The 138,857-nt window shown below is 45.0% G+C and overlaps 1 protein-coding gene and 3 pseudogenes across 25 annotated transcripts; 1 reads left to right on the forward strand and 3 right to left on the reverse strand.

The window, feature by feature from the left end:
• Positions 1 to 20,765: 20,765 nt before the first annotated feature.
• On the reverse strand, positions 20,766 to 22,263 carry LOC147911257 (intraflagellar transport protein 20 homolog pseudogene; annotated as a pseudogene).
• A 2,753-nt stretch (positions 22,264 to 25,016) lies between these two features.
• Positions 25,017 to 61,317, forward strand: LOC147911258 (large ribosomal subunit protein eL34 pseudogene; annotated as a pseudogene). Its single transcript, XR_015551322.1, has 3 exons — positions 25,017 to 25,632; positions 39,634 to 39,755; positions 40,734 to 61,317. The product of XR_015551322.1 is annotated as a large ribosomal subunit protein eL34 pseudogene (transcript).
• Positions 31,807 to 73,942, reverse strand: LOC101405651 (methyl-CpG-binding domain protein 3-like 1; annotated as a pseudogene). Its single transcript, XR_015551318.1, has 3 exons — positions 73,883 to 73,942; positions 36,201 to 36,282; positions 31,807 to 35,489 (listed from the first exon to the last, which is right to left on the reverse strand). The product of XR_015551318.1 is annotated as a methyl-CpG-binding domain protein 3-like 1 (transcript).
• LOC101402586 (ral guanine nucleotide dissociation stimulator-like) lies at positions 66,785 to 119,297 on the reverse strand. 23 transcript variants are annotated; one of them, XR_015551262.1, is made up of 17 exons: positions 115,215 to 115,238; positions 92,864 to 92,911; positions 92,493 to 92,614; positions 88,616 to 88,653; positions 85,221 to 85,537; positions 84,240 to 84,455; positions 83,762 to 83,865; positions 83,199 to 83,268; positions 81,602 to 81,673; positions 81,119 to 81,193; positions 80,479 to 80,511; positions 79,996 to 80,117; positions 79,703 to 79,786; positions 79,242 to 79,357; positions 78,214 to 78,365; positions 73,883 to 73,983; positions 66,785 to 73,238 (listed from the first exon to the last, which is right to left on the reverse strand). XR_015551262.1 is itself a non-coding variant. In XM_087428192.1 (16 exons), the coding sequence occupies exons 6-16, from the start codon at positions 86,552 to 86,554 to the stop codon at positions 77,873 to 77,875; spliced, it is 1,731 nt and encodes a 576-aa protein (XP_087284318.1). In that variant the 5' UTR covers positions 86,555 to 86,640; positions 92,493 to 92,614; positions 92,864 to 92,911; positions 115,215 to 115,711; positions 115,792 to 116,336; positions 118,658 to 118,797; the 3' UTR covers positions 75,013 to 77,872. The 23 variants fall into 23 exon arrangements, 20 of the variants coding, with proteins under 20 accessions (XP_087284311.1, XP_087284318.1, XP_087284317.1 ...); XR_015551261.1 differs by lacking the exon at positions 79,242 to 79,357; XR_015551263.1 differs by lacking the exon at positions 79,242 to 79,357 and having other exon boundaries at positions 79,696 to 79,786.
• Positions 119,298 to 138,857: the final 19,560 nt, after the last annotated feature.

Below are 138,857 nucleotides of genomic sequence, written 5' to 3' on the forward strand. Positions count from 1 at the left end.
ATGTAAAAGAAAGTTTGTAATTGCTTACTTAGTTTTTACTTAGAAATTAAGGTTTCTAAGGGTTAAAATTTCTAATTAGTATATGTGATTAAAGTTACTAAAAATTAATAAGGAAAACAGCTCTGTATACAAAGAAAGTTATAAAAGGTTTGTGGAAGAGAAATTATGGAAAAGGAGTTTTATGCATGGTCAAGTTGGCTGGAATTAAAGTAAATCCAATTAAGTAAATGAGTTTTAATGTCAAAAGTAAGCTGGCACAAAATTAAAATTTGGTCTTCTTTCTCTTAAAAGGATAATTTTCTTAAACTTGATAAAGAAGTTATAAAAGGTTTTTCTTAACCTTTGAGTAAGTCTACCTAAAAGACAAAAGATCTATGTTTTGTTAAAATAATTTCCTATGTTCAAAAGAACTGAGGTCTCTCTATTAAGGTTTTTATTTTTATTTTTTGTGACTATTTTAACTCTCTGTCTGCCCTTGACTGTTTCATAATGAGCATTATTTCATACTTGATCAAGTGTTTATGATAAATTTTCTTAGGTGGTATTAAGTGGGTGAATGTTATTGATATAGACGTGTTAATATTGTATAACTACTGAAATTCTGATCTGTCCTGGTTATCAGTCATAATTCTGGTTATTATTATTTAAAGTGCTGTATGTCACAAAATTAACCAAATTTCTTTTTCAATTGCCACTTTGGGGTCTTGTTTACAGTTATTTCTTTACCCTGATGCTTTCACATATGTTTCAACTTTAGAAAAATTCATGGAAAGGACTCTGACATTTACACTGGAGTACAGGCTTCCGATAAACTTTCTGATCATAAAACTGAACTTGGTAAGAAATTACAGAAGTCTGATGGAGAGACTGATGACTTCATATAGCTGATAACAAAAAGATCGGGATCAAGAATTGATTACACAGGACTGAATGAACTAATGAGGATGATTATAATTTTTATGATTTTTCATTTAAAATGTTGCTCATTTTTTAATGTTTTGTTTTTTCAGATTTAAGAAAAACTTTTTCTCTTTTCTCCTGAGCTAGCTATGACTTATAGCAATTTGGTAAATTTTACCTTTGTAAGCAGAATTGAAATATTTATCTTTTTCTCCCTGCCTGATCCCTCCAGGATTTGGAAACTCTTAGTAAGTGAGTATTGTTGTTTTCATGACAATATAGTTATTTGCATAAGTTCAGTAAGAATCTGTTCTCCTTATAACAGGACACAATTGGAAACATTGGTTATATTACCAAAGCTTTGACTGGAATGTGACAAGATAGCTTTTGAGAAATGAAGACTGGACTTTATGAAATAAAGCCACGTGGAAATATTGGCCTGGTACCTTATGTTCCAAGCAGCACTTACCAGGATAAGTAAAGAATGTCACTTACCCGCAGGTACAAGGAACCTCAAAATATTTTGGGGAAACCTCAAGAAGAGAGGACTTCATCCAAATCTGTAGGTATTGCAGGTGAAGTCTGAGGACAAAAGTCCTTGGCTTGGCTTTCATGGCCTTGAGAGGCCTTTGAAGTTCAATCTCAGATTCCTTATAAAGAGTTCCAGAAAAGCAGATTTAAAAAAGCCTATATGATCAATGCCTATTCTTGCTGTACTTATGTAAATAATTGGGCCAAGTTTATTAAAACTAAACTTATATTGCAAATTAGTTAGTTTAAATTAAAACCAAATTAGGCTATCTTTGATAAAATGAGGGTGATTTTATTTATTTATTTATTTTTGGTGAGGAAGACCAGCCCTGTGCTAACATCTGCCAATCCTCCTCTTTTTTGCTGAGGAAGACTGGCCCTGGGCTAACATCTGTGCCCATCTTCCTCTACTTTATATGGGACGCCGCCACAGCATGGTTTAACAGGCAGTGAGTCGGTGTACGCCCAGGATCTGAACCAGCGAACCCCAGGCAGCCACAGCAGAGCACGTACACTTAACCACTTGCACCACCGGGCCAGCAAATGAGGGTGATTTTAGAGAGAAAAATATATATTTCAATAGAAACTATAGTATACATTCATGGACATTAGGTTCTAGTTCTGATAATTGTCTTTCAGGTTTCTGTTTTATATCCGTTAGCTGGACTGGACCCTGAATTCTTCTAGTCTCCCGAAATATCTGGCTACAGATGTCCTAACTAACGTTTTTGATTTTTTTTCCATCATTTTCATTTGGAATCACTGAAAAGTGAGCCTGCCCTTTTTTGGAAGCCTTACAAACTGAAGCTGATGGATTGAATATAAACTTGAGAGATTACCTGAGGACATCATCAGAGACATTTTAAACTACAAAAGATGCTTTGAAACTGACATCTAAAAATCTTCTTAACTGGCTGTCCTCTGAACTCAGAAACTGATTTACAATTTGCTCCAAACATTAACCTTGTTTTTCTTTTGTTTCCATAGAAATGCTTCTTATTAAATTCTTGATTGCTTGCTTCCACAATATAGGTGTAACCTTGAGAGCCCACCTACATTGCCACCTTCTAAAATGAACTTAATTGGACTGATCTATTATCAGGACTAAGAAATGTGTTCAATGAGATGGAACAATCTACCAACTCAGCTTCTGGACTATGAAACTTCTTTAAGTTTCAAAAAGACTGTGAAACTTTTAGTTTCAAAGGTGGAACTGTGGGAGATCAAAATTGACCACCCTGAAATATATCTCTTTACTTTGATTATTTTCTCTGACAGACATTTGACCTCCCCTACTAACTGCCTAAAGGAATTTAACTCTGGGTATGGACAGCCTGGCTGGGTCCTTGCTAAGCCCATTCTTTTCTTTTCTTTTCTTTTCTTTTTTTGAGGAGATCAGCCCTATGCTAACATCTGCCAATCATCCCCATTTTTGCTGAGGAAGACTGGCCCTGGGCTAACATCTGTTCCCATCTTCCTCCACTTTATATGGGACGCCGCCACAGCATGCCTTGCCAAGCAGTGCATCGGTGCGCACCCGGGATCTGAACCAGCGAACCCCAGGCCACTGCAGCGGAGCATGCGCACTTAACAGCTTGTGCCACTGGGCTGGCCCAAAGCCCATTCTTTTCAAAGTTCTGTTTACCAAATATTTACATTTGTAAAGGTATCTCCCTCTGTGTGCTGATAAGGGGGGTGGCCTTGTCTCTGGAAACTTTTATAAGTACTGAAGGAGAGGTCTTAAATCTATATACTCTTGATTACTGTGATTTCTGTCTTTCCGGCCACATTCTTTATAGGTGGCCCTGTAAAGAATTGTCTGTTTCCTTTTCCATGTGAATTGTCTTATTCCCCTCTGAAATCCCAAACCACTACCTCCCCCCAAATCCTCCTTTGTCTTTAGCTGAAGATGGTATTTAAGATGAGAATCACTGCCATTGTGTTGAGAAACTCAGTTTCCCTGGTTTCTCCCATGTATACATGTTATTAAACTTGGTATTATTTTTTCCTGCTAACCTGTCTTTTAATTATTCAGCCAGCCAGAAAATCCTTAAAGTAAAGGGCAGAGGGGGATTCTCCCTTTTCCCCAACAGCACCATGTTCAGAGCGAATGACAAGTCAACTGGCTTCTGAGCAGGGCTCAGGTCTAGAGTCACTGGGCTGCATTTGAGAACTCCACTCAGTTCTAACATCCTGAGAATGACCACGCATCATCCAAATTCTAATGGCACTGGTTACCATCACTCTCCTCTCCCAGGACCTGCTGGAGCTTTGGGAACTGCCTCTCTCAGCTCTGGGACTGACAGAGTCCCCATTAAATATTCATCAAGTGGGATGGTTGTTTTGAAAGAGTAACCCAGAGAGAGCTCTCTCAAGGATACATTTAAACCTGCCAACTCCTTCACTCACCCTTGTGAAGAATTAAGAAACTAAATTGATTTTTTTTTTAATTACTGTGAAGCAAAGTAGGAGAAAACTTTCCTGGCAAAACTTTAAATATTTCATTATTTTTTAAGTTACATCACAAAAATCTGAGCATAATCTAAACTTCTGGGCTCCCTGCATTTCCAAATATGTTTCAGAAATGATCTCTTTATCGTCACAAAGTAAGCCTATGCCTTATAAAACAAAATAAACTTGGATGAGTTTTATCTGGTAGAGAGAGGGCAGCAAGAAAAAGACTAGGATGTGCCTCTCTGCTATGAAGGAAAATAAATAAAATCACACCAAAGTATACAAAATATGCCTCTAAAACTGAATGAAGCAGTCTCTAAAGAGGTTTACATTTTAAGCAAAAATAGACTTATATAAAATGATACATCAGTTTGACTAAAATCTAGTCAACTTAATAGAAGAATTCACTAAATTTCATTTAAATAGCATGACTTATGATTAGCTGCATAATAAATGGTAGATATTTTAATTCTGGTATACCATGTCCTTCCACCAATGAAGGTGAGGTTAAACCTGTAATTTTCCTAAAAGGGGCCAACTGTATGTTCTGCTTATTTGATTATTTAATAGTATGGATCTGCTCCTCATTGCCAACGAAGGATGTCTACACACAGGCTTTAGCTTGCATATGTAAGGGGAAATGTAGGCTGAGTTTACAAAAAGAAAAAATTGAAAATGGAGCATTGTCTTTAGGAGGCGTGGTCAATCTGTTCAAGAACATTTTCTCCCTTGGTCAAGTGAGAAGCTGAGAGAGAGAATGCTGTCAGCCTCTTCCTTGGCCCCTTATAGAATGTCTGCATTACCTCAATTGAACGTGTCCTAAAGTGTTTGAACTAAACTTGGAAATGAGTTGATGACACTGTATTGCATTACATCACACAGAATCTCTTTCATTAGGCACCATTCAAAACACTCTTTTGGGACATTAGAGGCCAGAAAAGTTTTGCTTCTCTGAGAGACTGTTGCTTTTAATCTCATGGACATGAGATGATAGAGAATTGTTCCCATTTCCCTTTCTACTTTAAACCTGAGGGATACATTTCCAACTACCTTTAAAAACTGCAGGTCCTTCTGAAACACATTTCAGTGCACTGGCTTACTTCAGCTTCATTTCATTGTTCCATCCTAAATTCCTTTCAGTTTGATCTATTTTCCTTTGTAATCCTTTTGTATACCTAGATATTGAAAAGTTGCTCAAATCTATATTGGAGAAACTGTGGTTTACAATTCTTTCAGCCAGCACATAAACCCAAATTTTAGGGTTTCTACACAAAAAGTTTCTGCCATGTTTCTACCTGCTCTCCTTCTATATTTTTTCCTCCAGGATTTCCTGTGACAAAATTGCCTTTCTAAAAGCCAGTCCTCTGTTCATTCTCTTGGCCAGTCACATTTTCATAGAAAGATAAAGGACTGGATTTTCCAAAGATGCAACAAGAATGATCAAGTCCTGATCCACACCTAGATATGCTGCTCCTGTTCTCCAAGAATTTTAAAACAAAAGTTAATTATCTCTTTTATTTTGTCTAAATCTATTGAGTAACCTTGGCACTGAACCCCTAAACTGGTCCACAGGCTGCTTCAGCAGACACAAAACTCTCTCTCAAATGCTTGCATTCATGTGCTGAGTAGGTATTTTATTTATTTAGATCTTATTCAACAAAAGATCTTCATTGATTCACTCAAATACTTAAGTATATATTATGTGCCCAAAGGTCTTGAAATGTTGCTGGTCTGGAAGGAAGACAGATATGTATAAACAGATAAATTACACTACAGAAATAATTTGAATGAAAGAGATATGAATAAACTGCCGTGGGACTCCAGGAAAAAGAACCACCATGGGTTGACCTACAACTAAGATATACAGCTATGTACTGGGGCTTTGAGGAACAAAACAACCATCATGGGGCATGGACAGGGTTTGTACGATATAAGTAAAGGAAAATGAAGGGAGAGAAGATAAAGAGAAAACAAGATAAATGGAAAGGTTTTCTTCTTATTAATATTTCTGCCACCAACTTTTGGAGCACACTGCTTGCTGATGTCCTTTCCAGCCAGTCTTATCTTTCAGCCGGCTTCCACAGACTTCAAAAATTCAATTGTAATAAATTAGGCTCCTCTGTGGAGACAATGCCAACTACGGAGGGAGCCAGGAGGGGAGCAAAAGATTCACAGGACTCTGCAGCCCTTCTGCAGCTCACTGGTGTGGAGGGGCACCGAGGCTTCACCTTGGCCTCTGTCTCCAAGTTCACATAAAGGAGGGTCAGTTCCTTCCTCAATATATGGAGGTGGAGATAAACCTCTTTCACAGAAGGGATTATGGAAAAATTAAAGTGAGAGCCATGATAAAGGCAGAAGAGGTAGCAGCAGGAATCTGAAATAACTTGACATGTGAGTTAATAACCAATATAAAGAAGAGCTAAGACAAAAAAAAGGCAAAAAACAAGTTTTCAACTTTCTAAGATGGAAATGCAAGTCTTTCTTCTTCAAAAAGAAAAAGGTCATTGAACCCTTTCCTTTAAAATAAAATTGAGGGGCCGGCCCAGTGATGCAGGAGGTTAGGTGTGCACGCTCTGCTGCGGCAGCCCGGGGTTCGCAGGTTCAGGTTCCGGGTGCGCACAGACGCACTACTTGTTGAACCATGCTGTGGCGGTGTCCCATATAGGGTGGAGGAGGATGGGCACGGATGTTGGCCCAGGGCCAGTCTTCCTCACAAAAAAATAAAATAAATAAAATAAAACAAAATAAAATTTAAAGGGGCCACATGTTGCAAATAATGGTTTTAACCATGATGTCACTACACAATAATGTGTAGCAATCAGTTGTTAAGTGCACTGCAAATAGTTCATTACTTAATAATTGTTATCAAAGTTTGCAATTGATATATATATTTTAGTAAATAGTAGACTGTGTGCAAAGTTGTCACTACATTATTGACAATGTCAGTCTTACAACTGAAAACATGACTAGGAGAGTGAAGGTGGTGTGACCTCAGATTGCTAGAGTCACAGCAAGAAAAGTCAAGAAAGTGCCATCAGGTCATTTGGACAAAAGGATGCTATATGGCTGTTGGGTTTATAACAGATCAATTGGAGAAAAACAAGTCACTACATTAAATTATTTTCTACTTACCTCCATCACCCTCTCCAAGAACACATATTTTAAAATGAGACAATTTATTATATTAAAAATTACTTGCTCTGTCATTTTGAAAACTACATCAAATAATGAAGAAAAACTAGGTTACAAACCTCCTGTTATCAATTCCAACTACCATCTTTTACCAAACTAAAACTCTAATTATCACTAATTAACTTTCAATCTAGTGCTCCTCTAGTATACAAAATCAATAACTTAAAATGTTTCATAACTTCTTTTAAATTTCCCTAAAATTTTAGAGGATAATATAAATATATCTCTTGGAAAAGTTGAGAAAGATAAAGACACTAGGAAAGGAAAAGATGAAAATATTACCCTAATCAATGATGTAAAACACAAGATATGAACAACTGTTAAAAAGAATTCTCTATGAAATTGATCAATTCTACTATCTCTACACCTAGCTATTTCCTATCAGTAATTTGATACATAAACAAATAGAATAGTGTATTTAATGGGATCAATTCTTTTAGTTGTGTGCTTTTCCTTTTAAAACTACATATGCTTTTATGTGCTTGCTTTATTTTCAGGTGGTGTCACATTAGAACACCCTCATCTCTGAAGATCTTTGCATTAAGGAACTCTACCTTGGCCCTTGATCAACTGTACTCTGTGTCATGATAAACTCAGAGACCTACATGGAACAATGTTTCCTACATCTTATCTCCCATGAGTTGTTCATGTCAGGGAGTATAGTCCACCAAGTAAACACTAAGCAGTGTTTCAAAAGCATTGGATATTAAAAGGAGGACATGCAGGGTTGGGTGTGGACCCCCATTCAGTGCCTCAGTGCAAAGAAGAAAGAGGTAAATGCATCCTTCCAGAGACTGGGATAAAAACAGGAGGTTATGAGCACGAGGCTCCCTCTGCAGACCTTTAAGCAGGGACCTGGAATAAAACTATTGACACTGTGGATCATTGTTGGTTTTACAGGGAACTCATGAGGAAGATAAGGACATGAAATAATGATAATTATAATAACAGCAGCAAACACTTCTACTGAGCCAGGTACTGCAATCTGAATGTTAATTCTGTGCTTGAACATACATGAACTCACATAACCCTCAAAATATCCCGATGTAGTAGATGTTGTTCTTCTCACCATTTTATAGATGAAGAGACTGGGTACAGTGGCTAGAAAACTCACCCAGGTTACAAAGCTGATAAATGGCAGAGCCCAAGCTCAGTGCTCTTATGTTATGCTCTTTTACTACAAGTCCAAGTTAAGTCTCTAATGACTATCTTTCTCTCTATAATCCAATGGGGGGAAAATCAAAATTCTTAACTCTAACACCCATGCTACCATTTAGGAAAAGTTGGTGAGGGAGAGATTTATGAATAGTAACAATGCCCTTCTATTAACTCTTCACTTATAGATCAGACATCAATATTCCTGATCAGTCCACCAAGAAGAAACTGGGACTTTATTATGCCAAAAAGAAGAAAAAACAAGGTATAAAACAACCAAATTCCTTTATACATCATTACACAAATGTGATTCTTAATTCCGTATGACAAATATAGAGTGCTTTCCTGGTTTGGGGCTCCATATAAAGCTGATGTTAATCTCATGCTATCTTCCCAGCCAATAACACAAAATACTTTAAGACAACAAAAGGCGGAAAGACAAAAAAAAACCCCAAAAGAAAATTAAATATTACATCTGAACGCTGTACAATTTTTTAAAGATTACTTAAAAGTTAGATTTAGTAAAATTTGTATCTCTATCTTGCCTCTCCCAGTTATCTCTGAAGGTAAAGAAAAGGACTAAGAAAGGCACAAGGAAGCCAGTTAGGGAAGCGAGTCAGCGGGAAGAGGTGAGGTGGCCGCCCCTCTGCAGACGACAGACAGAAATCTCCCCTGGGAGCCGTCTCAGGCCTCACAAGATGTGGAGCTTTGACCTCGGGCAGTGGCTACAGCTGGACGCCAGCAGCAGTGCTTCTCAGACTTCAGTCTACACGGTAATAACTGGACAAGTCCAGTGTCCCTTCCCCGGAATTCTAACTCAGCAGCTTTGAAGTTGGGACATGAGAATTTTCCATTTAACAAGCCTACTAGTGATTTTCCTTGAGTTACCTGCAGATTATGATCAAAGGCATACCTTGAAGAGAAGCATAAACTCACTACCCAGTATCCACTGCACAGATACTTTGTGTCACACACTCTCAGAACATTCCCTGCTCCAGGGGTACCACCTGCTTCAGCATCCTTGGGCCTGTGTTCTTCATCAGGAGGTTCCGATGGTGACAAAGCAGGACTCACTTGGGAAACTGCCCTTCTGTATAATTCAGTGAGTGCGTGGGCTGCCTGCAGCCCAGGTGTAAATTGGGTCTTGCTATATTTAAAAATAAATTTCTTTCCAGTTTTATTGAGGTCATATGGCTTATAACTGTGTAAATTTCAGGTGTACATTACTACATTTCAGTTCTGTATAGACTGGATCATGTTCACCACCAATAGTCTTGTTTTCATCTGTCACCATACATATGTCCCCCTTTACACCTTTCCCTCTTTCTCTCTGGTAACCACAATCTGTACTCCTTATCTATGTGTTTGTTTATTTTCCACATATGAGTGAAATCAATCAGTATTTTTCTTTCTCTATCTGACTTGTTTCACTTAGTATAATACTGTCAATGTCCATCCATACTGTCACAAATGGCATGATGTTGTCTTCTTTATGGCTGAGTAGTATTCCATGGTATATATGTATATATATCACATCTTTATTCATTCATCCATTGATAAGTATTTGAGATGCTTCCCAGTGTTGGTTATTGTGAATAACGCTGTGAAGAACATAGGGGTGCATACATTGTTTTGAATTACTGACTTCATATTCTTTGGATAAATATCCAGAGGTAGAATAGCTGGATCTTATGGTATTTTTATTTTTAATTTTTTGAGAAATCTCCATCCTTTTTTCCATAGTGGCTGCACCAGTTTGCATTCCCACCAGCAATGTATGAGGGTTCCCTTTTCTTACATCCTCTCCAACACTTATTATTTCTTGCCTTTTTAATAATAGCCATTCTGATGGGTGTGAGGTGATATCTCATTGTAGTTTTGATTTGCATTTCCCTAATAATTAGTGATGTTGAATATCTTTCATGTGCCTGTTGGCCATCTGCATAACTTCTTTGGAAAAATGTCTTTTCATATCCTCTGCCCATGTTTTGATCAGGTTGTTCATTTATTTGTTGTGGAGTTGTATGAGTTCTTTATATATTTTGAAAATTAACCCCTTGTCAGACATATGATTTGCAAATATTTTCTCCCAGTTGGTAGGTTGTCTTTTCATTTTGTTAACAGTTTCCTTTGCTATGCAGAAACTTTTTAGTCTGATGTAGTCCCACTTGCTTATTTTTTCTTTTGTTTCCCTTGCCTGACAAGAGACAAAGGCAGACATTATATAAGGATAAAAGGGACATTCCACCAAGAAGACATAACACATTAATATATATGTACCTAACACAGGAGCAACAAACTATAGAAAGCAACTATTAACAGACTTAAAGGAAGAAATTGACAGCAACACAATAATTGTAGGGGACTTCAACACCCCACTCACATCAATGGATTGATCATCCACACAGAAAGTCAACAAGGAAACAGTGGCCTTAAATGAAACAACAGACCAGATGGTCTTAATAGATATATAGAGAACATTTCATCCCAAAACAGCAGAATACACATTCTTCTCAAGTTCACATGGAACATTCTCAAAGATAGACATATGTTTGGAAACAAAACAAGCCTCAATAATTCTAAGAAGACTGAAATCATATCACGCATTTTTCTGACCACAATTGTATGAAACTAGAAATCAACTACAAGAAAAAGTTGGAAAAGTCACAAATATTTGGACACTAAACAACATGCTACTGAACAACTATTGGATCAATGAATAAATCAAAGGAGAAATCAAAATATACCTAGAGACAAATGAAAATGAAAAACAACATATGAAAACTTATGGGATGCAGCAAAAGCAGTACTAAGAGTGAAATTTATAGCAATACAAGCCTACCTCAAGGAACGAGAAAAAGTCCAAATAAACAATCTAACACTGTACCTAAAAGAACTAGAAAAAGAAGAATAAACAAAGCCTAAAGTCAGTAGAAGGACAGAAATAACAAAAATCAGAGCAGAAATAGATGAAAGAGAGGCTAGAAAAAGAATAGAAACGTTCAATGAAACTAAGAGCTGTTTCTTTGAGAAGATGTCTCTTTCTTTAGAGGTAGAGATGGCATATGGGCAGAGATTATAAGATCAGAAAATCCAGACACTCAATCGGAGAACTCCCTGAACTTTAAGCAGCTTTTAACCAACTTTTCAGCATCTTTAATACATTCGAATATGCTGTCCCTTTAACATCTGTTTGAATACGTGTGGCAAAGTCAAAGGACAACCTATACGAGGCACCACAGGATAATAATAGCTTCCCTGCCTTCAACAACAAAAGGTCCAGGAAACTGACTTGTCTTGGGTCCACGTTGGGAACTGTTTGGGAGAAATATAGTGAAAAAGTAAATAAACCAGACAAGAATAAAAGAATTGGACAGGGATCTGCTGGCAAAGAAAACTTTTCCCAGCTACAGACCAATAGAATCTGGACAGAATGAGAAGGCTCATAACTACACCTGGCACCAGGGAGTAAAGTGGAAATCTCACAAAGGAGGCCACTTTGAGGCCTATAAACACCTTGCAAAACTACTCATTAGGATTTCAGAACAACAACATGTTTAGGATGTGTGTGTTCAATATATGCATGTCCTGGGTTCTCCTCATGATATTTTACTTACTTATATGTATATTTCCCTAAACCTTTGTGGATTATAAAGCAAAGTGAAGAGAATAACTGTGTGGCAGAGGTAAAGAGCAAATTAAAAACAAAAAACATACTGTAGTTATCGTGTTGGGACTATAAAGTAAACTGAATTAACTGATGGACAAGAGATGCTCTTTCTGTAATTTTTTTAACAAATTAAGAAATTCATAAAATATTCTTCAGCATTGATGGTAATACACAACGCATAGATCAGTTAGTTCAAGCTTTACCTTCAGGGACAGTCATTGACCCTTATAGAGAATTCAGATTCCAGGGGTCAGCTAGTCTTGTATCAGAAAGTGTCACATTTCAGACCTGGCTGTGCATTTCAGCTATTCACGTCTCTTTAAGCTAGTCATATCTTGATAAGCACCAGAGGCTTTGCTACTTAGCTTACTGAATATCAGAAATAGCTTTTCACTGGTGAAATGAGTGGTTCATTTAATTAGCATGAATTTAGAAATGAGCTCTAATTGGTGAAACTGAAGGGATTCCATATATGTGGATTGGCCAAAACATCAGAGAATATCCTCATACTTAGAGGAAGAAGGTAAGACTTGGGCAAAGGAGGATGTCAGGCATGATGTCCTGACAGTGCTGCACTAGCTGCTGGTTTAGGAAAATGTCTCCCTGCCTGTTGCCAGCCATTAGGCACAGGATCCTGCCTCCTTCATATCTGTATCATGTGAACCTTTCATGGAAGTTGTAGCCGGGCATCTATCCGGGTAGCAAGCTGCAGATCCCCTGATGAAGGGACTCTTGCCTAGAGCACTTCATCATCCTAATACAATGCCACTCAGTGTTGGACTTCGCTGGCTCCATATAAAACAGGCGGCACCAACAGACAAAGGGATAAATGGTTTCACTTAGGATTCCATGTTCACCCCAATACAAAGTATGCTATAAGCACTCTATACAACCCCATATAAACTATATATATATGGAAAGTTCAGGTCCTCCAGGCTTTCAGCCACACCCCAGGACTCTCACACATTACAGTGCTGTGATGTAATCTCAAAACCTCTCCTTCACCGCATGGCTCCAGTAGCAGAAAATAAGGAAAACACAATTTCTTTCATGGCTTTTTAGTGTCTACAGATGCCATCTCTTCAACCAGACTATCACTTAAATTTTTCTACATGCCTCCCGTCCACCCCCCAAATTCGTCTCTCCCTGTTTCCTGAGTCAAGCTCCACTCCACTAGAAGGCCCTCCCTGGTCCTCCCCTCACAGAGTCTCATCAATCACTAAAGTCTGGTTGAAGCCCCAGCTCACGTGGACCACTCTGGAATCAGCACACAGACACGGCACACCTGCACCCCTCATTTTGACAATAGTGTTGTGCTGTCTGGAAGGGTGGCGGCTTAACACTTTCCTGAGTGTATCTCATCTTCCCTCAAATGCACTGAGAGCCTCCTCAGCACGAGAAGTGTGCACACTTGTCCTGTCAATCCCCCCACTCTTGACAATGTCATGATGACTGCATAACAGCCACTTAATATCTATTGAATGAACATGCTTGTCAGGTAGAAAAATAAAGGAGATGGCTTGTCAATATGAGCAGCAGCTGTAGCTGGTAATCTCATTTTCCTCATTTGCTTAACAAGATACCAAAAGATACCCACAAACTTTGTGGGTTTCATTTGAAAAACCAAGGTAGCAAGTTATCAGTTATATCGAAACATAATGGCAATTACAGAAGATAAGGAAAAATACTGAGTAGACAAAAATCCTAGGATATCATCAATACTGGCGCCCAGACAGATCTCCTAACTTTACAAGGCCTCAGCGTTCTCATCAGGAAATCAGGAATGATGCCTGCCCCGGCCCTGTTCATAGGGCTGGTGTGAGGCAGGAGCAAACGCTATGCGGAAAAAGCTAAGACAATGACAGATGTTATTCAGAAATAACACACCAGGGGTACCACTCGTTTTGACATTTTAAAAATCTATGTTTAGTTAGAATAATCACACATTATTTCCTGTGTTTAAAAAATTCTCTTCGGAGGAATTCAAAGTCATCACCATATGTCCACATCAAGGCCTCTCCAGAACCAGTGCTGAATCTTTGCTTTATTGTGAGAAGCTAGTTGAGCAAACTTGAGTCTCCAGAGCTTTCTTGGCATTTGTGCTGATTGTCGCTGTTTTGCATTCAATTAATAACTTTGTTGTGGCATTTCCTCGACCATCGTGGCATGTCTTTTTCTCTGCTGTATTTCTGTTTAGCATTTCAGAAATGTAGTTATTTTCCAAGTAGGGTTATAAGCTCCTTGCCTCCAGGCACCATATGGTATGACCCCTGTTTTCCCCAGGATATTACATATTCTATATACATAACAGACACACAATGAGTACTAAGGAACTGATAAATAAATGGCAAGCAATAGGATATATTGGAGCACATGAGGAAGCCATTTAGGGTAAAAGTAATTCGGCTGGAGTTTGTTTTTCCAAAATGGCTTGTCGCCTGCATTGTGTATCTGCTTTGCCATGTCCCAAAGAGAAGAGTAAATGCCCTTAAGATAAGGATGCAACTTCCCCCTCATTGGCATTACCTTAAGGATGAGCATTTCTCCCTAAGCTAGGATTTGGTTGTTGCAGTCATCCTGTTACCACCCAGTTCGAGACAACAGACCTGACACCAGCCAAGCCCATCGAGACAGCAGACCTGTGCCCCACTGTGTCCGTCAATAGCTATTCTGGCAGGGCAATCTGACAGGGCGATCTTGTTGCTACAGTAAAAGGGACATTACAATCCTATATGATACATGCTCTTTGAAGATATATAACCGCTCTCTACATCCCACATCTTTGGTGCCCTTCCTTCCTTATGGAAGGAAGGCCCAGGGCCATGGTCCTCAAAAGTTGGCTCATAATAAACTCACCCCAATTTTGATTTATGGATTGATTATGGATTATTTATGTAGACATTTGTTGGTGTAGTTATGGCAGGATTTCAGAGAAACCTACCAGAGACCACCTGGAATCCACACTGAACTGGCATTGGGTACCAGTAGGGGCCCATTTTGCCTCCCAGATCACTGCATTCTTCAGGTGACCCCGGTGAATTCTCTTGAAACCCGGACCTCCTTATTGTAAGTCAACAGTTCAGAGTTTATTTGAGCTGTTTTCAAGGCTTAAGGCTAGGTGTCTTAAGGGGGTACTGGTACATTCCCTAGGTCAGAGGAACCTAGGGTGGAATTCCTAGGAAACAGAAACCCAGGGGGAATTTCCTTGACCAGGGAAGAGTAGGGGGCACTTTTGGAGTGAATGGGGCAGGCTGACCTTTTTAATTTGGCTTAAAATTGGAAAGAATTGTGTTTATAAGGTCTGAACAAAACTGCTTGATAGAGAAATGAGAGACTGAATCTGTTCAGTTCCAAAAAAAAGGGACATTGCTCCTCCCAGCCTTTTGGGCATTCTCAGACCTGAAGCTGTAAAACTGCTAGAAGAAAACACAGGGAAGAGGCTCCTCGACATTGGTCTTGGCAATGATTTTGTGGATATCCCACCAAAACCACAAACAACACAAAAAAAGTCAACAAATGGGACTACATCAAACTTAAAAGCTTCTGCCCAGCAAAAGAAACAACCAACAAAATCAAAAGGCTGGGAGAAAAATTTTACAAACCATGTATTAGATAAGGGGTTAAATATCCAAAATTTATGAAACACTTATACAACCCATAACAAAATTTATAAAGAACTCATACAACCCAACAACAAAAAAGTAATCCAATCAAAAAATGGGCAAAGGACTAAGTAGACATTTGTCCCAAGAAGACATCCAAATGGCCAACACATACATGAGGAGATCAACGTCACTAATCATCAGGGAAATGCAAATCAAAACCACATAGAGCTATCATCTCACACCTGTAATGATGGTGATCATCAAAGAGACAAGAGATAATAAGTGTCGGCAAGGATGTGAAGAAAAGGGAACGCTTGTGCGATGTTCATGGGAATTTAAATTGGTGCGGCCACTATGGAAAAGACAGTGGAGGTTCCTGAAAAAATTAAAAACAGATACACTTCAGTGTATTTATCCGAAGAAAATGAAAACACTAACTTGAAATGATATATGCACCCTTGTGATTATTACAGCATTATTTATATGATATGGAAACAACCTAAATGTCCATCAATATATGAGTGGACAAAGAAAATGTGGTATGGGCCAGCCCGGTGGCGTAGTGGTCAAGTGCGTGTGCTCTGCTGTGGTGGCCCGGGGTTCGGATCCCGGGTGCTCACTGCCTCACCGCTTGTCAGGCCATGTTGTGATGGAGTCCCATTTAAAGTGGAGGAAGATGGGCATGGATGTTAGCCCAGGGCCAGTCTTCCTCAGCAAAAAGAGGATTGGCACATGTTAGCTGATCTTCCTCACAAAAAAAAAGGAAAGAAAATGTGGTACATATTTACAATGGAATATTATTCAGCCATAAAAAAGAAAAAAATCTTGCCATTTGCAATGTCATGGATGGACCTTGAGGTCATTCTGCTAAGTGAAATAACTGAGACAGAGAAAGACAAATACCATTTGATCTCAGTTATACATACAATCTGGCTCTGCAGTTTCTCGCCAAACTGCCACTGGCAGGCCGAATTGAGTACCGGTTTTCTTTAGTGAATCCGAGGGAGTGCCTCTCAGAAAAGGCTTTTAACTGCAGTGTGTCTTGGAAGTTATGTGTGAGACAGCCTTAATTCCTAGAGCTGAGGGAGGTTCAGCACAGTCTCCGTTTTAGGAATGGAAGACAGAGATAGTTTGGCTCAGCTCTAGGAACAAGCCTGTAAGGGATCAGCAGTCTTCTTGCCAAACTGCCACCGCCAGGCCAAGTGGAAAACGGGCATTCTTTAGTGAATCCGAGGGCAAGCCTCTTGGAACAGGCTTGTAACTGCAGTGTGTCTTGGAAGTTATGTGTGAGAGAGCCTTAATTCCTAGAGCTGAGAGAGGTTCAGCACAGTCTCAGTTCCAGGAATGGAAGACAGGGATAGTTTGGCTCGGCTCTAGGTACAAGCCTCTAAGGGCTCTGCAGTTTCTTGCCAAACTGCCACTGGCAGTCCGAGTAGAGAATGGGTGCTCTTTACTGAATCCGAGGGCATGCCTCTTGGAAAGGCTTGTCACTACACTGTGTTTTTGGAGGTGATGTGTGAGAGAGCCTTAACATGTAGAGCTGAGGGAGGTTCTTCACCGTCTCAGATCCAGAAATGGAAGACAAGGATAGTTTGGCTTGGCTCCAGGGACAAGCCTCTAAGGGCTCTGCAGTCTTCTTGCAAAACTGCCACTGGAAGGCCGAGTAGAGAACGGGTGTTCTTTAGTAAATCCAAGGGCATGCCTCTCGGACCAGGCTTGTAACTGCCGTGGGTCATGGAAGTTATGTGCGAGAGAACCTTAAGACCTAGAGCTGAGGCAGGCTCTGCACAGACTCAGTTTCAACAATGGAAGACAGGGATAGTTTGGCTCAGCTCTAGGAACAAGCCTGTAAGTGCTCTGCAGTTTCTTGCCAAACTGCCACTGCCAGGCTGAGTGGAAAACGGGCGTTCTTTACTGAATCTGAGGGCGTGCCTCTCGGAAAAGGCTTGTAACTGCAGTATTAGTGGTGGCTGTGTGCCTTGGCAGTTCTGGTGAATGGCTGAAATTCAGTGTTCAGATTATTCAATGCCATGATTTGGGATGTTCAAACAGAAATGGAACCCTCTGTTCTGTGCCCAGATGGGAATTTATAGAGATATCATGAAGAGAAGTTCAAATTCAGTAGACAAAATTCAGTTGATTTTCTACATACCAACAAATAATTGGAATATGAAACAATATCATTAACAACACACACATATACACAAAGAAATCCTCAAGTGTAAATCCAATAAAATATTTACAGATATCTGTGGAAAAAAAATATGAGACACTCTTAAAAGCGATAAAGGAAAAAATAAATCAATTGAGATATATTCCTTGCTCATGATTAAAAGTCACAATATTAAGATATCAATTCTTAAATTGATCTAAAGATCCAGTGCAATTCCAATAAAAATCTCAACAAGCTATTTTGTAGATATTGACCAACTCATTTGAAACCTTGAGTAGTCTAGACAATCCTGATGAAGAACAAATTGTTGAACTCACACTTCTCAATTTCAAGATTAATTACAAAGTCAAGAGACTGTGATATTTTACAATACTACAATAATCAAGAGACCGTGATATTTTAAAATGAACAGACACAGAGGGAAATGAAAAAGCATGGAAAGTCCACACATAGACCTCTGCAAATACAGAAAACTTGATCTTGGTCAAGACAATAAATGCACTCCCACATAAAAAATAATAGTTTTTAGTCTTTAGTCTTTTAGTCTCTAGTCATCATCAACCATGGTGATGGTACAAAAGGATGACCCTATGGAAATAAATGAACAAAGACACAAACTTTGCACCTTAGACATAAATTTACTCAAAATCACTCATCAACTTAAATATAAAGTGCAAAACTGTAAAAATCATACTGGGAAACAAGAGAAAATCTTCATGATTTATAGTTTGATGATTAGTTCTCATATACAACACAAAAAGCACAATCCATGAAGAAAACAATTGATCATGTGGACTTGGTTAAATTTAAACTCTCCAATCTGGGAAAGACAGCATTCACAGAGTGGAAATACAAACTCCTGACTAGGATAATACATTTGTAAAACACATATCTGCAGAAAGACTTGCATGCAAAATATTCAAAGAACCAGTCAAACGCTACAACAAGAAAACAAACTCCCCAAATTAAAATAAATAGACCAAAATATGAATAGACAAGTTACCAAAAATATATATATATGGGAAATAAGCAAATATAAATTGTTCAACAACAAGGAATTATTGGAAAATAAAATGCATTGTGCATTAAGAAAAAGCAAATTAAAACACCAATGAGATACTCCACTCTTCTAGTAGAATAGCTAAAAACCAAAAACTGACAATACCAATTACTGGTGAGGATGTGGGACAATAGGAAATCTCATTGATTGCTGATGGGAATACACACAGTACAACCTCTTAAGAAGACATCTTGCTAATTCTTGTGAAGCTAAATATAGTGTCACTATATGGTGCACCAATTGTGCAGCAGTGTATTTCTCCAACTACTGTGAAAATACACATCCACACACAGACCCCTAAGAACATCTAAAAAGCAGCTTTATTCACAGTGGCCAAAACCTAGAAGGAACCAAGATGTCCTTTAACAGGTGAATGACATCCAAGTGTGGGACACTGGGTGAAGACACTTGAGGCACACATGGGCTACAGGCACAGGGTAGGGAAACACACGAGTTTGGACAAGGGCTAGAGGAACAGTAAATGAAAACACTGGTTGTCTAGATGGGCTGGAGGCACAGAGAATGTAGACAAACACGAGCTGGCATGGGCTGAAGCACAGCGGACAGGCACACTCAGGGATGGAAAGGGATGCAGACACATAGAGTGAGAGACACATGTGAGGTCTGGTATCAAATGTGGGCACAGGAGATAGAGACACTCGAGGAAAGATACGTGCTGCAGGTACGTGAGAGAATGACACTAGTTGTCTGACATGGGTTTTAGAGAGGGGGGATGGAGACACATATGGGTTGGCTTGGTCTACAGGAACAAGAAATGGAGACTTTTGAGAGGTGGTATGGACAGAGGGGAGAGAAAACCTTGACAGCACAAAAGGGCAGACATGGGCTGCAGTCATATGAGATGGTGACACTGGACAGAAGATATGAGCTTCAGGTAGAGGGACGGAGACACACAAAGGCTGGCATGGTTGCAGGCTCATGGGCTGGAGACCCTATGGGGCAGACATGGCTTGCAGCACAGAGTTTAGAAATACACTAGAGAAGACAAGAGATACCAGCTACATCTGTGCTTAGAAGGCAATGGTGTGTAGCCTTAAATTAATGTATGAGTATGGAAGAAAGACAGGAAATCGATAATCTCAGCTTCTGTCTCAAGAATTAAAAGAGAATCACACTGGAAAAAATACAGAATGGAAACAATAATAAAGATAAGAATCAATGAAATAGAAAAATACTAAAGAAACAAATCAGGCTAAAAGTTATTTTTAAAATATTAATAAAGTTAATAAACCACTAGCAAAACTGATTAAGGAAAAGAAAAAGAAATGAAACACAAATGTTAGACATCAAATAAGAAGTATTCTCTACAGAGTGCTTAGATCTTAACGAGATACACCATTTTGTGAAATACTTAGGACTACGAATTAGACAACAAAGGTCAAAATTCACTTTATAAAAAACCAATATACTGAAACTGACACAAAAAATAACATAAAATAGGAAAACTCACATAGCTACTAAATAAATTGAATTGTTAGAACGTCAAGCCAACTAACCAACAAAAACAACAAACACTTTCCACAAGCAAAACTCTAGGTCTGGGATTATTAACTATTCCAGACAATAGAGGGAGGAAGGAAGGAAAGGTTCAGATTCCAGATTAGACTGAACACAAAACTAATAGAGATTTTATTCACATTGAATACAGTACAAAGATGATTCTTTACCACACAGGACCTCTGAAGTCATCTTTCCACTATACTACCCAATAAATTGAACCTAGAGAAGAACTGGAGGAAAAAAGCACAACACTTATTAAATATTTTTAACACAGTAAAGAAACTGAGGTTATCTAAACTGAAGAGGAAAATGCTAACAGGTGACAATTACCATCTTCAATGTATGAGGAAGTCCAGAGAAGGCTAAATTTAAAAAGTGGATATAAACGGAAAATTATTTAACTAAACACACTGAAAAATTTTTTATATGGCAACGTAATATAGCAATCAACCAATCAATAAAAAAACAATTAATTAATGTATATCTTTTTTTTTTTTTTTGCCATTTGAAAACAATAATTTATTGCTTTTCCTTCCAAAGCTTTGTGAATTTACAAAAAAAAGGATCAAAGTTTACAGACTGCTCAGTTCAGACTGAGAATGCACGAGGTGAGAACCTGGACCACCACAGCCACTGGGTGTTCGCCAGCAGATATGCACTGACATCTGAAACACGCTCCCCAGGTTGGTTTTATTGCCTTCAGAGATGCTGCATTCCCTACACACCATCTCACGACATACTTGGGTCATTAGTCAAGTCACTGGAATGGGACAGAGGTGTTTTGATTTTTTTTTTGCCCTCCTGCTATAAAATGAAATTTTCATCTCATTTCTGAAAAATAAATTGGTCAATAAATTCATTTTGTTCTGCTTCTACTTTACACAAAGCTTCATATTCAACCCGATACCTTTCGAGCTGCATTTTCTTTTCTGCTATTAGTGCCTGGAGTTGCTGCTGTTGGGCTTCTCTCTGCTTGGCTATGGATTTGAGCAAGTTCCGAGCACCAATGGCCTTCATCTTCTCATTTTCTGCTTCTTTTGCAAGTTGGTCAACAAGCTCAATTAAACCACCAACTATTTTCTGAAACTGGCCAATTTCTGCCCACCGGGTACCGCGGCGCGCCGCGCCCCAGGCTGACGTCGGCGGGCAGCTTCTCTCTCCGGTCAGCGGCAGCCGGTACCTTACCCGCCCGCCTCAGCCGCTGCCCTAATGTATATCATTGATTAGAGATATTAATAATCAACAGAACTGGTTTCTGGAGGTTGTGGAGTCTTTGTCCCTGGAAACTTCTCAGAAACAAACATTAAGCCATTTGTCCTGGATAGTCTTTAGACCTTCTCCTGCTGGGGCTCAAGACCCCTTCAAGTTTCTTCTGTAATTTTAAACTACTGCTAAATTAAATGAGAGAAGGCATGGTGAGGTCAAATATGAGTGTTCTCTGGGGAGTTCCTTAGAGGAGTGGTGGAAAAACAGTCAACACACCTGGGATGCCGTAGGGTTCTGAGAAGCAGAGCAATAAAAGTATGTAAAGGGCTTGAGACATATTAGGACCTCAGTAAATAACCATTGTTATCAGTAATAATTCATTTCCAATAGTGTAGATAAAGTTGGCTATTCTGTCAAAAAAAATCTTACTCAAAAATGTCTTAATTGACTGAGGATTAAATAATCAAAGCTGGCTTTGTTTTTAATATTCTTTCCTAGCCAGTTAGGGGTCGAGGGAAGCAAGCAAAGGAATTGGGCGACACTTAGGAGAGTCACAAACCTTGAACTCAGAGTAATGTTTGCTTTAGCCCCTGAAAATTCAGGAGCCTCTAGATCCAAGTGCCAACACATTCAAGTTGTTGGTGAATCTTGATTAAGATTTTGATACTTTTGGCTGTCTGCTCAAGCAAAGCATCCTTTGAAACCTAGGGTTTCTAAGCCGGTGATTCTCAATATGTGGCTGGTCAGCAGTATTACCTGGGAAATGATCAGAGATGTAAATTCTTGGGTCCGCCATCCTACTGGATCACAAACTCTGGGATGGGCTCAGCATTCTGTGTTGTAGGGGACCTCCACACGGTTCTAATGCACACTGGAGTTCGAGAACCACTGTCTTAGGAGAAGCCAGTCCTATGTACAACATAGGGTTAGCAAGGATTCCTCTCTCACGAGGGCTTCTCCTGAGGCCCCATGGCCAAAATAAGGATTCTCCTTTATGGCCATAGGAAGAACTATCGGCTCAACTCCAGGCAGTCATCTTCAGGAATTTTTCCAATATGACCAGGAGCTCTGAAATTTGGATTCAAAAAAGAAAAAATATAAAAATTTGGTTCAAAGTTCAAGAAATTTTCCTCCTTCAGATTGAGGGTGGAGAAGTAGCTGAAATAGAGAAATTTTTCCCAGAACACTGATCTATCATTTCTTGATGGAAGCCACTGAGTTCCTTCAGTGGAACTAAACAATGACCAGGAAGGTTACGGTTAGTCTGATGTGTTAGAGGAGAAAGAAGCACAAAGATAAAGAAAAAAAACAAAAACAAAAACAAACAGGAGAGAGGAAGAGTGAGGAAGGGAAATAGACACAGCGACCATCAGTCAGAGGTGGTGAGAGGAGGGGAAAGGAATAGAAGATGCAGAGGGAGAGAAGCAGCTGCCACTCAGTAGGAAACATACCTGTGGACACTGTGCACGTGTGGCTTTCATAGAAAGGTGTAAGGTTTCTAAAAAGCAAAGAAAATAAAAACAAATCCATCCAATTTAGTAATTTGTCCTAAATATTAATTGATCAGGTCTGATCACTCTGATGTCTACCTTCTCCTTTATTTCATTCATGTCTCAAATTCTATGTCCCGCCCTTGTCTAAGGCTTCAGAAACACACCACAATTCAAACTGTCACATGGTGAACTGTTTAAATCATTTCAACTTCTTCTTCCTTGCCCTTCTGCACAAAACAGATGCCCTACAGTGTTAGCTCACCTTTCGGTGCCTTTCAAAAAAATTTTTAAAAACTTTATTCTTAAAAGTACAGTTTTAGATTTATAGATAATTGAACAGATAGTACATAGAGCTCCATACACCCACCGCACTGCCTCTCCCCTCTCTCCCAAGCGCCATCTCCCCTGTTATTAACACCTTGCATCAGTGTGACATGTTTGTTATAATGAATGAACAATATTGAAACGTTGTTATGAACTACAGTCCCTAGATTAAGGGTCACCCTTTGTGTTGTACAGTTCCATGGGTTTTGACACACATATAGTGACATGTAGCCACCATTATGTACAGAACAGTCTCACCACCCTAAAAATCCTCTGAGCATCAGATTAGCTCTTAGTGGCTTTTTAAAATATTAACAGTTGTCAGAATAACGTCAATTTTTATGACGAAAAATGTTCCACAGGTGCTAAGTTTTGTTAGTCTCACTATTATGATCACTATTAGAAATAATGAAAAAAATGAACCCTATATAAATAGCAAAAATCACAGAATTTTAAAGATAAAAAAGATCTGGAAGATTAGGAAATCCCACATTCTTCAAGACCCTGCCCTCCAGTCTCTCAGCTTTCTGTGTCATTTATCTGCCGACTCCGCTGAGAAGAAAGAAATCGATAAAGAAAAGCAAAGCAAAAAACAAATTTTGGTTCTAAGTAGTCCTCTTGAGCCGAATTTAATCAAGCATGGATTCTTTTTTATTGCCTATTTGCATCAGGAACATAATTACTACCTAGAGCCTAATTTGAGAATATTCATTAGAAATGAAAGATGTCATATCTAAGAACAGAATGGAATTCACTGAGGCTTTATTCTTGGGATATTTGTCGGATTAAGTCAGGACACGCTGTGAGAGTAATAAATAAGTTCTGTATATTTTTCTTCTCTAAGACCATGGATTTCAGCCACACTTTATACCCATGTACTTTGCAACAAGGAAAAACAATTAAACACTGACCTTGAATATTTTGCCCTCAGATTCATTAGTCTTCAAAATATAAATTGAGCAATTTTATCTAGATGAGTGAAAGACTATGGAGACTTCTAGAATGTCACGTTAGGTCCTTTACAAGTGAAGAATTGACTTTATAAAGCATTTCTATTCCTTCTCGTACCTTGACAATAGTGCTACTGTGACTCTGTTTTAAAGAGGATAATGGCATGTTTTACTTTGATTTGCACCTTTTTGTTTTAAGTACATTTACTTAATATTTCTCAGTCTCTTGAAAACTTTTGTCATTAATTAAGCTCAACCTTCATTTAAATCACCAGACCTATTTGATGAAGGCGACATGAATATTTACTTGCAAACTCCTCAGAAAATTACTAATTTAACCTTACTTCAGATGATCCATTGTAGAACTCAAACTGGATTTCCCAGGCCTCTCAAAACGGCTCATAACTGTGTGTTTGTACATTTATCTGGGAAGATATTATCCAAGGGTAATTGTTCTTCCCAAAAGCTTTCTTTACCTCAAACAGCAATACTTTCAAAGTTTTAATAAAAATGTGGCCAATTTGGTGAAAACCAAGTGACTTGTTTGTTTTAGCATGCGAATGAGATTAAGAAAATAAGTATTTTAACTATTGTTATTGATTATAAAAATCAGAAATTAAGAAAACAAACTTCTTTGTCCAAAGACATTTCTGCAAGTGAAATCGTCTGAAAAACTGACAGCTAGCCTCCCGTTTTAACCACTAAACCATAAGAAATGTAATATCATGGGCAAACATTTGAGCGTTGTCACCTGCAGGAGTCCCCAACGCTGTCGCCCCATCATGGGCACAGATCAGGGGAAGGAGCCAGCACAGGGGAGACAGCTGTGTCCTCAGCGTCCTTCCTTCCTGGGTCAGAACTCAGTCCCAGCTGCTCGCTGTCTAGTCTTCTGGGGAAGCAGAGAATTCTTCTGGGGACACGACACATCAGGTGTTAAGGATGTCATCTTTCTTTATTAAACAAATGTTAGATCGTGTAACGTGCTTCTCAGGACAGGAGGAGCCGCCTCAAGGGAAGGCAGATCTTCTCCAGGAGCTGATGGTCATCCAGGGAGAGCAGAGTCAAGGGCTGCAGAGTGCCAGCCCGCTCCCGCTCTCCGTCTCAGGGACACCTCGATCCCCACACCCCCACCCCACTCCGGTGCCCCCAGCTGTTCCCATTGTATCCTTGGAGGCTGGCGCATGCGCAGGACTGGCGCTCAGAGCGGCAGAGGGGCCAGCGAGCTGGAGAGCCCCGGGGCGCGTGCACTGGAGGCGTGGCCCCTGGTGCGGAGGTGGCTGCCTCGGAGGTTTGTGTGGGGGGATTGGCGGTTTCTGGATCCTTCCTCCAGGATTTTCAGCGTTGGGGAGCTCTCCTTTCTGCAGTGTGGAGGAGCGCTGGGCAGGAGGCAGCGCTGAGGTAGGCGGTGGGCGGCGGGCTGGGTGTGGAGATCTCCGCCGCAGATGGCGGGAGCGCGGTGGGGGGGTCGGCGGATGGGGCCGGGGGCCGGGGCTGCTGGCGGGCTGCCCCAGGCGGGGGAGCCCAACTCCGTCCCTTGGAGGAGCAGAGGAGCTCCGCCTGGCTGGCCGGCCCCTCTGCCTTGGCGGGGCCCCACCCTGGCGGGGCCTCCTGCCCACCCAGCGGAGGTGCAGGGGGCGGCAGGGAGTCGCCTGCCCTCTGCGCGAGGCCTTGAGTTCGTGCCCCCTGGGGCCCCGTCTAGGCCAGGTCTCGACATCCCCGGGTGAACACTTTCCTTCAGAAGATGGACTGTGGTCAGCGCTCCTCTGCCTGACTCCTCTCAGGCTCTTCACTCCTCATTGCGTTCTTTAAACAAATAAACGTTGCTACTTCCTTGGGACCACTTTTACAGAAAAGCCTAATCCCATTAATGGTTTCTGATAATTGACTCTATATTTGCAAGGCGAACTTTGAAGCCTGTGAATTGTTGTAAACTGCATTTAATGAAAGGAGCTTTAAACAGTCTTTGGTGCAAATTATGTAGCTTCCTAATAATAACTCACCTTCTGTTAACATAGACTGATGACAGATCAATTGATGTTTGACATAATGTGTACGGAATTTTGGTTTCAGTGGAAAGGTTTTTCTTGGCAGTTGGTGTTAAAATTAAAATCGGATAAGGAGGAGGTTTTTAGAAGTAGTATGTAGTGTGTGTTTTGTCTCCATACTCATTTAGAATTGTAAGAATTTAGATTTGGAAAGCTCATAGAACAAGAATTTTCAAATTTTGATTTGACTGAGAGGGTGAAAGGTTAAAAGGCCAAATACGGTAGGATTTCATTTATATGATATTCTAGAAAAGATAAACCATAGGGAAAGACAACAGATCGTTAGGTGCCATTAGTTTTAATATTTAGTTAATCATTTAGTTTATAGTTTAATCATTAGTTTTAATATTTCTGATTTAAAAATACATTTTATTGATAGCATCCTAATTATACTTTTGGATGATACCAGAATTTAACAACCTATTAAATTCTGCAGGAGGAACAAATGACATGTTGGTTATTGGTGTCTTTGAAGTGTAAGTATTGTTGGTAATGAATCTAAATAAGCATTTTTGGATTGTGAACTACTGATTTTTTTACTAGATCCTGTTGGACATGGCATATTACAAGTTTCAAAAGGCTCTTTAAATTATTGTAGCAGGCTGAAGCTATTAAATTGTAATGTAAGATCTTTATAGATGAAACAGGCAAAAATACAAAAAGCCCTGCATCATTTTATCTTTGTTAAAAAATGAAGTAGATCTTACCATATACATGAATGACTTTTGGCTAGACAGACCTGAACTTGACAAGATGGACTCATTAGTATGGTGAATTTGTTTTGGAATGTTAAAATGGGAGAGGACATATGTTTTACCTGAGGGTGACCCAAGTCAATATGGTAGGTTTCACTGTTTATACGCTCTTTCTGAGTTACGATCTTGATTAAACAGCTTGTCATAGACGTACCAAGAAATTTGGGCCATTTTATGTATCAATATTTTAAGATATCCTATTTCCCTGATAGTTTCTAATTTCAGGGTGTCTGGGAAAAACAGTTTCTGAACATAGGTACTTTGGAATATAATTTTTGATTGTTGACTTATTGAAGCATAGAATTGTGGAGTTGGAAATAATTTTAGTTGTTGTAGAGCCTAAACTCTTCATTTTCCAGGAAATGGAAAGTGAGGTTTCTCGAGTTAAGTCGTCCATAGTCTGACTGCTACTTAGTGGCAGAGTTGGAACTATATGCTCAGATGCTTGTCTCCAGATTCCTAGTACAGTGCTCTCTGTGCTACGTACTATTAAGTAGACAAACCGGTGAGTTACCTTCCCAGATCATATGTGTAGCCAGCAGGGTTCATTCTTTCCCATATGCATTTTTTGCTTTCTTTTTTAAATAACTACTAACCACAATTAATTCATTCCCATACCGTGTTTAATGACTATACTTGTGTGTGTCTCCTCGAGCACACGTGGATTCCCTAGAATGGACACCTGCCTGTGAGTGGACTGCTGGACCAGAGGCTGATGTGCATCTGCAACTTGACGAGCTGCAGCCAAATCATCCTCTGAAGTTTTAACAATTTCCATTCCCACCAACAGTGTCTGAGTCATCCTTGCCCTGGGAATTGTCAGATTGGCATTGTCAGATTTTTAAAGTTTTGCCAATCTGATGAGTGAGAAATGACGTATTTGTTTTCCTCTTTGTACAACTGTTTTGACAAATGCATAGAGCTGTGTCACTACCAAAATTGAGATACAGAACACTTCCAGCACCCAGAACTCCCTTCAGCTGCTCTTTTGTAGTCAACTTTTCCCCCACCCTTAACCCCTGGCGACTAATGATCTGTTGTCTTTCCCTATGGTTTGTCTTTTCTCGAATATCATATAAATGGAATCCTACAGTATTTGGCCTTTTGAGTCTGGATTCTTTCATTTAGCACAGTACATTTATTTGAGTGTTCGTCCATGTTGTTGACTGTATCAGCAGTTCCTTATGTTTTATTGCTGAATATAGTATCCATTGTATGAATGTACCACAGTTTATCCACCCACCAGTTGAAGGACATTTGAGTTATTTTCAGTTTTGTCTTTTTTAACTATGAATAAAGCTGCTATAAATCTTTGCAAACAAGTTTTTGTGTGAGCATTAGTCTTCTTCTCTTGGGTAAGCACCTAGAAGTGGAATTGCTGGGTCACATGGTATGTGTATGTTTATTTTAAAAACTGTTTGTGGTAGCAAAGTCATGGCCCACAAAGATGTCCTAGTCCCTGGAACCTGGGAATATATTAGTTTACTTGGCAAAGGTGAATTAAATTTGCAGATGGAAATAAGGTTGCTGATCAACTGACTTTAAAATAGGGAGATTATCCTGGATTATCCAGGTGGGCCCAGTGCATCACAAAGGCCCTTAAAAGGGAAAGAGAAGCAGTAGAGTAGAAAAAAAATACAAGGGAAGCAGGGCCAGAGAGATGCCGAGTTCTTGGATTTGAGGGTGGAGGAGGGGGGCCATAGGCTAAGGAATGTGGTGGTCTCTAGAAGCTTGAAAAGGCTAGGAAATGGATTAACCTTTAGAGTCCCCCCAAAAGAACCTAGCTCTGCCAACACCTTGATTTTAGCCCAAGGAGACCCATGTCAGACTGCTAACCTACAGAACTGTAAAACAAAAAATCTAAGTTGATTTAAGCCATGAAATTTGTGCTAATTTGTTACAGCAGCATAACAAACTCCACTTTAAAACTGTTTTCCAGGGGCCGGCCCAGTGGCTTAGCGGTTAAGTGCGTCTGCTCCACCACTGGCAACCCGGGTTCGGATCCTGGGCAGGTACTGACGCACCGCTTCTCCGGCCATGCTGAGGCCGCGTCCCACATACAGCAACTATAAAGATGTGCAACTATGGCATACAACTATCTACTGGGGCTTTGGGGAAAAAAAAAGGAGGAGGATTGGCATGGATGTTAGCTCAGGGTTGATCTTCCTCACAAAAAAATAAATAAAACTGTTTTCCAAAGAGGCTGAACCACTTTGTGTTCCCACCAGTAGTGTAGGAGTGTTCCAGTTACTTTCTATCCTCATTAACACTTGGTATGTTCATCCTCTTTAATTCTAGTCATTCCAATAGGTACGTAGCAGTATCTCAATGTGGTTTTTATGTGCATTTTTCTCATGATTAATGACGTCAAGCATCTTTTCATGTGCTTATTTGCCATCTGTGTATCTTCTTTGGTGAAGTGTCCAAATCTGTGCCCATTTTAAACTTGGATTTTCTTATTGCCGAGCTTTGAGAGTTCTTTATAGTCCTGTCAGATATGTGATTTGCAAAGGTCTTCTCCCAGTCTGTGGCTTGCCTTCTCCATCCTCTCGCCAGTGTCTTTGGAAGGTCTGTGTAACATAACTCGAGAGGCTCCACATGACCTTATTTTCCTTCATTGAGCAACAGAGTGAAGTTGGAGCACCTGAGTCCAATCAGACCTTGATCAGAGTTGGGGCTGGGTCTCACTTTTAGTAAACCCAGCCCTTTCACTTTCCCCCATTCCTGTTTGCTCTGCTCCCCTCCCCCGCACAGGGGTCTGGTTCTAAGTCTGGTAGATCTCTGTCTCTTCAGGTTTGGGAGCCCACAGAAAATTCAGCTACGCCCTTCAGACATCTCAGCGCAGCTCTCCAGCCTCCTACCTTACATCGCTTCACAATATGGCAAATTCCCTGAAGGTCAGACTAGCAGTATGTTGGACTCAGGCCACTTCCACCACTTCTGGAGGTTTCACTTTGTTTTGTGGAAGCTTTTGGCCTAGTTCCCCAGATTCCTGTGTGGCACCAAAACTTAGCACAGGTGCTGTGAGAAAGAGCAGCTGTGTGTCTGAAAGCCCTCAGGTTTCCTCTGCCACACCAGTCCTGCAGAATCACTACAAGTTTGGCTAGTTTCCCTTTTCCCTAGCCGAGGCTCTGACTGAGCAAGCCAGATCCTCGGCAACCACCCAGAATCAGAAAACGCCTCCAGGGGAAAGAAAGATAAAAATCCTTGCTCACATAAAAGACTTTTTCTTCTTTCTGGAATTTTAGTTGGTTGATTCTGAAGTTTTCTCATGCTCTAAAAATATATTTATAATTTATCTGGCTTTGTCCAGTTTTGCAGCAAAAGTGCTTTCCTGTCCTAGTCTCCTCTAAAACAGAAGTTCCCTTGTCATTAGTTTTTAACTCCATCAGTTATACATTGTCAATATTATTATTGTTTCATAAAGTCATGCTTTCAATGATTTATTCAGATGTTTACCCTTTTTTATCCTCACGATCCAAATTACCTCTTAGCATTTTTTCTTCTATCAGTTTCTTTCTTCTTAAAGTACATTGTTTTTTACTTTTTAAGTTTTTTCCTTGAGGAAGATTAGCCCTGGTCTAACATCTGTGCCAATCTTCCTCTATTTTGTATGTGGGTCACCACCATGGCATGGCTGATGAGTGGTGTAGATCCACACCTGGGATCCAAACCCACGAACCCAGGCCTTGGAAGCTGAGTGTGCTGAACTTAAACCACTACACCAGGTGGCTGGCCCCCTTAAAGTACATTCTTTAGAAGTTCCTTAATGAGCATTTGTTCGTGGTAATACTCTTAGTAAATGTTTGCATAAAAATATCTTTAAGTCACCCTAGTTCTTGAGATATGGTTTGATTGGATATACACTGAAAGTTATTTTCTCTCTGTACCTTGAAGATTTAATCCAACTCTCTCTTGCCTTCCATTGTTAAGAAATGTATCATAGGTCTAAATGTAAGTCTCTGTAAGTGTTCTGTTCCTCTGTGGGGCTTTGAATATCTTCTTTTGTATTTAGTGTTCTTTGCTTTCCCTGGATGGATCTGGCTCTAGATTTTTATTTTTTAATTGTGCTTGAGATGTATTCAGCTGCCTGAATCTAGAGTAGAAGTCTTTTATCAATTCTGTGACTTTCTGTTATTATGTCTGACTATTCCTTTAAATCATGTATATATTTATATTATTTAATTCAAATATATATAAACATACACATTCATTATATATTCATTGAATATATATTTATATTATTTAATTCAATATATTATATTATTCAATATAGTGATTTGTATTATTCAAAAAATATACATATATTATTTATATATATAGTTTCCTCTACTTGACCAAACTCAAGCCAGGCTCCTTTGAGCCCTATTCCTGTCTAGGCCTCGATCTTGGCCTATAATAACTACAGCCTCTCAGCACAAATGATTTCACCCCACACACACACACATTATAAGACTTAAACACTGACATAGTTTCTACTAGCTCAAATCCACATCCCCAGGATGACCCCTGCCCCCTTAAAGTGCCTGCCTGAGAAAGCTCAAGGCAGCCAAAAGAATTGACTGTTCTGGCCAACACTCGATCCTTGGCCCCAGACATCCCTTTCTTAGAGCATTTACCCAAAAGTGCTTACAACTGTGAATCTTTCCTCTGTCCTTTTGAGTTGTATGTGTGTCTCCTATAACTCAGGAGTGCATTTCTCAAGGTCCTGAGAGCCATTCCTTGAGATGAGCACAGGGTGTCTGTCTCCCAGACTCTCTGAGAGGAGAGAAGTGAAACTTGGATCATTTCCAACTAACAGACATAACTGGCCAGATCACACTGCACTGACCAACACTCTGTAACTTTTCCCTCCCTGACTCTACTGAGCCCCTGCTCACCCCTCTGCCTGCTCCCTCATTCTCCCTTCCAAATGCCCAGTCATCTCTGTACAAATCAAATTGAGTTCAGTTCACCCTGTTCCCTCTTCCCTATTGCAGTGGTATATGCCTGATTAAAATCTGTCCTGACCACTTTAACTAGAGTCTGGCTTTGTGTATACTCTACATTTAACACACATACAGATAATCTCAGGCATATGCATAGATATGCATATACTGACTTAACCATGGGCCCTCCAGGACCAGTTCAACTGACCCCATCTTATCAACAGAGTAGTTAAGAGTTTTCTTTCAGGAACTGAGACCCCTCGTCCAGTTCAGACTAGTTGAGACCACCAACTCATCAACTGGGAGTTCACAAATGCTTTATATGTGACCTTTTTGACATCAAGGAGCTAAAAACTCCAATCTCCGATCATGGTAACACTGCCAATTTGTGAACACACATCCGATGAAGAGCCATGAAGCTTGACTTTGCTTGCGCAGCTCATCAATTACCTCACTTCTGCTTACTTCCAATCATGTACTTCCACACTTCAGACCACCCTTCCCTTTATCCCATAAATTGTGCCCCAAGACCTGGATCAGGGAGACAGATCTGAGACAGACACATGCCCCCTGTCTTCTTGCAGATAAATCTCACAAAATAAAGCTACACTTCATTTCCCAAAAGCTGATGCCAGAATAATTGGCTCTTTTAATGTGCATTGGGCAAGAGAACCCCAATATTGTGCAGTAACATCAATACATATATATGCACTTACTGGTTGTTTTATCTTTTTTATTTTCTTTGCTGAGGAGGATTCACCCTGAGCTAACATCTGTTGCCAATCTTCTACTTTTTGCTGAGGAAGATTCACCCTGAGCTAACATCTGTGCCAACCTTCCTCTATTTTGTCTGTGGGTTGCCACCACAGCCTGGCCACTGATGAGTGGTGTAGGTCCACGTGCAGGAACTGCACCTGGACCACTGAAGTGGAGTTCTCTGAACTTAACCACTAGGCCATGGGACTGGCCCATCTCTAAATGTTTTGAAGATGTTACTAGATATGCAATTGAAGTTTCACTATGATCTCTGGATTTCCCTGCTGCTCCTTTAGTCCCTCACTTCAGTGTATGTGTTTCTTGCTCCATCTTTCATGCTAGAGGAATTCCTCAAATATCAAGTGGTCCTTTGCTACCTGTTCATATTTCTGTGATGGGAAGAAAACAGCTGAGTAGGATCTCTGTGGGCCCGATGGGGCCTGTGAATGTCTGGACTCAATGTTTCTTCAGGGGTGTTGAGTGTTGAACTAGTAACAGGCAAACAATGTTGGTGCCCACAATGATCTCTAACAACATACTTATTCCACACATTCCCACAATGACAGACATCCTCTGAACACGTGGAAATGCTGACAGTGCACACCCACACCCACATACATACTATTTGCAAATGACCATCTGCATTCAGACTGTAAACTACACACTGATACTCAGAACATACACACAAACTCACACACACATACAGACCACTCACTGTCTCAGAGCCCACAGTGACTTGAACTCTCTAAACACACACATGTCAACAAAACACACCTTCACATAGATGCCATAATAGCCGTGCACCCTGTGACCATACAGAATTGCTGAACACACACACATCCACACAACAAGGAACGTGGTCATGCACGTGTGGGCTTGATCAGGAGATTTTTCACACCTCAGCATCAACATGGACACCCTGGGGCGAGAGGGAGAGGCAGAGGGCACAGGGACAAAATGTGGGGAGCAGTCAGGAGGCACTTGCAGGGCCGGCTCCATGGCTTAGCGGTTAAGTGCGCGCGCTCCTCTGCTGGCGGCCTGGGTTCACATACCCGGCGCACAACAACGCACTGCTTCTCCGGCCATGCTGAGGCCAAGTCCCACATACAGTAACTAAAAGGATGTGCAGCTATGACATACAACTATCTACTGGGGCTTTGGGGGAAAAATAAATAAATAAAATTAAAAAAAAAAGAAGGCACTTGCATAAAGTAAATATGATACCTGCAAGGCTGGTTGCTAAGTGACATATGACTCAAGGATATGAGGAGCCAAGAGGATCTGAAATGGTACAAAGGAGATGACTATAGATAGTTGTATGTCATAGTTGCACATCTTTCTAGTTGCTGTATGTGGGACGAGGCCTCAGCATGGCCGGAGAAGCGGTGTGTCGGTGCGTGCCCGGGATCCGAACCTGGGCCGCCAGTGGCAGAAGGCGCACACTTAACCACTAAGCCAAGGGGCTGGCCCCGACCAGGAGCTTTCAAAGGGTTGCAATGCGGCATTTTGAACCTCATCCCTTGGGAACACCCTGTAAGACAAAGGCCAGATGAATCGCTTGGCACTTGTGAGCTATCCTCTCCTTTCTGATGGCTGCGAGTGTCACCCAGACACACAGGCTGCACTCTGCCAGGGAGACCTTCTCAGGACAGCCAGAAGCTGAGGATGAGTCTTGGTTCCCAGCATCCCAGGCCCTTCCTGACATGGGACAGCCATGCAACAAAGAACAGAAAAATGCAGATCTACAAGTAGATACCTTATTTGAGAACATAGACGTAAAAGCACTTTTGAAATAGTATTTTGGAATCTATTGGAATATTACACAAAAGGATTATCCACTTTAAGTAGGTTTTACCCTGACTGTGAGGGCAAAACCTGAATCATCCCATGACATTGATAACTCCCTGCTGACTTTAAAGTACAAATAAATAAAGTACATAGTAAAGGAAAAGGAGAGAACAGCATGAAAAAGGAAGATCTCCCTTCTCTCCTCACCTGAAACCCAACCTGTCACTTCAGAAAGAAACTGCTGTCTATATTTTCTATGTCACGCAGCGGAGTTTAATGAAAGAAAAGTATTGGTATATTTTAAAGTTTCAAGAGCTCAAAGCAAGGAAACATTAGGGACGCTGCCAAGAGACCTCACTGAGGTGGCTGCTCCATTTCATCTGCTGTCAGGACGTCCTTCTTGGCCCCTCACTTTCTCTGCCTCGCTAGCAAGTGTGTCTGCCGTCAGTGCTATCACCAGTCTCTCTCCTGTGCTCCTCACTGCCCTTTCCTCCTTCCTGATACCTTCCTCAGTCACCAGAAATTGTTGGCAGTGGAGCTGTGGAATGCCCAGAGCAGCTCCTGGAATCATCCCTGCCAAATCTGAAGACCGGCAGGAGTGGGCATGGGACCTGGAGTGCAGACCACCTGCGAGCACACCTGGCAGGGATTCACCTGTGCGACTAAGTGCAAGTTTTTGCAACGCTTTGGCAAGATTGAAAGGACTTACCAGTTGTCCTGCACTGCTGCAGGCCTGGAGTCCTTGCGGTCTCTCGGGCCAGCAGACCTGGTGGGGCTGGTCCAAGGTGTCCTCCCAGAGGCCCGTCATGGCCAGGATGGGATGGGATTCTAGTAACCGGCCTCTTGAATATGTCACTGGACAGCCTCAAAGGGATGGAGATGCTTAAACCAGGCTTTGGTTTGGACTGGTTCCCACAGTCACGCTGCTTCCTCTGTGAAGATGTGACCATCATCCTTCTTATCATCCTTCTTTTCCTCTTACCCTACAAAAATAAATCATGAAAGTGGGTCAAATGATAAAGGAAGCCTGCCTTTTTAGGACAATTATCCTGGCTGTTTTGTACTTCCACCCTCCCTCTATCCTCTGGGGATAGATCTGACCTGTGTCCCGGGATGTCATCAGGCAGATTTGCATCAAGAACAGAACGCTCAAGGTCAAAACTCAAGGCTACTCCAGATCATTTCTCTCCCTCCATCCTGTCAACACCCCCTCCTTGTTTGAGTGTGATTCTATTCTCTTCTTGTCCTTGTCACTCTCAACCGCACAAGTCCTGGCACTCCCCCTCAGGACAGTCGGTCCCCAGTCCTTTACTAAATCCCAAATCCTACCATTTCTGTGTTTTCTGACTACTCATTTGCTTAATCCATTGACCACTCGGTGTTCATAGAAGTTAAATCAATAGTGACCTTATCAACCACCCCCTGTTAGCGACTTACTCCCATATCCCAGATGTTCACATAATCCAAATGGTGATGTTCAAAAGTAAATAATTCAGAAAACATATTCACCCACCACAATTTCCTGATCTCTAATATTTTTATTCAAACACTCATGCAGTAGATACCTGTCCCTCAAGATCAGAAATAATGCCAGATCACCAATCCTCACCTTAATTTCCTCCTACACCTATCAATCCTGGATTCCATGGACTATGATCTCAATAATTTCCTTGGAATAATAAAATATTCCTTACCACTCATTTATGTTGTAAACCTCCAAACCCAGAAGATCCCGATTATCTGCCATGCCATAGCTACTGCTGATCTTACAACAAGCTGAAGAAAAAGCACAAAACATGATCTTTTGGTACCACTGTAAATACAAAACCATCTGCATCAACTGGGAAGCACCCATAATGCCTGGAAATTTTGTTCTCTTTTTTTGTGTTGGCTCAATAGCAAAAAGACAAATCAATTTAAAAAATGGGCAAGGGAACAGAATAGACTTTTTCCAATGAAGACATACAAGTGGCCAACAGGTGTATGAAAAGGTGTTTGGTATCACTAATGATCAGGGAATGCAAATCAAAACCACAATGAGCTATCACTTCACACCTGTTAAGATGGCGATTATCAAAATAACTAAAGATGACAAATGTTGGTGAGGATGTGGAGAAAAGGAACCCTTGTGGGAATGTAAACTAGTACAGCCATTATGGAAAACAGTATGGAGGTTCCTCCAAAAATTAAAACTAGCATGTGATCCAGCAATCCCACTTCTCGTATATACCCACAGGAATTGAAATCAGGGTCTCGAAGAGATACCTGCACTCTAATGTTCATTGCAGCTAATTCACAATAGCCAAGATATGGAAGTAACCGTATCTAAATGTCACTGATGGATGAATGGATAAAGAAATGGAATATTAGTCAACCTTGAAAAAAGAAGGAATTCCTGCCATTTTTGACAACATGGATGGACCTAGAAGACATTATGCTAAGTGAAGTAAGGCAGACAGAGAAAGGCAAATACTCATTTATATGTGGAATCTTAAATAGTCAAACTCATACAAGCAGAGGTTAGAATGGTGGTTGCCAGGGGCTGGGGGATGGAGAAATGGGGAGCTGATGGTCAAAGGATACAAAGTTTCAGTTATCAAGATAAATAAGTTCTGGAGATCTAGGATATGGCATAGTGCCTACAGCTAACAAGACTGTATTGCACACATCACATTTGCTAATAGAGTAGATATTATGTTAAGAGTTCTTACCACAGAATAATAGTAATAAAGGAGGTGAGAGAAAACTTTGGGAGGTGATGGATATGTTTGTGGCCTTGATGGTGGTGACAGTCTCAAGGGTGTATACTTATGTCCAAATTCATCAAGCTGTATATGGAAAAGTATGACATCATCGTTGATTCCTCTGCACCTTGAAATACGCCATGTCCTCATCACAAGAGAAAAAAAATTGTAACTGTGTATGGGGACGGATGTTAACTGGACTTACTATGGTGATCATTTCAACATATATACAAACATTGAATCATCATGTTGTACCCCTGAAACTAATATAATGTTGTATGTCAACTTTACCTCAATTAAAAAAACACAACAGACAAAACCATTTGGATATTGTAAATGAGTTCAGTGAATCCCTGAAAATGCCCCATTCCCATATGAGAGTTACAGGAAGCAGAGAGGATGAAGTAAGATGGAAGAAAGTTGTACAAAACAGTATTCAAATTAAAATCATTTAAGTTGCTATCAGCTCCTTGTGGCAGAGTTCTGTGAGCACTGATCTTCTTTCACATTTTTCCTGGAAAAGCATACTTTCAGATCCAACCCATGATAGTTTCATCATTGGCTCTAATAAGAAAATTTCAACTTAATAAATAAAACCAAAAGCATCCCTTATGTATGAATAAAGTTAGTGAACTTTACAGAGAAAAGAGCCTATTTGCACAATCTCAATAAAGGAAACAGAAGAACTGAATGATGATCGAGTCTCATTCAAGCTTATCTTTGAAAGCCAGTAAGACCAGGTTATCTTTTCAAGGATGTGTGTAGAGCTATGAGCCTTGGAAGATAGAAATAGTGGCCTCCTCTGGAGCAAAGGGCAGGCTTGCTTACTGCCCAGTATAATAAAACTAACACCCCCCTGGGGCAAAGTTCAGCAGACTTCCTGCCCGTTATAAAAGATTTGAGTTCCTTCAGCTCTGAGTTCTTGCAACCCTTTGCATGTCACCTCGCCCACTGTGTATCACCCTGTAGGAAGTGGGACTTAGTGAACTGGTGCAAATGCTGATACTCTGGCCACTGCCATTGCTGTGTCATTAAGTCCTTTGTCTCTGACCCATGGGTCTCATGTCTTTTGCCAGCATCTATAAGACCATGGTAGGCTAACTTATTGGTTTGCAGGTAAGGGAAAATATCAGGCCTTTACAGTTCCTGACAAGCCCTTAAAGTAACTGGTAGTCTTAGGAACAGAGAGCTATCCAGAACTTATGCATGGGTGGTCTTCATAGAAGACTTCATAAGTCTCTGAAACTTCAGTAAGTCTCTCTGACCTCTTTTACTTCGATCCCAAGTAGAAGGAAAGGCACCAAGCTATTATAGACCTAGGGCTTGTGCAAGCCACCTGGAGACCTAGTGACCAGAAACTTCCCATGGGGAGCAGAGACAGATGGGCATATTTCCAAAATGGACCCATGTGCCTGTCATCCACCAGATAGTACATTATCTTAATTTATGATGATTTGATTCATTAAAATCTTGTGATGGGCCAAAGATACACTTCTAAGAGGAGTGAGGCACATGGCAGTTGTAAGCAGATTAACACATTTGGTGAATATCCAACTCTGAACTAAACTTAGTGTTCTAATCAATTAAAAGGTACAACAAATTTAATTAGGTCAATTAAATGATATTTAATGGTATACCTGATTATTACTCTGCAATAATGAACAAGCAGCTAATATAAATAACTATAATTGGTCTTTAAAATATGATAGTCAAGACTGTTTGAGATAAGCTGGAGAGAAGGAAGGGGAGAAATAGATAAAAGATAGCTGCTCTGAAGCCACTCTCAAGACCCCTAGATCTACATGTAACCCAGGAGATCGAGGCAGATGGCTGTGTGCCTAGATCCTCCTGCACTGTGGTTCTCAGGGATGTCACGGGGCTGAAGCAGCTTCCTGAATCGTGTTTACACGTCCATGTGTACAATACCCCTGACCATGGGGGTGAACCACCATTCAATCATCCCTTACACCCCTCTAATTAACAATTAGATTTCAGAATCATTGTATCACTACATGATAATTTATTCTTCAAACCTGTAGGATGCCGAGCTAAAAGAAACTCAAATTTCAATGGCTTATTTTCTTTGAAGGACCAAGATGTTCTTTCACACTTGGAACCCGGATTAGAGGATAAATCCATCAAATCAATGGAAACAACTTAAAAATGGACAGAGGGATATTTCATTCATATGTACACAGTTTGCACTGTGGCAAAAATAGAGTTATATTTTTAAAAATTAGAATTTTTTGAAATTTTATTGATATTAAAGACCTTGTTCTGCTTATACTCCCTTTGGTTTACCAAATCAAACTCACTCTTTAACAGGCATTTCTAGCATTGAGTGCTAATAACAGCAGCTTTTTTAAATTCTTAAATTTCCCAGGTCAAAGACCAAGGGCAGAGGTCATCGAGAGGTCAAGTCTAATCTACCTGTGGATGTGGCAGCCTTAACTATGGATGTTCAAGCCAGACATTGCCAACAGAGCCACATCTCATCATCCACAGGTGAGTTTTTACTAGTAATCACAGATACTTGAGGATATAAAAGGAAATTCTTTATTAAGAACCAAAGGTATAGATTCCTATCTTGGGTTCATTACTTTGAATTTTTGACCCAAATCATATATATCGATTAGACCATGTTCAATTCTATGATCTTTAGAAGATGCAGCCTACAGCTGAAGAGAAACAGATACGACACCAATATCTTATCCTCTCTGAAGCCCAACTGAGAGCCCCTGGAGTCAGAAGTTTTCAAGACAAGAAAAAGTCATCCTTCTTCAGAACAGAGAGAGTAGAGGCTATTCAAACATTCAACTTTAAATTGTTAACATGACTTGTTAGAATGTGATGGAGCAAGCAGAATACCTTCTAAGTTTCATGATTTTTCTCCAGAATACTGAGATGGATGACCTTGAAGGCCAGTTTCCCCATTAATGTCTTTATTCAGTGAAAAAATTAATTTCCCTATAAATTAATTCCCATAAAAATGTTGAAAATATCATAGTCTCTGACTAAAAGGAAACAAAACAAATTGAGCAGTTGAATAGCAGTGTAATAAATTCCATACAAGGATCTCACTGCAGCATTATGTATAATAGTGAAACTGGATGTAATCCCAACTCTATCAAAGAAGAAATAAACAGATCATGGTATTCCTGTTCTTTGGAGTACCTCTAAAACATCTAAAAAGCTAAGTTAGAGTGACGTGCACGGATAAGGAGAGACGTCTATGATATATGGTTTGAGAAACAGCAAATTGCAAAACGATGTAGTTATGTAATTTATGTTAAAAAAACTTTGTGTATTTATAAATTCATAGGCAATGTCCAGAAGAATAAGCCGCAACCTCTTAGCAATAGTTCCTTCTGACTAGAGGAGTGAGTTTGCAGGGAAGGGGTTGGAAGGGGAAGGTTTCACTTTACTCTACATAGATCTGTGTAATTTGACTTTTTTTACAGTATGTATTTCTTTCATAATTAGAAAAATGAGTGATGTGACCGTTTGGTGCAGGGCAACAATATTATGTTCACCAGTCTCTGTACTGTATGTTACTGCACAGCACGGACTGTAGGAGAAAGCCCAGAGGAGCAATGAAGACAAAGAAGACATGACACCTGCAAAAAGTCAGTGGAGTATTTCTACATAACAAACCTTCCAGGTGAATGACGGTCAGTATCTTCCACTGCTCCAGCTCTCGCAATGAACCTAGAACCTGCCCAGGGTAAGCCTGAGGACCACGCCCCGCTAGTCCACTCCCCGCCCAGGGCCTGTTTGTGCAGGGTGACTTCCATCAAGCAGACAATGGACTCAGGATGGGGCCTGTGCCTTTGGAGAGGCTGGCAGAGAGGCGCAAAGTGGAACACCAGCCAAGTGCACACACCTGAGAGGCAGAGTTCCAGGAGGAGACTCAAAATGTACCAAGAAACTGTGTGAAGTGAAGGAAGCTACTCGACCTCTCTGAACCTCAGTGTCCTCCCCTGTAAAATGGGTGTCACAGGCCTACTTCACAGAGCTGTTGGGAAAGATACATAAAAGTGCCTGTGACAGCCAGTGTCCACATTATTAACAAAGTCGTATCCGACTTCAGAATAATCAATGAAAAGAATAATCTTGATGAGACCAAAGATGAGATGCCCAGCTTCGTAAGCAGCCCCAGCAGCATGAGAATGAGAGGACCTCTGAGTAAGCAGGGTTCTTCACAGCTCCACTGGAGAGGACGAACACGGGCTACAACAGTATAAGTGGGTGTTGTGTAGTGACTCGTTTAGAGATCGTGGGTCCCTAAAGACACTGTCAAATACAGTTACACACAGTGGCTCCTAGGAAACAACTACAAAGCAATCAATGCAACAGTTAGGAATGGGAAGGGGGTGAGCAGAGGAGGGTCAGAGGCACAAAATATGATGGAAGACACTGAACCACGACGAGCGCCCAGCTCTCAACAGCTGCTGTGGTTGCGCCAGGAGCTCAAACGTCTGAGACAGCCATTGTGGGGACTGCTGGGAGCACAGTGGTCACTGCAGCCACACCCCAACAGCAGTGCATCAGAGCACACAGACCCCGAGACTTTCATCTCCATTAATCCTTGTTTCAAGATGATGAATAGCCTCATGTTACAATGTCTCCTTCCAACCCTTGTGGACGAGCGTCATCAGAACCCCCTGAAGAGGGCACAGGCCAGAGTAGGATGGAACACTGGGGGCTGGGGGAGCGGCGCTGCACCTGACCACACGGACTATCACCCGGGCCTGTTGAACACGAGAGAAGAACCCGAGGATGTGGTCTAACGAGACTTCCCCGTCTTGCCACGTTCAGGGACACTACAGAGTTTCTTGTCCTTCCTTTACAAAAATATTAAGGAATTCATGTGTCATTAATTCATAAAGAGGCAAATTCTTGACAAAGTGACAGAGTCCAGTTTCCATGACCAGGTTTTTCAGTTGTTTTGATAATATCCCACATTCAGGAATTGGAAATGTAACCTATTGGGACATGTAATATAAACAAGGACTTTTTTCATGTGGATCAACGCCCAGATTTTTAGAGACGACATAAATCACGAAAGCTGCTAACCATTCCTCCACAGGTTTCAATAAAACTTTTAAGTTAGTTTACTGATCTCAGGAAAAGAGAATTTGGCAATTCAAGTTTTTTGATTCTGCATTCAAGCGTACAGTACGGCCAAGAGAAGGAGCAGAAAAAAATTAACAGGAAGGTCTTGCTTGCATTTTATCTTTTGCAAATAAGCAAGATATTTTATGCTCTGTTCCTTTCACTACTCTAATCAATTTTTAAAGAAATATGGTACAACTGACTATCCCTAGGTGTGTTTATCCTGGAACCTTGCCAGAATCCAAAGCAGAGATGTTAAAGCTGATGGGTTTCAAATGCTGCCCAAGTGCTGTCTACTTTGAACATCCCTCTCCCAAAGCTGGACCACTGGTCTCTTCCTGAGGGATCAGAGTCACCACCTGTGTCCCTGAGAGACTGGCCACTCACGCCTGGGCTGAGATTAGGCAATCAATCTAAAGGGCAAAATACTTAAGCTATTATCATCTTATCATCTTAAGGTTGCTGTTTCGGAGGCCTCTGCACTGGAATGGGTTGGTGAAAACAGCCTACTAGATACTTGCCTGGGAATTGGGCCATTCTCCTCTGCTCTCAGCGGCTCCTGGGGAAACCAATCATTAACATCAGGGATGCCTCAACTTCCACATCTGCGAAAAAGGCAAGCAACAGCCAATGATACCACCCTGCAAAGCTCTTAAGTTGTGCTTGCAAGAGGGGCCACAGCTTCTCCCAAAAGCTGATGAAATGATGGCACTTTGGCTGGAGAAGGCAGAGGGCAGCAGGCAAAGTGGAAAGTTCCTGGGATGTCAAACCAGTTCCCATAAGCAGTTTAGAGAAGCACCTGGCCCTGGACTAGGTAGGAGGCTGTGGAAAGACCCACAGGCACGCAGGTGGGAGGAAGAATCAAGCAGAGGAGGGAGTAGGTGGGGAAGAGGCGCGAGCCCGGCTTCAATTTTGGACAAAAGCAGTTGCACGCTGTAGGCCCGAGGCTGCCCATGCAGCCGCCACACCCTCCTAACTCCCTGGTCCCCGTGTGCCCGTCACATCCCTCCAGGACTCAGTCCACGTGGAGCGGTGCAGGACCAGAGTCCTGAGCCAACGGCGGTTTGGCCCTCGGCCAAGCGCACACCGCCCTGCTCCTCCCCCCAGGGCTAGGCACCGCCCCGTGCCCAGAGCATCCTGGGAGTTGTAGTCCTGCAGCCCTGCAGGCTGCCGGCTGTGAGCGGTTAAGAGACAACGGTTGCGGTCCCAGCATGTGCAGCGAGGGGCCCCGCCTCCCGCGACTTCGCCCCTTCTCTCCACCACGCCCACTTTCCACGCCCTGCCCCGCCCCCCGGGCCGGGCTGCGCACGTTGAGGCTGGCGCCCAGGTGGGGCTAACCAGCCTAGTGGAAGCCCACGTAGAAACTCCCTGGCCGGTCTGTGAAAGGTAAGTTCACTACCTAAAATGGAAATCCTGGGTGCCTGGGAACCTGGATCTTGCCTTCTCAAAGCCACCTGTCCCGCCATCCCCTCCATCCCTCTGGCTGCCAAGATCCTCCCTCTGGACCCCGTGGTCAGGGTCGCTGCAGAGCGCCTCTTGGAGCCTGCCCGCCTGAAGCGCCCATACCTTGGTCAGGCCTCTTAGCCATGACATTCATTTATTTGCTGTTGTTTTCCTAGTTTCCTAAAATGGAAGCTTAGATTATTGATTTTAGATCTTTCCTGTTGTCTAATACATGCATTCAATGTTACAGATGTCCATCTTAGCCCACCTTTGGCTGCATCCCACACATTTTGATAAGCTGCGTTTTAATTTTTATTTATTCAAAACATTGTAAAACTTTTCTTGAAATTTCTTCTTTGACTTGTGTTATTTATATGTGTGGGGTTTTTTTGGGGGGGAGGGTCGCAGAGGTCAGCAAACTTTCTGGAAAGGGCCAAAGAGTAAATATTTTAGGTTCGAGAGTGATGTGGTCTCTGTCTTTACCACTCAGCTCTGACACTGTAGCCCAACAGCAGCCATAGAGAATATTTAAATGAATGAGCATAGCTGTGTTCCTCTAAAACGTTATTTAGGGATGCTGAAATAGTCTTCCTCTTTTGCTTTTTTCTCCCAACTATTTAAAACTGTAAAAACCATTCTTAGCTTGGGGCCATACAAAAACAGGCAGCAGGCCAGATTTGGCACTGGGCAGAATGTAGTTTGAGAGAACAAAAAAAGAACTCTTGTTTAATCTCCAAGTATTTTGGGATTTTCCGGCTATCTTTCTTTTATTGATTTTTAGTTTAATTCTATTGCAGTCGGAGAGCAAATATTGCATGATTTCTATTCTTTTAAATTTCTTCAGGGTATGTTTTATAGTGTCTATCCTGGTCAGTGTCCTAGGTGAGTTGAGAAGAATGTGTAATCTGTTCTTATTGGAGGTCTTAGTCCATAGATGTCAACTGTGTCCAGTTGCTGTCCATGTTGCTGTTGATCCAGCTGTGTCCTCACTGCCTTCTTCCTGCTGGATCTGTCCATTTCTGTTAGAGGTGTGCTCAAGTTTTCAACTATGATACTGGATTCATCTATTTCTCTTTGCAGTTCTATCAGGTTTTGCCTCACCTTGTTGTCAGGGATGTACCCATTTAGGCTATCCACGTCTTCTTTGAGCATGGACCCCTTTATCATTACATAATGCTCCCCTTTATCCCTGATAGATTTCCTTGCTCTGAAGTCTACTCTGTCTGAAACTAATATAGCTACTCCTACTTTCCTTTGATTAGTGTTAGCATGGTATATCTTTCTCCATACCTTTACTTTTAATCTATATGTGTCTTTATATTTAAAGTGGGTTTCTTGTAGACAACATATAGTTGGGTCTTGTTTTTTGATCCACTCTGACAATCTCTGTCTTTTAATTAGTGTATTTTGACCATTGACATTTACAATGATTATTGATATGGTTGCATTAATACCTGTCATATTTGTTACCATTTTCTATTTGTTGCCCTTGTTTTTTGTTCCTATTTTCATATTTGACACTTTTTCTGACTTGTGGTTTTAATTGAGCATTTTATGAGATTCCATTTTCTCTTATTTCTTAGCATATCAATTATATATATTTTTTAAACACTTTAGTGGTGCTGTAGTGTTTGCTTTATACATTTACAACTAATCTAAGTCCGTGTTCAAATAACACTATAATGTTAGACAGGTAGTGCAAATACCTCATAACAACAAATATTCCTAATTCCTTCCTCCTGTCTTTTGTATCATTGTTGTCATTCGTTTCATTTGTACATAAGCATACATAAATGTTTATGCATACATAATCAAATGCATTGTTGCTATTATTGCTTTGAACAAACTTCTATCTGTTAGTTGAATTAAGAATAAGAAAAATAAAAGTTTTTATTCTACTTTCACTTATTCCTTGTCTGATGCTCTTCTTTTTTTAAACGTAGATTCAAGTTTCTGATCTATATCATTTTGCTTCTCACTGAAGAACTTCTTTTAACATTTCTTACAAGGCAGATCTACTGGTAACAAATTGCCTCAATGTTTGTTTGTCTGAGACAGTCTTTATTTTTCCTTCACTTTTAAAGGATAATTTCACAGATTACAAAATTCTGGGTTGGTGGGGTTTTCTCTTTAAACACTTTAAATATTTCACTCCACTCTCTTCTTGCTTGCATGATTTCTGAGGAGAAATAAGATATAATTCTTATCTTTGCTCCTCATGATGTAAGGTTTTTTTTTTCCTCTGGCTTCTTTCAAGATTTTTTTCTCTTATTTTTTATTTTCTGAAGTTTAATATGATATGCCTCGGTGTAGCTTTTGCCAAATGGTGTTCCCTGAGCTTCCTGGATCTATGCTTTGGTGTCTGACATTAATTTGGGGGAAATTCTCAGTCATTATTGCTTCAAATATTGTCATTATTGCTTCATATTGCTTCTGTTTCTTTCTCTCTCTCTTCTCCTTATGATATTCCCATATGTGTATGTTACTCCTTTTGTTGTCCCACAGTTCTAGGATGTTCTGGGTTTTTTTTCATTATTTTTTCTTTCATTTTCAGTTTTAGAAGTTTCTATTGTTATATGCTCAAGCTCGGAGAATCTTTCCTCAGCTTTGTCCAATTTACTAACGAGCCCATCCAAGGCATTCTTCATTTCTGTTATAGTTTTTGAACTCTAGCATTTATTTGTTTTTTTTTTTTTAGAATTTCCATCTTTCTGCTTACATTATCCATCTGTTCTTGCAGCTTGTCTACTTTTTCCATTAAAGCCTTCAGCATATTTATCATAGTCTTTTTTGTCATTTCCAGGTTTGAAAATTCCAACATTCCTGCTGTATCTGACTCTGATTCTGATGCTTGTTCATTCTGTTCAAACTGTTTCTTGCCTTTTAGCATGCCTTGTAATTTTTTGTTTAGAGGTGGACATGATATACTGGGTAAAAGGAACTGCTGTAAATAGGCCATTAATACTGTGGTGGTAAGGTGTTGAGGAGAGGGGAGGTATTCTACAGCAACATGACTAGGGTCTCAGTCCTGCGGAGCACCTGCTCCCGTGGACTGTGAAGTTTACTGGTGCTTCTGAGGGCTTTTTCCTCGTCCTCAGGCAGGACAGGGTGGCTAAAGGGGGCTGGAGTTGGGTGTCTTCCTTCCCCTACATGGAACACTAGAACTAGCTGAAAATGGATATTTCCCTTCCTCCAGGTAGGTTAGGCTCGGATCAAACAGCATCAGGTTAGTCTCTGGTTAAAGAGTTTAGAACAGAATGCTCTGGCATTTTTCAAAATGTATACTTTTCCCCTCCCGCTGCCAGAAGCATGAGAGTTTTTCCTCCAGTATTCACTGTGGGAACCTGCTAGAGCCCCTGGAGATAAAACTCACAAAAGCATGGGCCCCTCTATGGCCGGGTTCCCCTGGAGTTTTTAACTTTCATACTTGTCCTCACTAAGCTGCCAGCAAATTGTCCATTTCTGCTCAGGTTTTCATACTGGTTCCCAGTGAGAGTTTGCTTGTGGATTTCTACTCCAGTAAGTTGTGATTCGCTGTATGTGTCTGTTTGTTTCTCCAATGTTGGGGCCAGTGGTTTCCCTGTGACCTCACTTCTTTGATAGATCTAAGAAGGGTTGTTGATTTTTCATTTTGTTCAGCTCTTTACTTGTTAGGATAGAATGGCAACTTCTAAGCTCCTTAGATGTCAGACCAGGAACCAGAAGTACCTCATTTCATTTTATGTATCTTCTCTAGGTAATTTCTTTGTGGTTACCGTAGGGATTGTATAAAACATCTTAAAGTTATAACAACCTATTTTAAACTGATAACTTCAATTAGTTGCAAAACTCTACTCCTTTACCTCTCTATCCTCATCCATTTTATGTTATGGATGTCACAAATTACATCTTTTTATATTTTGTTTCCATTAACAAAGATTTGTAGTTATTTTTTATGCTTTTGTCTTTTACATTCTATACAAGAAGTACAAGTGGTTTACACACCAACAGTACAATACTATAGGATTCTATATCTGTTCATATATTTATCTCTACCAGGGAATTTTATATTTTCATATGGTTTCATGTTGCTGTCTAGTGTCCTTTCATTGCAACTTAAAGGACTCCCTTTAGCGTTTCTTGTAGAGCAAATTTAGTGGTGATGAACTCCCTCAGCTTTTGTTTATCTGGAAACACCTTAATTTCTCCTTCAGTTTTGAAGGGCAGTTTTGCTAAATATTTTATTCTTGGTTGGTAGTTCTTTTCTTTCAGCACTTTGAATATATCTTGCCAGTCCCTTCTGGCTTGAAAGGTTTCTGCTGAGAAATCCACTGGTGATCTTAAAGAAGCTGCCTTACATGTGACAAGTCACTTTTCTCTTGCTAATTTCAAGATTCTCTGTTTATCGGTGACTTTTGCCAGTTTCATTATAGTGTGTCTCAGTGTGGGTCTCCCTGGGTTTTTCCTAGTTGAAGTTGTTTGAGCTTCTTTCATTTGTATGTTCCTTTCTTTCCTCAAATTTGGGCAGTTAATGGCCAGTATTTCTTCAAATAAACTCTGCCCCTTCTCTCTCTTCTCCTTCTGAGTCTCCCATAATGTCTGTATTGATCTTCTTCATGGTGTCCCATAAGTCCCCCCCTTTTTTTTTGCTCTTCTGACTCAATAATTTCAATATCTTCAAGTTCACTGATTCTTTCTTCTGCTTTATCAAGTCTACTGTGGAACTCTTCTAGTGAATTTTTCAATTCAATTATTATATTCTTCAGTTCCAGAATTTCTGTTTGGTTCTTTTTTATAGTTTTTATCTCCTTTTTGATATTTTTCACTTTCTTCATGTATCATTTTCCTGATTTTCTTAGTTGTCTGTCTTCTCTTTTACCTTGTTCAGCATTTTTAAGATGGTTATTTTGAATTCCTTGTCAGGTAATCCATTGTTCTCTGTTTCTTTAGGGTCAATTTCTGGAAATTTGTTTTGGTCTCTTGATTGGGCCACGTTTCCCTATTTCTTTGTATGCCTTGTGATCTTTTGTTGAGACATTGCCATTTGAAAAACAGCCACCTCTTCTAGTCTTTATAGACTGGCTTCATGTAGGGGAAGACTTTCACCAGTCAGCCCACTAGAGATTCTGCGACCTCTCAGAATTTCTCTAGGACGTGTCTTCTCTGGGCTTGTGCATGTGATTTCCCAGTTAAATAGGCTTGCCCCCATTTCTTCTCACGAGCCTGTCCTCTCTCTTTCCCTGGTGTCTGAGATACTGCAGTCTCCCTGATGCTGCAGCATCTTGACGCCTCACTTTGTTCTCAGTGGCCCCCAACCTGGCAAGCAACTATGCCACCGGTTCTCATCAGCACTCTTAGTCAAGTGAGACAGAATATTCCCTCAAGGAGCCCCACAAAAACTTTCGGCCTATGTTCCACTCTTCTCTTTTCTTCCTGCAGGAGAAGCTGGGCATTGGGAGTTTTCTCCCAACCACGCCATGCTATGGGGAATGGGGGGAAAAGCTAGGGCAGGCAAAATGCAACAAGCTTTTCTACCTGCTTCAATGTGGCTCTCTTGGCTCTGTATTAGCCTGGGTGCTGCAGCCTCTTAACTGGTTTCTGGAAGTCTGACAAAGGCAATTTGGTCTGTATGTTGTTAAGTTGGTGTCTCTATGGGGCAACAAGGGCCTGGGTCTTCCTATTCTGATATCTTGCTGATGTCCCACCCTCTAAAGCTCTATTTCTAAATGTAATACACTATACTCCTTTGAACCAAGAACTGATTTTTCTGACTTTGCTGCAACTGAAAATTTACGTAACCATTTCAATTGCAAATAAATGATTGAATTGGGATATTGTCATTCAGCTTCACAGTGGTCATGAGAAGTCATTATCTTAATACTAAAGATACACTAAGAAAAATCCAAGGGGACAAAGCGTTTAGTCCTATGTCTGTGTTGTTGTTGCTGCTGCTGTTTTACAGTCATTTAGACTGTGAGCACAGACTCCGTAGTCAGACTTCCTGGGCTTTTATCCAAGCTCTACCACTTACTAGCCGAATGTCCTTGAGCAGGTCATGTAATCTCTCCTGCCACAGCTTCCTCACCTACAAAAAGGGAAGAACAAAATTACCTCCCTTATAGGGTTGAGGATTAAATTATATGCTTAGAAAAGTACCTGACAGAGGGTAAATACTTGTTATTGTTGTTCCTACTATTGTTTTGATTCACACAGAAAAAAATCATTACCTGAGAAAATGAATTTAAAATTGATTTTTAACTTGGGGATAAAAAAATGAGAATTTATGAAATCCACTGTTGTTCTTTTCTCATAAATTCTTCGTTTTCCATTCATATTAACAGAAGGAATAATAGTATAAATAGAATAGTGAAGCAGCTGTGAATACCCAATTATATTTTATTTAACCTAATCTTGAAGTTAGTTTACTTTGCTTAGTATAGGTCAGTGGAATGGATTAGCCAAACACGATGTGTGGCAGGGAAGGAAGTGGATGGGTCAGATGGTGTGAAACACTGGTTGCAAATTGGCAGATGTTAATAACTGTTGACATCCATTGGGTGTTCAGTCACTGCTCTAAGCACTTCACTTGTAGTTACTCTTTCAAGTCTGACAACACATTCAGGAGTAGATATTAGTATTATCTCCATTCTGAGGTGAAGAAACTGAGGCCCTGAGTGGGTAAACAACTTGCCCAAGATCATACAACTAGTCATTGGCAGAACCAGAATAATCCACGCATGTATCATTGAGAATTAACTTTACATGGTGAAGAAAATAAGAATGTCATTAATTATCATAGAATCTTAATTTGAAGGAATTTACATGTAATCTCTTTGAATCACTAGGATATTGGTGCCAATTTGATATCAGATGATATTTTTCTTAAAGTTCAAGTACATAAATAACTGTATGTGTAAAATTAATGCAGAACTATTTCAAAGAGTGTTTTTTTTACATGGTATGATTTTTTTCCCCCAGAACTCAGTTAATATTGTCAAGATAACTAGCCATTTTTCTGGAAATTGAGGTACATAGTCCTACTTCTTAAATTAGTCTCTCCTTTGAATTGATGTGTTACTAGTAATTTATCATTTGAATGATATGATCTATCTCTTGTAAGAGTCCCTGTAATTGTTTCTTAAGAGTCTTAACTTTGTGTGTGTTGTTCTCAACTGGGGACAGTCCCCTCACCCAGGGAATACCAGGCAGTGTCTGGAGACATTTTTGATTGTCACAACTTGGAGGAGAGTGAGGTGCTACTGGCATTTAGTGGGTTGAGGCCAGAGATGCTGCTAAACCTCCTACAGTGCACAGTAAGCAAAGAATGTTAATAGTATCAAGGTTGAGAAACCCTGGTGTGTGTGTGTGTGTGTGTGTGTGTATCAATGTCATTCTAAAACATAGGGATACAAAAAGAAATTAATTTTTAGATGGTACTTTGTTATCAAATGCAAATGTTTATTCTTTATCATTCAGTTATAATTGATCACTTCCAAACAATTGTCACTTGATAAGATTCTATAAATGTGTATTGAGCACTTCTTCTTTGCCAGGCACCATGCTAGACACTAGAGGTAGACACCATTCCCGCCATCATGAATCTTAGTATATCCTTCTAAAGGGACCTGAACATTAAGTTTTGTATCAGCCTAGATTAGACTATTTCACAGTATGATATTTTCCCAAAAAAGAAGAAAGGAAATTGGCTGTTGACTTTCTCAACTCAAGATAGAAATATAAAAGTAAATTAAATGAAAATAAATGGAATCAATGAAACTGGTCATTGTTGGCTTGAGTAAGTTGATGGAAAGTGTTGGCAATGTCAAACCACTGATTTTTCTTTTCTTCTGTCCTTTAGGGAGTAAAGTTTCACAGATACCATTGCTCTTACTAAAAGTAGCTGTCTCTTAGGACATAGTGAAAATGACATTTGGAATTTTTAAAATGGTCTCTTCTAGTCCTACTCTTCCTGTTTAGTGACACTGTTAGTGTTCTGCATAATCTGGCAGAGCTAACTTTATGCAGGAATGAAATGAGTATAGCGACGTAAAAGCACTCAAAATATTTATCCCCATTATGCCTGAAATTGCAGCACTTGAGAATAATTCCTTTGGGTAGGCATTATGTCTTCAAGAGTTTTGTATTAAAATGCAGATACTCCAGAGAGAAAAAGAGGGAGAACATAACAAAAAGTAAAGTTTGTGAAAGATTTTATTTTAAATTTTCCTACTTTGGGGATTTAGAAAAGATACTAACTTGGAAAAATACGAGGGGAGAAAAGCAGATTACAATTTACAAAATAGCAGGTACAATGTAAGATACGTATTATACGCTTCGTGTATAATATGTGACATATAATACACTCTCAGTGGTGTGATTGTAGGGGATTTTTATTATTTACTTGCTCATACACACACATATTTTGTTTCTTTTCCAGTTAACGTGTCCTATTTATGTCAGTTTTTTATAAAGTTAATTATTTAGGTCAAAAAGAAAGCACTGAGTCCTCAGGTAGGTTTAAGCTCAAACTACACAAAGTGTTCTGGAGATCTGGAGGGGGTGGGGCACATTTGGGCACACGAGAACATGTGCAGTCCACGAAGGACCTGGGATGGAATCGCAGAGATCTAACTCTTGACACAGCTCCTGTCGAAGTTGAGCATGTTTCCACTGAGCGGGCCATCGAGCTTACACAGGATATAACGCACGCTGGAGACGGCGGTGTGACTTTGTCTTGGGTCGGGAAGGGATGAGAATATTTCCTTGGCAGTTTACAGTTACATTCTGCTCAGCGTGAGCTGTAAAGACACAAGCTCTTTTTCAAAATCTGTGACACACTGACAAGATTTCATGCTCAACATAAGCAACCAAACCAAATGCACAGACTTGTGCCAAACAGTCTGCCACCGTCCTCAAAGGAAGGCTACAGACAGACACACTTCTAACTAAACCACCACATCTAATGGCTGAGAATTCTGCTAATGACATACTTGATTCAAAGAAATGCAATATCAGAACTTCAGAATATAGAAGTGTTTAAGTTACAGCCAGTGTTTGCAGGTTAACAGCTTGTAAAATACTCTGAAATCAACAGTGAAGATTGTTCTCTGCTGCAGTGTGATTATGTGCAATGTTTCCATTTGTTTCACCAAGCATATGTTGAATACCCGCTGTGTTTCATCTGTGCTAAGTTTGAAGCTAGAAAGATGAATATGCTATGATCTGTGCACACAGGGCTTAGAGTTCAGTGAGGGGCACCAGCCCATATGGTGTGTGTATGATGCCATGGAGCACAGAGGAGGGATGCTGGGGGCATGGGGGTGCTGGGAAGGTTTGGGAGGAGATGATGCTGGAACCGAGCCTTGCCAGACAGACAGGGTGGAAAGGAAGGAAGTTTCGAACTGACATAAAAGCACAGAGACATGCAAGAGCCCAGAGTTTTAAAAATCTGCAAATAGGGGCTGGCCGGTGGCGTAGTGGTTAAGTGAGCACACTCTATTTCGGTGGCGCAAGGTTCACAGGTTCGGATCCCAGGCGCGCACCGATGCACCACTTGTAAAGCCATGCTGTGGCGGCGTCCCATATAAAGTAGAGGAAGATGGGCACCGATGTTAGCCCAGGGCCAATCTTCCTCAGCAAAAAAAGAGGAAGATTAGCATCGGATGTTACCTCAGGGCTAATCTTCCTCACACACACACACACACACACACAAGAAAACGGCAAGTAGTTCCAAAAGATTGAATTGGACTTCCACTTCTGGCCAAGATGGAGTAACATGGACTGGGTTTACCCTCCCATCAGAAACAACTTAAAAAACAGGCACAATGTAGAAAACTCTTGTTTTCAGACCCTGCACACCAGGCAGTGAGGACAGTGACCCCTGAGAGAGGGGAAACCAATGAGGGGAGCCCTGTGGTCATCCTAGCTCACTGCCTGGAGAGAGTCTCCAGGGTGCAGCTTAGAGAGTGGGAGCCCATGTGGAGCCTGAGTGTCCGGGGAGGCCATGGCGTCTTCAGTTCTCAGGAAGAGAAGCAGGGAGGGGAGCGCTGCACAGGGAGAGAGCTCCAGAGACCCGCAGAGGCCCCCAGAGTCTTCAGGGGAGTACTGATCACCTGAGGGTGGGGGAGCTACCCGAGGCTCAAGAAAGAACCGTTGGATAGGAGCAGAGGGAATAGTCCTTGAATGAAAAACCTGGTAATTCACAGGGCATCAGATAGAGTATTTAAAGAACATTGCTTCAGTAGTGTGGCAAAATTAGCTCTAGAATAAAGGCCACTCTCATCCTGCCTATCAAAGCTTAAAAGAAGCTTCAAAAAGATGACACTGTTTCCAAGTTTTTTTAACTGCTTCCCAGAATAAAGCTCAAGAAAATATTTATAGGAATAGAAAAATATCCAGCACCTAAGAAGGTAAAATTCACAATGTCTGGTATCCAGTGAAAAATGACAAGGTGTGCAAACACGCAGGAAAATACAATGAATAATGAGGAGAAAAATCAGTCAATAGAAACATACCCAGAAATGACACAGACATTAAATTAGACAAAGATAGAATTAGTAAAGACATTAAACAGTTATTATAACTATATTCCATTTCTTTAAGAATCTAAAGGAAAAATTGAGCATATTAAGTAGAGAAATGGAAGACATTAATAAACAAACTGAACTTGTGGACATGAAAAATACAATATCTATGGTGAAAAATATACTGGATGGGATTAACAGCAGATTAGACACAATAGAAGAAAAGAATAGTAAAGTTGAATGTGTAGCAATAGAAACTATCCAAAATGAAACACACAGAGAACAAAAGTTTAAAGCAAAATGAGCAGAGCGTCAGTGAGCTATGGGACTTCAAGTTGCTTACACTGTAACCCTGTACCTGAGGCCAAAGCTGATTGATTTATAGGTGGACACCTTGACCATGGCTGGGCCCGTGACTTTCTTCCTTGGGACTGTGAATTTAGGACCCAGAGAGAATCAAGCCAGTGTCACTCTGTGTGACTGAAGCAGGAACACAGAAATCTTCATTGTTTCCCACCAGGTAGACTGAGAAGCAGAAGAAGTTAGTCTATAACAATGGGAGGAAAGAAACAGACATATAGAGGAAAGTAGAGGTGTGATATGGAGGGAGAAATCATGGAGTTTTCCACGTCCTGGTTCCAGTTGCTTCTGAGCTTAATTGTACCCCTGTCCTGTTCAGCTTCTTCTTAGATTCCATGAAATATGGTTTTTTGTCATATATAATGAAAAAGGCCTTAAATTATATAGAGGTGATGCATTTGATTTTGGACTCATGATGGGAGTGTTTATGGGATATCAACATGGAAATGTCCAATAGGCAGGTGAACAGACCTCTCTGAAGTTCAGAGAACAAGTATGCACCCCAAATTTACATTTTTATTCTATCCATCTATAGAATAAATAGACTCCCTAAATCTGTAGGAGTATATGAAATTGACAATGGAGAAGATATAGAGGGAAACAAAAATAAAGCCAAGGATGGGACCTGGAAAACAACCACATTAAAGAGGCAAAAAGTGTATCCAGAGAAAGACTGAGAAGGAACATTTATCAAGGTAGGATGAGAGCATAAAGTTGAGGAAATCAAAAGAAGGCAGAATCTAAAGAAAAGGGAAATTGATAATATTGTCAAATTCCTAAAGGACCTAAGACATTCCTAAGCTTTGATTGGCAACCACCAACTTCCTATATTTCTAACCTTACTTCCTTTTTTCTGCCCATATTTACCATACTTGAGTTTATATTTCCGTTTCTCATCTCAACGTGCTAAGATAACCATAGTTATTCATCTCTTTAGGATAGTTTGACTTTGGCAATCTTAACCCTACATTATTTACAATACCTGACAAGGATCCGATCAAAGCAGATCCACAGAGAAGAGCTGAGCCCTTCTCCCCAGAAAAACAATTGCATGCCAGTAGGATTGGGGGAGGCAAGGAAGGAGCTGGAGGAGAGCGTATGGTTTCCATAAGAGGAAGTCAGACCTCATCAATCTATGAAAGCTCTTTTGGGAGCATATATGCATATGGACAAAAGCCCATCAATGGTGTCTATTTAGATTTCCAAAAAGCCTTTCACAAAGTTCCACACAAAAGGCCATTTTAAAAATGGAGTTATCCTGGTATGATGGAAACTGGTGCAATGCACAGGGAAGTTGCTTAGAGACAAGAAACAATGGTTTACGATAAAAGGGCACTTCTTGGAGGAAGAAGCGTGAACACGGGCATTCCCCTATGACTACCTTTGTTTAGTATTTTTATGACTTATTTGCAGGAGGGAAGGCACAATGAAAAGCCCAAGGATATGGGAATAAATTGATGTTAGTATGAGGCTATGTGAGAAGGCAGAAAATATTGAATTGTTCTTTATAGGGGCAAAAATAAAATATTGAACTTAGGGAAAAATAATCTCAAGTATACTTAGAAGTTTCTTTACTCATTCATTCATTACACAGTTATTGAGGATCTACTATGTGGCCAGATATTGTGCTACAAGTTGGAGAGAAAATAATTGAGAAGGGGTTTCTCCCTGCTGTGAGAGAGCTTAAATGGAACAAGAAGATATTCCTGAATCTTGAGAAAAGTAAATTAAAGGTGAATAAAAGGATGTAGCTCACAGAACAGGAAACACATGGAGCTTAGTTTTCTAAGAGTTAAGCTAAGGTTGCAAAATGTAAATATACTCAAAATATTTAGATAATTCCTAAAAGGCACTGATATGCTAGCTCTGTTAAGGGAAGCTAGAATATTTGGGGCTGCATCCATAATATCTCTATACATCAGGACCATTTTTTGTTGCAAGGGACAAAAAACCAACTGAAAAAGAGGTAAGCCTGACTTCAGGCATAGCTGGGTGTGGAGAGGCAGGAGATGTCACGAGAGCTTGGTGTGGCTCCCTCGCTCTCCACCTCTCAGCTCTCTGTTATTCTGTGTTGGTTTCATTCTAAGAGTTTTTTCACAGGGAGTAAAGGCGGCTTACATATGGGTATGGAAGGTGGAAAAAATTCCAGTTTTCTGTGTTGCACAGCACCTGTGACCCTTTTTTTCCCAGCACCCACGTCAATTCCTGAAAAAGGACAGTGAATGGCCCAGCCCTGAACCACTCACTGTGGCCAGAAAGTTGAAGTATCATTACTGGCCAGGCCAGGGACAGCACAGCTGCCAACCCGAAGAGCCAGGGCGAGGGGGAGCAGTCAGCCTCCCAGAACCACACAGACTGAGAATGAGGAGGAAGTCATTTCCCAAGTAGATGGTCGGCAGACAAGAAGTAAGAGAGAACAACTATCTGCTTCCTCTCTATAAGTCATCATAGACTGATTATGGTTGGGGGAGGAGCCTCTAAGATAATCCCCCTCTCATTCCTGCCTCCTGCTATTCACACCCCTGTATAATCCCCTCCCTTTCAAGGTGGGGGATTTAGTGACTCACTTCTAAAGAAAAGAATGTGGCAGAAGCATGGAACGTCACTTCTGAGATTCGGTTATAAAAGACTGGGCGTTCCAGGGGCCAGCCCCATGGCCTAGTGGTTGAGTTCAGTGCGCTCCGCTTTGGTGGCCTGGGTTCACAGGTTTGGATCCCAGGCGTGGACCTACACCACTCGTCAGCTATGCTGTGGCAGCATCCCAGATACAAAATAGAGGAAGATTGGCACAGATGTTAGCTCAGGGCCAATCTTCCTCAAGCGAAAAAAGAGGAAGATTAGCTCAGGGTGAATCTTCCTTGGCCAAAAAAAAAAAAAAAAAGACTGCAGGTTCCATCTTGGATGCCCTCTTTCTAGCTCTCTCTTGGATTGTTCACTCTGGGGCAGCCAGCTACCATGCTGTGAGTCAGTCCTATGGAGAGGCCCAGCTAAATGAGCTTGGAAGTGGACTTTCTGAGACTGATAATAACCAGGTGTATGAGCTTGGAAGTGGATCCCCCCCACGCCAGTCTTTAGATGAGACTGCAGACCTGGCTGACAGCTCAACTGCAGCCCCATGAGAGAACTGGAGCCAGAGGCACCCAGCTAAGCTGTCCCCAGATTCCTGACCCACAGAAACTGAGAGATCATACATTTTTATCATTATAAGCCACTAAGCTTTGGGGCAATTTGTTAAACATCAATAAATAACTAATACACTGGGGTTGGTACAATAAGGTAATATTTATGTTCTTATGTGCAAATGACCAAAAATAGGTAAATACATACAAGATCAGATAAACAAATCTGTTAAAATATCATATGTGATTCTGTCATGTTTGAATATTTTCTGTGTTGAATGTGAAGAAAATGAACTTTTCCCCCATAGATGAAACTATTGGGTATTATTTTTATCAATAAATAGACTGAATATATAGCAGCTGCATTGTATCTTATTAAATACAAATCTTAAATCAAGATACAGTAATTACAGCATTCTGTAGCTAGTTAAAGTCTAGACTACATTATTTGGCTGTGTTCTGGACTGTTTCTCTAATTTTTTTGTGGTTCCAATGAGATTTTCAATTGTAATTGGAGGTTAAAAAGAATCATTTTGCCAAGTTTCCTTTGACTCCTTGTTTAAAAGATCTGACACGGATCACCATGAGGGAAAGGTCCGTATGAGGTCAACATGACTTTGTCTTTGAGATCTGTTTACGTCTTCGTGTTGGTAGTTACCTAAGTACCTCTCCCTGATGAAAAGTCTAAAAAAATCTCAAGGGAAAAAGAAAGAGGACTGAGTCCAATATCAAAAGGATGTTTATTAAAGCCAATTTTCTTTAGCAGCAGCCTTGCAATAAAATAAAAGATATTTTTAAATGTATAAATTCATAAGCCTGGGTATAAACCTAGACTGATGTAGTTCCATAAAAATTATCAAGTTGTAACCTCTAAAAGCTAAGTAGGTAATAGAACTGTTGATTAACCTCAACTGAAGTGCTTATACCTGCTACTATATTCAGAAGTTAATAGCTACCCGGGGGCATTTTTAACTTACATGTGACGTTGAGTAGGGTTTTCCTCTGATGATCGCCCTCGTATTTCAGAAAATTCTAATTAGCAACTAATTACCATTGCACCCTGTCATCACACAACCCTCATGTTGCTGCTGTAACTTTATTTCTTCAAATAAGACAGAGGGAGGCTCCAACAAGTTCTGAAGCTGCTTTTGATAATTATATAGCACAGAGAACAACACTACCTTTGCTATTATTTCTGTAAGATATAACTGTCTCCAGACAACCAGTGCGCTCAATGTAGAGCCAAAACAATGTTGGTCTGCTTGTGTATTTGGGAGACCAGTGTCTCACAGTGAGCCTGTGTTATGTTTCCCACCGTCTCATAGGGAAGGTTATATGTCTCCAGGTTTTCTTGCAAGGCACTGGAAGCAGGGCCCTTTACTTGGGATTCATTGGAATTCAATGAATACTTAGAATTCATTACTCATTACCAGTTAACTCATTTTATGGTGCAAATTTCTTCATCCTAACCAATTCTCACTCACGTGCATAGAAAATTCCATGTTTTAACATATAGTATTACATTTGGTTGAGTTTTTTTTTTTCTTTTCCTTCCTTATATAACTTTCAACTACTGTAGAGGACTGTTTTGAAACTATTTAATTGTTGTTGTTGTTCAGTCCTCTGAAGCTTAATGAGGAAAGTTGTATGAATATACACATAGTAATGCAAACATACTCCCTTATTGCCTAGGTGCTAGGTAATGCCCAAAGTTATTGAGCCCAAGGAACTGAAGTCGTGTTTGTGATGATGGATGCTTTGCAGAGAGCCAAGTCTATAGAAGCTGGAGAAGAAACAGAACTGATGGTTCCATCTTCTCTTCCAGAGACAAGAACTTCGACACCCCAGGGCCCTGAGAGGTTTAGATCACCCTGGAGCTGTTGCAAAGCTAATCTGGTGCCATTATGTGGAAATGGAGGGATTCTGTGCACCACCGCCCTGATTTCACATTGGAAAGCCAAGGGTTTTTTATTCCAACTCCAGACAATTCCACAGAGAAGTGGTTATTATGTATGATTATTTGCCTACTTAAACTACAAAAGTTTTCTATATATAATAGCAAAGAAAGAAACCATAAAGGAAAGACTGATAGATTTTGCTACAAAAAAGGGAAAACATTTCCAAGTAAAAAAAAAATACAGTAAATAAAACTAAAAGGCAAATGAAAATAATGGAAGGTATTGGCAAAATGTATGACAAAGGATTAGGGCTAATGTTTTTAATACACAGTTCTTTTTAATCTCTATAAATACAATTAAGTTTCTTTTTCTTTTCCTTTTCTGGGGATAGTGTCTAGAGGCATTCAAAATGGTCCAGCACTTGACATACTGTTGTAGGCTATCTTACAATACAGCTTCCAGCAATGCCAGGCTGTCCTGAGCCCCTGGTATTAGAATTGTCTATCTTTATACCAAGAAGGGAGGGACAACACCAGAATCCACATGTCGCGTGTGCCCAGGTCAGCTTCAAGGAGTTCATGCCGTGAGACCTAAAGTTCTTATGAGATTGTCTAAAACAAAAAAACATCATCTGGGCCTGTGGTGCCTCCATGGTTGCTAAATGTGTCTGTGACAGGATCAAGTATGCTTTTCTAAAGGAGGAACAGAAAATCATTGTGAAAGTGTCGACGGCACAAGCACAGTCAGAAAGCTAGATTTAAAAATGGAGATTTTTTTGAATAATAAAAATAAAATCAAAAGCCTTCTAAAAATTTAAGTTTCTTCTGTTCCTACATCATGGGAAAATGGATGGGCATATTTTCACCAAATTGGGAGATATATTTGGGGTGACCTGACTTAAAATATAGCCTATGTGTTGTACAAGAGGTCCATTTGGGAGGACCCTGGGGAAAACCAAGGGAGTTGGGCAGTGCTGCGTTAGAGCAGCTGGACCTGAGGCTCAAAGCAAGGCCCTTGGGAGTGTCCATTGGGTCAGACATACTAGCTGAAGTATCAATGGTATTAACACTGGCTAAAGCATAGAGTGTTGTGAGGACTCAATGAGATCATCCATGTAAAGTGCTGAACTCAATGCCTGGCACATTCACTCACTGATTCATTTACTCAGTAAATTTTTATTGAGTGACTGCTGTATATCAGGTGCTCTGTTGGGTGCTAGGGATACAGCAGTGATCAAAACAGACAGCCATCTCCACCCTCTTGGGGCTTACATTCTGCTTAGGTTCCTTTTTTTCTAAATTATCCAATTTGCTGGCATGTAATTGTTCATAGCAGTCTCTGATAATCCTGTGTATTTCTGTGATATCAGTTGTAATGCCTCCTTTTTAGTTTAAATTTTACCTATTTGAGTCTTGTCTCTTTTCTTGGTTAGTCTAGCTAAAGGTCTGTCTATTTTATCTTTTCAAAAAACAAACTCGTATTTTTGGTGATCTTTTCTATTGTCTTTCTAGGCTCTATTTCATTTATTTATGCTCTAATCTTTATTATTTCTTTCCTTCTGCTAACCTTTGGGTTCGTTTGTTCTCCTTTTTCTAGTTTTTATAGCTTCTTGAGGCATAAAGCTAGGTTGTTTGAGATTTTTTTTTTTCTTAGTGTAGCCATTTGTCACTTTATACTTCCCTCTTAGAACTATTTTTGCTGCATCCCATACGTTTTTGTATGTTGTGTTTCCATTTTCTTTGACTCAAGGTATTTTTTGATATCTTCTTTAAACTATTGATCATTCAGAAGTATGTTGTGTAATTTCCACATATTTGTGAATTTTCCAGTTTTCCTCCTGTTACTGTTTTCTCGTTTCACACCTTTGTGTTTGGAAAAGATAGCTGGGATGATTTCAGTTTTTTAAAATTTGTTAAGATTTGTTTTGTGGCCCAACATTCTGTCTATCCTGGAGAATCATCCATGTGTAAGGAAGGAAAAGAAAAATGTGTATTGTGCTGCTCTTGGATGGGATGTTCTAGACAAGACTTGTCGTTCCTTTTGGTCAATAGTGTTTTTTCACTTCTGCTGTGTCCTCATTGATTTTCTGTCTCAATGATCTATCCATTGTTGATAGTGGGGGAATGAAGTCCCCTCCTACTATTTTATTACTCTCGATTTCTCCTCTCATTTCTGTTAATTTTTACTTTATATAGTTAGGTGCTCCGATGTTGAGTGCAGTATATTTACAGTTTTTATGTCCTCTTGATGAACTGCCCCTGTATCAATATATAGTGACCTCCTTGTCTCTGGTGAACAGATTTTGACTGAAAGATTATTTTGTCTGACATAAGTATAGCCACTCCTGCTCTCTTTTGGTTACCATTTGCATGTTATTTAGTTCAATTCCTTCATTATTACTCTATGTATGTCCTAAAAGCTAAAATCAGTCTTTTGTATGTAGCACAATGTTATATCTTGTTTATTTTGTCTGTTCAGCCATCCTGTGTCTTTGATTGGAGAATTTAATCCATTTACCATTAAAGTAGTTATTGGCGGGTTAGGACTTACTATTGCCCTTTTGTGTGTGTGTGTGTGTGTGTGTGTGTGTGTGTGTGTGTGAAGATCAGCCCTGAGTTGACACCTGCTGCCAATCCTCCTCTTTTTTACTGAGGAAGATTGGCCCTGGGCTAACATCCATGCCATCTTCCTCTACTTTATGTGGGATGTCTGCCACAGCATGGCTTGATGAGCAGCGTGTAGGTCCACGCCCAGGATCTGAACCTGCTAACCCCGGGCCACCAGAAGCAGAGTACACGAACTTAACCACTACGCCACCAGGCCAGCTCCACTATTGCTCTTTTTTGGATTTTCTGGTGGTTTTGTAGTTTCTTTCTTCCTCTCGCTGTCGTCTCTTGTGATTTGTTGATTTTTTTGTAGTTCTATGATTTGATTCTTTTCTCATTATCTATTGTGTATCTACTAGAGAATTTTTCTTTGTGGTTTCCATGAGGCTTATGTAAAATATCTCCTACCTATAGAAGTGCAACTTAAAGTGATAACAACTTGACTTTAATTGCATACAAATCTGTACACTTTTATTTCTCCCCTCATTCACATTTTATGCTATTGATGTCACATTTTACATATTATTATATTGTGTATCCACTAACAAATTACTGTAGCTATAGTTATTTTAATATTTTTGCTTTTAACATTCATACCATAGTTAAAAGTGTTATGCACCATCATTACAGTGTTGGAATATTCTCAATTTAACTATATGTAACCTTTACCAGTTAGATTTATACTTTCATATGCTTTCATGTTGTTACTTAGTGTTTTTTCATTCAACCAGAAGAACTCCCTTGAGAATGTCTTGTAAGGCAGGCCTTGTATTGATGAATCCCCTCAGCTTTTGTTGGTCTGGGAATGTCTTCATCTTATCTTCATTTCCGAAGGACAGCTCTACTGAATAAGGTGTTCTTGATTTGCAGTGTTTTTCTTTCAGCACTTGGGATAGGTCACCCCACTCCCTCCTGGCCTGCAAGGTTTCTGCTGGGAAAACTACAACCCCTTTAAATGTGATGAGTCACTTCTCTCTTGCTGATTTCAAAATTCTCTGTTTTTGACTTATGACGATTTGATTATAATGTGTCTTGGGGTAATATTCATCATATTGAACTTGGTGGGGTCCTTTGAGCTTCAAGAACCTGAATATCTGCATCCCTCCCAAGATTTAGGAACTTTTCAGTCATTATTTCTTTAAATAAGCTTTCTGCCCATCTCGCTCTCTCTCTTCTCCCTCTGGGACTTCCTAGTATGCGTATTCCTTCCCATGGTGGTGTCCCATAGATCTCATACACTTTTTCACTCTTTTTCATTATTTTTTCTTTTTGATCGCCTAACTGGATGATTTCAAATGATGTTTTTGAGTTTGCTTATTTTTTCTTCTGCATGATAAAATCTGTTGTTGAAGCTCTCTCGAATTTTTGGTGTTGTCATTATACTAGGATTTCTGTTTGATTCTTGTTTATGATTTCTATTTCTCTATTAATCACCTCATTTTGTTCATTCATTATTCTCCTGCATTTGTTTAGTTGTCTGTCTGTGTTCTCTTGCATCTTATTCAGCTTCTTTAAGATGACTATTTTGAATTTTTTGTCAGGCAGTTTGTAGATCTCCATTTCTTTGAGTTAGGTTACTGGAACTTTGTTACTTTTGATGGTGTCATGTTTTCCTGATTCTTTATGATCTGTGTAGCTCTGTACTGTTGTTAGTACATGTGAAGAAGCAAATACTTCTTCAAGCCTTACAGACTGGGTTCCACTGGTAAAAATCCTTCTCCTGTCAGGTCCGTGGTCTGAAGGGTTTGCCTCCAAGGTCACAGTCAAGCCTACTGGAGATGGGTCACGTGGTTGTGGCTGGGTCCACAGTGGTGTCCATGATTTGTGGGCCTGTTACTAGGGGCTTGGGCAAGCTGAATCCTGTCTGGCCCCTCAGTGGATAGGACTGCATCCAGGACCTTGGTCAATAGGGCTGGCTGGGACAAAGGTCCACTTCAGGGTTCACATTTGAGTCTGCAGAAGGTGGACCTGTTTCCAGGTGTGTGGATGGTTAAATGGTAAATCTCTTGTCAGATTCCTGGGATGGCCCCACCAGGACACTAGGTGGATCCCTGGGTGGCAGGACTAGCCCAGTGCCACAGCTTAGAGGTGTTCTAAATAAGTCACAGGGCTCCTTCAGATCTGCAGCCAGATTGAGGTCTGCAGGTCCTCCTTAGAAGGCACAGATGGGGTGCCTCCTACCAGGTCCCTGGGTGGGCATGTCTGCTCCCTCACTGCTGCTGAGAGGGGCTGGAGCCACGTTACAGGACTGCTTCAGAACCCATGGTTGGACCTAGGTTAGTGGACCTGCCTCCAGGGGCACAGATGGGCGTGTCTCCCAGCAGGTCCCTGGACAGGCATAACTGCTACTGGAGTGTGGCTTGGATGGATGGGAGCCAGGTTACAGGGCTGATTCAAGATCCACTTTTGGAATGATGTCCGTGGGCCATCCTCTGGGGACATGGATGTGTGTGTCTCCCACTGGGTCTCTGTAGAAACTTGTCTGCTCCTGGAACATGGCTGAGAGAAGCTGTAGCTTGGTCATAGGCCACTTCAGGGTCCACAGCAAGGACCAAGGCAGACAGGCCTGTTACCTAAGACACAGAGAGGCGTAACTCCCTCTGGGTCTCTTGGTGGTTGGTGCTGATGGCAGGACCAAAGCCAAATGGGGCTGTAGCCAATTCAACAAGGAAACGAGGCTTTTAGCATGGCTGCAGCCAGGGATATGGTCAGCAAGCCTGAGACCTGGCTGTGGGGTTGCCTTCTCAAAGAAAAGTCCCTCCCCGGTCTTGGGCTCCACCAGTGTTTCACAGCTGCCTACTTGGATCTCGAAGCTCCCAAAAGGCACTTTTGTCCGTAGATGGCTGCCAAATTATTGTTCCTATGGGGAGACAAGAGGAGGAAACGTCCTATCCACTGTCTTGCTGTCATCCCCATAGGTATGATCCTTTCGGTTACTGTGAGGATTACATAAAACATCTTATAGTGATAACAATCTATTCTAAATGGATAACAACTTAACTTCAATTGCATACAAAAACATTACTCCCTTACATTTCCACCCCACACTTTATGTTATCACTTTCAAAATTACATATTTTTATATTTTGTATCTATTAACATAGTTTTATTGTTATAGTTACCCTCTGTGCTTTTACCTTTTAAATGGTATACAAGAATTTTAAGTGATTTTTGTTACCGTTATCACAGGATTCTGTATTTGTCTATATGTTTACCCTACCAGAGAGCTTTCTATTTTCATGTTTTCATTTTGCTTTCTAGTGTCCTTGTGTTTCAAGATGAAGGACTCTTTTACAATTCTCGTAAGGCAGTTCTGTTGGTGATGCTCTTCCTCAGGTTTGTTTATCTGGGGAGGTCTTTATCAAGCCTTCATTTTTGAAGGACAGTTCTGCTTGATATAGTATGCTTGGTTGGCAGGGTTTTTAAAATCTGACTGCACTTTGAATATATCATCCCACTCCCCTCTGGCAGGCCTGTAATGCTCCTGCTGAGAAATTGCAGATAGTTTTATAGGTCTTCGCTTGTATCTGATAGGTCCCTTTCATGCTGCTTTCAAGATTCTCTCTTGTCTTGGACCTTTGTCAGTTTGACTATAACGTGTTTAGCTGGAGCCTTTTAAGCTTCTTGAATTTGGATGTTCATTTCCTTCTTCAGATTTGGGAAGATTTCAGCCATTATTTCTGCAAAGAAGCTCTCTTCCCCTTTCTCTCTCTTTTCTCTTTCTGGGACTCCCATATGTGTATTGATCTGATTGATGAAGTTGCAAAAATCCCTTATGCTTTCTTCATTTTTCTTTATTCTTTTTGTTCCTGTGACTCAAGGATTTCAAATGACTTATCTTCAAGTTCACTGATTATTTCTTCTGCTTGATGAACTCTGGTGTCCAACCACACTTGTGAATTGTCCAACTCAGTTATTATATTGTTCAACACAAGAATTTTTTGAGGTCATTTTTATATTTCTTTACTTGTTGGATATTCTGATTTTGTTCATGAATCATTTTCTTGATTTAATTTGTGTCTTTCTATGTTCTGATGTAGCATGTTGCACTTCTTTAAGGCAATTATTTTGAATTTTTTGTCAGGCAATTCATAGATCCCTGTTTCTTTAGGATCAGTTTCTGGAGATTTATTTTATTACTTTAATTGGGCTTTTTCCTGCAGCCAAACCTGGACACAGTTCACAAGCAGAAGCCTTGTGCTCTCTTTAACAGTTGGGGACAAAGGAGGGAATGTGGAATTGTAGGGTTTCCACTTCAGCTGTCTGTCTGTGCTGGCCCTTCATCCTTGGCAGGTTCCTAGGTGTGATTTATGGTCTCTGAGAGAGGGTGGGACAGAGCTTCAGGAGTGGGTTCTGGAGCCAGACTGCCTGCCAGACTTCCAAATCCTGGCCCCACCCATTAGAGCATTGTGACCATGCATAAACTCACTCATCATCTAGGAACCTTGCAAATAATTGTGCTACTTCAAAGAGGAAACAGTACTACTTGGCAGATGGTAATCCTTTCTGATTCATTCATTCAAAGCTATTCACTCATTGAACAAGCAACATGAGGATAAAGAGATGTCTCCATAGGACGTGCTGTGACAAGCTCACAGTCACTGGAGCCACAGACACAGACATGTAGACTCCAGAGGGTGTGAAAAGATTATAGGAGAAACACAAATAATGAGGAAGGAGAGGCAGGGTGGTGGATGAGAGGCAGGAGGTAACTCAACTGCAGATGGGACATTTGGGCTGAGGTCAGTAGGATGGTAGGATTGCTACAGTTAGAGATGAGGAGAGAGCCCCCACTGTGCAGATGAAGACAGGAAGGCAGGGCATGTTAGAAGAAGAGAAGGGATCTAATATGGTGGCCATGTAGTGGCCTTAGATGATCAGGGGCAGGGAGTGGGCACAAAGCAACAAGGCCAGATCGGCCCCTCTGTAAGAGGACCCATAAACTAAGGATAAAATTTGGGCTTTTATCCCGTAGGCAACAGGATACCATGTGATCAGGTGGTCATTTGGGAAGTTTCCTCTGGAGGACTTGAGCAGTTCCAGCTGGGGGCAGGTCACTGTTACAACACACAGTGGGAAAGCCACAGTCTTTATGATAACAACAAAACCAGCTGTAACCACGTGAGATTTCTTATTGTACAAGAAACTTCAAAACCCAAGGATCCCAGGATATGTTACAGTCCCTGCTAACATTTGTCCTGCTTAGCACCCTCTACACTGTGTCTGAGTCGGTCCTCACACCAGTGCTGTGAGGTGGGGACAATCAGCTCCTGCTTAGAGCACGAGGTCACACAGCTAGGATATGGGACAGTTAGGATTTGAGCACTAGTCTGGCGAGGTCCTGAGCCGGCCTGCCTCGCCGTCTTCTCATAAGAAAGGGTGCTGTCCCTTCACAGGAAAGTGTTCCACAGCTGCAACTACTTCACATTCTACAACGTGATGCTGGGCCTGGGGGCCTGCCTCTCCAGGCTGCTCATCAGCTGCATCGAGGGCACATGGCTGACTGCCCTCGTAGACAAGGCCATCATGCAGAATGGCTATGAGGGAGGAGACATGGGTAAGTGGCCCATCCCAACTGGCCACACGTCTGGGGAGGGCTGGTCTTGCACCTTTGTAGAAGCTGCCTGGAGGTCAGGTATCAGCAGTTCACAGTTCACACTCTTCACTTGTGCTCAGAGCTTATCTTCCCGTGGAGGCTATAAAGCTGAGTGGGAAAAACATTCAACCCAGTGGTTAGAAGGGAGTTTAAGTCTACTAAGTAACCAGCACTTTTGACAGACCTTTGAAGTGTAATGGAGGGCAGAGAGAGGTAGCGGGATTCGAGCTGAACAATTAGAAGTTTAATTTATGGATGCGTGGCTTAGACATTTTTGAGAAAGAATGCCTCTTAGATTTAATGGTGTCAGTTGGAAACTTATTTAGTCAAGAAAAATGGTCTGTTCAGTTGAAATACTTCAAAATCAGCCATTTCTGTGCAGCAAAGGTAGTTTTTCTACTTCGGGCCCACGTCTATTCATGCAGTCATCCATTTGTCATGTGACTGATGCCTTCTCTCTATTAGCCACAGCAGCTCCCAGCCCCTTTGAGATTCAAATTCCTCACAAGATGGATGGACTAGAATGTGATCTCTATGAACCCTTCCAGCTTTTTGTACCTCATTTTCTAGATTCTCAGCAAAGACACAGGCACCATTTAGGAACAAATTTAGGAACAAAAGCCTGGGCCAGCCTGTGACCTACTGCCTGGCTTGGCTTGCCTTCGGGATTTTGGGGGCTCTATGTGGACCATTATCACACCAACCCATGCTCATCAGCTTTTCTCGCATCCTGATTGCAGGCCACAGGCTGTCAAATACTGGGGCCTAAATCAGTCAGCAGGTAATGCCTGCTGTTTGAATCCACACTGGGGTTGAACTCCAGGACACAAGTACGCTGACTTCCCTGGTATCCCTGAGATGCTTCAGGTTCCCCCTCCCCTGCCCCCTTTCTCCACACTCCACGCCCTGGGAGCCCTTCTACCTGGGAGATCAGGAGGCTTAGCCCCCTGTCAGCCTGGCCATGGGACCCCTGAAGTCTTGTGTCCTTGCCCTTCCAAATAGGCCCTTCTCTTTTCCTGGAAATGAACTCTACCTCTGCTAGCTGAGTCCTCCATCCCCCATTTCTTGGAGTCTCTGTCCATATTCCAGGCTGCAGGCCTGCTGCCCTCCAAGATGGGGCTCAGTTTTGCCTAATCTGCCCTGTTGCTCACCAGAAGCTCTCTAGGTCGCCAACTCCTGCCCCCTCAAGGCTCTATACTGTCTCCTCCCACCCCTTCCACTCCTATTCCTCTGCTCTGACTTCTCCTTGGAAGCCCATAGCCATGTCTTATCTGTGGACATTCAGTGCCAGTCGGGACTCAGCTCATTTCTGTTCCTAACACTGTAGATACCCAGCTCTGTGGGACAACCTCAGATCCCTCCAGCCATCTTCATGTCCCCGGGAGTCCTGGTCCAGCTCCTCCTTTCACATGTCACACCACCCAGAAAGCTTTTCCAACAGCCTCTGAGAAGAAAAGAGACAAGCTGCCCCTTCCCCTGATCCATCTACTCTGATTCTATCTTAGGTTCCTGCCTCTCAGCTAGGTCCAGGATGAGGTGGCTCCTGCTGCAGACTTTGATCCGTAACCCTAGACTGGTGATCCTCAGAAAATCAAAACCAGGCCATGGTTCCTGTGAATTTACCCAGATTCTGCAGACATGGTTCAAGAGTTGACACTGTCCTCCAGCATCTGCTCCAAGGCCACTCCAGGATGTCTGCCCCCTAGAGAAGATGCAGACTACCCAGAAGTTGTCCCCTGCAGTGTGATAGGACGGCACAACCACTGTCCATGCAGATGGCATACAGCACTGACTACTCGGGGCTGGCCACGAGCTGAGCTCAGCTGGGCTGAGTGATCAAGTCTTAGGTCTATTTCACTCCCTCGGCAAAAGATCAGTACTAGTGAAGAGTTCTGTTGATCAAACTTTGCCCAATGATTTCCACCATTCATGGGTAGGAGCAGCCTCAGGGAGTTGCATGTTAAGAAGCACTTAGTTTGACTACATGGCAGAACTTTGTTTTACTGAAGAAGGTGATAAATTATCTACATCAGGGCCTTTTAACTGTGTGGCTCTATTTTTCTCTGGAAGAAGTATGGCCTCAACCCAACAAGATTCCCATTGCTTCCTCCTTTCTATGTCTTATAGTGCATGGGATAGAACGTAATTTATGATCCCATCCTCCAATCTGGTAGGGCAAGCAGGAATACACTGAGCTCTCTCTCCCTTGGCCATTGGGATGATGAAAGGATCAGAAGTGACCTGGCCTTGGTCACGTGGAAGACACACAGATTCTCTCTGACAGGGTGGAGTCACCTAGGAAATCCACCTGTCTGAGGAGGCAGAGATGGGGTGGATAGGCATTCTATGTGGGGGACAAGAAGAGCAGAGGTGTGGGAGGAGGAAAGCCCTGGGCATGTTTGAGGAGGGTGATCCATCTGGTGTGTTGAGTTTAAGAGTGTTGGAGGCTGGTTAGGCCATTCTGAGGAGGCCAGAATGCCAGGCTGGGAGGCCCAGGGCTTACCCAAATTCTTCACATTTCAAGCATAAGGTCTGTGATGTCCTGAGACCTGTTCAAAGTCTGACCATTCAAAGTCACTCACAAAGCTTGCGCAAGAGCTATGAGGACCCACCAACACGATGAGGGAAGTCCTGTCCACCTCGTGAGTCCCACAGCCACTGAAATTCAGTAATCATTAGTGAGCACCTATTGTAAACTCAGTCGTGTTGCTAGGTGTGTTTTCCTCTTTTAACTTAATCCGCACAACTAAGCTTTGTCATTCTGCTTTCAGAAACTGAGGAAACTGGGACTCAGAGTGTTGGGATCCCCACACCACCAATTTCTAGTTGTGTGACATCCGCCAAACTACTTTGCCTTTCTGTGCTCCTTTTACCGTATATATAAATAGGGAGTGATACCTACCACATCCAAAGTTCTTCTGAGGACAAAACGAGTTTATGCATTCAAACACTGTCAATCTAGTATGTGACATGTCCTACACTCCCCATAAATATCAGTTATTGTTTTTTGTAATGTGACACTTTGTGGTGATCTGATGACTGTCTTCGCACCTCTCACTGTTCTCCCAGATCCATGAAGAAAGAGGCCTTCTCCAGTTTTACTCACCATTACCAAGTACGTGCCTGTAACGTGGTAAGATCTTGGAATGAGTAAAAGAACAAGGCTATGATGAATGAGTCTTTCAGCCATGAATTCAATACTGAAATCACTACTGGCATCACGGACAAGTGGGAACGAGAAGAAGATCAGGAACACGGGGTTCTGGTCTGAGCTCTGCCACTAGCACAAATCTCAGTTTCCCTGAATGAGAGCTAGTGCTGCCATCACAGTCAGTGCTCCTCACTTGCATCCAGCCAGTGCTTACTGAGCACGTGCTACGTGCATTTGCCATTCCAGGGACACAGGACACCTAAGGAGATGAGGTCCTGCTGCAGCACGTGGCACAGGCCTCTCTCGCAGCTCCTGCTGTGATGGCCTCTCAGTCTCTTCCCTGGACTGCTTGTGAGTTCCTCAAGGGAAGCGATCAGGTCTCTCTCATTCATGATGGCATTATGTATTGATAAAAGGTACAATCCATCAAGACGATGTCACAATTTTAAACACACATATCTAACAGCAGAGCTCCCAAAACATATGAAGCAAAATCGACAGAATTGAAAGGAGAAATAGACGGTTCTCCAACAATAATGGAGATTTCAATACTCCACTTTCAAAAAAGGATATTACAACCAGACAGAAAATCACTAAGGAAATAAAGAACTTGAACAACACCATAATCAATTAGACTTAACCTTCCACCCAAAACAGCAGAATATGTATTCTTCTCAAGTGCATATGGAACATTTCCCAGGATAGACCATATTTTAGGCCCCCAAACAAGTCTTAGCAAATTTTTAAAACATTGAAATCAAATAAAATATAATTTCTAATCACAGTGGAGTGAAATTAGAAATCAAGAACAGGAAGAAAACTGGAAAAAATCATAAATACATAAAAATTAAACAATACAGCATTAACACCCAGTGGATGAAAGTTGAAAATATGAGGGACACTAGAAAACACCTTGAATAAAATGAAAATGAAAATACAACCTACCAAACTCATGGGATGCAGAAAAAGAAACGCTCACGGGGAAATTTATAGTTGTAAATGCCTACATTAGAAGAAGAAAGATCTCAAAACCATAACCTAACTTTACACCTTGAAGAGTAGAAAATGAAGAGTAAACCAACCCTGAAACCAGCAAAAAGAGGGTTATAATAAATATAAGAGCAGAGGTGAAATAAAGAACAGGAAAACAAGAGGGAAAATCAGTCAAATCAAAAGTGTTTTCTAGGAAAAAAGCAATAAAATTGGCAAACTTTTAGCTAGACTAACCAGCAAAAAAGAAAATGGATAAAATTATTATAACCAGAAATGAAAGTTGGATATTACTACCGACTCTATGGGAATAAAAATGATTATAAGATTGTACAGTCTTCTTTGCCAACGAAGAAGCCCTCCCAGCCCTGCGTGAGGGGGTGAACTCTGCTTTTCCTAAGGACTCTGTAATGGTCTCCCCTGGGAAGCTGCCTTGCAAGTACTGGTGATTCTCCTGAGGACCTACACCCACCAGCCCCATTTGCTACTAGACCTAGTAGCCTCAATTCCCAGCATGTCCCAGAGACTGAAGTGTAAAATATGACCCATGAGGAGTTGTGCTACGTTCCAAAATAGCTGCATCCTTTCCCCAGTGTATACAGAAACAAATCTAGGAAAACTGTGTGCAAATGGCTATTAAGGGGTTTGGATAATGGTGGAAGGAACATAAAGTTGGATCCGGTCTAATTTATTGATATGGGCCCACTAAGCAGAGATTCTCTACTCTTTGCTGTGTCTTGAGAGGGCACAAAGAGTTCCAGCAGTGTCATTGGTTGCCGGGAATACACTAAGTGAGGCTGACCTTCCTTGGTCTCCTATAGAAGAAGGTATCCAAGGCTTAGGTGATTGGAACGTTAGAGTGTATTTATCATGTAAGACATGCCTACCCACCCCAACAGGGTCCAGAGGACACACTTGCACTACTACTGTGGAAATAAATTCATGAGGGCAGCCCCAGAGTCCGTGAAGAGCTCTGTGGCCACTCTCCTCTTTAGGGCAGACATTACAGTGGAACTGCTGCCAGTGACCTGGGATCTTGATATGCAGTGAGGACACCTGGATCCCGGGGCAGCAGAGACCAAGCAGAGGCACTGAATCTCAAGAGACAAGGTGGTTATGGTTTCTGTAATGGATAGTGGAGTCAAGGCAATAATGAGAATCCATTTGACTCACAGAAACCTATGGTGGTAGCTAGTTGATCCGAGTGTCTGTAGAGGGAAAGAGAAGGCAGTCGATGAAATTCTTGATCTGTGTAAGAATAGTTCTAGATCAAGTGAACAGAAGTCTAACTTGAATCACTGAAACAGTCATGGCCCTTCAATCATTTCCCACCCCTGAGCCACTTGACAGATACAGGAGCCCTGGTGTGAAGGGGAGGCTGATTCCCTTGAGTAAGGATCTAGATATACTATTTAAAATTAAAACGGTTAATCTTTTCCCAACCTTCCCCCAAAGGATGTACAGCCTTTTGTGATGGTGACCATACATTAGGGAAAAGGAAATAATCAGAATTATAGGGATTATTGAATACAGGCTCTGAAGTGACACACTAATTCCAGGAGACCCAAAACATCACTGTGCTCCATGAATCAGAGTAGGGCTTATAGGATCAGGTGATCAATGTAGGTTAACCCAGATCTGTCTCATAGTGGGTCCAGTGGGTCCCTGAGCCCATCCTATAGCTTTTCCCCCAGTCCCAGAATGCTTAGTGGTAATTGACATACTCAGCAAATGGCAGAATCATGAGACTGGTTCCCTGACCGGTGGAGTGAGGGCAATTACGGTAGGGAAGGCCAAATGGAACCCACTAGAACTGCCTCTACTTAGGAGAATAGTAAAATAAGAGAAATACCACATTCCTGGAGGGGCTGCAGAGATTAGGACCACCACCGAGGACTGAAGGACGCAGAGGTGATGAATCCCACTACATCTGCATTCAGGTCATCTCATGGCCTGTGTATAAAACAGATGGATCTTGGAGAAGGATGGAGGATTGTCATAAACTTAACCAGATGGTGACTACAACTACAGCTGCTTTCCCACATATAGTTTCATTACTTGAGTCCTGATACCTCGTATGCAGCTTTTGATCTGGTAAATGGTATTTTCTTTATCTGTTAGGAAAGACACTAGAAATAGTTTGCTTTGGCCTGTCAAGGCCAGCAATAAACCTTCAATGTCCCACCTCAGGGTGTAGCAGCTCTCAAGCTCTATGTCATAACTTAGTCTACAGGGACCTTGATCACCTTTGTCTTCCATGAGGCATAACACTGTTCCATTACTTTTCTGTTTTTTGGGAGCTTTTTTGGTGAGGAAGATTGGCCCTGAGCTAACATCTGCGCTCATCTTCCTCTATTTTATATGTGGGATGCCGTCACAGCATGGCTTGATGACCAGTGCGTAGGTCCACACCCGGGATCCGAACCCGCAAACCCCAGGCCAGCAAAGCGGAGTGTGTGAACTTAACCACCCACCACCAGGCCAGCCCCTGTTCCGTGACATTTTTGACATCATGCTCATTCAACCTAGTCAGCAAAAGTAGCAGCTGTTTTATTGGAAGACACTTGCATGTCAGAAGGTGGGAAATAAATGAAATGAATCAGGGGCCTCTCGCCTCTGTGACACGTCTGCGAGTCTAGTGGTGTCAGGCATTTTGAGGTGTCACTTTTAGGGTTAAAGATAAGTTATGCATCTGGCCCTTCCTACAAATGAAAAAGAGGCATACTGCCTAGTGCGCCTTCTTGTATTCTGGAGGCAACATATTCCTTATTTTGGTGGGCAACTCCGGCTCTTTTACCGCATGATCCAAAAAGCTGCTAGTTTTGAACAGGGCCCAGAGCAAAGAAGGCCCTGGGGCAGGTGCAGGCTGCTATGTAAGCTACTCTGGCATTAGGGCCATGTGATCCAGCAGATCCAATGGTGATTGAAGTGTTGGTGGCATTTGGAGATGTTGTTTGGTGCCTTTAACAGCCCCCTAAGATGAATCACAGCACAGACCCTTAGGATTTTGGAGCAAAGCCCTACTATCCACTGAAGACAACCGCTCAGCTTTTGGCTTGCTGTTGAGCCCTAGGGGAACTGAATGCATAACCATGGGCCACCAACTTACCCCGTGACCTGGGATGCCCATCATGAACTAGGTGAGGCAGCACCCCACCGTCCCATGAAGTGGTGTCTATGAGGTCAGGCTGGAGCAGGCCCTCAGGCACAATCAAGTCACATGAGTGTGTGTACCCAATGTCCGTGACCCCAGCCCTGACACATTCCCTTCACTCTCCCAGACCACATCTATGGCCTCACGGAGAATACCTACAATAAGTTGACTGAGGAAGAGAAGACTCAGGTCTGCTTTATATATGGTTCTATGTGATAGGCAGGCGCCACCCAAAAGTGGACAGCTGAAGCATTACAGTGTCTGTGTGGGACATCCCTGAAAGAAAGTGACAAGCTACAATCCTCCCAGGGGGCCCAGACTTAAGCAATGCACCTGGTGGTTTATTTTGCTTGGAGGGAGAAATGGCCAGAGATAACGAGTCAATTTCAGTTCACAGAGGCACGATTTGGCTGGCTGGTCAAGAGCTTGGAAGGAATGTGATAGGAACATTGGTGGCAAGGAGGTGTGGAGAAGAGGCATGTGCCTATACTTCTCTGAATGGGCAAAAAAGGTGAATTTCTTTGTTTCCTATAAGAATGCGCACCAAAGGGTGACCTCAGCAGAGGAGGATTCTGATAGTCAAGTGGACAAGATGACCTGTTGTGTGGGTGCTGCCCAGCTTCTCTTCCCAGCCACTCCTGTCGGCGCCCAAGGGGGCCATGAACAAAGTGGCTGAGAGGCAGGAATGGAGGTTATGCATGGGTTTAGCATCGTGGACTTCCACTCATCGAGGCTGATCTGTCCACAGCCACTGCTGAGTGCCAAATCTGCCAGGAGCCTAGACCAAAACAGGGTCCCTGATAGGGCACTATTCCCCAGGGTGATCAGAAAGCAACCAGCTGGCAGGTGATTACAATGCACCTCTTCTACCATGGAAGGGGCAGTGTTTTGCTCTTAGTGTGTTAGACACCTACGCTGATACAGATTTGCCTTCCCTTCACACAATGTTCCTGTTAACTACCATCTGTAGACTCACAGAATGCCTTATCCACCACCATGGTATTCCACTCAGCATGGCTTCTGATTAAGGAACTCACTGCCCATAAATGAAGTGCAGCAGTGGACCCATGCTCATGGAATTCACTGGTCTTTTCCTGTTCCCCACCATCTGAAGCCGCTGACTTGAGAGAAGAATAGGCGTGTGAAGACGGAGTTACAGTACTACTACCTAGGTGGCAATACCTTGCAGGTTTGGGGCGGTGTTCCCCAGGAAGCTGCTTATGCTCTAAATCAGTGTCCATTATATAGCACTGATTTTCCCATAGCCGGGATTCACAAGTCCAGCAATCAAGGGTGGAAATGCGAGGGGCACCGTTCACTACTACCACTGTTACCCCTCATGATCCACTAGCATAATTTTTTTTCATGTTCATGTGACCTTATGCTCTACTGGTTTAGGGATCTTCATTCCAAAGGGAGAAAACACATTGATTTCATTGGACTGGAAATTAAGACTGCCACCCAGCCCCTTACGGCTCCTCTTGCCTCTGACTCTACAGGCAAAAGGAAGAGAGTTTCCATGCAGGCCGGGGTGATTGATCCTGATTACCAAGAGGAAACTGGACTGCTGCTCCACAATGGAGGTAAGGAATACAGGAGATTCCTTAGGGTTTTCTTAGTATCACATGCCCTGTGATTAACGTCAATGGAAAACTACAAGAAACCAGTCCAGGCAGGACTACGAATGGCTGTGACCCTTCAGGAATGAAGGTCAGGTTCTACCACTGAAATTGAAAAGGGTTTGCAAAGAACCACAACCAGCTGAGGTGCTTGCTGAGGCAAAGGGAATATGAAGTGGGTAATGGAAGAAGGTAGTTATAAATACCAGCTATGAAAGGGTGACTACCTGCAAAAACATGGAGTGATTGTTATATTTCTTCCTTATTCAGGTATGAATAAGTTTGAGTACTTTTGTGTATTTTGTACACTAGTTAAATTTACATAAGTTTAAAAAAGCAGTAAAAGATTGAGTGATATGTACCGTTGTGCAAACGTGATTCTCTTATGGATGACTGTAAGTGCACTTTTGACAAATGGATGCCCAAAGGTGCAATAAATTGTCGCCCTTCTGCTATATCATTGGGCACAAGGGTTATTAAATGTTGCTACACGCAGGATCAGTTCTCAGGAGCCTCATAGTCCTGCAGTAGAAACCCTGCGGGCACCCTTGACTACCTCCTCGTCCTGATTAGACATGGGAGCTGGCGCTTCTCTTTCTATTTGGAGGTAAAGTATAGTCTTCCCTATCTTTCCTTTAGCAAATCACTTTCCTGGATGGCTGTGCCATGTCAGGAAGGGCCTGGGCTGCTGGGAACCAGGATGTATGCTCAACACCAGCTTGCACTGTAAAGGCCTCCCTGGCAGAGTCCAGCCTGCTGTGTGTCTGAAGGACACTTGCAGCCTTCTGATGGAGGAGGATAGCTCAGAACTGCCAAGCAATTCATCTGGGCCTTGTCTTACAGGGTGTTTCCAGACGTGATGTTCAAAAAGCCACGTGGGAACCCTTTAGTTCCTGGTCATGGGGTGGGTTCTCAGGGTGAGCTCAGAGCAGTGTCTGTTCACCACCAGATGGGAAGCACTTCAGTATTTTGATTGGTAAGACTGTGTCCATTCATGGCCATGGATCATCAGTGTGGTGGCATTCCCTCAATGGACCTGCCTACACCCTCCCCTCTCATGCCTCATCTTTCAAAGCTCCCAACAGGAAAAGTTCACAGCCCCCATGACACATAACCACAGCACAAGGCTGTGGAAAATAACACAGCCATCCCAGGGGGCTACAAAATCTATGGGTTCAGGCCCATCTAGCCCTTTAGGACACGTCAGTAATATCATGACTGAGTGTGTAAACTGGCGAATGTCAGAGACCATGGACTTCAGAACCACACAAACCCAGAAGTCACCTTGGCATGCAACGGAGAGGGTGGCGGTTTTCTGTGGCCAAATAGAGGGACCCATAGCCTGGGAAATGAAAACCCGTCCCTGATCCACCAGATCAACTCCCTCAGGGAAGAGTGGCCACAATGTACCTGACAGAGGCTGGGGCCTCCAGGACATTTCCTCCTGAAACAGCATTACATAAGTACGTGCAGGGATGCCGGAGAGCCTAGTGTGTAGGCAGCACAGACATGATGGAAGGAGGCCCAGATGTAGCCTTAAAAGCTGCATCACAAATCTTCGCCTGTGGATAGAAAGCAAGCAGGAAAAGGAAGTCAGAGACCTGGACAAGGATCCCAGGAGGATTCAAATCTAGGTCAGGGGTGAACACGGAGCCCCTAGAGGGGCCTGAGGAGGGAAAGTCCTGCCTGCCTTTAGACCATTTACAAGTGACCTTCCTCGGGCCTTGTCCTCTACCTGTGCACGTTTTGACATTTTTACATCGTTTTCCCCACTTAACAGCTGATGCAATTCCAGAGGTTGAACTAGAAAACTACAAGTTCCTAAAATGTGATCAAAAGAAACCTCCACAAGAGAAGCAGAAACTATTCCCTCTTCCTCCAGAATGTAGAAAGGCAGCCCCTGCCTGTGGCACGACATGGTCCTGGGTAGTGCTGTTTTAAAGACACCCACATTTCAGTGGTTGTTGCTCTGCCTGTGAAAGTACCTTCAACCTTTAAATCCCAAGAGAATGGGCAGCGGGCCATGTCTGCTCCTGGAGCAGCTGAATGATACTGAAATGAACTTGTCCTCTGACTTAGGGGGACTTGGGAGTGTCCCCACTGGCCAGGGAAGGGGCTGGCCCTTCTCCCTTCTCCTACATACAATAAGCTGATGACCCAGAAGAGTTCTTGATTCAAGGAGAAATGTGAGATTCTATGTCTCCCTTACATGCCTACAGAAAGCGACAGAACCACACCACAACTCCCAGGCTATAAAGGGAACAGGACTTTAATATAATATTCAAATATGGCATTTATTATTTACAACACATAACTACTGTCCCTCCCCAATGGGTGACTAGATGCTGGGGTAGACATGTCAGGGAGCTGGGGTGGGGTCGTCCCCACTCTCTTGGGCTTCACGGGGCCCCAGGAATCAGCTTGCAATGCTCCCCTACCCATCAGGTGGGAGGAGCCGGCCCGGTGCATCGCAAGCGTCCCAGCTGTGTCCCCGCTGCTGAGGATGCAGCTGTGATTGGCCACTGGTATGGGGCTCGGTGTTGGGGCCTGGGGGCTGAGTAGAAGAGTCAGGTTATCTTGGGGGGCCTCCCTCAGAACCATGGCGCCACATCCTGTCCCCACTGCACTGGGTGCTCCAGTCCCTGTGCTCAGTGCTGTCAGCCACCAGTACCCCATTTGTCCCTGCCACATGAGCGATCATTTAGTATCACCTATTTTACAAAGGAGGAAACAGAGTCTCAGGAAGCTGGAGAGAGTCACCCCAGTCACAGGACTGCTCAGTAGTGGAGCTGGGTTCCCAGTGCCAGCTGTCCGACTCCTCAAGGCCATGCTTAGCCCGAAGCTTTACTGAACCCCTAGGAGTCAGTCACCCCGGCCCAGACACTCACTCACACCTGACCTTGATGATGGCCGGTTCTTCTTGGCCTTGAGTATTCTGCTGGCCCACTAGGCCTGGGGCCCTAGCTGGCAGGACAGGCTGTAGCTGCAGGACACAGAAGCACCTCTGAGCCTACCAGGAGCCACACTTCAGGTGCCCCCCCACTGCCTGCCCAGCAGCTGGAGTCTGGGTGTCCCAGAGGTCGCAACACGATAAGGCCTGGGGCTGACCAGAGGGCCACGGAGACAGGCTCTCTGGACTGGCCAACAGGGAGGGTCCACCTCTGCCCTCAGCCAACTCCTGCCCGGCCTCACCTATCATTCTCATTGAGCAGCTCCATGTCCTGGAACCAGGCCCCAAATCGCTCCTCGGGCTCTAGGTTGTAATTCTTTGCAGCCACCTGGAGCAGCAGGATCTCCCTCATGACTCGGTATTCCTGGGGCCAGAGGGAAGGAGAGGATGCAGACAGGGGCTGGGTGGGGGATGCTGCAGGGGCCTTGTCGGGGGTGAGAAGTGGGGCAGGGGACCAGTCCTGGGAACCCTCCTTCCCTCCAGTTCCATCCAGGCTCTACCTGTTCTCAGAAGGGGAATAATCAGCCCCTCCTCCAGGAAGTTTTCCTTGATGCCATCCTCCCCTCAACCCACCCGCCAATTGGATGGATCTCCCTCTTCTCTGTTATCAAACTCTTCCTCTCAATCTAAGATACAGGGGGGTGGAGCCAGGGACTGTTCTGCCCAGAGGGTCTCTGATTTACACCTCCTTCCCCTCCCATGCAGGGAGTGCCACAGCTGCTCACCTCAGTCCTTTTCTGAAGGTTGATCTCATTCCCCTGGAAGGCAGACAGCCAGAGTCCATCAGACAGAGCCCCCTAGTCTGACTAGCCCTCTATGCCCACCCCTTCTCATGGTGCACGACTGCCAGGTCCCCAGAGGGGGACCGGCAGGGCCGGGCATGCAGAGAAAATAGGACTTGGGCCTAGGCTGGGCTCTGGGCTCCAGAGGAGGAGAACAGGGGGGTGAGGCTGAGGGACCTGGCAGCACAACCCTCTCTGATGACAGACATGGAGGCTGAGGCCTCAGGCAGAGGGGACTGCTCAGCCACTTACGTGCTGCCTGACTTGGGGGGACCCGACATCTCTCTCCCCCATGGGCAGCATGGGACGGAGAGGCTGAGTCCAGCTCAGATAAAACCTCACGCAGCTGTGCCACCAGGCAGCTCTGAGCTTCCCCAGCCTGGGGAACCAGAATGGGTGTCTCAGGCGGAGCCTGTGTTCACTCATCCCTAAGATGGGCCTGCTGCCCCAGCTCCCAGGGGCGGCTGTGAGGCTCTCATGAGAGATGTGCCAAGTGCTGAGAGCTCAGAGCTCAGTTCGGGGGCTCGTGCATCCCCAGGCTCAAGATCCTGGTCCTCCCTGCCTGGTCCCCACGTTCACCCACCTCGAGATAATCACCCATCGCCAGGTGCAGCATCAGCAGGTCACCGAGGAAAGTGCCAAGATAGGGGACGACACCCTGTCACATGGGGGTTCGGGTGAGATGAGCCCTTGCTCTCAAGTCGTCCCCGTGCAGACCCTCCCCTGAAAAGTCCTCACCCTCAGCCTCCTGGCCCACCCCAGGGTTCCCACGGGGAGCAGCCTAGGACCCTTAGCAGCCTCCCCTCAATTCCTCCTCCCTTCACACCGCAAGAACACCCACACTCCTCCTCCTCACCTCCCAGGGCTGGCTTCTGGCAAATCACAGGGTATGCGGTCCCTGGCCCTCCCCACAACAACCCATCCTGCACCAGCTCTTCCAGGCCCCCCTCCTGGTCACTTCTACTGGGGGACTCAGGCACTGTGGCACCAGGAGGAAGGGCCCTCCTCTCTTGATTTGAGGCCTCCAGCTGGGAGGGCAGAGCCCCTCCCCCACAGGCACACTCACCTGCTGCTGCTGCTGCTTCTCCTGCACTCTCTGGGGGATGATCTCCGGGGGGGCAAACGTGGAGGGCCCCTCCTGCCAGGGTCGAGGACAGTGTCAGCGGGCCATACTCCCCTCACCCCATTTCTCTCCAGCACCACTGGCCTCCGACCCTGGACATCTGACTCGAGTCAACTGGTACCAATGCCACTCCATCCTCCAAGGTCTTGTGATTCTAGAACAAACCCAGCTCCAACTCGCACTCTAGGTGTGAGCTTGGGCCTGTGGCCTGGCCTCCCCGAGCCTGTTTCCTCATCTGGAAAGTGTGAGAACTCCAGCTACCTCAGAGGTTCTCCTGAGGACTCAGTGACATATGACTGTCATCGTTGTCCTCGCCCTCACCCCTCCGTGTGGAGCAGGCAGAAAGCTCCCACATTCCTTTCCTCCCTCTTATCTCATCACCACCGTATGAGGCCTGCACCACACAATCACCATCCCTCCACTTCCGTGATGAGGAGGCAGAGGCCCAAACAGGGGCAGTGAGTTGCTCAGGGGCCCACAGAGGAGAGGCCGCTTGCCCCTCCCAGCCAGAGGCCCTGTTCCAACGTCCTCACCTAACCCCCGCCCCACCACTGACCACAGTACTGTCCCCTGAGCTCTCAAAGCGTGGTCCTGGGCCGAGCTGTGGATGGAGAAGACGAGGTGTCTTGGGAGTCCGGTTGAGTGGCTCTTGCCTGCCCCAGTCCCATGGAGTGTCTGGCCCCCAGGCTGGGACAGAGGCCGTGCCAAAGCCTACTCCTCCCCAAGGAACCCCTCAGGACATTCCCCTGCAATGAACTCTTTCTTTATCCACTCAGGAACTGGACCCCCAAGGTGCCACCTCCGATCAACAGGGAAGGGGGTGACAGGACGCTTTGCTTCCTCGTTTACATGAAGCTCCCAACGTCCTTTCAGAAAGATCCACTAAGAATCCGTCAGTTGCCTAGATGCTTCACATAAGCCACCTGGGGCATATGTCATTGCCAACCGGGCACTCAGGTGAGACTCCTGTGGTTGGCTCCAGTGACTGCTCTAGGGGTTTGGGGGGTCCCAGAATGCACACACATCTGTCTCTGGTCCAGACGTTCAGAACCAAGGCTGAGCAGCCTGTTTGTCCACCTGGGCCACGGGAATCCCCTGCCATGCCCGAACCTGGGGCAGGCAGGGTGGCCTCCCCTTGGAGACATGGTGAAGACAGAAGGAGCGGCAGGGGCCTGGCTTCTTGAGGACAGGTTTAGGCTGAGGGATAAACCCACCCAACCACCCAACAGCCTGGAAGAAGCTACATCCAGCAGGATGGACGTGCTTGGAAGCCAGAGACCTGTTGATGGTGCCAGCTCGGCAACTCCTCCTGGAACAGCCCAGCCAACACCACCGAGTCCCAGGACCAGGGCCTCGTGCCCACAAACGGCACCCCACCCGCCCGTGGACCAAACAGATCCCTCTGCTTGTTAATCTGGACAAGACAGACGGGAATGTTTCAGAGAATGTTCAAGTGAGAAACTACCAAAACCATAGCCTGCCCAGTCCCCCTTTCCCCCTCGCCCCTCCTCTCTTTCCAGACCTCCAGCCTCCACTCTACCTTGGTCATCAATTCTCTTCTCAAGGACTTGTCATGGCTATAGAGCTCCTTAAGTTGTTCCGAGCTCTCCCTGAGGGGAGGGGAAAGAAGGAAGGATAAATTGGGGGATAATGTGAGGGGTCTGAGTGCAAATCCCTTTTCTTTGCAAACCCAAGAGATGCAACCTGCCTGGAGGAGTGTTCTCACTGGGCTCCTCTGAGCGCTAAGGTCTCGTGGGACGGGGAGGGAACTCTCCTGTTGGTCACTGGGGTCTCCATTCCCCAGCTCTACAGAGCACCTCTGTTTTAACCACTTTGAGTTTCAACTGGGCGTAGAGTTCTGTTGCCATAAACACTTGAAAATCTCCAATGTGGCTCAACCCTGGCATTTAGGGAAACTGAGTCCTGAAGCAGAACTGGTGCACTAAGGACCCAGGGAGGCTTAGAGACCCCCCACCGAGGCCCACGCCCTGTCCCCAGCATTTGCTGCCTCCCAGGAGTTCCCACGTGACTGAGGGGGCAATGGCAGACATACGAGAGATCCCCCATCCACCCTGATCCTCCTATGGAGAGGGGCCTACCCACCGGGAAACATCTGCCCACGTGTTCTTCAGGTGGCTTATGGAGGTTTTCTGCAGAGCAGAGATGACAGCGCGGAGCGAGGAGAAGTTCTTCAGGATCTCGCACTCCTGGGGAAGGGAAGAGAATGAGCTGTGAGGTGGGGCGCTAGAGACACGCTTGCTCTAGCTTCAGTCCCCTTCTATTTAAATCTCCCCTCCTGGATGAGACAGATGCTCAGGGAGCCCCAGAAGGGCACATTTAGGACCCAGAGAGTAACACTCACAGGGAGGAGGATTTTAGCTCAACCCAGGGAAGGAGCCAGGGAGGAAGTGAGCATCCTCCCACTGGGACCTGGAGTCAAGGTCAGCGGGCCCCTGGCAGGAAGGGCCTAGGGACTGTGCAGGGGCTTAGACCACACACTGCAATCCTGGGAGCTGATAAAGGTGCAGAGGCGGTTCCCAAGGCTCCAGAGAGGGGCTCCACTGGGCCTCCCGCAGCACACCTGGGCCACCTGGATCCAGTGCTCCACCACCCTCGCCCTGTCCTGGGCCGTCATGCTCGGGTCCCCGAGGCAGGTGGTGACGACGAGGCTGACCACCCTTCTGAAGTGGTCGACGGTGGCCTGGACGGTGGGTGCCAGGTGCTCATTGCCGGGCTTGTTCCTCTTGCCCCAGGTGGAGCCCAGGCACTGAGAGGGCACCACCTTCCGGAAGAGCTCCTGGGGAACAGGGGGAGTGTCACCCAGGCCTGCCACACCCCAGCTCCGTGTCTACCGCCCCCAAAGTGCCGCACAGGGGTCACGGTTTAGAGCTGGAGCTCAGGAAGCTCAGGATCTGGTCTGAGCCTTGTGAGAGTCCCTGGGTTTTCTTCTCTGTCCACTGTGGGCACCCAGCACAGGATGACCCAGGACCCAATACTGGCAGGGAAGGGAGGGGGCATTTGCACCCAGCCCGTCCTGGCTAACTCCAAGCTCCAGTCGGTGGCTCAACTCGGCTCATCCCAAGGGGGCATCTTCCACCACCTTGATCCCCCTCTGGTCCCACTCCGATTCTGATGCACATTCCCCTGCGGCAGCTACAACCACAGGCTCTGTCTGTCTTCCTTGTAGTGAAGTACACATCAGGTCTCTAATAAATGCTGAGGCTGTTGAGCCTCCTGAGCAGCCGGTTGGGCCACCAGGGACCTGGCTGCACACAGTGAGTTCCCCTCCCCCACTGATGGGCCAGGCCCCGCGCAGCTTTCCGTCTCTTCTACCTCATGGAGCCGGCACAGCCACTCTGTGCAGCAGGTCCTGTTAGTGTCCACCTCTACGCTCTGCAGGTGGACAGCAAAGCCTTGGGGGTTCAGAAAGTTGCCCAGGTCGTACGGTTGGTAAGGGGGAGCGCCAGGATTTGGGCCCAGGTCATAGGAGTCCGGATCAGGTCTGGGGCACTGATGGCAGAGGGAAGGCCTGCCCCTCCGCCCTGAGAGCCCAGCTGCTCACCGCATCCATCACGGTCAACTGCTCCGCCACCAGCTTAGGAGGGAAGGCCGTGAGGTTAGGCTTCTTCTCACCCTCCTTAATGGCCACAGGTGGAGATGGACTTCCCACTAGAAGTGATGGTCCAGGTGACTCCAGCTCAGCAGCTCCCACTCCTGCTGGAGCCGACGTGGGCCCTTGCTCCAGCTCCAACACTGCTGAGGGAGGGGACGCTGGCTCCAGCGCTAGAGGGGGTGGTATTGACGGAGCTGGAGCCAGCTCTACCTCCACCACTGTCCACTGCCCTGCTTCTGCCACCGGCTGGAGCTCTGCAGCTGGCGCTGCAGCGGGATAAAGGGAAAGGTTCACCCACATAGCTGACTTTCCATGTGTCCTTCTAAACACAGGAAAGATCCCACTTCCCTTCCGGGAATACCCAGCCTGCAGGCCGCCTTACCCTCTGGCTCTGCCTCAGTGGCCTCCAGAAGCTCACACCGGGCAAGGGAAAGAGGGTCACGGCAGCTCAGCTCCGAACCAGGCAAGGTGACCTGCATGTACATCCCCTTTAGCTTGAAAAAGGGACAGCCCCAGCCTGGTCCCGCCCTAGTTCTGGTCCCAGCCCGGCATCTCAAGGTCCTGAGTGTGGAGACCCTCTGCTCCTGCTCTCATCTCAGAGCAGCACTGGATGGTGCGGGTGGCCTCGTGCACCTGCCCCTTGTCTAGTGAGTTGGTGGAGTCGAAACCATTGGGCAGCTCCTCGACGACCTCCTGAGTGGAGTTCTGCAAAGACTGCCCGGGAGCTGGGCCAGAAGGAATCAGGGGCTGCTTGCACACTGCCACTGGGGCCGACCCCCAAGAGAAAGTCTGCTCCTCAGTTCAGGCACAGAGGGGCATCGCTGCAAAGAACTGTGGTCAGGGAGGGAAAGAGATGAAACCTCTAGGGCTCGGTAACATATGAGTAGAGGAGCTCACCTTCTCACGCTGCCAGCCATGACCCTGTATGAACATGACAGACCCACCAGGCTTCCGACACCTAACTACCAGCTCCTGCCTAGGAATGACCCACCCCTCATGCCCTGCCTTCCCCCCTCCACACAGACACATGCACACACACACACACACACACACACGAAGAGGGGCAAGGAGTGTGGGGCTGATCAGGTGGGATCACAGTTGTGTCCTGGCCTGCACCAGCCTTTCCTGGGCTGCCCCGTTGTTACCTTTCGCTGCCTCCTGCCAGATGCCCAGAGGCATCGGGGATGAGGGCTGAGCCAACGTCGGCAACGACGAAAAAGATTCTCTTTCTGGGCTTTTCTGAGCCCAGATCTTCCAAAAATCGGGACACAACAACTAAACATCTTTGTCTGTTGACCGTCGCCAGTCAAGTGAGCTGGATCGGGGTCTGTGGGTGCCTGGTTACCAGAGTTCTAAGATCTGTTGAGGTCTATGACCAAAGAAGTGAGGTCATTTTTCAAGATTCCATTACCTGGGCCCCTTCCCTCAATCAGACTTGCCCAGAGCTGCTCCCTGCCCCCGGGCTGCTCACCCTCCTCCCCCATGTCATCTCCTGAACTGTACACAAGGAGCCCACACAGCCCTAGCCACAGCTCCCTGGAAACCTCACTAGGGTCCTAGCTTTGAGGAGACAGAGATGAATGCAGACCTCCTTTTTCTTACCAGTTCTGCATCCTGGGAAAGTCACTGTGCCTCTCAGGTCCTCCCCAGTCTCCAAACCTGTACCATGGGGATCAGGCTAGAATCTACTTCCTAGGGACGTCACCCAGTGTATATGAGATAATATCTATTACCCCTGTGGGCTGGTGTCACATGTACCTAAGGCCCAAACTTAGAGATGGAAGAATAATAATGAGGGGTGACACGCAGCACAGAACACCACTCAAAACAGGCCTGGGTTCCAGGAATGTGATATTGGGACAGTCACATCCAACTTGGCCTCATTTTCAGGTCAGCATCATGAGGGGGTTGAAACTAATGGAAATTCAGATATTGCCATACTGTGGCATAAAACCATTCAATTGTTTGCTGCTTTATGTAGAATCAGACCCAAGAGCCTCATCTTGGCCTATGAGGTGGACAGCCTCCACAGTGGTACCCAGTAAGCCCCACCCATGTTATACACCTCCCCGTGGAACCACTAAGTGGTTAGTAACTGGCTTCTGAACATAATAACAGCCAAAGTGACGGGATGTCTTGTCTAGATTTTAACTAAAAAAGTCTCTCACTTCCTCTTACTCCATGTCTCTCTCTCACTCTGTTGAATCCCTGGAACTGAGGAATCAAATACTGGTGTTTTGGGGCTGCCCAATGTGGAGGCCCATCGAGGAGAGAAGCAAGGGAGTGCCCAGGCCAACAGACAGAAGGGAACTCAGGCTCTCAGTCCAAACTGAACCCTGAAGGCTGAGAGTGAACTTGGGGGCCAGTCCTCCCCCCGTCGAGCCTCAGTTGAGGCCACAGCCCCAACCTGTTAAACTCATTGAGGCAGAGGCGCCCAGCTAAAACGTGCCTGATTGCTGATCCACACAAATTGTGAGATAGTCAACATTTGTAGTTTTGAAATGCAAGGTTGGGGCAATGAAGTCAGAGAGGGAAAGGTAACTGACACAGCCCACCAGGCCCTGGCCCTACCTTCCACCCCAGCTCCTGTTCTCTCCTCCCAGGGTCCCTCCAGCCACACTGGCCACCTTTCTAACCTCTTCTGGCCAAACTCACTCTTGCCTGCAAGACTCTGCATCAGTCGCACCTTCTCCCTGACACACTGCTACCAGGCTCGTGCAGGGCTGGCTCCCCCGTCATTCTGGTCCCAGCAAATGTCACCCCAGTGAGGCCTTTCAGACCCTCCTACCAGTGACCCCCAGCCCTCCCTCACAACCCCCTGCTGTGTTTCTCTACAGCACTTGCTCTTTTCTTTCTCATGTCTTTGCTTTTGTCCCTTTCCCCTCTAGATTGTGAGCTCCTGGCGGGCAGGGACCACTTGGTCATTTTCATCCTGCACTTCGGCCCACCAGGGCACCCGGCACAGGGTGAGTGCTCAGTGCACAGCTGCTGAATGAGTACATGGGAAGCTCTTGCACCCCTCCCCCTGCTTATGACCAACTTTGATTGTGGAGATGAACACTAGTAAGAGGAGGTACAAGTTGTTTCTGAGGCAGGGGGACAGCCAGAAAGACCTCTGCTTGACTCCTCGCTGCTCCAGGTGCTCAAGAAAAGTTCAGCGGACACTGTGTAAATTCCAGGTTTACAGCAGAATGACTTGATATATATATATTATGTAATGGTTACCAAAATAAGGTTAGTTAACATCCATCACGAAACAGAAATAAAAGCTTTTTTCCTGGTGATGAGAAGTTTTAGGATCTACTCTCTTGGCAACTTTCAAATATACCACACAGCAGTGTTACCTTGCACAGTGCTGTATATCAAGTATGTCTCAGTAGACCTGAAAAAACATAAAAACAAAAACTCACTGGCAACCACTGACACAAGAGGCTGCCCGCCCCCTGGTGGCCAGCACTAGCGCTGCAGCCCTTGCCAAAACTCCACCAAACAGAAAGGAACTTTTCTTCAGGTGTCCTCAAGGCAGAGGCTCTCCAGGGTCCCAGGGGTAAAGGAGCAGGACCTGTCGGCTTCGAGGGAGTGGGAGCAATCTCGGGAGCCTACCTTTCCCCCCATCTTGCTGTCCTGCACCAGGTGTCCTCTTCACTCCTGAGGCATCCAACCTCAACCAGGACAATGAATCTCCCCTCCCTCCAGATGAGGGCCCCGACGGTCCAACAAGGACTGGTCTTCTCCCTGGACCCTGGACTTGGTGTCCAGTGCTCTAGCATCTTCTTCCTTATCCCCAGTTCTCATCCACCCAAGCCCCCAAGCCTCCTCAGTTCTAAAGGATCTCCAGGGGGTGGAAAGCATTTTCTCAGCATTGATGACAGTAGGTCCTCGACGGAGAACCCACTCCAACAGACATGTTGCAAGCACATGGAACGCTTGGAGTCACCTGCGGGATGCACTCCACTTTATATAGAAGGACCCTCACTGAGGTCTTCTCTCCTGTTCCCAATGCCTACACTAGGGGAGGATGGGCTCATCACAGTTCTCGGTGCCCACAGAGGTGGACTGCAGGACCCCAGTCCTGTGCTCCCCAGGCTGGGCCAGGGATGGGTCTGGAAGAGGTAGAAACCTAGGAACCTTAGGGATTCCTCTGCCCATCTCTGCGCCCCTGGACACGTATCTAGGAGAACGGATATTACTGCCCTGTGGGAGAGCTGCCTGCAACCTCTCTCCCTCCTGCCTCTTGTCACTTCCCCGGTGTTGGCTCTTTCTTGACTGCACCTCCGTGGTCCCCACATGAGAAGTCAGTCAGAGTGGGTGTGCCTGTGCACATGCGATGATGAGGGGAAAATGACCCCATATGGAGAGGGGTGGGCAGCAATCCTCTAGGATCTTAATGCCTCTCATTGCCAAAGGAAACCTGAGGGAAGGGGTGGAGCCTTGGCCAAGGAAGCTGGAGCTCTCTCTAGTCTTCAGGACTCTGACCACCCCCTGTGGTCTGGGCCAGTACCTGCCTCTTCCTGGGCCAGTTTCCCAACTGTACAGTGAGGGGTAAGATGTGCAACAGCACAAGCATGTGCTCGGCCAGGACAAGTCATCAGGCCCCATCGATACATTAAGTATGCTTTAAGTGTATTGAAGACATTAATATTGCTGTGCAATCATCACCACGATCCATCTTCAGAACTCTTCTCATCTTGCAAAACTGAAACTCTATACCCATTCATGAATAATCCCCCATTCCCCCTCCTCCCAGCCACTGGCAAACACCATTCTACTTTCTGTGTCTCTGAATCTGGTGATTTCAGGAACCTCATAGAAGGGAAATCACACAAGGTTGTATTTTTGTGACTGGCTTATTTCATTTAGAGTAATATCCTGAAGGTTCATCCATGGTGTGCCATATCTTAGAATTTCCTTCCTTTTTTAAGGATTAATAATATGCCATTGTATGTATATTCCACATTTTGCTTATCCATACAACCCTGGACAGAAACCATAACCAGGCCCAAAAGCAAGCCCAAAATAAAATGGGGCCCCAGCCAGATTTTTATCAACTGTCCCCTGGAGACTCCTTTCTTAAGCCACGTCTCATATGATGTTTACTAAGGATCTAATCTTGGGCCGTGAGTTGTTTTTCAGAAACTCCGTTTTTGCTCCTTGAGCAAGTTTCAACTGGTTTGAGCCAATGAGACCACAAGATGGCTGGCAAGACTCAAACCACGAGTGCACAAGTGACGGAGGATGACCTGGGGGACCAAGAACTCCCCTGTTGATGATGTTAAGGACACTGCCTTTTGAACAGGGGATGTATGACAGAACATGAAAATCTTCTGCGCTTGCAGAAAATGCCTAGGACTGCCCCCAACCTTCCTGTACCTGCTGCTTTGCCCTTAAAAAGCCCTTTTCAACAGCCCATCGGGGAGAAAGATTTAACCTTTGTCTCCTGTCTCCTTGCTGGCCAACCACGTAATAAAGCTTTTTCCCTTCTACAAGAGTGGGTATCCCATGTTTGGCTTAAGGGGTGCATTGGGCAGCGAGCCCTTCCTTGGTTACAATACTTGGGTGGCTTCCATGTTTTAGCTGTTGTGAATAATGATGCTATGAACATGGGTGCTGAAATATGTCTTTGAGAACATGCTTTCAACTGTTTTGGGCGGGGGTATATGCCCACAAGTGGAATTGCTGGATCCTATATAATTATATTTTTAATTTTTTTTAGGAATTGTTATACTCATTTTTACAGCAACTATATATTTTATATTCCTACCACAGTGCACAAGGGTTCCAACTTCTCCACATCTTGGCCAACACTGGTTCTACTCTTTTTCTTCTTTTTTTGATAGATGTCATCCTAATGAATGTGAGGTGGTCTCTCACTGTGTTTCTGCTTTGCATTTCCCTAATGATTACTGATGTTGGGCATCTTTTCATATGCTTATCGGTCACTTGCAGATCTTCTTTGAGGAAATGTCTATTCAAGTACTTTGTTCATTTCTGATTTGGGTTGTTTGTTTTTTATTGTTGAGTTTAGGAGTTCCCTATTTATTCTGGATAGTAAGCCCTTGTCAGATACATGGTTTGCAAATATGGTCTCCCATCCTGTGGCTTGTGCTTTTACTCTGTTGATAATGTCTTTTGAGGCACAAAACATTTTAATATTCATGAAGTCCAGCATGTGTATCTTCTTATTTTATTGCCTGCTCCTTGGGTGTCATATCCATGAAATCATTGCCGAATCCTATTTTGTCAAGTTTTGTCTTATTCTTCTAAGGCTATTATAGTCTTACATTTAGGTCTTTGATCCACTGGGAATTAAGCTTTGTATATGGTGTTAGATAAGGGTCCAAGTTGATTCTTTTGCATGTAGATATCCACTTTTTCCAGCACAAGTTGTTGAAAAGACTGTCTTTTCCCCATTGAATAATCTTCGCGCCCTTGTCAAACATCATTTGGTCATATGGGTGAGGGTTAATTTCTGGGCTCTCAATTCTGTTTCCATTGGTCAACATGTCTGTCTTTATGCCATGACAATGTTGTTTCGATATTGTAGATTTGTAGTAAGTTTTCAATCAGGAAAGAATGAGTCCTCCAACTTAGTACCTCCTTTCAAGATTGTTTTGGGTATCTGGACTTACTTGAGATTCCATAAGAATTTTTGGATGGGTTTTTTTCTATTTCAGGACAAAATGTCCTTGAGATTTTGATAAGGACTGCACTGCATTTGTTGATCTCTCTGGATAATGTTGACACCATCACAATAAGGAGTCTTCCAATCCATGGTGATGGGATGTCTTTCAGTTCTGGTAGCGCCGGGCGGTTGTTCAGGTTGACGAGTGCTCGAGGTAGTCATCCAGAAACCCACAATTCCTCCTCACTGTGCCTTCACCATTTCCTTAGAACCCATCGACAGTCAAGAGAAGGCAAAATGCATGTAAAATGCACGTGGGAAGTTTTCAAGGACTGGGTGTGCATGGAGCACACATTTCTTCCACTCCTCTCCATTAGCAAGAACCACGGACTGAACTAGCAGACCCTAACACAAGGGGCCTGCAGACTCAACCAGCAGACCCCAACAAATGGGGACTGTGGACTAACCAAGGGCTAAGACTGATGCTCTCTTAGAGCATCTTGTCAATCTAGACTGACCCATTGACCCTGGACTGGAAAGCCAGTTAGATCGGGAGCTCAACACAAAGACAGTGGATCTCAGATCCGAGAGGAACTTACCCATGGCCCTCGGAAACAGCGAAAAAGATGGAGAACTCAAAGGTTTTGCGGGTACCAATGCCTGTGTTTCTCATCTCCGAAGCCATCAGATGAGTCCTTTGAATCCCACTGCTGCCACCAAACTGTTACAAAACAAAATTTAACTGAGTAAATTTTAAACATCTTATTGGCTTTATTCAACAATTCATGAATCAGGCAGCATCCAGTCTAGCAGAGAGAAAGGAGCGCCAAGGAGCTGGACAACATGAAGGACTTTTATAGGCAGAAGGGAGCAGGAACAAGGAAGTTACACTAGACACAACAGCGGGTTGGTTACTGCAAGGTTACCTTCCTTTAGGGGATGGCAGGGCTCTATCAGGAAGATGACCTACCTGCTGCTCATCAGGCGATTCCCCACTGACTGGTTTAAGATTCCATTCCTGGGAGGGCCAAAAGTGTAATTAAGTCTCAGCTTGTTGACGTGGGGCTTAGCCTAAGCGGCTCCATTTGGGCCTGGTGTCTTGTTTTAAACACATGACTTCTGCTGGTCCCTGCTTTCCCCAGTTACCCCCCGGCTGTCCCTTCACTGACCATTGTTGGTCACACACCCACTGCACCTGCCTCCAGTCCTTCCCCCTCAACACCGTAATCTCACACACAGCTCCTCCCGACAGTATCATGACGTCTCCCACCACACGTCCCCTATACCTTCCACACTGCCAGCCAGATGCTTCACAAACACCACCACCATTTATGTCCAATGGGCTGAGAGGGCTGCCCGTGCACTGGGAATCAGGAGTCGCAGGGTCTGTCACTTGGCCTCCAATCACCTATTGTACCCCAGCTGAAGTGCTTACCCTGCGGAGAGACTCAGTTGTAGCCAACTCCATGGAACAACATCATCTTTGCCCCAGGCTTCCTTCAAAATGCTCCACCCACTTTCTGCCCCAACTGCTCCTTGAGGGGTCATTTTGGGGTAGCCTTCGAGGCCACCTTGGTGATTTTGTGCCCAGGCACAAACATCCCTCGGCCCACAAACACTTTAACCATACCCCCTGAAATCATATAGCACAGGTAACCAGTCAATGGATGCAAATTACTGGTTTTACCTCCAAGACCGCTAATGAATATTTTACACCAGGAGCATCCACTTTTGGGTTTTACTGTGGGCTGATATCACAAGGCTCTCACCCAGTGAGCTACTCTCTTCCCCAGCCCTCTGAGCAGCTTTCTCCAGGCTATATTCTGCAATGCATCATTGTCTGTCTCTCAGCCTGCTTCCCTCAGGTCGCAGGAAACTTCCCCTGAGTTTCCTGCCCTGACTGGCTACCACCAACCCATATAGACACTGTCAGTCCTATAGCACTGGGTGTTCAGTTCTACTAGGACTGACTGACTGGACTGGGCACAGGTGCGGTGGCCCTACCCACACAAAATCAGGTAACTGAGGCAACCAAGAAGTATCGACAACCTTAACCCAACATGGACAACAACTCCGTAAGACCCTATCCTAGCCCTTGTACAACAGTCTCATGAGTCTCTTGCCTAAATGGTTTTAGAAAACGGCCTGGCCCTAGAGTGTCTATACCAGCTAAGGAAGGAGGGGTTTGTGCCTTTCCTGGAACCACTTGCTGAATGTACATCAACACACAAGTCCAAACCTACCACCACCAGATGGCCCAAGAGATTAAAATATTGCATAATATTACCCAAATCTTGAACAGATACCCAAGGCCCCTGAGATCACTGACCTACTTTCATGGCTGGTCTCTCCAAGTTGGGGACAATGGAAACGGACTGGATTTTAGACTGTTGCTTGTACAATCATAGGACTTGTTTCTATAGCCCTCATCGGATGTTTACTCTCTTGGCTACAAGATGCCCTACCCCTAATAACTCCATTAATTACCCTTATTAAATATCCCAACCAACTTAAAATTAACTAAATTAAAATTAATCAATACGCTGATTAATGTAAAAGCTTTAAAATTTTTATCGAGGAAAATCTGCTTAACACAGAATACACCGTTGAGAGCATTTTAAAGTATACAGTTCAGTGGCTTTTAGTACAATGATTATGTCATGTGGCTATCCCCACTATCTAAATCCAGAACATTTTCAACACCCCCAAACAAACCCATACTCATTCGCACTATTTTCTCCTAACCCAAGCCCATGGAAACAACTCATCTGTTTTCTCCCCCTATGGATTTGCCTATTCTGGACAGTGCATTCAAATGGCATCATGCTATCTGTGGCCTTTGTGGATGGCTTCAGTGAGCACACGTTTCAAGGTTCATCCATGGCTGAGCATGTAGCAGTACCTTATTCCTTTCTATGGCTCTATAATATCCTATATTATGAATAGGCCACATTTGGTTTATGCAGTCATAACTGGATAGAAATTTGGGTTTGTTTCACCTTTGGACCATTGTGAATAATGTTGCTTTGAATGTCCATGGACAAGTTTTTCTTTGAACATATGTTTCCAATGCTCTTTTGGACATACCTACCATGTGACTCTCCAGGTTAATGGTAATTCTAGGTTTAAGATTTTAAAAAATGCCAAGCTGTTTTCTGCAGTGGCTGCATCATTTTACTTTCCCACCAGTAATGTTATGTGGGTTTCCCTTTCTCCACATCTTTATCAACACTTGTTATTTTCCACTATGTTGAGTATAGCCTTCATTTTGAGTGTGAAATAGTATCACACTATGCTTTGAATTTGCATTTTCCTAATAATTTATGATACTGAGCATCTACCTAGTGCTTATTGGCCATCTGTGTATCTCCTGGAGACATGTCTATTCCAGTTGGTTACCCATTTTCATTGGCTTCTTTGTTTCTTATAATTGAGTTCTAAGAGATCTTTATATAGTCTCAATATTAGAGCCTTCTCAGTTACATAACTTGCAAATAGAGGACACATCAGTACCCCACTTTTAACAATGGATAGAATATCCAGACAGAAAATCAGGAAACAGCAGACATGAAAACATTAATGGACCTATCAGACATACACAGAACATTTTACTGAACAGCAACAAAATGCACTCTCTTCTCAAGGGCACACGGACTATTTTCCAGAACAGATCAAGTGTTAGGTCACAAAACAAGTCTTAACAAAATTAAGAAGACTGAAACCATACCGAGTAACTTTTCCAAATACAATGGCATGAAACTAGAAGTCAATAACAGAAGGAAAACTGGAATATTCATAATACATGGAAATTCAACAACAAACTCTTAAACAGCCACTAGATCAAAGAAGAAATCAAAAGGGACATTAGAAAATAGCTCCAGACATACAAAAAGAAAAAATAAAAACACCAAAACTCACAGGATGCAGCAAAAGTAGTACTAAGAGCCAAGTTTGTAGTGATAATCTTGTACATTATAAGAGAAGAAAGATGTCAAAGAAACAACCTGACTTACAACGCACAGCATTAGACAAAGAAAAAATGAAACCCAAAGTTAGCAGAAGGATGGAAGTCACCAAGAAGAGAGAGGGAAAAAATGAAAGAGAGTATGAAAGATCAATAAAAGTAAGAGTTGATTTTTTGAAAAAAAATAAAATTGACAAACCCTTAGATAGAATATCGAGGAAAAAGAAGAGAGATGACTCAAATAAAGTAAATCAGAAATGAAAGAGGAGGCATTACAACTGATGCTTCAGAAAGAAAAAGATCAGAAGAGACTATTCTGAACTACTGTACACTCACAAATTGGGTAACCTAGACAAAATAGATAAATTCCTAGAAACAACCTATGAAGGCTAAATCATGGAGAAACAGAAATCTTGAACAGACCAGTAACAAACAAGCAGACTGAATCAGTAATCAAACACCTCCCAACGAGAGGAGTGTAAAGTGAATGCCTGACTTCACCACAGACCCCTGAGCCAGCCTGCCCCAGCACCAGGCTGACTCCTGTAGACCTAGCTGGCTCCCTGTAGGCTTCTGCAAATCCAGGCCCCTGGCTCACCCTGGAGCATGCCAGCTCTGGCAGCCCCAAGCAGCATCCCTGACACCAGGCTCCCACCAGGCTCCTGGGAACCCAGGCCCCCATCTCAGCCTAGGGGCTGCCATCTTCAGCAGCCCAAGGTGGTTCCTGTGACCTCAAGTGGTGTCCTTGGCACCAGGCTCCTGGTGGGCTCTGGTGAATCCAGACCCTGGCTCACCCAAGTTCCTGCCTACTCCAGGCAGCCACAGGCAGCACCCACAGCCAGAGGCAGCTTCCGCAACAGGGCACGCAGTGGGCTCCCACAAACCCAGGACCCCAGGTCACTGCAGCACTTACCGGCTCCAGCAACCCCAGGTAGATTCCATGGCATCAGGCTCCCTCGGGGCTACTGGGAACTCAGGCCCATGGCTCACCACACCACCTGCCAGTTCCAGCAGCTGTAGACATCTCTCATGGAACCAGGCTCCTGGCAGGCTCCCACAAAACCAGGCCCCCCGCTCACCCAGGTGCTTGCTGACTCAGGCAGCCCTAGGCAGCTCCCATGGCACCAGGCACCAGCAGGCTCCCATGAACCCAGGCTTCCATCTTGACCCAGCACCTGCTGGCTCCTGCAGCCTCAGGCAGCTCCTGTGGCCCCAGGCCCCCAGCAGGCTCCCAGGAATCCAGACTTCTGGCCTACCCCAGCACAAGCTGTCTCTCATGGCGCCAGGGTCCTGGCAGGCTCCCGTGAACCAAGGCTCTTAGCTCATCCCAGCACTGGCCAACTCCCATGGCCCTGGATGACTCCTGTGGCTGCAGGCTCTCAATCAGGACCTGCCAAACCAGGCGCCAGTGGAGCTACTCATGAACTCAGGGTCCCAGCTGTGCCCAGGGCCAGACACAATACCGTGGACCCAAGCTCTCCACTCACCCCAGTACCAGGCTGCCCAAGGACTCCAGCAGCAAGCCTGCCCCTGGACACCACCAGATGGCCTACCCAGGACCCCTAGATGGGCTGACTGTGAAGGCTTTGGTTTGCTAAAGCCAGTCTGTAAAGAGTGGAAGAGGTGCCTACTTCTTCAAATTTGCAGACACCAATGGAGGCCACAAGGATCATGAATACTCAAAGACCCATGACACCACCAAAGAAAAAGAATAAAACTCCAATGACCGACCAAGAAATGGAGATATAGGAACTATGTGACAAAGGCTTCAGAACAACCCTCTTTGAGAAATTCATAAAACTATAAGGAAACACAGATAGACTACTAAATGAAATAAGGAAACAGTGCATGAGCAAGTGAGAAGTTCAACATAGAAACAGAAATCCTTAAGGAAAAACAAACAGAAATTCTAGAGTTGAAGAACACAATGACTGAACTGAAAAATTCAATAGCAAGCTTCGAAATCAGATTCAACCATGTACAAGAAATAATTAGTGAACTAGAAGATGTGTCATTTGAAATCATCCAAAGAAGCAAAAAGTAAAACAGGAATGGATGGGAACGGGGAAAGGCAGTGTGAATTACGGGATACCATGAAAAGAAACAGATAAGCATTATTAAAGTACCAGAGGAGAAGACAGGGAGAAAGGAAAAGAAAGTTTACTTAAATAAATAGCAGCTGGGCCGGCCCCAGGGCTTAGCGGTTAAATGCGTGTGCTCCGCTACCGGCGGCCCAGGTTCAGATCCCGGGTGCGCATCGACACACCGTTTGTCCGGCCATGCTGAGGCCGCGTCCCACATACAGCAACTAGAAGGATGTGCAACTATGACATGCAACTATCTACTGGGGCATTGGGGAAAAAAAGGAGGAGGATTGGCAATAGATGTTAGCTCAGAGCCAGTCTTCCTCAGCAAAAAAAGAGTAGGATTAGCCCGGATGTTAGCTCAGGGCTGATCTTCCCCACAAAAAAAAAAAAAATAGCAGCTGACATATTCCCAAATCTGGGGAGAGATTTAGACATCCAAGGTCCTGAAGTCGATCTGTCACCCTAAAATTTCAAACTAAAACTTTCTTCTCCAAGACACATTATAACAAAACTATCTAAACTCAAAAAAAGGGTCAAACAACATGATCAAGTTCAACATGATGCAAATCAATGAATGTGACACACCGCATTAATAGAATGAAAGATAAAAATCATAAAATAATCTCAGTCGATGCAGAAAAAGCAGTTTGACAAAATTCAACACCCCTTCATGATAAAAACTCTCAATCAAGGGTTACAGAAGGAACATAATAAAAGGTTTACATGACAAACCCACAGCTAACATCATATTGAACAGTGAAAGGTTGAAAGCTTTCTTGCTAAGACAAAGAACAAGACAAGGGTGCCCAGTCTCAATACCACTCTTCAACATACTCCTACAAGTCTTAACCAGAGACATTTGGCCAGAGAAAGAAATATAATGCATCCAAATTGGAAAGGGAGAAACAAAGTGGTCTCTGTTTGCAGATGATATGATTTTATATAGAGAAATACCTAAGGACTCTCCCCCAAACTGTTAGGACTAATAAACAAATTCACTCAAGCTGCAGGAGACAAAATCAACATATAGAAATCTGTTGCCTTTCTGTACACTAACAATGAACTATTTAAAAAGATATAAAGAAAACACTCCTATTTACAATAGCATCAAAAACAGTAAAATACTCATAAATAAATTTAACCAAGAAGGTGAAAGGTCTACACACTGATAACTATAAGACATTGATGAAAGAAACCAAAGACACAAAGAAATGAAAAGATATCTTATGTTCGTGGATCAGAAGAATTAATACTGTTAAAATGTCCATGCTACCCAATGCCATCTCAAGATTCAATGCAATTCCTATTAAAATTCCCATGGCATTTTTCACAGAAATAGGACAAACAATGCTAACATTCATATGGATCCACAAAAGACCTCAAATAACCAATGCAACGCTGAGAAAGAAAAAGCTGAAGGCATCACAATTCCATTTTAAACTTTATTACAAATCTATAGTAATAAAAACGGTATGATACAGGTATAAAAAGAGACACATAGACCAATAGAACAGAATCAAGGGCCCAGAAATAAAACCACACACATACAGTTTGCTAACAATTGACGAGTCAGCTAAGAAGACTCCATGGGGAATGGATAGTTTCTACAATAAATGGTGTTGGGAAAACTGGATAACCACATGCAGACAAATGAAATTGGATCCCTATTTTACACCACTCTAAAAATGATACCAAATTGAATAAAAGACTTAAATGTAAGACAGCAAATATGAAACAACTAGAAGAAAACATAGAGAAAAAACCCCATGAAACCGGTCTTGACAATGATTTTTTTGGATGTAACATCAAAAGTGCAAGCAACAAATGCAAAACTTAACAAGTGGGATGACATCAATCTAAAAAGCTTCTGCACAGCAAAAGAAACAATCAGCAAACTAAAGGGGTTAATATCCACAATATATAAGAAACTCTTACAACTCAAAAGCAAAGAAACCAACGAAACAATATGAAAATGGTCAAAGACCTGAATAGATACTTTTCCAAAGAAGACATAAAACTGGTCAACAGGTACATGAGAAGATGCTCGTAATCACTCATCATCAGGGAAACGAAATCAAAACTACAATGAGATATCACCTCACACCTGCTAGAATGGTTATTCTCAAAGAGACAACAGACAACAAGTGTTGGCGAGGCTGTGTAGAAAAGAGAACCCTGTGCACTTTTGGTATGAATGTAAATTGCTACAGTCACTATGGAAAAAATATGGAATTTTCTCAAAAAAATAAAAACAGAAATACTATATAAATGAGCAATTCCACTTCTGGTTGTATATCCAAAGGAATTGAAATCACTATTCTGAAGAGATATCTGCACCCCCATGTTCATTTCAGCATTATTCACAAACTGAGGACATAGAAACAATCCATGTGTCCATCAATGGATAAACAGATAAAGAAAATGTGAGATATATGTATATATACACGAAATATATAATGGAACATTATTTAGCCATGCAAGAGAATGAAATCCTGCATTTTGCAACAACATAGATGGACCTTGAGGCATTATGCTAAGCAATATAAGTCAGACAGAGAAAGATAAATACTATATGTTCTCACACATATGTGAAATCTAAAAAAGCCCAACTCAAAGGAATAGAGTCTCGGGCCGCCCGGTGGTGCAGCGGTTAACTGCACGCGCTCTGCTGCGGTGGCCCGGGGTTTGCAGGTTCGGATCCCGGGCATGCACCGACGCACCGCTTGTTAAGGCATGCTGTGGCAGCGTCCCATATAAAGTAGAGGAAGATGGGCACGGATGTTAGCCCAGGGCCAGTCTTCCTCAAGAAAAAAGGGGAGGATTGGCATCGGATGTTAGCTCAGGGCTAGTCCTCCTCACAAAAACAAAAAAAAAAGGAATAGAGACTAGAATGGTGTTTGCCAGGGCCTCGCGGGTGGGGGAAATGGGGAGATGTGAGTCAAAGTGCGCAAATTTCTAACTGTGAAATGAATAAGTTCTGGGGATCTAATGTATAGCATGATGACCATAATTAACAAGACTATATTATATACTCAAGAGTTGTTAAGAGAGTAGATCTTAAAAGTAATGACTAGACGGGGGCCAGCCCCGTCGCCTGGCGGGTAAGTGCATGTGCTCCGCTACTGGCAGCCCGGGTTCTGATCCCAGGCGCGCACCGACGCACCGCTAGTCTGGCCATGCTGAGGCGGCGTCCCACATACAGCAACTAGAGGGATGTGCAACTATGACATACAACTATCTACTGGGGCTTTGGGGAGAAAAGGGGAAAAAAAAAACCCAAAAAAAAAAAAAAGTGATGACTAGAAGAAAGAAGTTAATTATGGGAGGGAATGGAGGTGCTAACTCACCGTACTGTGGTAATCCTTTCACAAATCATCATCTTGAACACGAAAACTTACATATGTTATATGTCACTAATATTTCAAGAAATCTAAAAAAAAAATCTCTCAACAAAGTACAACCCAGGACCAGATGACTGCACTGGTGAATTCTACCAAACCTATAAAGAAGTATTAAAAACAAGCCTTCTTACGCTCTGTCAAATGTTGAAAAAGAGGGAACACTTCCAAACTCATTTTACGACGCCAGCATTACCCTGATACCAACACTAGACAAGGACACTAAAAGAAAATAAAATTACAGACCATTACACCCGATGAACATAGATGCAAAAATCCTCAACAAAGTACTAGCAAACTGAATTGAACAGCGTATTAAAAGAATTATACACTACGACCAAGTGAAATTTATTCCTGGTATACAACGGGAGTTCAACATACAAAAATCGATCAGTGTAATATGCCACATCAATAAAATGAAGGGGAAAAAAACATGACCATCTCAATGGATGCAGAAAACCATTTGACATAATTCAACACCCTTTCATGATAAAACACTCAACAAACTAGAATAGGAGGAAAGTGCCTCACCATAATAAAAGCCATATATGAAAAACACACAGCAAACATAATACTCAATGACGGAAGGCTGAAAGCTTTTCCTCTAAGATCAGGAACAAGGCAAGGATGCCCACTTTCACCATTTCTATTCAACACAGTACTGAAAGTTCAAGCCAGAACCATGAGGCAATAAAAATAAATAAATAAAAGGCTTCCAAATTGGAAAGAAAGAAGTAAAATGGTCTCTGTTGGAAGACGATATCATCTCATATGTAGAAAACACGAAAGACTCCACAAAAAAGCCGTTTGACCTAACACGAATTCAGGAAAGTAGCAGGATACAAAGTCAACACAAAAATCAGTTGCATTTCTATACACGAACCATGAGCTCTCTGAAAAGGAAATTACAAAAACAATTCATTCATAATAGTATCAGAAAGAATAACATGCTTAGGAATTAACTTAACCAAGGAGGTGAAAGGCTTGCACCATAGAAACTACAAAACATTTCAGAAAGAAATTAAAGAAGACATACATAAATGGACACATATCCCATGTTCATGGATTGGAAGGCTTACTATTGGTAAAGTGTCAATATTACCCAAAGCAATCTACAGATTCAATGTAATCCCTATCCAAATCCTAATGATGTTTTTTGCAGAAATAGAAAAACCCATCCTAAAATTCACATGGAATCTCAAGGGACTCATAATAGCCAAAACAATCCCGAAAAAGAACAAAACTGGAGGACACACACTTCCTGATTTCAAAACTTACTACAAAGCTACAGTAATCAACAGTATGGTATTGGCATAAAGACAGACATAGAGACCAATGGCATAGAATAGGGAGCCGAGAAACAAAGCCTCACATATACGGTCAAGTGATTTTTCACAAGGGTGCCAAGACCACGCAACGGAGAAAGGTTTCTTTTCAACAAATGGTGCTGGGAAAACTGGATATCCGCATGCAAAAGATTGAAGCTGGACCCCATCCAACACCATATACAAAAATTAACTGAAAATGGATCAAGGACATAAATGTAAGACCTCAAACACGAAAACTCTTAGAAGAAAACATAGGACAAAATCTTCACGACACCGGACTTGGCAATGATTTCTTGGATATGACACCAAAGGCACAGGTAACAAAAGAAAAACAATGGACAAATTGGGCTCCATGAAAATTTTATAAGTTGGTACATCAAGAGGCACTGTCCACAGAGTAAAAAGGCAACCCAAGAGAGGGAGAAAATATTTGCAAATCATGTTTCTGACAAGAGACTGATATCCAGAATATACAGAGAAGTTCTAAAACTAAACAACTAAAAAACAAGCCAATTCAAATATGGGCAAAGGACTTGAAGAGACATTTCTCCAAAGAAGACTTACAAATGGCATATAAGCACATGAAAAGATGCTCAACACCACTAATTATTAGGGAAATGAAAATCAGAACCACAATGAGACACCACCTCACACCCACTAAGATGAGTGCTATGGAAAAGACAGAAAACAACAAGTGTTGGCCAGGGTGCGGCAAAATTGGAACCCTGGTACACTGTTGACAGGAACGTAAAATGGTGCAGCCGCTATGGAAAACAATATGGATGTTCCTCAAAAAATTGAACATAGAATTATCACGTGATCCAGCAATTCCACTTCTGGAGATACATCCAAAAGATCTGAAAGCACAGCCTTGAAGAGATATTTGTACATCCATGTTCATAGCAGTATTGTTCACAATAGAAAATGTGGAAGCAACCCAAGTGTCCACTGACACATGAATGGATACACAAAATGTAGTATATCCACACAATGGAATATTATTCAGCCTTAAAAAGGAAGCAAATTCTGCAATATGCCACACATGGATTAACCTTGGGGACATTATGCTAACAGAAATAAGCCAGTCACAAAAAGATAAATACTGTATGATTCCACTTACACGAGGAACTGAGAGTAGTCAAAATCATAAGAGATGCAAAGTGGAATGGTGGCTGCCAAGGGCTGGGGGGAGGGGAGAAGGGAGAGTTATTGTTTAATAGGTATAGAGTTTCAGATTTACCAGAGTTATGGGGATGAATGGTGGTGATGACTGTACAATAGTGTAAATGTATTTAACGCCACTGAAGTGTACACTTAAAAATGGTTAAGATGGCACACTTTTTTGTTATGTATATTTTAACTCAATATACAAAAAGGGGAAAAAAAAAAGAAATGAGCTATTAAGCCACAAAAAGACATAGTGGACCCTTAAATACATATTGATAAGTGAAAGAAGCCAACCTGAAAAGGCTATATACTCTGTTCCATAGTTTTCATGTATTCCAATTACACGACATTCTAGAAAAGGCAAAAGTATGGAAACACTATAAAGATCAGTGTTGCCAGGAGTTGGGAGGCAAGGAACGAAGAGGCAGAGCACAGGGACTTTTAGGGCAATCCAACTCTTCTGTGGGATACTGTTGTGGTGGATACATGAGATTATGCATTTGTCAAAATCCAAGCACATGACAGCGAGACAGCGAACCTTAATGTAAACTACGGACTTGGTTACGAACACTGTAGCAGCATCAGCTCCTCACCTGTGAGGAATGAGCCGCACTAACACAGGTGGTCATGCAAGATGTTAACAGTAGGGGAAACTGCAGGGGAGGAGGGAGAAATGCTCTGCACTATCTGCTGAATTTCTCTGTCCATCTAAAACTTTCCTAAAAAACAATCTATTAATTAAAAATTAATCAATGGAAGGTAGGGAGTGGATAGAAATAGGGATGAAACAAGAATATCCGAATATTGACAAATGTTGAAGCTGGGTAATAGGGACATGGGGGGCTATCACACTTTTCTGTTTAATTTGTGAATGTTCAAGGTTTTCCACAATAAAACATTTTTAAAGCTCCAGATTAAATCTAGATTATATATACAAGGAATCAAAGAATGTGAAGAAAGCAGATATTTTTGAAGCAAGTACTCAAGGGGCACACTGAGGGAACGTGCAATCACACTGGATAGAGAGTGAACGTCCTGGTTTCACCAGGAAGGTTTGGAGCTCAGTGAGCAAGGCAGGCGACAGCACAGTCAGGGAAGTGACTGATAATGAACACGGAAAATGTTCGCCCTCACTGGTCACAGAAATGCCAACGATGGGGCCTGACAGAACTGCCCCAGGATTTACAACGTCGAGACACCCAGAGTTAGGGCGGGCTCAGGGACAGCGCACCACGTCCTGTGAGAATGCCAATCAGCACCGGCTTTCTGGAGGGCAAACCCCCTGAACCCTGGAACCTGCAGGCCACTGGCCCGGCTGCTCTGTTGTATGGACTCTGTCCAAAAACAAAGTGATTGGGTAAAGATGATGGACTGAATAAACATATGTAGAGCCCCTTTGACATAAAATCCCTAAAAAATGACCCAAAGATTCCTTCATTGATGAACAAATTCATAATAGCCCTGGGAACCATCAAGAGAGCCGACATTTTGAGGAAGACATCAAAGAGAGACAACAGCTGGTGACCGGGGACCCCAGTGGGGGTCTCCGGGTGGGCCATGGAGACCCAGCCAGGGCGCCCTCTCTTCCTCCCCCTCTTCCCCCTGCCGCTCACCTAACACCTCCTGCATCGCCCCTCCACTCCCAGCCACTGCCCACCTCACGCTCCAGGAATACAGGAGCAGAGGCGCAGGGCGCCCTTTCCACCAGCACAGCTGTCCTCTTGCTCTCTGCGCCTCCCCAGGTGGCGGAGCCCAGCCCTGCACCTCCTCAGGGCCCAGCACGCTCCTCCCGGGCCCTCAGCCTCCTCCTCTCCATCCGGTCCTCCCTGCAGCACCTGCTAGCTCATCTCCACCTTACAAACAAACTCTCCCTTGGACCCATGTTCCCTTTTGGCTACTGTCCACTTTCCCAACTCCCTTTCATGGCGAAACCTCTTAAGTAAAGTGCCTCATCCCTACTGCCCTCCCATGGCTCCCCTTCCCCCACTCTAGACCCAGCTTCATTCCCACCCTCTCAAGGAGACTGAGGTCACTAGTGATCCCACGTGGCCGAGTCCAGCCATCTTCTCTCCATTCTGATCGGAGCTGTATCCCATCCAACTGAGCACCCCTCCTTTCTGCAATACCCTTTTCCCCTCGTGGCTCCTGCAACCTCATGCTCCACCATTTCAGTCCCCTTTCCTGGACCCTCTTCAGCTGCACCTCTGCAAACACTGCCTGCTCCTAGGCTGGGCCCGGGGCCCTTCCACAGCTGCAGTGTCTCCAGGAAACCTCATTCAATTCCACGTTTTTAAACATCTCTGACCTCATCCTGACTCTGCAGACACACCGATGCAACTTTAAGAGCTTAGGTGCTAGCTCCCCAGCATCAGCACCTAAGGAGTATCTCAGACTCGATTCCTCTCAAAATTTCACTGTCATATGAGTTCCAAAATAGCATCAAATATTTCCAAAAAGGAGGAAAAATTTGCATACAATAAATAGTGGTGAACAAAGTAACCGATAAAACGTATACTTACATCCAATCACGGTTGCTTGATGGGGAAAATAAGAACACAGAACTGAGATCAGACAGTCTCAAGCTGGGGAGTGGAAGGTGAGGAGCTGAGAGTGTAGAACACAGGAATTGATCAACTCTAAGCATTTCCAGAAAGAAAGGCAGAAACTGTTGTTCCTAAAAGCTGAAAGACACCCACTAGAAGAATAGAAAAATCATGAGAAAGCCTGACAAATTAAAAATTAAATTAAATGGTAGACTCAACTTCCAATTTATCAATAATCACAATTCTGAATGGATGAAATTGCTCTATAAAAAGACGAAGGCTCTCAAGTTGAGTTGAAATATAGTCATAAAATAAAGGGATATAATATGGTTGAAAATGAGGAGATAAAGAAATAAGACTTTAAATGGACAAAAAGGGGTTTTCTGTGTTGATAACTGTCAGCAACACTTATGCACCTAACAATATGGTCTTGAAACATAAAGCAAAACTGGACAAACAAGAAGACACAGGCACCTCCAGAATCACAGGGAAACCTACCTTACCTCTCTTAGAAATCCACAGGTCATGGGGCGGCCCCATGGCTTAGCGGTTAAGTGCGCGCGCTCCGCTGCTGGCGGCCCAGGTTCGGATCCCGGGCGCGCACCGACGCACCGCTTCTCCGGCCATGCTGAGGCCGTGTCCCACATGCAGCAACTAGAAGGATGTGCAGCTATGACATACAACTATCTACTGGGGCTTTGGGGGAAAAATAAATAAATAAATAAATAAAAATTAAAAAAAAAAAAGAAATCCACAGGTCAAGTGATACAGTAAGTTAGGAAACAGATCTGCTGACGAACACAAAAAAGCTAGATCTGGCCTCAGCCCGAGGGACAACAACGTAAGCAACTAGTGGAGAGGATGCATTCTCCTCAAACCACAATGAAACAATCACCACAATGGACTGTGTGCTAAGCCACAATGAAATCTCTAAATTGTCCACAAAGCAGAAATCTATAAGTGACCATATTACTGGACCTTCAAGCAATAAAAGTAAAAAATAATCACAAAATATTGGCTCCCCTCCCCCAACCTATCCACTTGAAAATCTGTCCACACTCTTCTAAATCTCTCAGGTTAAAGGGGGGATCCAGACAGACAGACAAACTCTTTAGAAATGAACAGCAAGGAGAGCAGCATGAGGCAAATCCATGGCATGGGGACAAAGGGACAGACGAAGGGACACAGCCTCCACTGCAGGTATCAGGGAATATCACCTGTACACGAAGAAGCTGAGCACTTCCCTCCAGGAGCCAGAACAACACCACAATAAAACCAAAGACAGAAGAAGGAAGCGAGGATTCACGAGGCAGGAACAAGAACGTAGACCTGAGCAATGGAGTCAAGGGCTGGCTGTCTGGAAAGACCTGTAACAGTGAGAAACCTTCACAGTCTGACCAAGAGGAACAGACAAAGGCACCAAACTGTACCATCAGGTACGACAAACTACAGAAACAGCTTTAACGTGATAGGAGAACATAGCAGATAACTCTGACCAGGACATCAGCGGTCCTCAGCTGGAGCTGTCCTTCCCCCAGGATGCATCTGGAAACACGCGGGATGGGTTTTGTTTCTTGCTTTGTGTTGTCCTAATGGTTGTTGCCCTGGGGGTCCAGGAGGTCCTGAACAGCCTGTCACATAGAGCCATTTCCCACCTGAAGTGTTACTGACATCTGGAAAGACAAGCACTGATCCAGATTAAATGAACAATGTGGCTGAGCGGCCCAGTGGCGTAGGGGTTAAGTGCACGCACTCTGCTGTGGTGGCCTGGGGTTCGGATCCCGGGCGCGCACCGATGCACTGCTTATCAAGCCACGCTGTGGTGGCGTCCCATATAAAGTGGAGGAAGATGGGCATGGATGTTAGCCCAGGGCCAGTCTTCCTCAGCAAAAAGAGGAGGATTGACAGATGTTAGCAAAAAAACAAAGAAAGAAAGAAACAAACAAATGAATAAATAAATAAACAATGTGGTAGGGAAATGTTTTCGATGGATGTATAACAGGCAAAAGATGGTACCCTCAGTATGTAAGGAATATCGAGAAACCAATGTTTACAACTACTAAACTGTAAAAGAGCGGGAAAATCAGAAACATAGCCAATAAATACACCAAAAATATATCCAACCTATTTGTACAGGTGGAGAAATATGTATGTAAAGCACAGGAAACAGTCTAGGAGATGACACACCAAATTTTACCATGGACAAGGACAAAAGTTGGGAGATAGGTGAGAAATAGGAGTTTTTACACTTCTTACTTTATATATTCCTGTAGTTTTAATTTTTACAAAAGTGAACGTATTCTACTCAAACAGATGTTTAAAATTTTAAAGAAATTATTAAAATATTCAAAATGACTTTAGTTCAAGGATATTCATTAAAACATGAATGGGAGGAGTGACGTCAGCATCACGGCAGAGTGAGCTTTCCCGTAAACTCTTCCCCCGATAAGATACAACAAAAGGAACAGTCACAGACCAACAACAGAATCCTAGACAGTGAAAAGCAAGATCAGAAAGATCCACACTGCTGCACATCTGAGAGAGGAACGTGCTAGGCCCCCGGAGGAAGTGAGGAGAGGTAAGGAGAACTCCTCTCCCTCCCCATCAGATCAGCGATCCCGGTCCACATGGCTCCCAGTGAGGGGGTAGGGGCGGCCCTCTGCGGGGAAACCATAGCCCTTCCGGCTCTCTCCGCCAGTGGGAAACTCCTACACAGAGCACTCAGAACTGCTACGGGGTACCATCAACATCTGAGCACCCCAGGAGAGCGGATACCGAGGGGCGAACGAGAAGCCCCCCCACGCCACGGACCCAGCGGGCAAAAGAGAGAGCACCACCCCTGCCCACAAGCCGGACCCTGCGGATCGCAGCGAACAGCTAGGGCAGAGTGCAGGGGGCACAGATTACACAGCCCTTTACCCCCACACAGTGGCGGCAGGTGGAAATTGCAACCAGATATTTCCAGGATGAGGAAAAACAAAGCCAATACAGGAACCACAATGCAATGGTACATGAAATCACCAGACCAGAAGGAAAATGACAAGCACCCAGAAACCAATGCTGAAGACACAGAAATCCATAACCTAAACGACAGAGATTTCAAAATAGCTATCATTAAAAAACTCAATGAAATACAAGACAGCACAAACAATTCAATGAGATTAGGAGTTTCTTCACAAAAGAGATTGAAATCATAAAGAAAAACCAATCAGTGCTGATGGAGATGAAGAACACAATGGAGAAGATAAAGGAGAACCTGGAATCTTTAAAGAACAGAGCTGACAACATGGAGGAAAGAATTAGCATTATAGAGGATAGGAATACAGATATGCTCCAGATGGAAGAGAAGAGAGAACTAAGACTAAAAAGAAATGAAGAAAGTCTCCGAGGAATATCTGACTCTATTAGGAAATGTAACATAAGAATTATAGGTATTCCTGAGGGAGAAGAGAGGGAAAGAGGAACAGAGAGCCTAGTCAAGGAAATAATAGCTGAGAACTTCCCAAATCTGGGGAAGAAGCAGGAAATACCAGTAAGCGAAGCCAACAGATTACCTTAATACGTCAACAGGCAAAGGCCCACTCCACGACATCTAGTGGTAAGGCTAGCCAGAGTCAATGACAAAGAAACAATATTAAGGGCAGCTAGACAAAAACAAAAGATAATGTACAAAGGAACTCCCATCAGGCTCTCAGCAGATTTCTCAACAGAAACTTTACAGGCTAGGAGAGACTGGAATGATATATTCAAAATACTGAAAAACAAAAACTTTCAGCCAAGAATACTCTTATCCAGCAAAAATATCCTTCAAATATGATGGAGAAATAGTAACTTTCCCAGATAAACAAAAGCTAAGGGAGTTCATGGCCATGAGACCCCCCACTACAAGAAATACTCAAGAAGGCCCTCAGGCCTGAAAAAAAGAAGAGAAAGGGAATACAAAGCTTGGAGCAAGGAGAAAAATAGGTAGACAAACTCAGAAAAATAGTAGATCTTTACTGGAATAGGTTAGCAACCACTTAAATACCAAAATCAAAGATCAAAGGAAGGAATTCACCAAAAATAAATTTAACCTTATCACTGTAAACACACACCCACAACACAAGATAGAATAAGGTATAACAAGAACGACTTAGAAGGCAAAGAGGAAAGTGATTGAATTGACTTAGTATAAGGAAATAGGAGGCTATCAGATAATGGACTATCTCATACACAAGATTTTTTATACAAACCTCAAGGTAACCACTAAACAAATAATCAACACAAAATCACATATGATAAACAATGAGAAAACTAGAAAAGTCATAAGACAGAAGAACCAAACTGAATTGGCAGTCCGAAACAAATGGGAAAAGAAACAAAGGAAATGCAAAAGAACCAGAAAATAAGTGACAAAACAGCAACATTAAGCCCTCATATATCAATAATTACCCTAAATGTAAATAGATTGAACTCTCCAATCAAAAGATACAGAGTGGCAGGATGGTTTAAAAAGCAAGACCCAACAATATGCTGCCTCCAGGAAACACATCTCAGCTCTAAAGACAAGCACAGGCTCAGAGTGAAAGGATGGAAGATAATACTCCAAGCTAATGACAAACAAACGAAAGCAGGTGTTGCCATACTCATATCAGAGAAAGTAGACTTCAAGATAAAACAGGTTAAGAGAGACAAAGCAGGGAAATATATAATGATAAAAGGGACACTCCACCAAGAAGACATATCACTTATAAATATATATGCACCCAACATAGGAGCACCAATGTACATAAAGCAACTATTAACAAACCTAAAAGGAGACATTAACAACAACACAATAATAGGAGGGGATCTTAATACCCCACTTACATCAATGGATAGATCATCCAGACAAAAAGTCAATAAAGAAATAGTAGACTTAAATGAAAAACTGGATGAGACGGACCTAGTAGACATATACAGAGCACTCCATCCAAAAACAGCTGACTACACATTCTACTCAAGCGCGCATGGAACATTCTCTAGGATAGACCATATGTTGGGAAACAAAGCAAGCCTCAATAAATTTAAGAAGATTGAAATCATAACAAGCATCTTTTCAGACAATAATGCTATGAAACTGGAAATCAACCATGAAAAAAAAACTGGGAAAGTGACAAAAATGTGGAGATTAAACAACATGCTACTGAACAACCAATGGATCATTGATGAAATTAAAGGAGAAATCAAAAAATATCTGGAAACAAAGGAAAATGAAAATATGCCATACCAAACCATATGGGATGCAGCAAAAGCGGTCCTGAGAGGGAAACTCATAGCGATACAAGCCCACCTTAACAAACAAGAAAAAGCCCAAATAAGCAACCTTAAATTGAACTAGAAAACGAACAAAGCCCAAAGTCAGCAGAAGGAGAGCAATAATAAAAATCAGAGCAGAAATAAATGAAATTGAGACCAAAAAAACAGTAGAAAGGATTAATGAAACAAAGAGTTGGTTCTTTGAGAAGATAAACAAAATTGACAAACCCTTAGCCAGGCTTACTAAGAAAAAAAGAGAAAGGGCTCAAGTAAATAAAATTAGAAATGAAAGACGAGAAATTACAATGGATACCACGGAAATACAGAGGATTATAAGAGAATACTATGAGAAATTATATGCCAACAAATTGGACAATCCAGAAGAAATGGATAAATTCTTAGACTCATACAACCTCCCAAAACTGAACCAAGAAGAAATGGAGAATCTGAATAGACCAATCACAAGTAAAGAGACTGAAATAGTAATCAAAAACCTCCCAAAAAACAAAAGTCCAGGACCAGATGGCTTCTCCGGTGAATTTTACCAAACATTCAAAGAAGATTTAATACCCATCCTTCTCAAACTATTCCAAAAAATAGAGGAAGATGGAACACTTCCTAAATCATTCTACGAGGCCAACATCACCCTGATACCAAAGCCAGACAAAGACAATACAAAGAAGGAAAATTACAGGCCAATATCGCTGATGAACATACATGCAAAAATCTTCAACAAAATATTGGCAAACCGAATACAGCAATACATTGAAAAGATCATACACCATGATCAAGTAGGATTTATACCAGGGACGCAGGGATGGTTCAACAACCGCAAATCAATCAACGTGATACATCACATCAACAAAACAAAGAATAAAAACCACATGGTCATCTCAATAGACGCAGAGAAGGCATTTGACAAGATACAACATCCATTTATGATAAAAACTCGCAACAAAATGGGTGTAGAAGGAAAGTACCTCAACATAATAAAGTCTATTTATGACAAACCCACAGTCAACATCATACTCAATGGGGAAAGACTGAAAGCCGTTCCTCTGAGAACAGGAATGAGGCAGGGCTGCCCACTCTCACCACTCCTATTCAACATCGTACTGGAGGTTTTGGCCAGAGCAATTAGGCAAGAAAAAGGAATACAAGGAATCCAAATAGGTTACGAAGAAGTGAAACTCTCACTATTTGCAGATGACATGATTTTATATATAGAAAACCCTAAAGAATCCATTGGAAAACTATTAGAAATAATCAACAACTACAGCAAAGTTTCAGGGTACAAAATCAATCTATAAAAATCTGTTGCATTTCTGTATGCTAATAATGAACTAACAGAAAGAGAACTCAAAAAGATGATACCATTTACAATTGCATCAAAAAGAATAAAATATCTAGGAATAAATCTTACCAAGGAGGTGAAAGACCTATACAATGAGAACTACAAGACATTATTGAAAGAAATCGATGACGACATAAAGAAATGGAAAGATATCCCATGCACGTGGATTGGAAGAATAAACATAGTTAAAATGTCTATATTACCTAAAGCAATCCACAGATTCAATTCAATCCCAATCAGAATCCCAATGACATTCTTCACGGAAATAGAAAAAAGAATACTAAAATTCATATGGGGCAACAAAAGACGCGAATAGCTAAAGCAATCCTAAGAAAAAAGAACAAAGCTGGAGGCATCACAATCCCTGACTTCAAAACATACTACAAAGCAATAGTAATCAAAACAGCATGGTACTGGTACAAAAACAGACACACAGATCAATGGAACAGAATTGAAAGCACAGAAATAAAACCACACATATATGGACAGCTAATTTTCGACAAAGGAGCTAAGAACATACAATGGAGAAAGGAAAGTCTCTTCAATAAATGGTGTTGGGAAAACTGGACAGCCACATGCAAAAGAATGAAAGTGGACCATCTGCTATCGCCATTCACAAAAATTAACTCAAAATGGATCAAAGACCTGAAGGTGAGACCTGAAACTATAAAACTCGCAGAAGAAAATATAAGGAACACACTATTTGACATTGGTCATAGAGGAATCTTTTTGGATGACATGCCTACCCAGACTAGGGAAACTAAAGAAAAAATAAACAAGTGGGACTTGATCAGATTAAAGAGCTTCTACAAGACAAATGAAACCAGAATCAAGATGAACAGACAACCCACCAGCTGGGAGAGAATATTTGCAAAACATACATCTGACAAGGGGTTGATCTCCATAATATATAAAGAACTCACACAACTGAACACCAAAAAAACAAACAACCCGATCAAAAAATGGGCAGAGGAAATGAACAGACACTTCTCCAAAGACGATATACAGATGGCCAACAGGCACATGAAAAGATGTTCAACATCACTAATCATCAGGGAAATGCAAATCAGAACAACACTAAGATATCACCTCACACCCGTTAGAATGGCTATAATCACCAAGACAAAAACAACAAATGTTGGAGAGGATGTGGAGAAACAGGAACCCTCATACACAGCTGGTGGGAATGCAAACTGGTGCAGCCTCTATGGAAAACGGTATGGAGATTCCTCAAAGAATTAAAAACAGAGGTGCCCTATGATCCAGCCATCCCACTACTGGGAATCTATCCAACGAACCTGAAATCAACAATCCAAAGAGGCTTATGCACCCCTATGTTCACTGCAGCATTATTCACCATAGCCCAGAAGTGGAAGCAACCTAAGTGTCCCTCGACTGACTATTGGATCAAGAAGATGTGGTATATATATACAATGGAATACTACTCAGCCATAAAAAAAGACAAAACCATCCCATTTGCAACAACATGGATGGGCCTGGAGGATATTATGTTAAGTGAAATAAGCCAGAAAGAGAAAGACAAACACTGTATGATCTCACTCATATGTGGAATATAAACCAACACACGGTTTATTGTGTTACCAGGGGCAATGGGGGTGGGGGGTGGGCACAAGGGGTGAAGGGAGACATATATATGGTGATGGACAAACAAAAATGTACAACCCCAAACTTTACAATGTTATAAACTATTAAAACATCAATAAAATAAATTAATTAATTAAAAACATGAATGGAAAGAACCTCCCCATGACTTTAAGAGTCTCCTATAACTTTTCTAATAGTTTATTATGTCGATATTATTTCACATTTAGATCCTAACTCATTGGAATTTACATTTGTGTGAGAGATGCAACAGAAGCTGACTTTCTCCTGTTCAAGTGGAAAACCAACCATCCAGGCACCATTCATTGCGTAGGTCTGGCTTTCCCAGCTGACCTGCAATGCCTCCTTCCCCACCTGCTAAACCCCGACAGCTACCGCTGCCTCTCGAGCGCCCTAGAGCGAGCGGGGTGAGCTCTGCAACCTGGGCTCCCTGTCTGCGAGGGGCGGCTACCAGCAGAGCCTTCTCCCAAGACAGCAGCAGGCATGCTGCACACAGAAGTGCTCAGGGGCCGTCTGCTGTGGAGCAGGAAACCCCTCATGATGAGCAGGCAGTGGGGGAGCCCCGAGCCCCGGGACTGACCTCGGCGGGGGGCAGCAGGCTGCTAAGGCAGGGAGCCCCCTCCCTTCAGCTCGTCCAGCTCCTCCTGCAGCGTGTGCACCTGGCTGTCGGCGGCTGCCCCTCTTCAGCTCGCTGTCCTTCTCCACCTGCTCCCACAGGCGGCACCCGGGCTCCTCTTCCCCTGGGAGCAGAAGCAGTACGAGTGCAGCAGTCGAGGAGTTCTTGGGCCCCCAGTGCTGACAGGATGAGCCCGCTGAGGGACGTGGGGCCGGTGTCGCTGTGCTCGCCCTGCACAGCTTCTGCGGCTGGCTTCGGGGTGACATCTGTTGGAGTGGAGGGGCTCTGGGAGGGTTTCTGAGGCATCATTGTGAATGATGAACTTGGGGGCTCTGGGCCAAGCCCTCGTCGGGCCTCAGGCTGGTCCCGCTGCAGCTGGGCTCCACGTCTCTCTTCAGCCTCCTTCGCTCGACAGGCTCTGGGGGACAGATGGCCTCTCTCGAGTGTACACTGAGGAGAAACTGTAAGAAGGAAACCAGCCAATAAATCTGCACGCCCCAGATCCTGGGGGTAAAGTCACCCACGGAAATGCCACTCTTACCCAGCAGCCCCTCGCTGGGAAGAGGGGGTTTCATCGCCAGCATCTACAGCAGACGTGTTTGCATCTCCCTGGCTGCCTGATGCTGTGGAGGCCACACTGTCTCCTGGAGTTCCTTCCAGAGACTCTGCGCCCGCTCCTGACTGGCGGCTTCCCGGGCAGCCCTGGCTGTGGGTTCACCCTGCAGAGAGGGTCGCTTCAACTTGCGGGACCCCGGCTAGGCCCTCAGGTTTTCCCTCGAGGACGACGATGAACCTGCAGCTCCTTTCCCATCTGCCTCACTCGCATGTTCCCTCAGGCCCCCGGCGGCCTTCCTGGTGTCCTTCCTCCTGGGGCGGCCAGGGCCTTCAGCCCCCTCTTCTCAGTCAGGTGGAAGATGGAGGGCACGGCCGCGGGTTTGAGCATGTAGTACTGATCCTCCAGCCTTTCCGAGAGCTTTCTTTGGTGAAATGTTCACTACAGATGAAAGAATGCTTAGTGGGGTCCAGTCATCCCTGTGAACAGCTTTTAACCACTGGACCACACATTTTGAGCTCTTTATGCAGAGCCTGCAAGGATAAATGAAAAAGTAATTAGAAAGAAAGAATTAAATGTCTCACCCTAGAATGATCAACTATAAAAGCAAAACAAGTGTTTCTGCGGACACCCAAACCTGTAGCGACTTTGCCCATTAAACCTTTAGTAAAGATTTAAGGAATCTTTAGTAAAGATTAAGGCACCTTCTGCTTCCAAGTTATTACTGGAATAGAAAGATGAAAGACCCACTGTCTACCTTAAGGAGCTCACCATCTGAAGGGCAGAGAAGAAAGGAAGGGGAGGACCTCCTCCCAGGCTGTGGTAAGTGCCCTGTAGGGACACAGACGCTCGGGCAGATAGCACAGGATGGCATCAAGACAACAGGAAAGGCTTCAGGAAGCCCCGGAAATAGTTCCCAGAAGCTCATGGCTGCCCAACCCTCCTGCTGTCCCTGGGATGCAGGACTTGGGGTGCTAAAACAGAGAGGGTTGGTCCCCCCATTTCAAAGCCAGGCCAGGTGTCGGCCAGCAGAGCCTCCCAGGCACTCAGCAGGGCGCCTGGCCCCAGCTCCGCGCAAGCAGCTGAGGATGCAAGACCGCCACCAAGAGGAGGTCAGCCCCAAGAGCTGCAGTTCCGTGTTCCTCCTGTCCTTCCACTACCAGGAGGAAAGCTGCTCCCTGTACCAAGCAAGCAGCCCCTGCAAGACACCGACCAAGACACTTCATCATCTCTTCTCCTCATTAAGGTAAAATCTCTATTTAGACCAAACTGTGCACATGGGTGGGGGTGGGGGGGTGGGGGGGGTCTCTCCCGAGGGCTGTCTGCTCCACCTGAGGTCATCTAGCCCCCTGAGGCCGCTGTGGACCAGACCAGGTGGATACTAGGTCCTCAGGGATTTTCAAGCAACATGACCTTCTAACCTTTCTCAATGCTTTGTGACTAGTTACCAAAGGACCCCCACCTCCTTTGCCCCCAGACCACGTTAGACCACCACACGTGCCAAGAGCAGCCTTCTCTGCAGTGCTTTGCCTCATTCTCAAAAACAGTAACAAAACTTTTGGGACACAGGCTCTGAAGGAAACTGTCAAGAAAGCATGGTGGCTGACCTCTGAAACCAGCTCATGTTACTAGTTCTTTGGATAGATTGTAACAACTTCCGACTTAGAACAAACCACTGTAAACTTTCAATAAGACTACAGACAACAAGTGCCATTCAGGTCTTTCAAACTTCAATAACAACCTGCAACACGAAACAAAAGGATCTGCCAGGAGGTTTTCAAAGTAGAATGTCTTCAGTGCACTGTTCTGGGACCTCCAGTGTGGAGTCCAAAGGACTCGCTGACCTGGCTGAATTCCAGAAGCCCTCCTGAAGGGAGCCAGGCCAGGGGGAAGGCAAACCCCTCACCCCGCTGTGGGAGCCCAAGGAAGACGGTGGAGAGAGAAGCCCCTTCCCTGAGCCCCCGGGGTAAGTCTCCCTGTGAGGAGTGGGCTGCGCCCGGCTCTACCCAGGATGCTGTCAGATGCCCAGTCTGCAGGGTCAGCCTCCCCGTAAGGAGTGGGCCGCGCCCTCCTCCACCCAGGATGCTGTCAGATGCTGAGTCCGAGTCCGCACGGTCAGCCTCCCCGCGAGGAGTGGGCTGCGCCCTGCTCCGCCCAGGATGCTGTCACATGCAGAGTCCCAGTCCACAGGGTCAGCCTGGCCCTCAGGGTCAGCCTTCCCGTGAGGAGTGGGCCGTGCCCTCCTCCACCCAGGATGCTGTCACATGCAGAGTCCCAGTCCACAGGGTCAGCCTGGCCAGCAGGGTCAGCCTCCCCGCGAGGAGTGGGCTGCGCCCTGCTCTGCCCAGGATGCTGTCAGATGCCTCTCCAGGACTCACCTCCAGCACAGAGCCACCTTTCCCTGCACTGCCAGGACCCTTCTAGCAACAGAGCGTCTGGGAGGCACGTCCATCAAAGAGGTACAAGCTGCATTTGCTCAGCCGCATTCCTGATCGCAGAGATCAAGGCAGGCTCCATGCCATCAGAAGAGCAGAAAAGTCACAGCAAATGCAAAAAGATAGTGACCTAAGGAAGAGCGTTTCCAGAACACCCTGTTTCTCGACATTGTTGGCCCCAGCCGGAATCAGTGGAGACCAGGGTGGCCGCGGGGTGGGGGGTGAGAGGGTGGTGGAGGCCATAAAGTGGGCGCCAGTGGCCGTGGTGGCCCGAGGCGCCCGGACTAGAGACGGTGGCACAGACAAGGCCACACAGCGCCCGGCGCTGACTCACCCGCTGGACCGGCCCGAGGACAAAGTGCCGCACGCCTCGGGCTGGACCGCGCGGGGGTGCTGACTGGGCGGCAGCGGCCGGTTACCTGTGGAAGGAGACGGCGGTTTCTCCTGCTGCCCGGCGATGGGAGCAGTTCGCGGCCACGCAGCGATCACCATCCCGGGCCTCAGGCTATAGCGCTGCCATGCTCCGGCCCTCTCCTGTCCACCCCACAGCGGGACCGCCACAAGGGTAAGGGTTCGCGGCGACACTCTGTGGGACGTGGAGCTGATCCCCGCGGCCTGCAGGACGGCAAGATGGCGGCGCGCGCCTGCCCGTCCGCCGTAAAGGAAGATGGCTGCACCCATGAGCCTAGGCAAAATGCCGGCCGACGCGCCCGCCCAGGGTCGCGCTGCCCAAACGGTCTGTTCCGCTGCCCCGATGGGTCGCTGCTGCGGTGTTCGGAGCGAACGACCCAGACCGCGGGGGAGCTGACTGTGCGGGCAGGCTCTCTGCCCAGGGACCCGCCGTACGCCAAGATGGCGACCCACGCACTTCTGCCTGCACTTCCGGCCTGGCCCGCGTTGCTCGGCCGGATTGGCCCCAGCGGCTGCCCGTCGCGTGGCGCTCATTCTCCGGGGCAGCGGAAAGAAGAACGCGGGTGAGGGCGTGCCTGGGCGGGGCGGCCTGGGAGGCTGCGCTCGCCTGGGCCCTCGGCCGCCAGGACTGGCCGGCGCGGTTTGGGGCGGGGCCGCGGGGCGGAGCATGGTCCTCGAGCGGAGCGGGTGGCGGCGCCTGTGGTGAGACCGGCGCCTCGGACAGCCCGCTCCCTGCGGGTCTGGACGCTCTTCCACTCCGCCCGCTGCGCTCGGGCGCCGGCCTGACAGGCCAAGGCCCCTGGGGCGGGTGGCGGGGGGCGAGGGGCAGTGGGGCGTTGGGAAGGGGAGGGGAGGGGGTGCGCCAGCGGGGCTGGGGCGCCGGCCTGACAGGCCAAGGCCGCTGGGGCGGGGCGGGGCGGGGGCAGCGGGGCGTTGGGGAGGGGAGGGGGTGCGCCGGCGGGGCTGGGGCGCGGGCAGCTGGGGCGGGGGCAGCGGGGCGTTGGAGGAGGGGAGGGTGGGCTGGCGGGGCTGGGGCGCCGGCCTGACAGGCCAAGGCAGCGGGGCGTTGGGGAGGGGAGGGGGTGCGCCAGCGGGGCTGGGGCGCCGGCCTGACAGGCCAAGGCCGTTGGGGCGTGGGGGGGGCAGGGGCAGCGGGGCGTAGGGGAGGGGAGGGGGTGCGCTGGGGGGGCTGGGGCATGGGGCGCTGGCCACTGGGGCGGGGGTGGGGGCGGGGGGGGGGCAGCGGGGCGTTGGGGAGTCTGTGGCTCTTTTCCATGAGAGGAGAGCAGAGAATGGCCGCCTGGAATCCTTCGTATGAAGTCCCTGTGCCCCTCCCAGGCTCTCTTCTGGCACAGACATCCCACGGGAAGGCCTTGGAGTGGAGGTTCGTCTGTGCACTCTTTCTTGGGTGTTCTGACCTGTCAGCACTGCCCCTCCCTGGGTTTGTCACCTTGAAAAAATTTACTCACTTAGTGGAGCCTCAGGTTTTCAGAAGTTAAAGTTTATGTAATCAGTGGCCTTGAAAACCAGTATAAAATATTTCCAAAGAGGCAAGAAATAGGTACTTCAGAAAAAAATGAAAGATTCTAATATTACATTGAATGTGTTAAAAATTCTTGTTTCCCCCTTGAGCGTGTGTAGTCCTGTTCTGAGGTCAGTTCTTTTCTTTGGGATGGGGTGTTCCAAATGGAATTCCAGGGCTTACATTTGAACAGCAAAAGTGTTAAGTATGATTAATTGTTTATAAAACAGTGTTTTGCCATGGAAATAACAATTAATTAATATTATTTTCTGAAAGTAATAAATACATGTGGCTTTTCTCATTGTACCAGAAAAATGCTTTATAATTTTCTTCCCTCCTTTCCACATAAACCGTGGGTTTGTGTGACTTTGCTGGATTCTTCAAACACTGGGTTGTGCCATTTACAAGATCACTGTGGTCCAAAGCGACGTGACTGGGAGCAGAAGCCTGGGGTCAGGGTCTCTAAGCTAAGCCCCCTTGAGCCTGCACAGGGAAGTACTTGAGGGCCCACACGTTCTTCCTGGGTGTCTTCCCTGGTCATACCCACTGCAGAAGGAGCCTTTCTGCTGAGAGAAGCTGCAGAGCCCTGGAAAGCTGGGAAGGCACCTGCACAGGGGGAGGGAGTTGCTGCCCTTCCTGAGGTTGTCCCTGTGCTCCCCTTGGGCCTGTGTCTACACGTAGGATGGAGTTTTGCACCCACAGTGCAGGTGCCTGCAGAGGGTAATTTATGCACATTGGGAAAGTCTGTGAAATCAGGAGTTCTGTGTCTGGATTAGGGTTTATGAATTTAGGGTTCATTTGGGTCACAACCTTAAACTGCATCCTGCCGAGAGTCTCCTCACTTATGAGAGTGGAAGCTGAGAGAGGGAGCCCTTCTCTTCCTCCCCAGGCAGAGGAGGGTGTGTGAGCTCCCAGAGTCCATTCCTGTGGCTGCTCAGGTGTCCCCACCCTCCTGCACCAGGAACTGACCCACTCAGGGCTTCTGTCCCCACCAGGAGAGTTTAGAATGTGTTTAACTTTCTGAATGTGGCTTTCCTTCTGTCCCTGGGAAGCAGGCTGCTTATCTGTGCTGATTCCAATATTTGTGTTTCTTTGCTTTGGATTCCTGTATCGATTGAACAGTGCAGCCCTGTGCCTCTGGTTTCCCTTAGCACCTTGTAATTTTATTTCCTGTATAACAAATAACATTTCGAGTTTCTTGGGCTTAAAAATGTGAATTGATGGAGAGATCTAATGTCAGTAAGGCAAGAAAATTGTGGAACTAAATAGAATTTTTGTCCCTTTTAGGCAAGAGACTCTCAAGATGTGAAATGAATGTGTTGAAGTTTTCAGGTGCAGTTTTCGTCTTTACATCAGTGTTTGCGTGTGCGTGTCCCTAGAGAACACTGAGATTTAAAAAGCTAAAGCAATGGAATTTCTATTTTAATTGATGTGAAGAAAACTAATCAAACTAATCCTACTATGTTTAAGGAGCTAAACCCAAACCCCTGTTGCGTTATAATATGCCACTGATTCCTGAAAATACTGCCTGTGTGAGATACAGTGGAAGGACAAACTAGGATGCACCTTGCCCTTTTAGTTAGCAAGCGATATGAAAATTTCATTTCCTCTGGTTTACTCTTTTGTAACCGTTAGTGTGCTAAAGGAATTAAATCTTAGAATGGTTTCCTATGTACAAAAGTTAAAATTAAAGAAAAACTATTAAATGGGAAAACATGGTATGTGTAAATTTCTGTTTATATTAGATAAATCTGTAAGATAGAAAAGTCTAACTTCAGAAGAGTCACTGCCAACTCTTCTGGGTCCCCTCCAGCGCTGTTACTCCAGCCACCCCCAGTACACAGTTCTGATCATTCTTGAGCTTCCTGTTGGTGTTTCTTTATATAAAAACAAGCCATTATGAATGCTTATATAAAAACCAAAAAAAATGTTTATATAAAAACAAGCCATTGAGAATGCATATTTTTGTACGCATGTTAGTCCTTGTAATGAGCGGTCAGACTCCACACGTTTTGATGTGTGCTGACAGCTTATGCCTCTCCTCTCCCTCTTCCCCTCGTGTCCACACCTGGACAAGCTGAGGAGAAAGTCCAGAGGCTCCCTTCTCTGGCATTGGCTTTGGATCCAACCACACAATCCCCTGTCTGTGTGCAGAACTCTTGCCCTGGTCTCACCCCTGGCAAAGATTTCTTGCTTTGACCAAACTTTTAGTCAGGCTCCTGAACCTTCTTGTAGGCCTGTCTGTGCACTTCCTTGTAAAATCCAGTTTTAGCAAGAACCTTGCTAAGTCAGTTTAACCAGAACCCACACCCGTATGTCTGATCGCCCTCGCCATCTGCTCAGGCTCCTCCTCTTCCTCCACCATCCCTCAGGTCCTGTCTGATCACTCTGGCCTGTGTTCTGTAAGAATCCTGTTAGGTCAGGTTAGCCAGTAACCCAACACTTGTTTTTTCTCTTAGTAATTTTCCATCCCCTGACCCCCACCATGCTGCCTCCGCCGTGAATTCCCACTCGCCCATGCTGCATTCAGAGTCGAGCCCAATCTCGTTTCTCCCCCACTGTAAATCCCATCATGGTGGTCTCTACGTATCACAGTGGTTCTGAATAAAATATGCCTTACCATCTTTGACAAGTGTCATTGAATATTTTTCTTTAAAACCCCCAACCACAATAAAAACCCAGGCCAGGCTCCTTTCCTTGCTCCCTCAAGCCATTTCAGAGCTGCTTGAGATTCTGGACCTGCTCTCCTCGGAGACCTCTATTATGTGAGTCATAAGACTTTTCCTAACTTCTGTGTGTGTGTGGAGGGGGGCACACACCAGCATCAGTCTCTACATGGGAACCACAGCACTTGCCAGTGAGCAGTCATATTTTGAAAGGAAGCTCTTTCTCTGAGTGGTAGTCTCAACAGTGGGCTCAAAGTATTCAGTGAACCATGTTATAAACAGATGTCCTGTCATCCAGGCTTTGTTGTTCCATTTGAGCATTGACTTTAACTTAAAGTCACCAGATGCATCACACCTAACAAGAGAGTAAGCCTGTAGAAAGGCCCGGGGTGGGGGGGATGGATTGGAGGGGGAGGGGAGAGAACAGGATCAGTTAGAGGAACTAGAGGTCAGAGTGTGAGACAGGAGTTGGAGAAGGGACCAGAGCAGTCGGTAACAGCACAGCAGCCAGGTCAAGGCCCTGTGCACCATGTCTGGGAGTCAGGACCTTCTCCTAATTGCAGTCAGTGGGGGAGCCCCACTTCTGGTTGGATCCCTGGGGGACAAGAAGGCAGTGTCTTACCACGTCTGTCTGTCCACAGCTCCCAGACCCTGGCCAGGGAGCACGAAGCACTGATGCAGAAGTACCTGCACCTGCTGCACATCGTGGAGATGAGAAGACAGTGGCCAAGCAGCTACAGCAGCAGATCGAGGATGGGGAGATCAATATCGAGTGGCTGAAGGCAGAGGTGACTGCTGGCTAGGGGTGCAGAGGAGGTTGGCCAGGAGGCCCAAGGCACAGGGCCAACACCTCACACTCTGGGCTCCTGCAGGATCGGGGGGCACATGACGTGCAGGGGCACCAGCTTCCAGTCACAGCTAGGCCAGCCTCCAAACTTAAAGTTAGTGATGCTGGCAGAGTGGGAAGGGCCTTTGTCAGATCTGAGTTCAGATCCTACCTCTGCCACTTGACAGTTGCAACCTGGAGTACGTCCCCCCATCCTCTGTGCCTCCATTCCTTCATCTATAAAGCAGCCTTTCTCTACTTGCCTGACAAGAGTGTGAGGATTGAGTGAGGTTATTTATGGGCGAGTTTTTAGTTACTCTGCTGATGACCACATTGACTAAGCATTCCCACATTATCAGCTGAAGTGTCCGAGGACACAGGGTCCTGGTAGGTCATCATAGTGTGGGCTCCTGGCTCAGTTCCAAGCAGTCGTTCCCTCTGCCTGTTGTAAGAGCTCCTACAGGGGCTCACCGGACGTCAGTCTGGAGGCCACACTGTTGCTAGGTTAAGCCTTCTAGAACTTCACTACTCAAAATGTGGCCCATGAAGCAAGAGCATGTTAGAAATGCAGAATCTCAGGCCCTGCCCAGACCTCCAGAATCAGAATCTGCACTTTCACAACATCCCAGTTGATTGACATTTACATTAAAGCTTGGGAGGCGCTGGCTCTCTGTCCCTTAGACGCCCCTAACCAGCTGTCTACCCCAGCGCCGAATGATGTGATTGCCTCTCCCCCCTCATCTCACCATGCTCGCCAGATGCTCAGAGCCATTTGGCCATGTCACACGAGGACCGTGGATGCTGAGCTGAGGACGGGAAAATGGAAACATAGATTCTAACCAGGTTCAGCTGCATGATTTGTAGGGCCTGAGGCAAGGGAAAAATGCAAGGCCCTGGGTGGAGTCGGGGAAGTCGACCTCCCCTTCTCACAGCCCACCAACCCACCCATGGCAGACAGGCGACCCCCCAATATCAACCTCCAACCTCCTCTAACCTCTGTGCCATGATACACTTGGTACCTAGATGAGGGGTGGGCAAGATGCCCATGCTGAGTCACCCACCTAGTGCCCAGGTATTGTCTCCTCCCCCTGCTCTGAGACAGCATTGGGTGTGCACTGCACCCACCCTTTCTGCACCTACCCCGAGGCCCCTGCAGAGGGTGGAGGGTGACTCACGGTGGGATGTGAGTGTTTCTGGCTGACTCAACCCATTTGCTCCCAGACAGAGGGTAGAGGAGGTCATGGGTTCTGGGGTGCCAGCATGTGGGGAGCGAGCAGCTGAGAAACAATCCCAGGGAGGCAGCAGGAGGCAGGAACACATGAGGGCTGAGTCCCACTCCCCTGGGATGTGCTCAATTGTTCCATCAGATGTTACTCCTGAAACACAAATTCAAAGAGAAATGGTTAAGAACTTCAAGGTGGCAACCGCAGAACTTGAAGCCCCAAGCATGGGGCCTTCTGAGCATAGGACCCCATCACACGTCCTTGAAGCCAGCTCTGCCTGGAATGTTCAAAGATCTGAAATTGCCAATTCCACCTTATGGTGCCGCTGCCAAGCTCTGAACTATGGTCACATTAGCTTGGAACTTGAGGTTGAACAAAAGTTTCAGATTCCACACACCTCTTCTACCCTGCACCAGGCTCTGTCAGACATGCTTCCTTAGTCAGTCCCCACAACCATCCTCATAGGATCGAACGAGGAAGCAGGCTCAGAGAACTCAAGTCACCCGCCCAAGCTCACACAGCTGGGAGGTGGCAGAGGCAGGACTAGAACCCAGGTCTGCGTGTCTACTTGCCAGTCTTCCCACTCTACTTGTAGCCTCTTCCCACATGGCTCCTGGGATGGGGGCTTGTCCCGTGTCTAAACCATCTGATTCATTCTGAGATCTAGCCTAGCCCTACACATATCCCTGAAACCAAGCTGAGTCCTTGCTAGGGACCAGGGAATATGTCTAAGGACCAGTATCAAGTTAGTGGCTTCATGATCAAGGGTGTTATTCACTCACTCACTTGTTCACTAACTGCCTAAGATCAGCTGACCACTGCCTAATCCTGTTCCCCAGGCTCCTCTTCCCTCATCACTCGGGGCTCCAGCCAGTGATCCCTGGTCATGAGCTGAGCACCTCTTGGCCTTTGCACATGCTGGGGCTTCTGTTTGGAGTGCCCCTGCCATCCCTATGCTTCCCTGCCTGGTGGAATCCTACCAAGCTCGAATGCCTCCTCCTGGGGACTCTCATCCCAGAATGTGCTCCATGCCCCCTGCTCCAACGGCTTTCCCACTCTAAGCATGCCACATCAAAGCCAGCTCCTTGGGTTTCTGTACCCCACCAGGCATGGTGGGACCTCCATGAAGGCAGAGTCATTTATCACTCTGTCCCTTCTGCCTCGCACATAGTGGGTACTCTGTAAGGGCTTGATGAATGAATGGATATCAGGCTCTGTGGTAGACAGTAAAGAGATGGAAGTTTCTACCCTTAAGGTCTGATTGTGGTAGAGTGTGCTTGGTGACATATTAGAGCTTGAAGTGTGAATCCAGGTAGATAATGAGTCATTTTATGGCCAAAGAGGGTATGGGTTCATGTCGCATATGGCCTTGAAAGATTTTGGGGGTTGGTAGGCCAGAGAAGGGGTGGGTGCAAAGGGCAGGGCCCTCTCTGGTGCTGGGGAGCACAAAACTGGTCAGTTTTGACTGAAAGTGTGTGTGTGCGTGTGTGTGTGTTTGTCAGTGTGGCAGCAGAGGCCTGTTTGGTGGGAATTTGGAGCAATGTTTCCAACTGAGTGCATTACTCTTCAGGGCAAATAAATTTTTTAAAGAAGACTTTGAAAGATCAGCTTGGTAAAGCTTTCTGGCTGTAGTCTCTCTCTCCCTCCCTCCTTCCCTCCTTTTCTCTCTTTGTCTCTCTGTCTCTCTCTCTCACACACACACACAGACATATCCTGCAGGGCAGAGGGCACCTGTGTGCTCTGGAGGGGCTCCAGGATGGTGAAACAGAGCCCATTTCCCAGGAAGTAGGCCATCAGGTAGGCAGGAGGCGCTGACGAGCCAAGTAAGTGAGGAGTGACGCCCGTGACAAAGACAGAGGGTCTTAGAACGTCAGAGCTGGGAGGGATCTGAGAACTCTGAGATCCACAGAAGAGAAAGGGACTTATGCAAGGTCACTCTAAGGTCACTTCCAGCACTGGAATCCAGGCTTAACCTTGGGTCTCCTGGTGTAGGCCTGTGGCTGCCCCACAACTTATTCCTTCCTTGCTGGGGAGACGGGCCAGATAAAAGGTGCATGTTCGGGAACCACTGTGTCACCTGGATGTCTTCAAGCTCTCATGGGCCACATTTCCTCTGATAGCCAGAAAAACTCCTCAGGCACCATCCCACATATTCCTGAGGATTTTCTAGGGTCTTCCATTTTCCTGGCCACATCTGGCTTCCAATTCCGCTCTCCTGACTTCTTGTATCACTTCTCACAATGGCTGTCTTCACTCAGTCTTGACTGCTCCTTACCCCCGTGTGGTCACTCCATGTGTCCGTCAGGTGGAGCTAGATTCTACTGCAATTACAAACAGCCCCCAAGTCTCAGTGGCTTAAAACAACAAAGATTGCTTTCTCTATCACACTGTGTTCATTGTGGGTTCTGCTCCACAACATTCTCAGAGACAGGGACACAGGCTGACGGGGCTCCACCATCAGGAAATTCACTAGTCCCATGGCAGGGGAAGCAATGTGGCAAATGGTGCCTGACAGCTCTGCTCACATTTCATTGGACAAAGCGAGTCACATGACCATACCCGACTTCAGGGTCCTGGGCAGTACAGTCCTGCCCTGTCCCAGGAGGAGAACCAGAGTATCCACGAAAGCCCTAATGACATCCGACTGGCTCCTCCTTCAGTCCCCAAGACCTCGACACTGGCAAGTATGGACCAGACTCTCTGAAAGGCTTAGACACAGTAGAGGGTGTTTCCAGTACTGAAACAGAAAATGGCTTACAGGTGAATAGAAGACATCCTTGCCCTCCTGTCACTCAGCCTTTCCTGCTACAGGGATTTCTTGCTGACCTCCTCTCCTGACACTGGCCTCTCTCCACATGCTTCCAACTGCCATTTTGTTGGTGGTGGGGGTGTTCATAATCCCTTTATCTGCCAAGACCCTCGCCCCCGTCCAGTGATGTGCCAGAGCTGGCTCATACCAACTTGCAAGTTGGTTGTGAAATTTTCAAGAATCTTGCAAGCTTGTTATTCACCCTTTGGTAGCTTAAAATGGGCCAAGGTAAGAATGTTTACACCATGGAAATCGGCCAGTGCTACCAGTCAGAGTTTTTCTTTCAGAGAGCTGGTCGTTAATCCTTTACCAATATACCCTTGTCTACACCTTTTTTCAGGACCAGCTAAATACTTTGCTGGGCCCAGTGCAAAATAAAATTGCAGGGCTCTTAAGAATTTCAAGGCAGCAACAGCAGAGCCTTAAACCAGGCATTAGGCCCTTCTAAGCAGGCTGTGCACAGGTCACACATCGAGGACACTGGCCCTGTCTCTACTCCTTCTATACTCTCCACCCCCAGAGCCCCCACCCGCAGCCATCTCTCCCTAGAGGTAATGAGAGATCACACCCAAACAAAAGTCTGCACAAAATTTATTAAGCAAAACTATCCAGCTCTGCTCAGTCTCTTCTCTCCCATCTAAACAAGCCCTCTTGGGCCCCATCATTGGTAATCAAAAAGCTCCAAGGACCATCTAAAACAACAGGAGCATCCTCCTCTAGGAAGAATCCTCCGCTTCTCTAGAATCCTCAGTTTGCTACCATTTCATTGTTTTAATAGGTATTTTTCTCCCATTTATGATTGGAAGTAAGTTGGGATGGCTTAGGCAGCCCTAAAGGGCAGGGTAGGAGTTTAGAGATGGTCGTGGTATTTTCCTGGCTTGGGAGCACTCAGAATCCTGGAAGGCTGACTCTGCAATAAACTGCAGAGATCTTAATTCATGCTTTAAGGTAAAACTGTAGCCATGGAATCAGGGTTGCAAACCAACTTTGACATAGAGCCGCCTTGACCCCTTCCGAAGCAGCCCCTCTGCAGGGCCCACTCTATGCCTTGAGTCCTGTTTCCCATGTTCCTCCTGCCATCCACACCCCTGCTGCCCTGCACTCAACACCCTGTCATACTCTGCATCTTTGTTCACACCATCCCCTCTGCTCCAATTCCTTCCATCCTATAGCACACCTATTGGGCACCTTTTTTTTTTTTTTTGTGAGGAAGATCAGCCCTGAGCTAACATCCATGCCAATCCTCCTCTTTTTGCTGAGGAAGACTGGCCCTGGGCTAACATCTGTGCCCATCTTCCTCCACTTTATATGGGACGCCGCCACAGCATGGCCCGACAAGCGGTGCATCGGTGCAGGCCCGGGATCCAAACCTGGGCCGCCAGCAGAGGAGCGTGTGCACTTAACTTCTACACCACGGGGCCAGCCCAGTTGGGCTCCTTTTTTGTCCTGCAAAACCTCTGGGTAGTGCTTGTGGCTTCCATGGTGAGACCCTCCCACTGCAGTAGGGGCACACCTCCGTTCTGGCCTCACCTTGTTGGAGTATAAGTTACCTCTGTGGGTATCTGACACCCTTCTTAGGCTGGAAGCTCCTCCAGGGAAGGGATCTGACATCCACCTCCGGCTGTGTCTCACCCATGCCCAGCATGGTGCCCACCACAGAGACTCCATCAGGACATGCTGACAGGATTGGCACAAAGGGAGACAGAGATGGGCGTCTCTTAGGCTTGGAAGAGGCCAGAGGGAATGGAGAATGAAGGAGAGAGAACTGAGTTGTGTGGCAGCTGTTGGAAAAGCAAGAAGTACAGAGATCTTTAGCAAAACCTTGACTGCTAACAAACAAGAGAAAACCCTGGACTAATTCCCCCATCAATGACTGCACTGAATGCAGAAATGCATTCTGGATTAAAGACACTGTCTCCAGAGAGGGGACTGGGGTGTGGCAGGAGCCAATGAGCAGTGCTGCTAATGGGTGTGGCAAACGAGGATTTGCCTCTGATGGGCCAAGAAGGCCAGACTGTTGGATGGCAAGTGGGCAGGGTTCAGCTGAGATGCCAGGCATTGAGCCAGGTTGGGTAGCCAGAGCTGGACTCGAGCAGGCGAGTTGGGGTGTAAGCCCGAGTCCCAACTCTCCATCGCCATCGTTGACGAGGGTCAACTGAGCCGGCCTTGGACATCAGCCAAGCCAACCCAGATCCAAAGCAAATGCATCCCCAGAAGGGACCTGCAGGGTAAGAGAAAGGCAGCCTCTGTGAGCCCAGCAGGGCTGGGGCTCTTGCCTCCATCCTGACACTGGTTCATAGCAGGGATAGGCTGTGGCCCAAGGCTTCTGCAGGGTCCCCAGGCTCACAGCTCTCCAGAGCTTTGCCCACCTGGCCCGATCTTTAAATCCGACTCCCAGACTACTGGTGTTGCCTGTGCAGGGAGCAAAGCGCCTGACCTGACTGCGTCTGGTTTTTGCTCTGGTCCCTGGGGAGTAGGTGTCCTGTAGATGTCTCTGAGAAGAGCGCCATCAGTTTTACATACAGACTACTTTTACACACACACACACACACACACACACACACACACACACCCCACCATCCTAAAGAGAAAAGGATACCACGTGCAAATCCCAGAACTGGCAAAGAGAGCAGACTGGCTTGGGGGTGATGACATCAGGGCAGTGAGGGTGCTGACTGGGGATCCACGTGTCTCTGAGCTCTGCACAAGCCTGTGTGTGTAAGTCTCTTAGCTCTTTAGAGGTCAGATCCAGGAACAGCCATTATCTCATGTGCCAAGGTTCTCAGAGAATCGAAAAAATAGAAAAGCCCGCATCGGCCCTGAATATTTCTCCATTAGATATTTTCAGCCGCTCTTCAAGCACAGGCCCGGGTAGTTTTAGCAACCCGGAAGTGGAGAGCGGGTAACTGCCCCATTTTGCTTTTAAAGTGCTACATTCGCTCAATTGTCAGAGCCCATTCATCCTGCAGTTCAGCAAGTGGTCTTGAGGGGACAAAGCCACATGCCCTGAAAAGGGAGCAGAGCTGGCTCTGTGGCACATTTGTGATTTCCTGAGCTACTATCTTTGGATGTGTGCCACTTAGCTCAGAGGTGTCTCTGCGCCCACTCAGCACTTTCCACCCCCTGCTCTTGTTGTACTGAGCGAGTGAGACCCCAGGGTGGGAGTTTGCCCTCAGGGCACAAACTGCTGGGAGAGGGCACAGCCCCCTGTGACAGCTCCCCTTGGAGGACAACACTAGGGGCCTCCAACAGCCAAAGTGCTGGGTCATCACAGAGAGATGGAACAGAGAGCACACATGGAGAATGGGACCAGGGAGGGGCATCTGATGTGGCAGAGAAAGACAGAGACCACTGCAGGGAGATGGGGACAGGCTCCTAGGCTGGGGCTACCCTGACTCCTGGAGGGGTTCACTCTTTCTCTCTGGGCCTGTTTTCCTGTCCACAAATGGAGTGCATGACAGAGTCCCTTTGGCTTCCCCTCTGTCATTCAGCTCAAACCCCAGACACATTGGGGAGGTTCCCAGGTCTCCAGGGTGGTAGGAGCTGAGGGTGATGAGCAGGGGCAGAGGAGGAACAGTTGGGAGGGGAGGGGGCTGCAGGAAGTAGCAGAAGTCTCTCTGGCATCCTTACAGCTCATCCTGGGAGAGGAGACTCGGGCTGTGTTCTGGAGCTGGCTGGCTGGGGAGTACAGGCGGGGAAGAGGGTGCTGGGAGGGGAGCCATGGCAAATGTGGCTGCCAGGGGTGCTCAGGGGCCCCTTACCCAGCCTGGTGCTAAACTGACAGTGAGAAGGCATGTTCCCCAGGGCTCTTTAGGTGGTGACAGAGCAGGTGCTTGGGAGAATCCGGGTGTTTTTGCTTTTCTAAGTTTCCCCCCAAAAGGGAGTGGTGGAGAGCTAGCATTTACTGAGCACCTCCTCTGCACCAGGCCCTGTTTTGAGAGGTTCAGGGGATTCGATTGGAGATGTAAAAGAAACTTGCCACTCCAAAAAATGGACTGAAGGTATATTTTATTATACAGAAGAGAGTAAAGGCCATAGTCTGCAAACAGATCTGAATAGGTCAAATAATAAGAGGGAAAAACACTAGCTCAATTGGAAAGGGAAACATCGACATCGACTGAAGGGAAATGACACAAATCAATCAGAAATTCAGACACCAGGTTGACTGAAAAGAGTACACATCAGATTGCTTACTCACGACATCCACGCCCCACTGCTGGGAGAGTGCCTTCAATTGACATGGCTGGGCGGGAATCTAATCATCAAAGGTCCTGGGCCAGGTGTCCCCTTCACAGGTGAGACTCTCACCAGGCCTCAGTCTCCAGCAGTTTATATAGCGTCAGTAGTTTTCAGAGTAAACAGTTACAGAGTTTACAGAGCAAGCATTCAGTGTTCCCATGCACAAATGGTTATCAGTGGCATATGTGCACTGAGCCTCCTGGTTATTGTCCCAGCCTGGCAGTTGTGCACGTGCATTGTTTTCCCTGGTTATGGTCCCAGCCCAGCACAGATGGCCAGTCTGTCCCAGGCTACAATGCCCAAAGGACCTTGAGATGTTACAAATTGCAACTATCTCCGTGGGAGAAAGGCCAGTTGCCACCACACAGAAAGCAGCTTTATATTTCTTTGTGTGCTGGTGGCTGTAGGTCAATGGAGCGGCCAAACATGGCTGCACTCATGTCAAGACAGGCCCTCAAATTGTCCCATTACTTGCAGGAGTGACCTCATTTCACCTTCATACTTTACAGAAAAGAGGTTTTCTGAGATTCAGACATGTTAGGCATCTTGCTAGAGGTCACACAGCTGAGAAGCAGCTGCAGAAGCAGAAGCAGCAGAGGGCAGATTTGAGCCTGCTCTGTGTGGGTCTCAAGCCCTAGCTCTTTTCACATCATCAGTGGCATTTCCTCTGAATTCTCCAGAGCCCTGAGTTCCTCTAAGATCCCTCAGGGTCACCCCAGCAGGTGGGCACTGAGGGTGCCAGGAAGGCTGGCAGTGAGAGCAGCTCCTGTCCTCTGCCAGCTTCTGGGGCGTGTGACCATGTTTAGAAAAGCTTGTGTTTGGTTTAGTGCTCTGCTGTCACCATCTTGAAATTTTGTCATTTTTTAAAAAGGGGTCCTGCTTATTTGCTCTGCACTGGACCCCACAAGTTACATACTGTATCCCGCTGATGGGGTTTTCACATAAGGTGTCACATGAGAAAGACATTTGCTGCTAGAGTCCCACGGGTGGTGGCAACCCCTGCCCTCTCCCTGAGCCCCTCAGCTCTGCTGGACTTGGGGGCAGCGGACACTTGGAGGGGCAGGAACTCCATGGCCGGAGCTTACCCTGTGCCTCCTCTGTCAGTGAGGCCATCGTGTGTTTGCACCAGATCTTTACCAAGGCCTGAAGGCCCTGCATCTCCAGCTGGCCCACTGGGGCCTGGGTGAGGAGGAAGCCCTGGCAGAGGTCCCCAGCCCCACCTGCACCCAAATCCACCTGAGAAGTCCCTCTCCAGGGCCCACTCCTCCAGGCTGGCGGCACTTCCATCCTCCCGGGGTGTAACAGCGGCCCCTTAAAAACACACAGAATCCCTCAGAGGGAGCAGAAGAGGAAAGACAAGTTGGCAAGCTGTTTTTCTAGGACGAAGCGAGATATTTTTAGTTTCTTATCTACTTTTCCCCTTTTAAAAATTATATATATGAACCCATTTGAGAAAATTTGACAATCTAGAAAAGCAGAAAATGTTAAAAGCTATAACAGCCATAGTTCTGCTTCCCAAAGATAACCACTGTAAAGACTTTGGTGTGTTTTCTTCAAAATTTTTTCTATGCACAGGTCTTGGGGTTTTTACCCCCGTTTTATTTACATAATGTCACAGGGGCGGGCCCGGTGGCGCAAGTGGTTAAGTGCATGCACTCTGCTGCGGTGGCCCGGGGTTCGCTGGTTCGGATCACGGGTGCGCACCGACTCACCGCTTGTCAAGCCATGCTGTGGCAGCATCCCATATAAAGTGGAGGAAGATGGGCATGGATGTTACCCCAGGGCCAGTCTTCCTCAGCAAAAAAAGAAAAAAAAAAGAGGAGGATTGGCAGATGATAGCTAAGGGCTGATCTTCCTCACACAAAAAAAATAATAATAATGTCACACATGAATATTGAATTTGAATCTTGATGTGTTTGTTTTTACTTAACATTATAGCACAAATGTTTTCTCATGCTGAAAGTATGCTTTTTGATGGCTGTATGATGCTCCAGTACCTGTGAGCATGCCCTCATCCATGCAGCCATCTCCCATCATTGGCTCTTAACGTTGTTGCAACTTCTTGCTACTAGAAACACTCATCTCTTCATCTGAAATGTTCATATGAGAGAGCATCTCCTTGGGACAGGTTTCCAAAAGTAGAATGACAAACAAAAAGTAGAAGCACAGTCAAGGCTCCCACTCCGTCCACCCTGCGTCACTGCTCTCCGAGCTGGTTGTACCTCCATGACGGCCCCGAGGGCTGCACAGCAGGACCCCTGCATCGCGCCTCTCCCATACTGAGTGTGACATTTTGTTGTTCACTTCCCTAAGTCAGAGAGCCCCGCTTTTCCCCAAGGTCACAATGAGAAGAGGCCCTAGAAAGACGAGGTCTGCACTTCCTGTAGTTGCGTGGTTGAAGGTGCCGTCCCTTGGGTAGTGGAATGCCCTGCGTAAGCTCCCACTTAGAGTTCATTGCAAAGAAAGCACATTTTTCTTTTTTAATGGAGTTTATAAGCAGAGGTTTCAGTGGGCCCATCTCTGCCAATCAAATACTGAAGGGCAGGTTTGGGGAGATTGGCTGGTGTTTCAGGGGCTGGAAGGCAGGGTGTTGTGTATCCAGGAGATCGGGACAGAGCGGGCCAGCAGCAGACCCAAGTTGCTGAACCTGGGGAGGCATGGAAGGACAGGGACACATGGATAAAGGGACAGAGAGCTGAAGGGACGTGACTCGGGAGGGCATGTCATGTGGGGGAAGCCCTGGAATGGGGGACTCAGGAGACCTGGTTCCAGGCCAGCTACTGACTCACCTTATGACCACGGATGGGTCACTTCTGTCACTGGTGGGGCACTCTGGGAGGAAGGCCTCTTGGGAGAGCCAGGGCCGAGGGGGATGTGGAGCTGCAATTCAGTTACCACAGAGGCCTCAGCTGAACCCCCAAAGCTCCAGAGCTGGGTGGCCCTTCAGACCCTCAGGCGGCGAGGCACATCACAGCACCCACAACAGCCCTCTCTGACCTTCCAATACATAGGTGTCGGACTAGACAGGGCCCCATCTCTATAAAGATCTGTGACTCTGATGCAGTCCCGATGCCTGGGACCACCTATCTGGCCCTGGATAGGGCAGTGGTGCCAGAGTCATCCACAAAGGCAAGGGTGTCTCTGGGTGGGAGCTCTGAACCTGGACCTGACCTCCGTGGGTGGGGCTGGGTGACCGAGGGCTTGTCGGGCATCTCCCAAGCAGGCCCATTGGCCATCCTGCTGCCGATGGTCAATTTCTATCAGGAGTTGGTCTCCAGCCACCAGTACAGCCTGCAGATCCTGGCCCACTGCAAGCAGAACAGTGACTTTGACAAGCTGCTGAAGCACTATGAGTCCAAACTGACTGCAAGGTGAGGGTGCTGGAGGCCTTCCTCACTGACCCCATGTTCCAGCTGGCACCTAGCCCTGTCCTTGAGGGCGCATGCCTGGGGAGCCTACTGGGGACCATGGCAGTGAGGGCCCCAGCTGGGAGGAAGCCACACCTGGGGGCACCAGGGGGCCATGGCCGGGACAGCCCAGGCCCTAACAGGCCCCAGGTCTGGGCTGCCTGGAGAATGGGGTTAGAGCCAGACCCTGACCCAGCAGATGGCAGGCCTGTCCAGCTCCACAGGGCAGGCAGTGTGGGAAGGTGAGGGGGAGCTCCTGGTCCTGAGCCCACCTCCAGGCCCTTCCTCCTGCTAGCTTAGAGCCTCAAGCTCTGGGCTCTTGGCTCAGACAAGACCCTGGAAGAGGCTCCACGTTAGAGTCTGAGATCAAAAGTGCTGTGGGTGTCTATCCTCAGCCCTGCTGGTGGGAGTGCTGGGAGCTGAGAGAACCATTCTCTGTCTCCTTTGTCTCTCTCTCCCTCGCTACATTGCTGCTCTGTCTCTGACTTGCTTCATCACTGTCTCTCTCCTTGCCTCTGTCTCCCTGTCCCTCTGTCCTTCCCCGTCCTTGCCTCTGTCCCTGACCCCTGCCTCTCCCTGCTGCAGATTCCCAACACATTCTGACACTGCACGAGCTCCTGGCCCACTTTTCACGAGCACGTAGAGCCAACAGCCTGGACGACGCCAGGGCTAAACTGGGGGGGCTGTCTGGGTGAGGCCGGCTCCCAGGTACCCCCACCAGTGGACAGGCCAGGACTGAGGATGCTCCCCAGCGGGAGTTTGCTGAGCCCCAGATGGTAAAATCTCATGTTCAGGTTAGGATCCCAAGGGGTGGTGGTTGGGGGACCCCCAGCCTGCCCCACCTGGAAGCAGGGCCCCTGGAGCAATCTGAGGAGTTCACAGCTCAAGCCCAGGGGAAAGTTGGTGGGATGGTGTGGGTGGTGTGCTGTCCCTGGCACATATGGGGTTCGAGGAAGGGCCCTGGGCACTCACGTGGACCCATCTGCCAGGACGGGGATCCGCCCAGTGACTCGCAGACACTCTGCCAACTTCCCCTGTTCTCCAGTGTCAGTGTGTCACAACGTGTGGCATAGGAGCCCCAGAGGGGAGCCTGGGTGATGGGCCTTCACGTGCCCAAGGCTGCAGTCAACAGCAGGCAGTGTCATGGGTGGACAAGCCAATGACTTGTCCAGTGTCAGAGGCCCCAGCCCTCTGGTCAAGGCCCCTCCGCTGCCCCTCATTCAGTCACCAAAGCGCAGGGGGAACCTTCCTCTGCCGGGGCAGAAGCAGAGGGACCAGGGAGGGGGCGCCTACAACAGCCCAGGCAGCAGCTGACGGGGGCCTGCACCAGGTGGTGGCGGTGGAGGTGAGGAGGAGGTTCAGATTTGGGATGTGTTTTGAAGGTGGAACCAACGGGAGTTTCTGATGCATTAGATGTGAGGAGAGAGAAGATGGGACTCAAGAGTGATTCCAGAGTTTTTGGCTGAGCATGCAGAAGGTTGGAGTTGCTGCTAACCGAGATGGAGAAAGGTGCAGGAGGGGCAGGTGTGGAGGGGGAGTCTTTCTTGCTTCATTGGAGCTTTACTGGGGGCGTGTTGAACTTGAGATGGACAACAGTGGTGGAGAGGACAAGAAGGGAGGAGGGCGTTTGAGTCTGGAGTGTAAGGGAGCGAGCCATTCAGGAGCCATCAGCTCAGAGATGGTATTATAGTCATAAGACTGGTGAGATCACCAGGGGAGTGAGTTTAGGCAGGATCGAGATGTGTACCAAGAGCTGAGTCCTGGGGTCTCCACTTTGTGCAGGCCAAGAGATGATGAGCAGCCTGGTACTCAGTGATGGGCTGCCAGAAGCTGCAAGGGAGTGTGGTTCTGCAGCATGTGGGGTGCTGTCCCCAGCCCTGCCAACCACTCAGTGCCCTAAATGGCTTCCCGAGTCCAGCAAAAGGCAGCCAGTAGGGCCACGTCTCCCAGCTGGGCAGAGGGAGGACCAGGCTGGACTAGGGCAGGGCACAGGCCCCGGAGAGGAGGTTCATTCAGGGAGTAGATGTAATCAGAGCGTGATTGCAGACTAACAGAAACCATTGTGGGGTGGGGACCCCGGTCCTCTCATGCCCCAAGGAGCCAAATCTTGCACACTTCCCCAAGGAGAAGACTTGGGGCTCCAGCGAGGCTCCTCGTCACTGCGGGATGCCCTGTCCTGGTGCCGGCAGGGGTGAGGAAGGCACATGGGTGCCAAGGCATTTGTCCCAAGACCCTGATCCCCTTTCCTGAAGCCTACTCGTCTTTTGTCCCACCTGATCTCCTGCACCTGGCCTGAACACAGCCCTAGTGGCACAGAAGAGGGTTTTCCTGTCGCCCTGACAGCAGCCCTTTCATCCTCCTCTCTCCCTCCCTTGGGGGAGTGAGGAAAGCTCCCAGCCCGGCAGGAAGCCATCAGATAACAAACCCTCCCTGGCTCTGCTCAGAAACACTCCTCCCCTGGGGCTGACTCTCTCCTACCTCTGTCCTTTGTCCCGCTTTTTCTCCTGAACCTCATCTCTTGGGCTCACTGTAACCCAGGTCGTCAATTCCAGCTCCCCCGGCAGACTGCGGCCCTGGGCACTCCTCCCCAGCTGCGGTGACAGTGTGGCTCTCAGCACAAACCCCAGCCGGGGCTGGCAGCACTCCTGAGCAGCTGCATCTGGCACTTGTCTAACAGTGAAACTCGTGTTGCTACTGTGGGATCGCCCCCTTGTTTGTAGCAAATACAGCCCTCCTCAGCAAAATCCCCACCCTCGTCAAAAGAAATGGTTCTGCTTACCTTTGCTAACCTGCAAAAATGAGTCCATATCCAGGGAACTAGCATATCCTTGAAACGTGCCTCCCTGTACCCTGTCCCTTCCAGAAGAGGGCTAGGGCCTGGGCTGCTGAGAAGAGAATTGCTGGGATGGAGGGAATGAGGCTCCTAAGAAAGAGACCCCATCTCCATGCTTCAGTCTGATAACCAGAAAACAATGATAATACTAGTTTTATAATAACACCTCTGCAACCAGTGATACTAGAAACAGTGATCACTGCCCTTTACTCAAGCACCTGCCATATGCTGGGCCTGAGGTCAGCACGTGAAATGCATTCTCTTCCATCCTCACTCTGACCTTCTACAGATGAGCAAACTGAGGGTCAGATGGGCCCAGTCATTTGCTCATCACGCTGAGTTCGTTAATCACCGATCCAGCTCGACCAGTGTCATCTCTCATTGCTGGGAGAGTTAAGTTGGACAGTGTCTACTAGAGAACTTCGTAAGCCACGCATATTAACCAGCCCTCTTGGTGATCTGGTCGTGGTTGTAGAATTTGAGGCATCAGTAGAGAAATAAGGGGTTTTGTACTTTTCTTGGAGTAGGTGGAGTACTTTTTCCAGACGCTCCTCCCGCCAAAATTACTAACTTCCTAAGACTCCTGAAAACCCATCAAGGCTCTTAGCAAAGTTGGCAACTCAAACGCCTCTTTTCCCAGCAATGCTAGTTTTAAAAAGCAGTTAAATGGCGCCACCTTCTGG

Source organism: Ceratotherium simum, unplaced genomic scaffold, assembly GCF_057802395.1.
Source record: "Ceratotherium simum simum isolate JZ-2026a unplaced genomic scaffold, ASM5780239v1 HiC_scaffold_44, whole genome shotgun sequence".
Taxonomy (NCBI): Eukaryota; Metazoa; Chordata; class Mammalia; order Perissodactyla; family Rhinocerotidae; genus Ceratotherium; species Ceratotherium simum.

Excerpts from the sequence above, each read along its gene's own strand:
- LOC101402586 (XM_087428185.1), bottom strand. The coding sequence starts at position 119,183 with ATGAGCGCCACGCGACGGGCAGCCGCTGGGGCCAATCCGGCCGAGCAA. Across the intron at positions 88,654-92,547 it reads GATGAGAAACACAGGCATTG|GTCTACTGAGACATACTTGA; the intron begins GTACCCGCAAAA and ends ATGTTTTTTCAG. Across the intron at positions 78,366-79,995 it reads CTGCTCAATGAGAATGATAG|GCGAAGATTTGTGATGCAGC; the intron begins GTGAGGCCGGGC and ends TTCTATCCACAG.